The 144,179-nt window shown below is 48.3% G+C and overlaps 1 protein-coding gene and 1 non-coding gene across 3 annotated transcripts; both read left to right on the forward strand.

The window, feature by feature from the left end:
• Window positions 1-1,790: 1,790 nt before the first annotated feature.
• Window positions 1,791-65,384, forward strand: ST8SIA2 (ST8 alpha-N-acetyl-neuraminide alpha-2,8-sialyltransferase 2). 2 transcript variants are annotated; one of them, XM_069465765.1, is made up of 6 exons: window positions 1,791-1,888; window positions 35,029-35,091; window positions 39,248-39,376; window positions 43,510-43,767; window positions 47,126-47,419; window positions 65,099-65,384. In XM_069465765.1, the coding sequence occupies exons 1-6, from the start codon at window positions 1,791-1,793 to the stop codon at window positions 65,382-65,384; spliced, it is 1,128 nt and encodes a 375-aa protein (XP_069321866.1). The 2 variants fall into 2 exon arrangements, with proteins under 2 accessions (XP_069321866.1, XP_069321867.1); XM_069465766.1 differs by lacking the exon at window positions 35,029-35,091.
• Window positions 22,601-22,739, forward strand: LOC138382311 (small nucleolar RNA U109). The gene has a single exon (XR_011233396.1). It is a non-coding gene; the product is annotated as a small nucleolar RNA U109 (small nucleolar RNA).
• Window positions 65,385-144,179: the final 78,795 nt, after the last annotated feature.

Here is a 144,179-nt window from a genome sequence, read left to right on the forward strand (position 1 = left end):
TCACCGCAAGAAAAACATGCTCCTGAGGAGCTCTCTGTGAAAGGAGCAGAGGTGCACACACTTGGCAAGGGGCTGGGAAAGAAATGAAGGGCTGGCTGGGAATCAGTGCACCCCTAACTCGGGGAAAAGACATCTGCTCTCAGCACTCAGAGGAGGTGATGCGGAGCTTTCCCCCACTCTGTGCTGCGTCCCCATCCTGCTCTCTAGGCAGGGGGATGGGAACTCCTGGCTCCTAAGGTCAAAAAGTCCAGCAGCCCCCCAGCTTGGAAGCCTCCTTCCCGCCCCTCCTTAGAGGCGAAAGGACAAGCCACAGGTGGTGCTTCCATGGGGAAATCAGAAGGCCCTCTTCTGTCCCCACCATCGCCCTGAAGGGACTTGGCTGCTGCCAGCCTCTCCGCAAACCCCTCTGAGAGGTGCTGGGGGCACAGCCAGCCCGCCCCTCCCCTCACTCTCCCGTGCTTACCAGCAGCCAGGACCTTCCATCCAGCTTCTCCAGCAGGACTCTTCCCCCCACACTCACACCCCAAGGACCTTTTCATAAGATCATGTCTCAAAAGTTATGTTTCCTGATTTCAGGGATTGTTACAATTAGTGCAAGAAAAAAAAAGGTAATTATCTAATTCCAGTAAAACTTAATGGGGCCCTTCCCACCCAGGGCAAATGGTTGGTTCGAAATGTAATTTGAGTTAAACTGTCTAAGGCTGCCAAAGCGCACACTAGTCAGCGGGGGATGGGGGGGCATTACCTCTTGTGGGAGCCATATTTTTCTATAAGGCTTTTTGATCAAGATACGACTCCAGGGGGTTATTGATTTTGCTAGGTGAGGGTAAGAGCTGGGGAAATGAAGGCCAACCAGAGCCAGCACCAGGAGGGCCGAGGCAGGGAGAACGCTGAGTCTGCCACTGTAGGTAGAGAAGCCACTGGAGCAGCAGCCCAGGGTTGTAGCCAGGACTGCCTTGACCTAGGGCAACTCGGAGAGTTCTCCGGACCAGTCTCGGGTCTATAAATGGAGACCAAGATGACCACGTGGAGGGAGTGATTTCTCTCTGGCTGAGCACCTCGCCCACAAATTGCAATCAGCATCTCTGCAGAAGTTGGCCTGTCTTGGGTATTTCTTCTCCTCTCCCCTTCCCCCACTTCCACTCCTAATTCGTCAACTGCTGAAACATCTGTCTGGCCGAAACCGCCTTCTTGGCGCGCACTGGGGGCTGTCCCCAGGTGTTGGTCTTTGTGTCGGAAAACTTTGCGAGGAAGCGAGGGCTCTGGACAAAGAGCGGGCGAGGGAGGGCGTCTGCCAGCTGGCCGGGTGCTCCAGGCGGTGCGCGCTCTTCCCTGGGCTCAGCTCGGTACCTGGTGGCACGCGGTGCCCCGAGCCCAGCCTCCCCAGGCCGGGAGTGGCAGGCTCCCGCCGCATCCCTGCACTTTGGGAACTGAACGAAGCCAGGCGGGAGAAGCGAAGGCGAGAGGCTGGACGCTGGAGTTGGTGGGAGGAGGGGAGCAGAGGCGCGGAGCAAAGCTGTCAAACTGCGCGCGGAGCCCGGCGCGGGGCGGGGGAAGGGAGGAGAGGGGAGGGGCGGGCGGGAGCGGGGAGGGAGCGAGCGGGCTCGCAGCGCCTGAGCAACCCCTGTCTGTTGCTGCCGCTGCTGCCGCCGCCGGCCCGGACTCGCCCCGAGCGCAGCGTGTCTGACCCGCAGCGCGCGGCGCGCGGAGGCTCCGGCGCCCGCCGCTGCGCCCTCCAGCCCCTGCTCCTCGCGCCGGCCCGTGTGGGTCCCGGCGGGCGCGAACCCACCATGCAGCTGCAGTTCCGGAGCTGGATGCTGGCCGCGCTCACGCTGCTCGTGGTCTTCCTCATCTTCGCAGACATCTCGGAGATCGAAGAAGAAATCGGGTAAATAGCTGCGCCCGGGCCCGTGCCACGAGCCCTGGCGGGATCTCTCCCTCCCCCCGTACTCTCCCCTCCACCCGCTTTGTGTGCGCCGCGCCCCCCTGTCGCTTGGCTGGAGAGGTGGGGAAGGTTTTGGCAGGGGTAGTGGTGCTGGGAGCCCGGGACGGTTTGGGGAGCGGAGGGTGGGGGCGCGGCTGCTGTGGGGTGTCCCCGGGTGGGGTTCATGGGCAGCCCCCAGCTGGCCCGCGTCGGGAAGCGGACTCACCCACCCTTCCCCCCTTTCCTGGCGTGTCCAAGCGCAGTGTCGCTGGGGTCGAGGGAGGGCGCCGGGGAGTGTCTCGGGCGGGCGGAGGGGCCGAGAGTGGAGGGAGGCAGGAGTTTCTTTGTCTCCAGCTCGGCCGCTTTCTCGCCTTGGCAAAGTGGGCAGGGGGCGCGCGGGGATTTCTGAGCTGGGGGAGGGGTTCCCCAGGCCGGAGCGGAGGGCGGGGGCTCGGCACAGGCTCCGGGGAAGGAGAATGTCCCCGGTACACACAGGCACACGCGCCTCCCGCCGGCCCAGAAGCCAGGCGTAGGGGTGGCACCGCTAGAACAGGGCGCGCGGGGCTGGGCTGAGACCCCCGCCCTAGCCTGGCTTTAGACGCTCAGCCAACCTGCAGCGATCCGGGCGACCCGGGGTTCCTGTGCGCTCGCAGCGCGGAGACCGACACCTTTCGGGGAAGTCTGTACCGTCGCCCGGTGGGTTCTGGGCCCCCAGGCGCGCGATCTTGCCCTCGCTTCTCTCCGGATCACTCCGGAGGTGGGGCGGTGCCGCCAGCCCCCGCTCCTCCCGGCTCAAGACTTCCTGGAGCGCGCACTTGCGGGGCGGGACGCACGGTGGAGTGTCCCGGAGGCTGAGACTTGTGCCCCGCCCCGCAGCCTCCTGCACGCTGGGCCTGGCCCCTCTCCAGAACCTCTAAAGAGCGAAGGACAGGTAGGAAGACAGCCGTGTTCTGAGGAGGCCGGAGGAGAGCTTCCTGGCCCTGGGTAGGGAGGTGAGGTCTCAGAGAGGGCAGAAAGTCCCTTACCTCTACGGGATTTGTGCCCAGCCAGGCGCTCTTCACGAGTCCCGCACCGCGTGCGTCCCTCCTTTGTCCCATTTGTTATTTCATTTATCATCAGTGAGAGGTGAGTGCCCGCCACGCTGTCAGGTCCCTCCAAAGGGAGGTGCCAGTCTAGGGCCCAGGATGCCAAGACCCTAAGGACCAAAACCTGGGGCAAGTGACACTTCCTGTTCTCTCCTTTCCTCTCGCCTCTGCGCGTCTCCCCAGAATTCCTTCTGTGAACTCCACGCTCTCTCTGTCTCTTTCTCCTCCCATTCTCTGATTCCCCAAGAGTTCCGAAAACTTTCACAAATGCTGTTCTGTGAATACACGATGTGCCACCAGCTCCCACGCGGAGATAAACATGCTACTTTCCGTAGCTGTTCGCCTCAAAAATGTGGCTGGAAATCAGACAAGTCACGTCTTGGGGTGACGGAACATGCAGTGAGGGGGCCTTCCCCTGGGCTCCCTGCTTTCTTCTCTCACGTGTGGGCCCTGCCTGGCCCAGATGTCCTGCCACCTTTGACGGTGTGCGGTGTGCGAGGGAAGGACCAGCAGCTGCCCATTGTTCTCCTGTAAAAACATAAGTGCTGTGCTCAGGCAGGCATCCTTAGCTCGTCCATTCACTGAACTTTTACCAACTACCTTCTACATGCGGGAGACTTTTAATTTTTAAAATGCTGTCCGGAGATCACTTTGCAAATAATGTTGCACTTTCCTGCCAAACGCATTGTGAAGCATGCACTCCCACCTCAGTTGTTTGTTCCAACAGGGAATTGAGGAATAAGCTCAAGGCCTGAGCTAAGAAGGAGAGCATTTACAAATACAGACACACACACACACACACACAATGCTCTTCTCCTGTGGGTGTGTCCTCTGGGACCTGTTTCACTTGGGGGTCCCTACTTTTTTTTATTCTGCCCCTGCCCAGGCTGATTCTAGGAAAAAATTGTCAAACAGGTCAAATGTGACATCTCCTATGGCATCTTTCCTCCCTCTGTTGCTTCTCGTCCTCTGGCTTGAGCAGTCCCGACCCAGGCCTGAGTCACCCCCCTCTCCCAGTCTGATGTAGCTGCCGTGGATGAACACTCTCCATGACGTATGATTGGGACCAGCACTCCAGTCCCACCCATAGCCGGCCCCACATATATTTAACCCGGAGGAATGGAGGCACATCTGGGATTTGCCACGGCTAGGGAAGGAAAGACGTGGAATCCTAGAGGTGGGGAATCCTAACAGCAACTTCTGTCTGCTTGCAAGTAAGGGTTGGACACACAGTCACTTATTTAGTCCTTGGAACCACTCCAACTCTGAGCATCTGGGCTCTGTGCCCATCAGTGCCCTGGCACAGTGGCCAGTGAGGGTGTGGAGAGGGCTCTGTGTTCCTCACAATATGCCTTCTGGAGACCTCGAATCATACTCAAGACCACGCTGCTGCTGCCCCAGCCCTGCACCACCCCTTCCCCCGAAGCAAGTGCTTCAAGAGCGCTTGCTCTTGACCTGTGCTAGGGAGGATTACAAACTACCTACTACCTAAGTGTTGGTCCCTGGGAGAAAACAACGGTTCTGCGACAGGCAGTGAACAGTGGGACCTTGTGGTCTGTTAGGAAGGAAGGAACCTCTTTGGGGGCTAAAATTTCCAAGGATTAAGAAAGGAAAAGTAAAAGAAGAAGGTGAATTACATTTGTGTTGTCTGGAGGAATAAAACTGAGGTTCACTTTTCCGATTCCCTTTCTTATAACATGAGGCTTTTTAATGTGGTAGTCTCGGAGACCCTGGCCTGCTTGAGGAATTACATACCGTGTGGTGAGGAGCGGGGCTTTCTTCTAGGGGCTTTTTCCGAAAGACATGTCCCCTGTGCTAAGTAATTACTTTCAAAGTTCCGTTTCTGACTCTCTTGCTCCCATTCAGATGGGGCTGAATGAGAAAAGAAAACGTAGAAAGATAAGTTCCTGCAAAGCACCCAGAGAGTCCTCCCTGGTGGCCAAGGAGTGAATTCGAATTCTAAGCCAGAAATTGGGTGGGGCTTCGGTAGAACAGGTTCTGACCAACTCTTCAGCCTCCCACGTTTTAGAGCCCTCCGGCCAAGTTGTAAGCTAGCCTTCTTCTGGTTGTCCCTGGAGCTTTAATCCTGAGCGTAACCTCCACGAGAGGAGTGTGAGACATGGCTGTGTTGCCCATCGCTGGTGTCCCCAGAACCCGGCACACGGAAGACATATTTAATAAACATCTGTTGGATGAATATCCTTCCAAGTCTGCCACAGTGATGGGCACACGTGGCGTCCTTGGGCGAGGTTGAGACTCACAGAGCCTTAGGACAGGAAAGCAGCATAGAGCTCCCCCTATAGAAACCTCCCCTCTTTTTCTTTAATCAATTAGGGTAAATTTGTCTCTGAAATGTAACATCACTTGTCCAAGGTCACAGCCTGACTGGTTAAGGGTGGGGCAGGCTTGCACAGGTCTCCTCTTTGATAACCCAATGCTGTAGTCCCCAAATGAGCTTCTCTGCCTGTAAGGGAGTTAGAGAACTCTGGTTAAAGAGGAGATGAGTGACTAGAAATGATGGTAATAGCAATCATGACAGTGATGAAGATGATGATGACGGTTAGCATTTATTGAGCACTTGCTGTGGGCCAAGAGCATTCCAAGTGCTTTCTAAACATTAACATGTTGCATCCTCATGGCAACCTGGAGGTCACGTACTGGTGGCACTAAGAGCTCCTATGTGTTGAGTGCTGTGTGTCACACGGTGTGCTAACTGCTTTGAAGCACTCATTCACTCAATCCTCTAGGTTCCCTCAAACCCCTCTAAGGGAGGTACTGTTGCCATCCCAGTTTACTGATGAGGAAACTGAGGCTCGGTGAGGTTGTATAACTTGCTAGTGGTAAGGCAAGTGCTTGACCCTGGCTCCATGGGAGGCCAAACTACGTGGTCTTGACCAACATGCTAGACTGCCCCATCCTCTGAATTATTTTTCCCCCTGCACTAATGTTGGGGAATGGTTCTCAGGACTAGTCTTCCTAACGCATCCCCTGCAGTTCTTCCAAAGGCCCTGAGTTTTTTTAAACAAGGAGCCCGGTCTGGCCTTCTGAGTTTCCCCTTCAGTAATTTAGCAAGAGAGAAGATGGACAGGGAGGACTGGAGGGGAACTCAGGGCTCATCTCTTCAGAATGTCACTCTAGTCCAACAGAGTTCAGTGCCAATGCTAGAAGACAGGATGGCATTAACAGGCAGAGCCCTGGACTAAAGCTTCTGTAGGAGAGAAAGCTCCTGGTCCATTGCCAGCCTGACTCTGATGTCGATGGAATGGGCCTTCCCGGATTCTGCACGCTGTACTGTTGGGCATCTGGGCATCTGGAGCAGGGGTGATCGTAAAGAAATTTAACAAATGGTCCTTCTCTGGCACCATCCTGTAAGAATGAACATCTGAATAATGAGAACTGATGCTGCCCAGTACATCGTGGCTGGGGTTCCTAGTTCCCCACAGCCAAACATCAAGCCCTGTCTGGGAAAGTACTAGATGAGGTGGGACTAGCTCTGGGTGTCAGCCGTGACTAGATCCCTGAGCAGGTGGCAACGGCTGCCACCAGCCGAGAGTGAGGTGAGTGCGCTGTTCAGTGGACAAGTGCAGGTGGATGGGAGGGAAAATGACCTTGAGCAGGTGCAGTCCAGGCACGCTGTAAGAGCGTACGTGATTGCTCAAGGCGATGCAAGATGCAGTTTTTTTTTTTTTAAGTCCATTCTTCTCCCCAGTCCTGGTGTACTTCACTCAAGTGTAGACATGATTGGAGGATAAAATAGGAGCTGGTTTTAACTCACTTGCCTGCAAGTCCTTGTTGCCAACTGTTCCTAGCATCAAATTTAAATTGTAAATAGATATCCATCTTAGAAACCAATTCACCACTCAGGGCCTCTTTCCCCTTGTAAAGCAGGGTTGCTAGGTTTTAAAATTGTTTTAGGTTTCACAAATTGGGAATGTTATAAATTGCAAATTATAAATACTTCTTAGAGAGAGTGGATTCTAGAAAGGCTCCTATTGCTTTCAGAATGACATACAAAGCAATGCGTAATCTAGCCCTTGCCTCTCTCCCTGGCCTTCCTGGGCTCCAGCCACTCCATGTTCCTCACAGTTCCAAAGAGCATACCATGATTTTATACCTCTGTGCCTTTGCACATGCCAGTCCTCCTTTCTGAAACACGCTCCTTCCACACACTATCCTTCCTGCCTTCTCCTCCCTCCCCGACTCCTCCCCCAGGTCATTCCTCCCAGGAGGCTGCTGTGTCTCCTCCTTCAAGGCCAAGGCCTCATACCACCTCCTTTGCAAAGCCTTCCCAGCCCCCATGCCCTCCTATGTGCACCCTTAGTGCACATCATGCCGGCATTCTATGGAGATGGATCCCACAATTATGCCTCGTCTATCCTTTTTCTCCAGCCCCAGGTGAGGAGTATATGGTTTAGTGAAGGAAGCCGTAAGATATTTTTTGAATCAACAAACTTGGGTCTAGGATATGGCAAAAATAAGCACTCAGCCCCTCTGCGCCAAGAGGTTCACACGATTCTAATAATAATTACACATCCTCCGCTTGATCCAAGATCCACTTCTTCCTATGCATCCAGCACGGAAGGCACAGCCCAGTGAAGGGCACAGTCTGGCTATGACTTTATTGTCTCAGAGTGTTGGGGGCCAATGGAAATGAAAGCTCCTTTCTGGTTTGTAAAGGAGGAGGATCAGTGGTGTGTTTGCCCACTGCCTGTTTGGATAGAAAGCAAAGATCTAGAGCCCAGACTCCAAGCCTCTGCCCGGCTCTTGATTCTCCAGCGAGCCCCTGCTAGCCCCCTGCTGCCCACAGTGCCACAGTGGCTGCCTCCCTCCTCCTGCCGGGAGAGGATGGACGAGCCAGCTCTGTCTGCCTTGGTCACCTGCAGGGCCGCCATACCGGCACTGAGAGAAGACCGGGAACTTGGGGCCAGCCGTTCCCTTCCAAGGGCCAGTCCCCAGGAAGGACGCTGGAAGCCGAGTTTTTGAGACATTGAGAGACTAAGAAATGTGAGGTCAGGTTGGTGTGTGTCATCTCAAAGATTTTGCTTATTAAGCACTTTAAAGTGGTGTTTTATTTTAAAACACTAGTCAAACCAGGGGATGGTGACGATGAGTCCAGACTTGGGGCAGCTGCGTGGACCCTGGATGAGCTCAGCAGCCTCATCGCTCTCAGCTGTCACAAGCAAAAAATAAGTTCGAGACACAGATGGGGAGAGAGAGGAACCTGAACGCCCCACCCGGGTGAGTCAGGTGCCAGGGGACAGGGACAGGCTCATCTCCCCAGGAGGCACCCCGGGGCAAGGCTCCATCCCCTGTGGCTGCCTGACTGCCATCTCTCCAGTGCTGAGGCTTGTCCCTAAGTGTCGAGATTAGTCACTCTCCTCGGTGGCAGCTGGGCTGGTTTTATATTCTCCCCAGTCGCCTACAATTCGTCACCCTGCTAGGAAGCCGCTGGTGTCCTGACGGGACCTGTTGGTCCCCCTGTTTTCTCAGCTTTGGCTGTCACTGACTTTGTGGTGGGCTCGGAGGGAATGGTTCCAACTGGGGAGAGAGCAGTGGCCCCGACATGACATGTGTCTGGATTCTATGTTGGCAGCCGTGGCTCCGCCCGGCACTTTCCAGCACTTGGGATGCTGATTTGCTCCCCTGGGGAATCCTTGTGTGGGTGGGCGTTTGCGTTCTCAAACTGCTCTGTGAGCATGAAGCTCTGGCTCTGCCAAAGGGTTTCCCAGCACTTTTGTGTTACTATTGGAGGAACAGAGAGACTCAGCTCTGTTTCCTTGTCCTTTTTCAGTTTCAACGCAACAAATCCCCCTCTTATTCCTCCTCCTCTCCCCCCTCCAGCCTCTTAGTCCATGGTGGGAGGTTGAAAGAACCCCTGGGTCAGTGGTGCTCAAATGCAGATTTACAGATGGGTGGTGACCCAAAAGGAGAAAGAAAAGAAAAAGCACAATGTAGCCGTGATTACTAATAGTTTCAAGTTGCCAGCTGTCATTGCCGGAGGAGAACTCTTCTATATTCTGAGATGTTCTGTGTTTCTTTGGGGTAGTAAGATGTCCCTTCTTTTATAAAAGAAGGTGATGGTAGCTATAATGTTCCTCCTTGGCCGAGAAGGGTGGTAACCCCATCCTAACACCCCAGTGCCAATTTCCTGGACATGTTTCTGGTCCTTGCAGTCTGATAGTCTGGGCTCTGGGTCCTCCAGGCACACTGGGCGGCTTGCTTTGGGAAACGAAGCCCCACTCCTCACATATTTTTCCCCATAGAGTCTGATGCCAGCAGAGAATAACAAGTCACTTTTTGCATGTGCCTGCTATGTGCCAAATGACATTCTAAGCACTTTAGCTGTATTCACACCTGTAACTCTCCTAACAATCCAATGAGGTCTATGTTATTATTATCTCCATTTCACAGATGAGGCACAGAGCAGTTAAATAACCCAGTCAAAGTCACACAGCTAGTAAGGTACAGAGCTGGGATTTGAACCCAGGCTCCAGGGAATAAGGATAATTATCCAAAAATGATGTCCGGTGGGGAAAATAGTCATGCTTATATTTCCAAGGGGTGAACCTTGAAAACCCCAAGGCTAGTGGGAGAGAGAAACCTGGGATTCAGCATTGCTGAAGAAACCTTAAGGGACGGCATGATGGAGCCCAGGCCATAATGGGATGTGACAGCCAAAAAGATCAATGCAATTTAGGGTTGCCAGCTCTGAAACCCCTTAATGAGGGATGGAGACCGGGCACACCGCTCTGCCTCTGCCCCCGCTTGCCCTCGCCTCCAGCCACCTCCCTGCCCCTCCCGGGTCCCATCAGAGTGGCTCTGGAGTGCAGCATTGGTTTGACCTTCTCATTACCAGAGAGAGAGAGAGAGAGAGAGACTGAGAGAAGAAAAACAACACAAATGATGAAGGCCTGGAGGAATTTGCTTCTGGGGAAAGACAGAAGGGTTGGTGCTGCCAGCCTCCCCACGCTGGGTGCAGCCTGGCAAGGAAGGGAGGGAGAGAGGAAGCCGTGGGAGCCCCATTTCCTACAGGTAACACTGTTCTGCCGAGAACTCACATCTCCCTCTATCCTCCCAGCCACCCTGTTCACCCATTTGCAGATGAGGAAATGGGTGTCACTAAGGTGACACAGCTGGAAAACAAAAAGCTGGGATTCCAACCATGGCCCACCTGCTCTCAGCCACTCTTTTGTACGGAAGTTACCTGGCTGCCTGCTCCCAATTCCTCCTGCCCTAGACCTCCTGCACTCTATCCCATTTTCTGTACCACACTGAGCTTGCAAAGGGGCACTGGAAGCATTTAAGACTATGGGAGACTCACGGATGTGAGATCGCCTCCCAAACAGAATGGCGGCCATCACCGTTGGGCACAGCACTTCAGCAGATGCCAAAGGAAGGAGCAGACACACCTGGGCTCTGCCCAGCCAGGTGTGGGAGCTTGTTATTAGGTTTCTCCAGCTCTAATTTCAAGAACGAGAATATTGGCTGCACTCGGAGGAGTGATACCCAGAGTTAACTCACATCTTCTTTCTTGGTAAATGCCAGCATCGCTTAAATAATGAAGGCAGGACACATAAGATGTCTGGAGAAAATGAGTTGGTAAATTGATAGGGCAGGTGACTTTCCTTTGCTGTTTTCCTGTAAGCAGTGTAGGCCCTCCGTCTGCACCTCTTGAGGTTCCCAAAATTTGGGACTTGACTTTAAGTGGACTCTGGATGATGCCCAAATTGTACGCTCATCAGAGTGTTTAGTTCCCAGCAGAAGCAGAGAGGAAGATGAGGGAGAAACTCCCGGTGGTGTTCTGTCCTGGCCTGGGCAGGGAGCCCCTTGGCCAGCTGAACACAAGGGCAGCAGCATGCTGACAGATGGCCTCCCAAAGAAAGAGCAGTGATGGCCCAGCCTTGGTGGTGGAGCCAGCCACAGCTCCGTGACCCCTCCCCAGCCTGCCAGAGCCGCCCACCATGGCTCTACCCCTCAGCAGGGTGTCAGAATGACTCGCTTAGGTCTTCATCTCTCCCAACCCGGAGTCTCACTTTTCTGCTATTTATAAGGACTGACAAGTTCTCCTCCAAGCTGGCTCATGATTCAGGACAGTGGGCCACACCCCCGGAACAGCTGGAAGCTACTAGTAGCAGATTGAGGCTCTAGTCTCTGGTAGAACAGTTATTACCTGTGTGACCTCAGGCAAGTGAGCTTACCTCTCTGAGCCTCAGTTTCCTATTCTGTATAATGGGATTAATAATATCCAACTCAGTGTTCTGAGGATTAAATAAAACACAAATGATGAGAATGTAAAATGGTGCCATCACTAAGGAAAACAGTATGATGGTTTCTTAAAAAATGTAATGTAGAATTACCATAAGATCAAGCAATTCCACTTCTGGGGATACTGCACCATCCAAAAGAATTGAAAGCAGGGCCTCAAAGAGATATTTGTACACCCGTGTTCCTGGCAGCATTATTCATGATAGCCGAGGTAGAAGCAACAGAAGTATCTACTGACAGATGAATGGACAAAGAAAATGTGAGGGGGGTGTGTGTGTGTGTGTGTGTGTGTACATATATATACACACACAGAATATTATTCTGCCTTAAAAAGGAAGGAAATTCTGCCACATGGTGCAACATGGTACAACTGAGGATACTGTGCTAAGTGAAGTAAGCCAGCCACAAAGGACAAATATATATGTAAGTTTATAATACTTACGTAAGTGTGTGACTCGACTTACATAAGTTACCTACAATAGTCAAATTTATAGAGACAGAAAGTAGAATGGTGGTTGCCAGGGCTGGGGGAGGGGGAATGGGGAATTGTTTAATGGATATAAAGTTTCAATTTTGCAAGATGAAGAGTTCTGGAGACCAATGGTGGTAATAGCTGCACAATATGAATGTACCTAACGCCACTGGAATTGGTACTTACTGTTAAGATGGTAAATTTTAGGTCATGTGCATTTTACTAGTTTAAACACACACACACACGAAAGCAGCCAGAAGAGTGCCTGGCAGGTGCTCAGGACACATTGATTTATTTTAAGAGCACAGATGTGGTTTTAAACAAAGCAACATCAGTGTGAGTAATATTTAATTTTAAAAATAATATAGTGCCAAAAAGCATGGTGGGAGGGGGGATGGAGGGAGAAAAAAAGAGGAAGGATATAAATGCAGAATTAGAAAAACACACACCATGACTTTGTTGTGAATGTTTGGATACACTTGCTGGAAGTGGCCCAGATACCGGGGACTTAGGATTGTGGAAAGTACAGGTACGTGTTTTTTCCTCTGGCCACTCTGAATACTTGTTGGCCTGGCGGCCTGTGCAAATTCAGTGGGGGTGCCCATAAGGTTTCCTAAAAGCATAAGCTGCATGGAGGGCATAGAATGATGGGGACACTCAGGTGGGGCCAGGACAGCCCAGACCCCTCCCTCTCCGATGCAGCTTCCCGGCGGCCCCTTTCTTTCTTTACCACCTGCACAGGGGTGGTCTCTACGCAGTGTTTTTGGCTCAAGGGTGCACCTGAGAACAGTCCCAAAATTCAGCTCCCGAGATTTGGGTCCTACTAGACTGGAAAGAGGTGGGATGCAGCTGTCTCTTCCCTTTTCGGCTCAAGCCACGAGATTCCCAAAAGACAGCAGGAATGAGCAAGCCAGGGGGATTCCGGGAGGCACGAAATGCCAAACTGATTCTCAAACTTGAGAGAGCATCAGAACCTGCTGGAGGGCTTGTTAAAAACGCAGTGCTGGGCCCCACCCTGGAGTTTCTGATTCAGCAGGTCTGGGGTGGGGCCCAAGAATTTGGATCTCTAAACGGTTCTGTGGACGCTGTTGGCCCTTTTGGGGACCACGCTTTGAGAGCCACTGGGCTAGAGTCTTATCACTTAAAGTGTGGCCCTCGGACCAGCAACGTGGGTGACGGATGGAGGTTTGGTAGAAATGTAGCATCTCGGGCCTTACCCCAAACCCAGACCTGCTGAATCTGAATCTACACTGTCCCAAGACCCCAGGTAATGTATACACACACTGCTAGTGGCAACGATTGCTTTCCCTGCCTTCTGCAGAGCCCCCGCTCTAGGCTGTGACCCTGGCCCATCTTACCAGGGGAAACTTGTCGGTGTGTCTCCATTGCCTGTCACGGAGTTGGCCCAGAGCGACCTTTAAGTGGATGTCCACAAAATGAACAATGATTCCTACTACAGCCACTTGTTGCATGCCTGTGTGTACACAGGAGCTTTTGATACATTATTTCACACATTTATTATAAAACACCCGCAAAACCCATTTTGTGGACAAGTAAACTGAGACTCAGGTGGAGTAACCGCTTAGTAAAAAAAAAAAAAAAAAAAAAAGCACTTGAACTTCATCATGGTCTATAGCTGGCCGTGTGCTGGCGTGCCAGGGGTTTGGCCATGTGGCTTAGCCTGCTCCTCTCCCTCTGCCCTCCCAAATGAGGCCCGAGGCAGGAGGTGCTGCAAGGAGAAATCTTAACGACGGGTTGAATTGATTTATTAAATGAACCTAAGGAGGCTGCGGTGTGTCCAGAAACAGCGTTGACCCAGCGCTGGAGCACTCGAAGGAAATTTCTAGAGAAGCTGGACAGCGAAGCACTCATCGGCTGTGTCATTAAGCCCTCTAATGAGCTTGGCTGGGATGTGATCATTCACACGGCAAACAGCCCCACTTCACGGCTGGCACATGCAGGAACAGCTCCCTAGAGTTCTGGGGGTTCCTGAGCGGATTTGGTGGCCTGCCCAGCCTGCAGGCTAATTCCAGACTCCACTCTGTTATAAAAAGCAGAGCAGTGGAGCGGGGAGGCCTCTAGGGGTGGTGGAGGTAAGTCTAGGGGAGCCTTGTAAAACCAATCTGCTCCTCCAGATAAATCAGGCTTGTGGGCAGGCTGCAAGCCAAGGATTTAATTGTATTTATTTTTGCCATCACTTTCTATTTAGGGCAAGGGATATTGGTATTCTATTTATGGTAGTGATATAAAGATTCCTTTTGTGATAAATTCATTTAAGTTTTCATTTAAGTGAGTCAAGTATTAAGTCAATAAAGTCTAGTTAGCAAAACACATGAAGGCGGACCCTGAACATGATTGGAGTTTATGCAATGATATGCCAGGCCTACTTCTGCCCCGTGATAGCGGAGCGAAGATTCCTTGCCGAACTTTATGCAGAGCGAGTTGATCCTCCAAAGAGGTACCTAGTTACAGAAACAATTTATCACTGTATTTGGGAAATGGTCCAACATACAACAAAAGAATCCTTGAATGAAACCATCTGACGAATGATTTAAACCATGTGCACCAACACTCCTCAGAGAGAAGGTGGTCCCTCCAAGGGGGTAGGATGCTTTCGCCCAAGAGGACCCCCCCCCCCCCACCGACCGCTGCAGCACCGCTAGGTTAGAGCCACAACTTACAGACCTCTGGGGCGCTCTGCTTCTCTTTGGCCCCTCTCCACGCACTTCGTATTTGTTGTGTGCTGTCTCCCCTGCCTGCAAGATTATAGCTCCGTGAGGGCCAGGACCGTTTCAAATTCATGCCCTGCCGTCCTTCCAGCTCCTCGCACGCTGCCTGGCAGACCCGAGGTGCTCATTTGGAGAATGGGGGAAAGCAGGGAGGGAGGGGAGTTAGTTCCTTGAGTTCCCTGATTTTCTGGGATCGTTTACGTATTTCTCTCCATGGCCAAAGGAGAGAAGATGTGGCGGGGCTGTATTAGCTAGTTGTCTGATTTGAAATCCGTTGCGCTGCATCTTATGTATAGATGAAGCCCACTTTGCTTTTGGCTCCAAATTCCACGAAGGAAGACCGGCCCATGGTTTCAGTAAACACTCCTAGCAGGCTAATTCACACTTCCTAACAGGCTGCGCGGCCTCGTACACAGAAACCAGAGGACTGGAGGGATGTGGCCAGAATTGGGAATCAGGCGAGCTGGTTCCTGGCAGGCTGAGATCAAGCTGATAACAAGGAGATTAATAAGAGTCTGCAACCTCCTCAATCCTGCGGCATGGAGCAGGGTTTTCAAATCAATGATGGTCGGGCTGGCCTAACGGTACCTAATCTTACCTTTTGAAGCTCAAACATTTGGGAGTTGAGATCAATTGAGATAAAATAAAGTAATATGTGTTGACTTTGGATTTTTTGTCTTCATCAGAGTCCCATTGTGTAGCGTTTTTATTTTCTGTCTTGGAAATAGGCAGAGATTAGCCACTGGAGAGTGTTGTTCTGTCTGGACTAGGTGGTGGTATATTTACTTTTGTTCTTTTATTTTTTTTTTCATTTATCCACTAGATGATTCTTCATAAGGGAAGGGCTCATTTCTGTCCTGTTCTTCTCTGTATACGCAGCGCATGTCACCTGGTAAATGCTCAATAACTATGCAGTGTCGCAGTGTCACCAGCACAGACTATGTGACATGAGCCAGTCTGCTGGGAAAGCCAGTCTGCTCCCGATTAGGTGCAGACACAGCAGCCTGGCAAGGCACTCGCAGTGCCCCTGGAGAAAAGGGTCAGGACCGCTCCCCGCCCCTGGTTTCTGTGTCAGGTACCGTGAGCTGTGTGCAGTCATCACAAAGCTACGTGTGAACAAAATGCATCCGATTCACCCTACACAGGATGCTGGTGACATGCACAGATGAGCACAGCACAGAGTTTGTGGTCTGGTAGGGGAGAGTTCTTGTGTGCTGATGAGGAACGTGTCTGGTGGTGAGAGTTTGGGGCTCTGGGCTTTGGTCGTGTATTTGCCACCAGCTAGGGCACGTCCTAACCTTTCTGGGCCTCAATTTTCCCATTCATAAAATGTGGGTTCGATGAAGCCACAGGTCTTCTCTAGCTCTAGACAAACAGGACTGCGTAGCTGCCTCAGGGAGTTTCCCTGTTGAGTGGAGTTTAGCCTCGCTGGAAATAGCTAATCCCTTCGCTACGCCTCTAAATTCCTTGCCCTGAAATTTTAGAGCAGGGCAATAAATAGGTGCTGGTCTATTGCCACCTACCACCTGCTCAATAGTAAAAATAAAAGGCTGCTAAAGGGCAGAGGAAGACAAACTAACACACTGAGCAGCTACTCCATGCCAGGCACTGCCCCCTGACACTTTCTCATCTTGATGACACTGCTTGGTGCACTTGCAGGACGGGGTCCCTAGCATCACCCTGCCCACCTCTCAGCCTCACCTGGAGAATCGTCATGTCACGGCAGGATCAGTGTTCTGCATAAGCAATGCTCTATGTACCGTATTTTTAAAAAGCACATGAGTGTATGCAACGGGATGTAGAAAAGCTATTTTCAAGCCTACTTAAATGTGGTGATTTAGGAAGCCTTCTTCATGCTGCTGTCAGGGAAATCCATCATCACCAACACACACCTCTGTGTGTAGTGTATCAGCCTAGTTGCCGTCCTGGTCGTCCGTGGTGAGCCCTGACATGAAACACAAACAGATGACAACGTTGTCCTTGTGGTACTGACGATTCGTACTCTAGGACCTCCAAAGAGGGAGTCCCCACAAAGGGCCGGGGACTGCAGAGACACTTTTGAAGAAAGCAAGATCAGGCTGGGACTTGAAGGACCGAGCTGGAAAAAGAATGAGGTTGGTGATTCAGATGGGGAGTATGGCCAGGACCTCTTGCGTTCACGACTTGGCTGGAGCAGAGGCTTGGCAGCCCCTGGAGGTGCGGGGAAGTACAGCAGGACAGAGGGCTCGGGGCCAGGCTATTAGGGCTGTGGGACTCAGACTTGATTCTTTGGGGGGTTCTTTGGTTTCACTTGAGGTGCAGAGATCTCTTTGGAGTCTGTGATAAGGTTCAGGAGATCTAAGAACCTCTTGAAATTATAGGCGTTTTTCTGGGCAGAGGATCCATACATTTCAAAGGATTCTCAAAGCTTACAAAGAGCTGCTGTGGGCAGTTGGGACCCTTGAAGTGCTTTGAGGGAGGTCTGTGCAGAAAATGTGTAAACTGTTCAGAGGGGGCAGGAGCTGGGAAGACCACCCAGACCATACCGCGGGGGTGGCGTTGAGTTTTAGGCTGGGGTGTTTTCAATGGAAATGGAGAGAGAGTTAGGGCGTGGTGGTTACAGGGAAGAAATGACGGCACTCCGGCCCTCTGGGGGGTCAGTGCTGCCTGGGAGGGCAGCCGAGCCCACTGCGGGTGCAGGAATCCAGAGGGGAGGCTGTGTTCTGGGATACTGTGGCAAGTTTGGTTTTAAACATGATTTTAAGAGGATGAGTCCATCTACGTGTGGAAATGCAGACATTGAAAAATCACTGACTCACCAATTATTGGAGCAAGTAGAGACGTTAAGAGGCCAGCATGCCCACCCACTTTTAATTTATAGGTACAACAGCTGAGGCCCCGAGATGGGAAACGACTTGTGCACAGTCACCTAGATGGTGGGCGACCAGGGACCCACCCACAAGAGAATAACATTTAGGAGCGAAGTCAGGAGACGGAGATCTGAAGCCATCCAGGGGGAGATGTACTTGAAGCTGTTGGTGCAAATAAAATCCCTGAAGTAGCAAAGACCCTAGAATTAAGTCTTGGTTTTTGCCCTGATTTAGAAGTTGGAAACAGACACCATGGCAACAAAGGCCTTGGAGTAGGGCGGTCAGAGAGATTAAGAGGGAACCAGGAGACCACAGCAGGGGCCAGAGGGGCGAGAGCTCCTGGCAGGAGGGTCCACACGGGGCCAGGTCCTCAGCTGGTCCCTGGAGATGCCCGAGAGATCTCTTTGATGGTGGGGTGAAGTAAGATCCCACAGAGAGGTCCCTGGTACCAGGGCAGTGAGAAGAGACGGGCCCTGCTGCAGGTTTGAAAAGGAAGCAGCAGCAGATCGGGTGGAGACAGGCAGGAGGAGAATATGGTACAAATGAAAGCGTGCATTTGCAACAGTAAGGTGAAGAAACGAGAGGGACAAGGAAAGGGGGAGAGGAGAAAATGGGACCAAGCAACAGGGTGGGGAGGGGAAGAGGAGGACAAAGGTGGGGCCATCTGCTGGGGTGAGGAGGGCCCAGAACCATCGTGGATTTTGAAGGTGGGAAGATTGGGATCCACTAACCCATCGGGCTCTTTCTCGCCTGCAGGGCCATGGCCCGTGCAGAACCTCCTCCCTGACATTCCTCCCACAGCCCTTTGCAAGGCTGGCTGCCCTTCATCCTGTAGGGGACTGACAATGCCGTGTCCTCTCCTGAGTAGTCACACAGTCTGCTGTTTTCTGTCACTGCTTCTCGTGTGATTTCTCCTCAGTGCCACCCAGTGCACAGGGAGGCGTTTCTAACTCTGTTCCTTTGCTGGGATGTTTGTGTGTGTGTTTCATGTCCCCAAATTTGGATCTGAAGCTCCTCCAAACTGGAGACAATCTGTCTCCATCTACACTGTGACCTCAGAGCCCAGCTCAGTGCCTGACGCATAGTAGGTGCTCAATTAAATACATGTGCATTGGAACAAAAAGAAAGAAAGGCAGGGGAACTGGACCATAACCTATTCTCTTCTCAGAAAAGTTTTAATCAGAAGAACAACAAAAATAAAGTAAAAACAGCATCTGCCAAGCTCTTTATATGTATTCGCTATTTCTTTCGCTCTTCACAGTTTACCTGTTTTAAGGAGTGAGGAATTGAATGCTCTATGTTTTGAATGCTCTACTAGTTAAGATGGAGCAGGGATCACACCAAAGCCCGTGTTTTGTTTTGTTTTTTTGTTTGTTTGTTTTTTACAGTATTGTATCAAAGAGACGTTTTTGTCAAGAGAACAGAGGCTGGATCCCATTTCTCCCCTGCTCCTTGCCAGGTGGTGGGTGATTTCTGTGCGCCCTCACCCCACACTTGCCCAAAGCATTGCCCCCTTCCACGTGTGCCCAGACAAAGCCCTTCCCGTGCCAGGTGATTTACAAGAGCATAAGATCAGTTCGGGAAAACAGGGCTAAATCTCCTGTCCACTCTCAGTCCACTGCGGTTACACGGAAAGGTCAGCAGGAAAGAATTCCCTTTGCCTTTGGATTATTCTAAACCCCAGAGAGCAGCAGACTGCCCCCCTCAGCCCCAGCCTTCTTTTCTGAAATCTGTAAGAAATTGACGGCAGGAGCTGTGGGGAGAGGGTGAGGCTCTGAGGCAGCCCTGGAGGTGAAGCCCTCAGAGACAACTTGAGCCACTGTCCCCAGGACACCAGCCAGGACCCTGGGGGCCAATAGGCCCAGCCTGCCCTGGGAGTCTGTGCCGATACTCAGGGCAGTGGGAAAAGCAAAGGGGCGGGGGACCTGCTAATTCCATGTTTGTACCTCTCCCCTGGGGGTGTTCAGAACAGGAACCAGCCTCCCAGCCCTGTGCACAGTCTGAACCTCCTGTCAGGATCTGGGGGACACAAAGCATAGGGCCAGACCCACCAAGAAGGAGAGCGTAGGATAAGGTCAGAGGGCACCACCCCAGGTCTCCGCACACACTACCCTCTCCCTGCCTTCTCTTCTTACCTCCCCCTCTTTGCTCAGGCTGGGTGGGGCTCTGGAGTCAGACTTGGCCCAGGTGCAGGGCCGCCCTGCCCTGCCCTCTGGTGTCTCTGTCAGTTTGCTCCTGGTTACACCCAGTCCCAGTTTTGACTCAGCTCAGGTTCTGACCGCCCTGGCCCCGCCCTCACTTTTGCATCTCCTTCTCAATTTGGAGACAATCTGCAGACAGAGCCGGGTTCGAATCCTGCCGCTAGCTATCTCCTCCCTGTCAATCTTTGGATATGATGCATAACATCTCTTAGTGAAACGGGAGGAATAAAAATGCCTGGCTCCCAGGGTTGGGTCGGGGAGGAGAGGAAGAAGTCCACAGCAAGGACTGCCACGTGGCCAGGGCCCAGGCAGGATTCACTGTGGTGGTCACTACTCTTCTTAACACCGTCCATCCAAGCAAGGTTCTTCCCAAGTCCCCATTCAGACACCTGATTGCAGCATCAACCTGGCACAGCCCTGGGGGCCACCATCCTCCCTGTGCCCCGCCCCTCCCCAACCTGCCACCAGCTACAGTGACATTGGTTGGATGCCGTCATTTTCCAAGCCCTAAATCAACATGACTGGAGTTCGTTGCTTCCACTCTGACCACCGTCTCGGGGCTTTCCCCAAGGCAGTCAGGAAGCGGCTCATGAAGAAGCCCTCCCCCATCCCCCTCTGCTCCCCAGAGACTTGGGCGCCTACAGAACACAGGTGGGTGGGGGGTGGAGGCCACGCTGACACCTGAAGACACCTGAGGCTGAGTAGCCTTCCAGAGCCCAGGCTGGCTTCCTCGTGCTGGTCTATCAGGTGGTCCATCAGCAAGCTTTCCGTCAAGAAAGCAGCCTCATCCAGTGTCTTAGGAAGCTCGGAGCTCTTCTTTCCCACCACTTTTATTTTCTGAACGTTACTTGGGGGGAAAAGGACTGTGCCCTGGGTGTTCCTCCCTCTGCCTCTGCTTGATTTTATCAATAAGCATCTGTCAGTGGTCACTGAGAAGAAGCAAGAAACTAGCACCCCCTGCCATATCCTTATGTCCTCAGGCATAAGAGGCTTTGAGTTGGGGAAGTTGTGAAGAAGGTAACATGAGCTGAATTTTGCAACTGGGTAGGAGGACGAGTCTAGGAGTCTGAAACCCAAATGCCTTAAGGATCCAGGCAGGCCACCTGGAGCAGCTCAGTGTAAGACAGTAGGGAGAGGTGTGGACTGTGGAAAAATGTAGCATATAGCCCCCCACATACACACAACCAGAAGACACTGCTGCTTCTCAACTCCAGCAATTACTGTGGCTCCATAGTGCCCGATCTTCTGACTGTTCAAAAAGAGCAGGAAATTAGAGTATTTTATGATGACTAGTCTCTTGAGTTTTAACTATCGGCCTCTGATTTTAAGAAGGTTTAACATTAGGCAAGCCCCCAGATACATTTTAAGGCCCAATATGACCTGGGGCTGGCAGTTTATAAACTAAATTCAGCAAATGAAAAACAGAATAAGGGATTCCTGAGAGAGACCACTATATTCAAAGTTACAACTTTGTGAACTGACTACTCACACATTCCAGAAACTGTCCCTTGCTCTGTAGAGTTAGAAGGCGGATGTGTGGAAAAGTGGAAGTTGTCATCAGAGGGGCAGCTCAGAAAGGGTCTTCTGCGCTGCGCTAAGGAATCTGAACTTAATTCTTTCCCGGAGCATTCGAAATCTCAAGGCAGGAGACACGTTGCTCTCTGCATTTCAGAAAGCTGGGTCCCACCTGGGAGGGGCAGGCAGAGAAGCGGTCTCTGCACATAGGGAGATAAGGCGGAGGCCACGGCAGTGATCCCGGGTGCAGGGATGCGGGTGCCCGCACCTGCCTTGCTCAGGTGAGTGAGCTCAAATCCAAGGGCTGGAGACCCTTGAAGGGGGCACATGGTAGGGGGCAGTGGGGAACGTAGACACCGCCCTGATCCTGGATGCACTTGGTGCGGCTGCCACCCCCTGCGAGGACACTGGGACAGAGCAGGGAGGGAGGAGCGTGTGCAGACACCCAGGATGTGCTGTGACCTGGAGCCAGGAGTGAGGCGCCAGAGGCAGATCAGGACGTCACCAGCATATAGATGGGCAGAAGTCAGGTGCTAAGTGGCCCGTGCTAAGGGTGCACTCTCAGCAACCTCAACATCCAGGGGAGGAGAGAATCCTGGAGGAAGAGTTGCCACAAGGAGGAGGAGGAGGGAGTCTGTGCCCTGAGGGATCCTCCAGGGTGGTGCTCAGTGCACTGGCAGAGCAGAGAGAACCTGTGGTCGCACACGCTCAGGCAGGGCACCCGCCACGCTGTGAGGGTCTCCACCCAAGGGTTCCATCGGAGTTCAGTCCTGCACACCCCGTGGGCCTTGGGGACGCCACCTGACTTTCAGATGTGCCTCTTGTGCTGAAGAAAAGAAAATGCACAAGTCCGACCTCCCGCAGACCTCCCCTCCGGACAGACACCGTCCGTGAACACAGCAACAGCACCCTGCTAGCTCACTCCGTTTTCCTTCCTCCACTGCTTATTTCTCCCTAATGGCCTGCACTGTTGAAAAGCAATTTCCCCGAGGACAGCTGTTCCAAGGGGACTTGTCAGACTCCACACGCGGCAACTGGATGTTCTGTTCTGAAAGGCCGTAGCCACCACCTTCAGCAGTACTGCAACCTGCATTCACGGCTGTCCAGTGCTTGTCGTTTTAATCCTACAACAGGACCCTGATTTACAGAGAAGGACATCAAGACCTGGTGAGGACTAGGGCTGCAAAACTAAAACCCATCGGGAATGAGAACTCCAGTCCCCTCCCCGGTGGTCCCATCCATGCTCCTTCCACCTGACACTGAGGCTTCCTGAGTGGTGACCGTCACAGCCGCTGGAGCAGAGGGAGTGGCCATTTCCCTGGGACCAGGCAGAGTGGGGAAGGGGACATATCAAACACCCAGAAGAAAAGTGACACTTCAAAGTCCTTCCCAACCTGAGTGCCCTCCAGGAATATTCTCATGAAAAGGCGGCAGCTGACGTTCACAGGCTGCTGCCTCTGAATGCCGGCCAGTCAAGACGGGGACAAAAGAGAGGGAAGAAAGCCAAGTTGGAGGCAGAGGTCTTTCAAGTCCCCTCGAGGCAGGTTCAAGAGCAAAGCGTGGCATGCCAGACTGGCGTGCTGCTTCTCTTTAAAGAGCGTGGATTTATCTATACCATGTGACATGAATGAAATGAGAAGTTTCCGGGGCTGCCAACCTCTTGGTTAAGGTTTGCTGGTAGTATATTTCTGCGACAATAAAAAGGGAAAAATGACAGCCGAGGTTAACAATGGGTCTGCAGCGTGAGACCCAGTGACGGTCAGTAATGGACACTAAATAACTGGACAATGCAGGATTGAATGACTTTTCATATAAAACCGTTCCTAAGCGTGGCTGTTAACGGCTGGGTCACACTTTATCTTTATTGGTGTGGTGCGAGTGGAGAGCCTAACTGGAACGTTTTCCCAATTAGCTAACCAAGTGTCTCACAACTATTTGTTGAGTGACCTTTGCTTCCTTTTAATGCTCTGGCGCCTCCTCGACTGTGTCTTAGATACTTTTGAGCAGGAGGTGAGGGGCGGGGTACAGGGGACAGCCTTCTGCAAGGTTTGGCCGCACATAGACCACCAGCAAGTCCCTGCTCTGCTGGCTTATGTGTTCGGTGACCCTGGGCAAATAGCTTAACCTTTTTGAGCCCGGGTGTCCTATTGCTAAAACCAAGTAAGAAATAAGAAATTTTATGTGTCTCTGGTACAGTGTGTGGCGCAGGGTGGGGGCTCGAGAGAATAAAGTTGTTAATATTTTTAATTGGTGTCTGGGAATCTGCATCTCCTTCTAGGGAAGTGTGTTGTTAACCTGCCTGGCTGGGACAAGAATCGTCACCTGGGATGGTGGAGGCATCGCTCCTAGGTAGAGTGAACTCTGGTGGGAAGAGAGAAGCTGTTTAGTTTGAAATATATATATGTATTCAACAATGCTTTTGTGTGGAAATTTTATAAAACTATCATTTTATAAGAAAAACTGTAGACAGTAATGCTGAACGAAATCCTATTGGGTGTGAATATAGAGAAATATCGAGAGTTTTAATTGGGGCACCTCTGCCAGGGGAACAGTAAGATCAAGGAAGGATTTTATGTCACTGTAAATGGAAGTGTTGCAAGGAGATGATTTAAAATAATGGATTTCCTGAGCCAGAAGGAATCGTAAAGATGCCCTGAGGACTCTAACCCAGCCCATCACTCGGGGCCATTTGTCATGTGTCCTCCCAGCAGCAGGTTTCCTGCAGAGGGCACCCACAGGGACACTTGCCTCCCGCTCCCAGGGAGGAGGTCTGTCCGGGGCCACCCGCAAGCCAGGCAGAAGCTGGGACCAGACCCAGGCAGCCCCGGATTCACCTACCCAGGAAGGAGGAAGTGTCTGCCGTTGTCAAACACTGATGGAGTCCGAGTAAAAGGGGGACTGAGAAATGCCATTGCAAGGTGACACAAGAGTGCTTTTGATAGAGTGATGGGGACACAAACCAGATTGGAGTGGAAGGAGCACGGGATGGCGTGAAGAAGGAGAGACCACCAGTGTAGACAAATGAGAAAAAGTTTGCAGAGTGCTGGCGAGAGAGAAACAGCTGAGGGGACTATGGAATAAAGGTAGGGTTGTGTATTTAGGGCAAGAACAGCAAACCTATATTTCAGTGCTACTGGGGGGAGCCAGCAGTGTGGCCTAGTAGTTGGGAGCTGGGCTGTGTAGCCAGCCTGCTGGGTTCAAATCTTGCTGTCCCACCTGGGTAGAGTTATGTGGCCCAGGCAGGTTTCTCACCTTCTCTGTACCTCTGTTTCTTCTTACTTAGAAAGGGGTAATCATTCCTGCTTCGCAGGGCTGCTGTGAGGCTTAAGGAAACTAATATATAATTTGTGGAACGGAGCCCAGCATGCACCAGGTCTGAGAAAAATACCAGAATTATCACACAGCCAAAGGAAGCTGTTGCAGATGTGGCAGAGAGAAGACATGGTGGATAGGAGAGTCTCGAAGGCCAGGAGGGACGCAACTCGGAACACAGGTGGAGGCAGGAGGCTTGGATAAGAGGACAGCTGGCTCTTCTCTTGCCACAAGAGGAAAGCCCGAGTCTTTCTATTTGCAAGTATTTTTTTGACCCCCCGTGCTGTCCGGGCACCTTGCCCAGCACGGGGGGTGCAGCAGCCAGCAAGACAGACACACACTTCCACCATGGAGCTTACATCCTAGCGGCAGAGTCACACGGGCATTTACTAGATGAGTACGGGGATAAAAAGATGGCAGGAGATGACAGTCCAGAGGTGGGGGCTGGGGAGGGACACAGTGGGGCAGGGTGGGGAGGCGAGAGGAGACAGTCAGGAAAGGCCTCACTATGAAGGTGACATTTGTGCAAAGATTTGAAGGAGGGGAAGTGAGACAAGTGTTGCAGGGAAAGGGAAGAGCCAGCACGGAGGCCCTGGGCCCAGAGCCTGCCTGGCGGGTGTGGGTAGGGGGGCGCTGGGAGTGGCAGTGGGAGTGGGGCTGGGTTTCCCCTTCCTCCCCAAGCCATGCGTCCGGGAGGCCGCATCCTCTTCTCTACCGAGGACGGGCACCTTCAGCCCTTCTGACCCATTCGTTCAGCAGTCCTCTCCAGAGCACACTGGCTGTGCAGGAAATACGCCCCCCGTGGCCATACGGAGATGAGCAGGACCCTGGACCCCGGCCTGGTGCGGCCTGGGGGGCAGTGCTGAAGCCAAGTGCGTGGAGGCCCAGGCAGCGGAGTGGGGGGAGCACCTGTTCCGAGAGGCCCAGGCTCATCGTACTGCAGGGGCTGCAGAATGGGACGAGTGACTCAGAAAAGCTCCGTGGCCACGAACACTGTATGCAAGATGTCCTCTCTGTCCAGAGCTTTTCACCAGGTCCAGCTCAACCAGCAGCGCAAACACGTATCACCCTTGGGTTTTAACTGCTTCCGTTTCTGGGGTTTTGAGTGGTAGGGATTTCGGAAGGCAGCATTGTCTTAGAAGTGTGTATTCTGAAGTCTGTCTCCTTTACCAGATGGGTGTAGGTTAGAGGACAAATCCCGCATGAGCTGGTAGTCCCAAGTCCATGAATCCTCTCTGGTCAGTGCCTCTGTGCACTCCGAAAGTGTTCTGATTTGGATGATAAATTATATCACCCCGGTTAGAGGTGACCCGCAGTTTCGTGGTGAGAAAGAGGAAGGATCAGGAATTGGCATGGCGGGAAACGCTTGGCATCTGAGTGACTTGTTTACTTGCATTTTGATGTGCAGATGCCTCTAAGAACTTTCATGTAAAGACTAGGGAAATTGGCTGGAACACAATCAAAGCCCCAAGTCCTCAGGGATGTTTTCTGAAGTTGAGCAAAAGAGAGAGCCAAGAGTGAGCTGGTACCTTTTTGTACACTGATGAAAGCTGATTAACAAGCAAAAGTTTGCTGAAATCAAAGCAAATGGATAAATCAAATCATGCTAATATTTAAGTGAAAGCAGAAGGGATGGCAGGAAAAGAGCCGAGCAGTGGATGAGGAGCACTCAGGGGCACGAAAAGAGAGACGCCCATGTGCTCGCTGCGTTAATGCCCCTGTTGGCCCTGGCAGCGCCCTTGGAGGCCCAGGGCCAGGAAGCCCATCTGCCGTGGAAACACCACTGTCAAGGTTGAAACCTACATGGGTCTTCAGAGCTGCTGTGCCCAGTGGTGTCTCAGTATCCATGAGGTTCGAGAGCTTCTGTACAAGACTAAGACTTGCAATACGGAAGAAGTGGCTGCAGGGCTGTTGAGCACATCAGTAAAGCCTGATGAGCCAGACACTGCGAGTGTGGAACCAGAGGAGAGCACCAGGCTGGCAGTGGGTATGCATTGAAATCTAACCGAGAATAAGTCTAAATTTTGTGCAAACAGCCAGAAGTTCCGCTTGCTGCCTGCAAAGCTGAAGCTGCTGCAAGGGGGACCCCTGTACTGTCACACTGGGTCCCATCTGGCAACCCAACAGTCACTGGCCACGTCCAGCTGTCAGCGTGACCCATGGCAGTTCTCACACTGATCCCGAGCGGGCAGCGCAGGCATTCATGGTCCTCCCTGTTGGAGCTGTGACTTCAGGAAAGCCCTGCTCAACTACAAGGATGTCATCGGAGAGAAATACAGCCCAGAGGCCTTCTAGGTGGAGGATGAGGGGCGTTTTGCGCCTCACATCTTAGAGCAGGGATCAGCAAAGTAGGGCTCACAGGACAAATTCAGCCAGCTCCTGTTACACATGGCCCTCACGCCAAGAATGTAAAAAAAACAAACAAACAAAAAAAAAAAAAACACACCACACACACACAAAGAATAACCTTCATATTGAGTGATTTACAATATGCCTTTCAAAATCTTTGCATTCATTAGCTCAGGTAACCTTTAGAACAACCCTGTGAAGTAGATACTGTTACTCATTCTGTAGATGAGGAAACAAATGGAAGCTCTAGATAGGCTAAGTCATAGTCAAAGATCATACGGCTAACAATTGGTTCAGCTAGAATTCAGACCCAGGGAGTCTTGGTTCAGCACTTGTTCTCTCAACCTGCTTCCCCATATGAAAGTTCCCCTGCCCTATAAGGGCAGAGCATACGTTCCCAAAGGAAGATTCAGATAATGCATTCTGGTGCCTTCTCGAGAGGGAAGGTAACAGTGTGTCAGAGAAGCAAGGAAGGCTTTGTACAAGAACGAGGCTGCCTTTCCAGCATGATGACGGGAACACTAACTTTGAACTCCAATTAACCAAAATTGTATGCCCCCCAAAGAATTGCATTCTTCTCATAGTAGGCCTAATGAAATTTTTTGAGTACAAAAAAATTGTTCTCATTACCACATTTTTTATTTTGTCCATGGAAATTTGTTGTCTCTTACTACCTAAGTACCTGCATACTATCTTCAGTTTTTTTTCTTGGCCCATAAAGCCTGAAATATTTGATGTCTGGCCCTTTCAAAGAAAAATTTGCTGACTCCTAAAGAATACAGAACCTTGGAGTTTCTATGAAATCCGATTAGAAAGTCTGGCTACACTTACAAAGTAGTGGACAGCATGTACACCATAGCCTCTAGTTCTTAACAGTGTGGGAAGTATGGCCTTGAACTCAGGTCTCCTGATGACCTCAACAGCTACATCACTCCTGACCAGCTGGTGGGCAGGTACAAGTCCTTCAGGGACTTGTCTACTGAAGGTGCCTTAGACCAGGATGACTGGGAAGCTTTGAAGAAGCTCTCTGCTCATGTAGGTCATATCCCAGAGGTAGGAGATCACCTCACTGTGCCCAACCTGAAATGAATTGCCAAGACTACAGATGAGGACTCATGCAACTGCCTCCCACTCAAAGTGAATAAGAGAGACCCCATGATGGAGCCTCATCAGAAGGGCAAACTGGCCCAGGCCAAAGGGTAGGGCGCCATGTTTCCCACTGTGCTGGGGCAATATAGCTTCTGAAAATACTTTCATTGCCAACCTCGTGGTGAGGATCTGCACTGGATGGACCAAGGCTGGGGCTCCTCCTCCTCAGAAGGAGAACATGGGCAGCAAAGCTTAACTTGGTGGTAACAGATTCCGAAAGCTCCTAGCCAAGTGAGCTCTGGGCAGGTGAGCACCTGAGCCACTCAAGCAGGTCAGCTGATGGACCCTCTGCTGCTGTTCTAAGCACAGGTGCTCAGGGCTCCAGACTCTGACACTTTGGAGGGGCCTGTTGTTGCCCCTTCTCTGCGATGTTCTGCCTCCTTAGCACTGCCGCGTCAGATGCCAGGCTTGCGATACGTGCTAAAACGTGGATGAGCCTTGAAAACATTCTACCAAGTGAAAGAAGCCAGATGCCAACAGACAAATATTGTATGATTCTACTTATGTAAAATATCTGGAATAGGCAAATTCATAACGATAGAAGTGGAATAGCAGTTACAAGAGGAAGATGTGAAGGAGGGCGTTTTTTTTCATAATGGGTACAGAGTTTCTGTTCGGGTGATGGAAAAGAGAGAGATGGATGGTGATGATGGCTGTACAACATTGTGAATGTATTTAACACTATTGAACTATGCACTTTAAAATGGTTGAGATGGTGTCTTAGTTCATTTTATGCTGCTGTAACAGAATACCACAGGCTGGGTAATTTATAAAGAACAAATTTATTTCTCACAGTTCTGGAGGCTGAGAAGTTCAAGATCAAGGTGCTGGCAGGGTAGCGCCTAGTCTCCTTGTTCCCAAGATGGAACCTTCAACACTGTGTCCTCCAGAGGGGAGGAATACTGTGTCCTCATATGGCAATGAGCCCACTCCCGAAAGTCCTTTTAATAGTTAATCCATTAATCCACTAATCCATTCTTGAGGGCAGAGCCCTTAGACCTAAACTCCTCTCATTAGATCCCACCTGCCAACACTGTTGCATTGAGGATTGTTGCCAATACGTACGTGAATTTTGAGGGAGGGGATACACCCAAGCATAGTAGTTGGTAAATTTCATGTTATGTGTATTTTACCAGAATAAAAAAAAAAAAAATTGAGGGGAAAATAACCTCTTAAAACAAAAAACCCTGACCACACTGTTGGAAGCCCTAGCTCTCTTCATGTGAGTGACCCAAAATCATCCTTTTCCTCACTTTTCTCCCAACCATGTGTCCACGGAGCCATATACTTACAGTGTGTCCCTGGGGTGTCAGCAGCCCGAAACCCCAGTGGTTGTAAGGTGCACATTGAAAAAAAGCATCCAGTATCCTCCCAAAAATGTAAAGGAAGAACCATCTGCAAATTCATTCATTGTGCTTTAGTTTAATCTTCTATTCTCAAAACTAATCAACTGTTTAAGTTGGGTGCAGACCCTTAATTAAAGTTGACAGCTCCTGGAAGTTCATTCTGATCCTGCCTCTCCGTGAGAGACTGCGAATGTGGGAAGTTGTAACACAGCCGGGAGATCACAACACACTGGCCTTTGCCTTACCTATAAGCAACTGGGCTTGGCATATATATCAAAACATCACACTGCACCCCATGATAGGTACAATTACAAATTGCCAGTTAGAAATAATTAAAAAACAAAATACAAATAAACAATTGGGCTTGGATGACGAGGCTAAACAGAAATGCAGTTTTCAAGTTTGCTCCTTTCTTTTCACTAAAGTAGATTCAACTGTGCATAGTGTGGGCTTTTTAATGTTTTTATTTTTTTTTAGAGACAGGGCTGTCACCCACACTGGAGTGCAGTGGCAAGATCACAGCTCACTGTAAGCTCGAACTCCTAGTGTCATAGGATTCTTCCCACCTCAGCCTCCTGAGTAGCTGGGACACAGGTGCCTGCCACCACACCTGGCTAATTTGAGACAGGGGCTCACTATGTTGCCCAGACTGGCCTCAAACTCCCGGCCTCAAGTGATCCTCCTGCCTCAATCCCCCAAAAGGATTACACGTGCGAGCCACCATGTATGGCCTGATTTTGTTTCATTAACATACTGTCTTTACTTATTGTCTCAGTTTACCGTATACACTCTACTAGGACAGAATATCGTGTCCGTGGTGGGAAAAAAACTGACATTCTAAAAGGTAGACTTTTAAAGTCATCGACCTCTATTTTCACGCTGGCTGAGAATACTGCAGCAGGGTCAAATGGACAGCTGTTACTACTAATGTTATACTTTGCTTTGTAGAGCTCTTCACAGTGTGCAAAGTGCATTCCCACGTATTTTCTCATTTGGGTGTTCTAACCATCGACATTTATGTAATTTCGGCTCTTCCGTGAATTCTTTAGCAAATGTTTCTCACCTGATCATCTTCCTTAATCACTCAACCAAGCAGGTATCCACATCCCCCATCACAAGGGATGTAAGCTTATTTTAATGACATTTGAGGCAAAACCTAATTGGGAAAAAAAAAAAAATCCCTTGTCAATTCACATGATTTATTCTAGAGCCAAACATCTGCAGCCTGAGTTTCTCTGAATGATGGTCTGCTCCTCCTGTGGACAACAGACAGGCGGAGTGGCATGTGGTACAGGCGTAAATGTAGGCAGGAACACCGCACATAAGCTGCAGGGAAGACTTAGAAGAAAAGTCCCACTTATGAGCAAAGTTCAATTCGATTCACTGAGCCCCAGGTGGGCAAGGCACTATGCAAGGCTGAGAAAGTGAACAAGACAAGGTTCAGCCCTGTTTTAAGATAGGCTGGTCTGTTAAGGCCAACAGATCAGGAGACGACAGCCACTGAAAAGACAGTTTGTTACACTTGCGTGGTGGGGACCACACGAGAAAGTGCTGGGGTCGGTCAGGAGGCAGGAGGGAGGGGGAAACTGTGGCAGAGCCTTTCTTGTGGTTTGCAGGGGAAGGAGCAGGCAAGGCAGGTGAGCGGGCTTAGAATTTGCTAGTTGGAATAATTCCGGCAGGCTCCGGGGTGCAGGAGCTGTCCCTAGTTGCCTGGTTCCTGGCGCGGGGTAATTAGTGCCAGCAACTGTTGGCCCTGGGTGTGGCAGCCCAGTAGAGGAGGTGGTGGGGTGTGGGCTCTGGATTGGGTGGTTTGCATGTGACAGCACATTCCCAGGACAGTTGTTTGCTGTCTCTGGGAACTGGCTAACCCCAGGAGGGGCAGTCCCTCCAGGGTCAGCAAAGCCCCAGATGTCAAAGCATCAGAACGCAGAAAATAAAAGGCATGGCTAATGCACACCCTCAAGGGCTTACACTCCAGTGTGGGGAGCAGCCGAGGAAGCTGAACCTGGGACACAAACGCCAGGCCCCGGGCTCTTCAACTCTAAGAGGAGGAGTTCAGGTTGTGTAAATGACAAGATTTCCTAAAGCCTCCCAGCTGTGATTCTGTGAAGTAATTAAATATGAGAAAAAGGTGACAAATGCTGTAACAGAATTGAGTGCTCTGGGAAAAGAAGGAGAAGGCGGCTGAGAACTGAAAATCGGGATGGTTTACAGGGGAGACCCAGATGTCAGGCCGGGGGGACAGCATGGAAAGGCACTGGGGACAGCTGGCTGGCTGGCGGGGGCGGGGGATCCATCCTCTGGAGGGCACGAGGCAGAAAGCGAGAGTTTGAGCAGAGGTTCTGGGCTGCAGGCAACTTTGCCCCCTTGCCCCAGGGAACATTTGGCGATGTCTGGAACCACTTTTGGTTGTCACAGCTGAGGGGGTGCCGGAGGAGGGCTGGTACCCAGTGAGTATAAGTCAGAGATGCTGCCTGTCATCCTACAGCACACAGTATCTGCCCCACTCCTGACCCTGCCAGCAAAGAAATCTGCCAACCAAAACAACAACAGCGCCAAGGCTGGGAATCCCGGAGTTAGCGGGAGGGTTGGTATGAAAAGCGCATGGATTTGTAGTATCCCGAGATGCAGGAAAGGAGAAAGCCTGGGAGCCCGCTGTTGTATGGCTTTGGGTCTCCTCCGAGTCTGGCTATCGGGGTCTGGGGTTGGAGAGGGAAGAGGTTAGGCGAGGAGCACAAAGTTCCGGACGGAATGAGTAAGTTGTGGAGGTGTGTTGTACAGCGTGGTGGACTGTATGTAGTAATACCGTATTGTATGCTTGAAAATTGCTAAGTGTATACCTTATATGTTCTCACCACAAAAAAATGGTAAGTATGTGAGGTGATGAATATATTAAACAGCTTGATTTCATCATTTCACAATATGTGTGTGTATATTAATATATATCAAAACATGAGGTTGTACATCATAAACATACACAATTTCCATTTGTTAATTATACCTTAATAAAGCTGGTGGGGCACTGGGGACTCAGCAAAAATGAAAAGATTAATGCTTCTACTGCCTCCTAAGCTGTATTCCACGAGGGTGGGGACTATATATGTTTAGCTTTAGCCAAAGCCCAAAATATAACATTACTCAATAAATTTTTGTTGAATGAGAAAGAAATTAAACGAGATGTATTGCTGTCCTCATCCAGAGCCTTCTCAGATTTCATGAAAGAACCTGGGTCCCTTGAGGTTTGCTCTTTGTTATCAGCAGAGTGTGGGGTTTTTATGAAGTCAAATCTGTCTACATTTTCTCTTAAGGTTTCTTCTTATCCTTTTGAATTTAAAAGGTCCTTCCCATACACTCCCCAGCCTTCATCTAAGATTTGATAAGCACTCTCTCCCCCATCTTCTTCCCGGTTTCTTATAATGCGCCTTCTTTAAATATTTAGCTGCTTAATTCGGTCCTTCCCAGAGGGGGGCACAAGTGCTCCTGTCACTCCTCGTGGTAATGGAAGATGATTTTAGCAACTCCATTGATGAATATTTTTGCATTAATGGTTGTGTGGGGTTTTTGTAAATGAGTATGTAATCATGATATCGAGCCTGTATTTCACAGATGGTATTGCTTACGATAAGTTTTTAAAGATGAGTCCATTTTAAAATGTAAATGGATGATAGAGTGTGGGGGTGATAAGTGTGGCAAACTGGTGATAGAAATATGAGGGCTACTGAACTTTGGGAAACACTGGTTAAATCCATTTGAAATTTATTTTGCTGCCTAAAGTAGGGTAACACTCAACGTTTTTCTCCCAACTCACCCACAGGTTGTTAACCAACTACTCCAAACCATTTACTGAATTTCTTTGATAATGATTTTTGAAATCATATTAATTCTTATATGTCTGGACAATCTCTTTGATGCCATTAACCTTTCATTAGTCTCGAGCTATTACTGCAACTTTAAGTACTGTGCTTAGTATACAGCCCAGCATGTCTTCCCTCCCCCACAAGCGGGGCTGATTTTGAGGGCTGGGGTCAGGGCGGGAGGACAATGACAGTGGGCTGTAGCACACCCAGTGACGCCCTCGAGGCCTGACTCAAGTGGACGACGGTTATAGGGCCAGCGCTGGTGGACTTTCCCAGATCCCAATTAGCAGTACTAGAACTCTGCTACCCCAAGGGGAAATGGAGAGAGACAAAAAAATTAGGCATTATATTAAAATAAGAAGAACCAATGATGCTCTATGTAATTAATAACTAGGCTTGTAGTGAAATTTGGGACCTAAAGGGAGACTGAGTTGAGACATGGATAAGTTATAACACCCTTCCTGGTGTCCAGACATCGGGCTGTGAAATGGGAGAATGTTGCCTGTTGCCAAAGAATGACGAGAAGACATTTCAGTCTATCAGGAAAAGACAACACACACGCACTGTTATATATCTGTTATATGTCCATGTATGCTAATCCTAAGAAAGCAGATAGAAAAAGCCAGACTTGAAACCAGGGTGGGGATAGCCATTCACTTCCCCCAAAGAGTTCTCCTTTCCTGACAAGGTTCCTCCCAACACACAGCTTCTCCAGTGGCTTTAACTGTTTCTTAGGAGTGCACCAACACTCTGACTGAAAGGTTAAATAGCATTTTTTTTTTTTTTTTTTTTTTTTTTTTGAGACAGTCTCGCTTTGTTGCCCGGGCTAGAGTGAGTGCTGTGGCATCAGCCTAGCTCACAGCAACCTCAAACTCCTGGACTTAAGCAATCCTACTGCCTCAGCCTCCCGGGTAGCTGGGACGACAGGCATGCGCCACCATGCCCGGCTAATTTTTTCTATATATATTTTAGTTGGCCAGATAATTTCTTTCTATTTTTAGTAGAGACGGGGTCTTGCTCTTGCTCGGGCTGGGCTCGAACTCCTGACCTTGAGCGATCCACCTGCCTGGGCCTCCCAGAGTGCTAGGATTACAGGCATGAGCCACCGCACCCGGCCCCTACATAGCATTTTTAAAAATGAGAAAAGTCCTAAGTACCTCCCCAAAGCATACACCGTATTTTTTTATTAATAAAAATAATTAGCCTCACATACAACTTTTCTAAAACACACAAGGCACAAAGTGAGGTACCAGAGGTACATGTGTTCCTCCCTCCTTCAGCATAGCGTGGTAGTGACGCAGGATGACACTGTGTGGCCAGACAGAATGGCACTGGACAGAACTGAATAGACAGTGGGCTGGCAAGGGCCTTAGAATTCTTTCATTCCAAAAGCTGTCCTCCAGAGGAGGGAATAAAGGACCGCTTTACCCACCCAACTGCTGCCCTGCTTCCCCGCAAAATGACACCACTTAATATTTCTCCTGCCACCAAAAATCAAATCATTATCACATTTGGTTGGAGGCACTGTCGAGTAATCTCGTTGCCCCTGTTGAACTTCTGGTGTCTCTCAAGGTTGGAGAGAAGGTGATGAACAACTGACCACATGTGAGAGAAAGCAAGAGAAGACAGCCAGCAGACGCCGACTCATGCCAGAGCAGATGCTGAGTCATGTTGTATCCTGTGGGATTCACCAGGGGAAACTAATCTCAAAGGGGTTTACTTCCAATCTCAAATGGGTGCTACGTGACATAATCTTCACATTGGGGGACAGGGGAGGATCTGAGAGGTTCCCTTACCTATAAAAATTCTTGGGCTGTGGCTGGGGCCAGGACTTTGCCCATCCTGGAGAGTTCGGAGTGAGATCTCATCCTCCCTCCTTAGTTCTCCAGGTGGGCTGTGGGATCTCCTGGCAATTGAAGCAGGCTTTGCAAAGAAGAGCTGGGTTTATAAATAATGCATTTCCTTTGTCTTGCAGGAATTCTGGAGGCAGAGGTACAATCAGATCAGCTGTGAACAGCTTACATAGCAAATCTAATAGGTTTGTAAATTAGATTTTGTGTTCATTTGTTTTTGCTGTAAGGCAGCTATTAATCTGCTTCTTCTCTTTGCTGGATGGTGCCCTTCTTACTTCGCAAATAGATCTGTTTCGTTTCACTTTGGCTTTGCATTTCCCTAATCACTTTTGGGGGGAGCTGTCAATGGAAGATCACATGAAATGACCTAAGGTCTAGAGGCTGCAGAGATGGAAAATGCACATGGGGAAGAGTGACTTTCTGGAAAAGAGCCCACCCACTTTATAATGCTTGGGCCGCCAGCGAGCTTTCTCATAAGTTACATTTTTGCTGAGCAGTGGAGCCCCTGAAGGGAACTAGAACTTTCACCCAATTTCGTTATGGTAGATGGCTTGTCCAGGAGGTTAAGATGGAAAATAAAGCATTCGGGAACTTTGCCGAGACCTCTTAAAATATTTAAGGAGTCAACACAGTAATGTTAACCCTGATTATTGAATGTGCATTCCAAATTCTGAAAGAGTGCTATTACTTCATGTGACAGTGCAGGGACAGTCCTTGGCCAGGGGACAGCTGGATGCAGGGGAGCCTGCGAATGCTTTGCAAGCCAACAGGCCCAGGCTTGCCACTGGCTGTGGCTGCACCAGGCTTCCCAGTCCCCATTCTCCATCAATGACAAGTGTCCCATAGCTATGGCCTGTAGTCTTATCAGCCTAAACTTAAGGAGCAGTGCAAGGAAGTGCTGAGTTATTTGACATAAACAAAAGCCACTGCTCAAAATGAAAGCCTTATTTGCTTTCTAAATATCCTACTTTGGTCAGTCTGGGAATGAGAGGTCCATATTATTTGGAGGACAGTGTGTTGTTTGTCCTTCCACATTTTTTGAAAATCTCTTGACCATATGAGACCAGTCAAGTATGTCCATTCCTGACTGCATGACTGACTCGAGAAACTGGACCCCTGTCCCTGACATCATTGCTTCTGGATCTCTGAGGACCTTTTAGCCACCTTGGAGCTATTAATGAAGCTTATGTTATGCCTGGTGAAATGCAAATATTGCAGAAAGAAAGGAGAAGGCCACGTGTCCCTAAGTCCCTCTCTGTTCTACTATAGGAAGATTCCCCCTTTTCAAGAAAATAAGATCCTGCCCCTCAAGCCCAGTCCCTGTGGTGACCTGGGGAGGCACAATCTCATAGGAATCTAGTATAAGTAGTGGAAAGAACAGGCTAGGCACAGTGGCTCACGCCTGTGATCCTAGCACTCTGGGAGGCCGAGGAGGGAGGATTGCTTGAGCTCAAGAGTTTGAGACCAGTCTCTGAGCAAAAGCGAGACACCCATCTCTACTAAAAATAGAAAAAATTACCTGGGCATTGTGGCACATGCCCGTAGTCCCAGCTACTTGGGAGGATGAGGCAAGAGGATCGCTTGAGCCCAGGAATTTGAGGTTGCAGTGAGCTACGATGATGCCATTGCACTCTCTACCCAGGGTGACAGAGCAAGACTCTGTCTCAAAAACAAAACAAAAAGTGGAAAGAACAGTCTTGGGAGTCAGGCAGCCCTGGGTTCAGCCCTGGTGCCTGCAAAGCCAGCTTCAGGCAAGTGATTTCACCCCCAGAACCCTGGCTTCTTCACTCAATTAGAATAGTACTGCAACATCTTCTTTGAGGGGTGTTTCAGAATTAGAACTACCGAATATAAGGGTCTGTCTAGCCTAGTGCCCGATGTGTTCAAGGGACTCAGTTGATGCTTGTTACTATCACTGCGGGTGTATCTGCGGCATCAGAAGATGGTCACTGAGGGTGGAGTTTAGGAGTTGGGGGTGAAGCAACTTTGGCCTGAACTGGACTTCTAATGTCATTTGAGAGATGGGAGGGGACTGGGGGACAGGAGGACACCATCACTGAAGGGGAGAATTTCAGTCCACCCACCCAGCTGCCTTTGTGCAGCACAGAGTGTGTAAAACCTGGGGTTCCCTAATCTACCCCCTTCACTTTACAGATGAGAAGGCAGAGGCCAGAGACCTGGGGTGACTTTCCCCAAGTCTCCCGGCTAGATAGTGACAGAGCCAGCATTAAAGCCCCACGACACCACAGCTGGCCACAGGCAGGGTCCTGTCCAGGCTCACGCCAGGAAGTGGGGACGGAAATGGAATTTTGCCACTGTCCCTGCCAGCATGTATCTCTCTCCCTTTCCTACCTCTACCACCTTGTGTTCAAGAGAAGTCTGGAAACCCCTTCCGGAGTTGTCCGAGCAGGTCCCCTGTACAAGCATCCATGGGAGAACACCTCTGCAGGTCGTTCTTCCCCGAGAGCCTGGCGTCATCCAATCTGCCGAGGTTCTGAGGACCATCACCCTAGACTGAATCCGCCTTAAGCCACAGGATGCCAGGGCCCCGGCACTGATTCCGGATGAGAACATCAGCTAGCCTCTTAGGATGACAACGCCTCATCACAAACGTTAGAGCATTTTTATCATATATGCCTACTGCGCTGCAGTGAAGCTTGGGTCCCGGGTGTGGCAGCTAAATCCGTGGTCCTAAGGCCACTGCTCCTGCCTGTGGCCCACACAGAAGTAGGTAGCACCAAAGGGATGCCGCCACACCAGCTCCTGTTAGAGCCCCACGAGACGGCAGCCAGCGGTACATGCAGGGACCATTGGTGGCCCTTTTGGAATTCTAGAACCTCAGAGCTAGATATAATATCTGCCTCCTCCACACCGTCTTTCTATAAATGGGGAAACTGGGGCTCAGGGAGGCAAAGTGATTGACCACACACTTATGAAATCTTTCCACCATACCCTCTGCTTCTTTCACGAAAAGAGTAAAAATTGCAAAGGGTCAGGACTCCGTGCCCTCCCAGAGGCTCCCTCAGGCCTGCATGCCGGGAGGAGTCCACGTGCCCGGCTCAAAACTCTTACAAATTTTCTGTCCTCTGCAAAGTTACATATATTGGAATCCAAGACAAGTAGTATCAGCCACAGGACCGGAAATATTGAGCAACAGAGGAGGGCGGATGAGGGGAATGGGCGAGATGATGTCCGCCCCTAAATGAATTCCTCTCTACCTGCAAAAGTCAAAATAGAGCGTTGGATTTGGCCCTCGCTAACAGGATTTCATCTTTTTTAACTTGGCTGTTCCAAAGTAAATGCAGCGGACAGAGACGTTTGGTTTGAACTCTTTAAAGCTCCAGAATTTGGCATCACAAATCCACTTATCATTCTAACTGGGAGAATCTGCTGTCAGCCCAGACAAAAAGAACTTTGGATGTGACCCACATGCGTCTGGGTGCAGCCGGCAGAAAGCAGGCTGGCTCTTACGCTGCCTTTAAAGATAGAATTGTAACCTAGTTTCTTAGACACCTAGTAGCATAGATTTCAAGCCTCTGAATTCAAGTGGGTCCCATAATGCCTGGCGTTCCTGAGTCAGGCGGAAAGATGATGTGTACCCAGAACTGTGATCCGCCCAGGGCATACAAAGCCAGCCAGCAACTTCATCCAGCCCAGCCCCAAACCACCCCCTACCCCAGGATCAAGTTCAAACTCAAATTCAACAAACACTTATTTATTGAGCACCTGCTATGTTAGGCCATTAGAGAACACAGCAATGGACAAGGGAGATCCTGCTCGCGGTCTGGTAGGAGAGAGAGACACCGCACAGGGAACTCCCCAACAAGGTCGATGTGCCAAGGGCCATCTCAGGGTTACCCGTAAGAGAGTGAAGGGACACTGGGGAGGACAGAGAAGCCACCAGCTACAATCACATTGTCCTGGAATGAGTTTTTGTTTTCTCTTTAAGTGTCTAAGCCTATCATTTGATACTTTGCTGCTAATATACCTGCTCCTGGTGGAGTTTCTTATCAATAGCTTGAATAAGAAATATTCCTATTCTGACAGTGACTGCTAGAGTGTTTCCTCCTCACTGGGAGGAAACATTGGGGGCGGCAGGAGAAAGACAATTTTTCACCCCCCTTCCTGTCTCCAAGAATGCGTGTAGTTTATACCTGAGGGAGAGAGTTTGTGCATTCTAGAAGATAAATAGACTTCCTTCTCTTCTCAGGTAATAACTGCAATTTTGCTCTTCTGAAGGGGTTTACATTCAAGCCTGTGCAAAAACAAAACTATTAGACTTGTCATCGGCATGCTAACAGATCACGTCTATCCTCTTCCTTTTTTTTTCCCCCCTTCCAGAGCTGAAGTTGTAATAAACGGCTCCTCATCGCCAGCTGTTGTTGACAGAAGTAACGAAAGCATGAAGCACACCATCCAGCCAGCCTCGTCCAAATGGAGACACAACCAGACGCTCTCTCTGCGGATCAGGTACTGGCAATTACCTCTAGGACAAGAGGTAGACTTGGCCTTCTGCTGCACAAGCCAGCAAATTGCTGCTCTCCATCATCTAAGGAAGTCAGGGTAGAAATAAAATGTTTACCTCCCACTGGGGCAGGTGTCATCTGTAAGCAATCAGTTGGAAATAAAAACCCGAGGCAAGCCTGGCGGCCCAGCACACGTGGACAGTGACGCGAGCCGGGGAGGAGGCAGGAACACCTGCTGAGGTCCTGGGCTCAGGAGGAGTGAGGCGCAGGTCAGCAGTAGAGGGGACCTGGACAGTGGAGGCCACAGGTGGCCTCTTCCTTCCTGGCGTAAGGAGTCCTTTCTGATTTGGACCTACCTGGCACCCACGTCCCCTTTTTCTGTGACAGTCCTCCAATTTGTCCTTAGAGAGGTGCCCCCGGCCACAGTCCTCGGGGCAAGCATAGGCTGCCCCTGTGCCACAGCATGAAAATGAAGAATTAGAGAGACCCAGGAGCTGACCTGACACCCGACCCTGAAGGCAGATGTCTGTTTAGCCAGAGAGCAGCTTTTGTCCTGGTCTCTGCAGAGTGACGTTTTTATTCGGTTAGGTGGTGGGAATGGGCATGTAGAGAAGGAATTACAACTTCAGCATTTGGGGCACTTAGCTTTGATGTAGCCATGATTGACTCAGCAGATATTGGTCAGTAAAACCCAGCTATTCATTTCCAGACATTGTGCTGGGGACCCAGGTGCTGAACAGACATGCTCGGTGGAGAAACACAAATATAAGCAAAGACAGAACAGCACAGTATGATACACACAGGGAGCATTGTGTCTTACAAATAGGTGCACATAAAAGAGGTTGTACTGAGAGAGTCATTCATTTGGTAAGAGGACCAAGAGCAATGGGCTTTGAAGGATAATTAGGAGTTTTCCAGGCATGCCAGTGTGCCTCCTGCATGCAGAGTTGAGATCTGGTGTTTGTGCACAGTGCTACAGAGGACAAAGCAGGAGGTAGGGAATGGGGAGGGGTTGGGGTGGTCCCCAGGACCGGATGGGGAAAGCCTTAATGGCCATTCCTGGCTGTCACCATGGGAGGGAGAGGAGAACAGCCACCAGAAGTGTCACCACACAAAGCAGGGAGTTGCCACCCCCCCCAGTAGGCTGTCAAAAGGGAAATGGCCCACCCCCTCGTTCTAGAGGCTCAGTTTTGGTACATGCACAGGTGTGGGGAATAGAAAGGCATGAGCCCTGGGGACGTGGCAGCTGAGAAACCACCTGAAGGCGCTAACTCTGGCTCCACCCTGCTGCCACCCACCACCCCTTCCTCAGCACCTCTTCAGAGCCCCCCTGGTGGGTCCTCTGCCCCCATCCTGTGGCCCCAACAGCTGCCCCCTTCAGTCAGGGGCACTGTGCAGGTGGCGAGCCCGCTGCATTCGTTCCCTAGGGCTGCCTAACAAATTCCCGCCACCTGGGCGGCCTGAAACAACAGAAATCGATTCGAACACAGTTCTGGAGCCCAGAATTCTGAGCACTCCCTTGAAGGCTGCAGGGGAGACCCTTCCTCCGCCTCTTCCAGCTTCCGGTGGCTGCACCACCTGATCTGTGTTCACGTGGCCTCCTCTGTGTCTGTGTACTCTCCTCTCCTGTCTCTTATAAGGACACTTGTTGAATTTAGGGCCCACCCAAGTAATTCAGGATGATCTCATTCCCAAGATTAATTTGATTACATCTGCGGAGAGGTTCTTTCCAAATAAGGTCACATTCACAGGTTCCTGGGGGTAGGAGTTAGATATACATTTGGGGGGCCGCCGTTTGCCCCACTACGCCACCTAGGAACGAAATCCTCCTGCCAGCACAAGCCGACTCGCAGTCCCCCCCTCACCCCACTTTTGAAGGCCAGACCGTGGCTTCCGTAAGGAGCCTGCGGCACAGTCACCCGGCAGAAACGATGTGCTCTCACCCAGAAGGAAAAAGAATTTCTTTCCTTCCACTTCAGTCAATCACCAAAATTATTCCTAATAGAAAATTCTGTGAGTGATACGGAATCATGTTTAATAACTGATAGTAATTTCACTTAACTAGCTAGAAATTAATTCACTCACAGAGGTGTTTGTTTATGGGCTTTCTAGGGGCTCTCTTTGCTTTTAAATACTTTGGGGTAATTGCGAGGGTTTTAGCAATTTCCAGACTGTATTAGTTTGTCCAGTTATATAAGCCCTGGTAAAGCACAGTAATTAAAAACAATGTCCCTATTTTCTATCGAGAGATACGAATTATTCGGCAAGAGTGGTTTCCCTGCGTGAGGGCACGCAATCCAGGTCATTAAGGAAGAAGGGTGGAAGAAGAGCGTGTGTTCCAGCAGCCCCCTGGCTGCACCAGAGGCCCCCGAGCCTGAGCAAGTGTTGGAGTTTCCGGGGCGCTGTCGAAAGCACGCCGAGACCTGGGCCACTGGGGATCTTTCAGGCGTCAGCCCAGAGCTTTCAAATTCTCTAAAGTTTCCCCCAAGCGGTGGAACGAGCAGCCACACGGGCTGCGAACATCTCAGACCCCCAGGCCGTCAGGGCCACCGCCCGCACGACAGGGCAGCCACGCGGAGTCCCGTGTTTTCGAAGTGCACGAAGATTCTGAGCTTGTGGGACTCGGGAAACGAAGACCAGCATCTTCGTACCTGTTCTAGCCGGGGGCTCTCTGCAGGGAATCGACTTAGTTTTGTCTAGTCTCAGTATCCCGTTTCTCTTTGTGACTTGAATCATTGCTAAAAATCTTTTGGGCGATTTAGACAGTTCTTCAAGTAAAACCCCCAGCTCGGGTCCCCAGTCTCCTGGGGGGGCAGGCTGCATTTTGGGTAAAACTTCCTTGTTGAGTCCAAGGACACCCACCCCTTTCTGATCCTACCCCGTCCCTTCCGTGTGCTTCGCTAGATTTGAGAACTTTCCTGCCCCAGATTCAAAGCTACCTGGCAGCCTAGAGAGCTGTCTTTCGATCACCTTTGTTCTGAAACAATACAAAGGTGTTGCGGCTACTTTTTCGCTCTTGAGCTCTGCAGCGAAGGAAAGAATAATTACTCGAAACGGTGTTTGGAGAGGAGAGGAGAGGAGAGGAGAGGCGAGGCCAATAGGAAGGAATAGAATAAGTACTCGAGACAGCGTTTAGAGAGAAGAGACCAAAGCTTGAAGGAGAAAATGGCCTCCCCAGCTAGCGTCCTCCCTCTATTTATTTCCAAGGACACGTGCAAAGGGGCAGAGCCGTTTGCTAATTTCTTTAACAACTTCCATACAGGTCAGCTATTTTCAGCTGACTTTTGCACTCAGCAAACAAGCAGCTTCGGGCAAGTGTTTTCGCCTGACCCCTCATTCACCTGCTCACGTTCTTTCCATCCATCCATCCTTCTAGGCCCAGCGCCTGCACAAAGGAGCCCTGCTCTGGGGCCAGGGAGGTGTCAGTATTTACAACCCCCCCAGGGCCCCACTACACAGCAGCTGGGGGCCAGGGGGACATGCACACAATACCAAGCAGCTCCCAGATGGCAGGCCACCCTCTCTGTCTCAGAGGTGGAAGTGTGGGCACACCTCACAGTACCCACACTCCTGCTCACCCCAGGCAGCCCCTTTGCCCAAAGAAACGCTCCATGGAAGAAAATGGGCCAGTGAGGAATGAGGGACATGTTCCATCTGGCGTCCTGTTCCTGGTTCAGGACACCCTGTCAGATGATGGCCCTGAATCCCCCTAAGAGCGGGGGTTGTGACATAGGTTGACCGAATGTGTGGGTTTGCCTAAAACTGAGGGGTTTTCTGAGATGTGAGACTTTCGGTGCTTAAACCAGACAGTCTTGGGCAAACCAGAATGGTGGGTCCCCCTTCCTTCCTTCTGGGGTCCTCACGAGGAGCTCACCTCCAGTTCTAATGGGGTTATTTCACCTCTCATAGGAAGAGAGTGTAACCACAGCAACCACGAGATTGGCCACCACCGTAGTCACCTGTGGGCCTCTTCTGGCCATCCCTGCCTGGCACCCATTCTCCAGGGCGTCTGGCCCCTCAGCGTGCTCCCCCTGTTTGCAGGGTGCAGCTCCCCTGTGGGGGACACAGGCCAAGCTGGGTTGGCAAAGGGCAGCTGGCAGCGTGGAGATTGTCCTCATGTGTGTTTGGTTTTCATAGGAAGCAAATTTTAAAGTTCTTGGATGCTGAAAAGGACATTTCTGTCCTCAAGGGGACCCTGAAGCCCGGAGACATTATTCATTACATCTTCGATCGAGACAGCACAATGAACGTGTCCCAGAACCTCTACGAGCTCCTCCCCAGAACCTCGCCGCTGAAGAACAAGCATTTCCGGACTTGTGCCATCGTGGGCAACTCGGGGGTCTTGCTGAACAGCGGCTGTGGGCCAGAGATCGACACACACAGCTTTGTCATCAGGTAACCAACCGTGGCAGGGCCCACAGGTAGGCTGTGTTTACGTCGAGCACGGCTAGGTGTCCCAGGAGACGGAAACAAGGTGCACTGGTTGAGTTTCCCCCGTTCTCAACCGTGAGTGCTCATCAGAGTCACTTGGGGAGCTCTGTCCCCAGTGTCCACACTGTACCTCAAACCAGTTAAATCAACAGTGGGGTCAGGGTGGGGGCGGCAGGGGCCTGGGCGACCCAGGGAGCGCAGGTGATTCTGCTGGACGGCCAAGGTTGAGAATCACTGATCCAGAGCAGAGGTGGGCAGGCGGCAGCCCGGGCCTGCTGTTGCAAATGGAGCTTGATTGGAACACAGCCGTGCCACTCGGTTTCTACCGTCCTGGCTTCTCCTCACTGCAAAGCCAGTGGAGTAGCTGGGCAGTGTGGAGTAGCTGGGCAGTGTGGAGTAGCTGGGCAGTGTGGAGTAGCTGGGCAGAACAGAAGAGCTGCAATAGCGAGAGCACAAAGCCTGCTAAGCTGAAAATATTTACTTATGTGACCCTTTACAGAAAAAGTTTGCTGACCCCCTAGGGCCTGGCACAAAAGGTCAGTAAGAAAGTCTCCTGGGCTGGCCAGTTGTTGGACCAAGTTTGCAAAACTCTTTTAAGTGTCCTGGAAGGTGGTGCTCACCTAGTAACTCTGTTATCCTGTTGTCACAATCTGGGAATTGAGGGAGTAACAGGGAAACCTGCATTTTGTACCTGACCATCTTTTTCTCTAAATATCAGCTCTCAGTTTTCAGTTGCCTGGGACATTTGGACACAGTTACTTGAGGCCCTGACACCTGACCCCCAACCCATACAGACTCGGAAACAAGGCCTTGCTGTCCCCTGGTCAAAAGTAGGGCACACAGAGCCTCCAGTTTCTTTCCGAACAGCTCCCCAGCCCTGGCAGAGCTGCATTCCGGGTCTCAGGTTTCTGTGGGGACAGTCCGGATGCAAAGAGAGCCTTGTCCTGGGGCTTTGGGAAGCAGCCTTATGATAGAGTTCTCTGAACCCCAGGACACGGGAAGAGATGGTGTCTCTACCTACGCCTGCACCCGCTGGGACTGAAGAGCCACCGTGGCCTGGCAGCCAAAGCTGTTCCAATTTTGTTATCCTTTGCCGGGTCTGTCTGTGCAGGGCATAGCCCACGCCTCAATCCCTGCTTTGCAAAGCCTCCAGGCTACAGATTGGTAGCGGGAGGCTGGGGGGAGGGGACAGGCAGGAAGGAAGTGTGGCAGGTCTATCTGATCGGAAGCCAGAGGAGGAGTGAGGGTGGGCATTAAAGGTGAGGGCGTGGGGGCAAATGCCTCCTCCCAGGGTGTCAGAGCATGTCCAGGGGTGCCGGGCAGTGTCGAGGGAGGCCTTTCAGACCTAGCGCCACACGTGTAAGTCATGTGAGTCATGAATGTCAACAGTGAGCTCTCTGCACCCCACGGGGCCCTGCCCTGGGAATTAGCAGAGGCAACAGCAGACTTCGGCCAACAGTTTCCTTGTAGACACTTTCACAGCAAAGTGAGTGGTGCGGCATCCAAAGCCCAGCCTTGACTCTGCTACCCATTTGTCAGGTGACCTGGAGCATGTCACTCCCCCTTTTGGGCCTCAGTTTCATCATCTGTAAAGTGGGCGGGTTGGACTGGCCAGCCTTGAGGTCCTTCCGTTCTGAGCACTGCCTGCGCCCTAGCCCCGTGCGCCCCACACGAATCTCCTGGGCTTACTAAAGTGCAGTGACCAGGTCTGAGGTGGGCCTGAGAGGCTGCTGCCGCCTCACACCTGGGAGTCAGGTCCACACCTGTCTACATACGCTTGGAAAGTAGGGACCCGAAATGCCAAGGAGACAGCTACTCCAGAAAATGCAGTGTCCTTTGACCCTTAGGCCTATGCACGTGGCTCTCAAAGTTCTTCATGTCTCTGGGATGGACTTGAGGGGTGTTTTAGGACAAGATTACACGGCCCCACTGTGTACAGACGTCACATTTGCTGCCAGGGACACAGCACCCCGTGGCAGCACTAGCTCCTCCAGCCCCCACCCTGGGACCCCTCCTCTAGGTTCGTCCCATCTGGGGGATCATTCCACGCCCTGCGCTCGGAGCTATCCTGCAGCCCAAAGCCCCGCACGGAGAGTGAGGACAGCGTGAGGTTGTGAGTTGTGTCTCCTGCACAGCAGGGCGCACTAGGGGTTCATTCTCTGTGGACTCTCTCCACCCCGCCCGCCTCGCCCCCAGGCGGTGAGCGCCTCTGAAGCACAGTGACCGTGCCTGTCTCTGGAGCTCCAGCCCAAGGTTGTGCCCAGCACAGAGGGGTCCCCCGTGTGACATTGCCGAAGTGACAGCGGTGGCAAAGCTCCTCATGGGGATGTCTCTGTCCCCGTCGGTCCCAGTCTTCCATCAGCTCTCCTTGCCTGGCGTTCACCCCATCGGAGGCACAGAAACAGCAGAACCCCCCCCTCGTCCATGTGGGGGACCCGGGCTTGTGTGTCCCGGGAGGACATGCTGCACGCAAAACACAATGAGCTTGCGGACGTGGCACCTCCTGGGGAGTTCAGGGCAGGCTTCTAGAAGAGGTGGGTCGGACTGTGGCTTTGACTGCAGCGAAAATGGCGAGGAGGCAGCAAAAGCAGCCTGCGGGGGGGCACGAGAGCAGGAAGGCAGGTTGACGCCTTTGTCGAGAATAGGCCGCTGGAAACTGAGGCTGGACGGGGCGCTGGTCCCAAGACAGCCCCAGGGGCCTGCAGTGCCCGGCTGGGGAGACGGTGCCTCCCCAGGATCACGTGTGCAGAGTGACTTCACAGGTGTTTCGGTGTTTGGGGATCAGAACTTCACTGTGTGCTCACACGCCCCCTTCCACAGCGAGACTCGACGCACAGATGCCTTTTCACAGGTAGATCGTCGCGGTCATCCCTTAGCATCCACTGGGCTCTTAGCACTTGCCCGGTGCTATTCTACGCCCTTCACGTTGAACTCACTTAATTCTCACAACTGCCCTGTGAAGAACGTTCTGTTTGTACCCCGGGTTTGAGGAAATTGAGGTACAGAGAGCCAAAGTCACAAAGCTAGCGGGGGCCAGGGCTGAGGACTGGCTCACCTGTTTCTTTCCCCCTCTCGTAGCTCCCGAACTCTATAAGGCAGGCATTTTACATCCCTGGGGCTTAGAAAAGTTCCAGGTATGTGGCAGGAGCGCAGTAAACATTAGCAGCAGGAGGAGGAGAAGGAGGGATGACGAGGGGCCCGTGAGGAGGGGAGAGATGCCCTGGGTGTAGGAAGCAAGGAGAGGCAAAGGACAGGATCGAGTTCAAGACAAGAAGAGCTCTCAGCTTTCCCGAAAGAACCATGTTGCCTTTTTCCCCGGCAGGTGCAACCTGGCCCCAGTGCAAGAGTATGCCCGGGATGTGGGGCTCAAGACAGACCTGGTGACCATGAACCCCTCGGTCATCCAGCGCGCCTTCGAGGACTTGGTCAATGCCACGTGGCGGGAGAAGCTGCTGCAGCGGCTGCACAGCCTCAACGGCAGCATCCTGTGGATCCCTGCCTTCATGGCCAGGGGCGGCAAGGAGCGCGTCGAGTGGGTCAACGAGCTCATCCTGAAGCACCGTGTCAACGTGCGGACTGCATACCCCTCCCTGCGCCTGCTGCACGCCGTCCGCGGGTGAGCGGCCTCCCCACGGGGTGGGGGGACCATCACTAAGTGTGGGGGGTGCTTGGTAGGCGATGTCCCTTTCCCGGATGCATTTCCATGCCAGCTCTACCACCTCCTCGGGATGACCTCAGCAAGTCACCTGGCCTTCTGCCTCCCTTCCTTGGAAATGAGGGGGTTCGGCAAGGGGCTTTCATCTGGCATGCCAGTTTTGACCAACTGGTAGTGCCTGCCTGGAGACCTGCGCTGAGAGTGATCCTGGGGCTGTATCCAGGCTCAGTGGGAACAGATGCCAGGACTGTGGGAGGAGGACAATGGCTGGCATGTCACGTATCTATTATACCATCCCAGGTGGGTGATTTCTAAGAAAATCGGGATCCGAGGCACTCAACTTCAAATATATCACCTTAATCTCTCTAAACTTTAGTTGCCTCATCAGTAAAATAGGGGTAGGGATGGTAACATTGGAAGACATGAAGACAAGATGAGATAAGTGAAATGCTAGTAAAATGGGCAATGTCAGTAGAGACATTCAATGCTATCATGATCTGTACCTCCTCGTGTAATATTCTCTCACTCTGCAGAGCACATCTTATTGATTGGTCTAAGATCTCCAAAGATGGGATATGTTTTTGTCCACAAGGTCCTGTCTCTGAGATGGAGAAGAAACTTCATGTAGGTGATATGAAAGAGACAGAAAGAGTCAAAGCAATGGAATCTACTCTCTTTGAGAAGAGTTTTGACATAACCGATCAAGTAGGGTTCTCCTGGTTAGGCCTGGATCTCTGATTCCAGGAAAGGGATTCCAAGTATTAAAGAACACAAGCAGGGAATTTTGATGAGGTTCTGAACTATTCCTATTAAGAAGTCCATGTCAATCCAGATGAGGCTCTTTGACAGCCGCAGCCAAACTAGTATTATAGTAATTCCCAATCTCCTGTTTGTTTCCTCCCATTCGAGTGGCCTGACATGGACCTCCCTGGCACTTGGATCAGTAAGTTGGCTATGACTAGAGCTAGTGCCCATCATAGCAGCCACCGGAAAATAGTTGGGATATTAAATATTCATTCCCTCTGTTCCAGTTATCTATTGCAGTGAAATAAATCAGCTCAAAACTTAATGGCTTAAACAAAATCAATCATTTTATATATTTTACAATTTCTGCTGGTCAGGAATTCAGGAAGGGCTCAGCTGGATGGTTCTAGTCGGGGTCTCTCATACAATTGCAGTCAGGTTGGCTGGAGGTGGAACAGTGTGGGCCAGAGCAGCTGGGGTTGACCACGCGTCTCTCTCCCTCTTCGTGTTACCTTAGGGCTTCTCCATCTGTTCTCTCTGTATGGGCTGGATGGGGCTTCCTCATCTCAGAGTGGTCGGACTGCATACGTGATGGCTCAGTCTCCAGCACAAGTGGTCCAGAGACCAAGGCTGCATCACTTTTTAAGACCACATCATGTCACTTCTATCATAATCTACTGGCCAGTCACTAAGGTGGCCCAGAATCAAGGGGAGTGGACATAGACCCCACCTCTTAATGGAAGAGTGTCCATTTGTGAACATGTTTTAAAACCTACATATATTCATTCAACAAATATTTATTGAGTGCTTACTGTGTGCCAGGCGCTGCTCTAGACACTGTGTGATACAGTAGTGAATAAGATAAAGTCTCAGATCTCATTAGCACTTAAGTTTTCTTGTAAGCCAGGTACAGTAGCCCTGGAAGGCTAAGATGGAGGATCACTTGGGGCCAGGAGTTTGAGACCAGCCTGGGGAACATAGCAAGACCCCATCTCTACAAAAATATAGAAAAATTAGGCAGGTGGTACATGCCTGTTGTCCCAGCTACTCAGGAGGCTGAGGCAGGAAGATCGCTTGAGCCCAGGAGTTCAAGATTACAGTGAGCTATGATGACGCCACTGCACTCCAGCCTGGGCAACAGAGGGAGACCCTGTCTCTAAAATTAATTAAAATTTTTTTTTAAATTTTCTTATAGGAGGAGATAAATTACTGATAAATAAGATACTTTCAAATAGTCCTATCAGAAAAGTCTTCTCTGGAAAGAAGTTGGTTTGAGCTAAGGCTTGAGGGATGAGAAGGCACCAGCCATGTGCAGATCTGGGGGAGGAAACTTCCAGGTGGAGGGAACCTCAAGTGCAAAGGCCCAGAGGTGGGAGTGTGTGTTCAAAGATCAGCAAAGAGACAAGTGTGGTCAGCGCAGAGAAAGTGAGGAGAAGAGGCACAAGGGGTGATACCGGAGAGAGAGGCCGGGCCAGAGTGCACACTGCCCGTGGGCCACGGTGAGGAGTTTAGATTGGAATCTAAGTTTGAGAGGCAGTCATGGAGGTGAGGGGAAAGATCTGAATTCTATCTTTAAAAGATCCCTCTGGCAAGAATGAAAGCTGGAGTCTTTGTTGTGACACTGTTTCAGGCAGGAAATAATGGTGGCTTACACTAGGATGGTGGCATAGGGTATGCAACCGATTGGTCAGGTTTGCTACCAAATTTGGAAGTAGAGGCAGCAGGATTTTCTGGTGGATTCTATTTAAGGACCATAAGGGGTGAGAAAAAGAGAAAAATCCAGATGACTCTGAGGATAGGAGCTTGAGCAAATGTGTGGATGGCGGTGCCATATTCTGTGATAGGAGAGCCTGAAGAAGCCCAAGCATGTTTGGGGGTATTGAGAAAGAGAGTTCTCTCCTGGGCATGTTAAGTTTGAGATGCCTGTTACCCCACCACACTCCTGACCTCCCAGCGTGGGGCCAGGCCTTGTGCCCAATTGCCCATCCAGCCACATGGCAGATCACAGCCCTGCCCCAGGGACACGAGGAAGCCCAGTGCACAGACTCCCCACTGACCAAGGTGCATTGGAATGTCCTTCACGGAGGCCTTAGCATAACTCAATGTGACCCTGGGAAGCCCTCTGAGCCACCCGCAAAGGACTCTTGTCCTCATAAAGGTGATTCCCAGGGTACCCAAGCCTGTGACCAGCACTGGTTTCATCATGATGGGTATCAACACAGGAAACCCACTGCCCCCAAGACAGACGTGGAGTGACATTCAGTAAGGGGTAGAGTGATGCCTGTATGGACACAGGCTCACCCCTTAGCCTGGAGGTTGTCCCTTTGGGGGTCCCTTCAGCATCTTTTCACTGCATCCCTGTCACAGAGTAAGTCTGCAGCAGCAACCCTCATCTCACGGATTTAGGCTCCATGCCTTAAATGTTGTTTCTTCCTGGAAGGAAACTCTTAAGATAATTTGGAGGTCCAAGGGGACAAGAGGAAAAAGACACAGTCCCTTGGATGAGGAATGGGCAACCACCTGGAAGAAACCTATGCAGCCAGAGCTATTTCCAGCTATAATTGAATCACTTTCATCTGTCAAAATAGCATTAAGCACCAGTAATAAGCCCTTTAAACAAACAGGCTGTTAATCCTGAGATTGCCACATCTTCAGATGTAGGAGCTCCCAGGAGGAAATACTGCAGGGGAGATGGATAGGGCTGGCCTCTGCCTTAGCAAGGGGAGAAAGTGGGGAGAAGGGGACTTCAGGGGCCTTGGAGTGGATTTCTGCCAATGGTCCTCTCCCTCCGTGGGGCCACTGGGCCTTGTAGGGTGCAGGGTCCAGTAGGTCATTGGTGAAGAGGTGGGCGGTGTGTGCAGTAAGCTCTGCCTTGGTGGACCTTACCTGGCGTTCACTGCAAATGGAGGAATGGGCTGGGGAGAGACACAGAGCAAAGTCACATGAGGAAAGACCAAGGGATTGTAGAGAAGAAGAACGCGGAGGAACCTGGCCAACAGGCAATGTGGCCTCGCGTCAGAAACATGGGCGTTGGAGGTAGGGACACCTCCAAAGGGCTCAATGCCAGCACCATGACTTGCTTGGTTATATCCCTTGTCTTCCCCCTGAGCCACGTGGGGCGGCCTGCAACCAATTAGTTGTGACTAATGCGGTCATGGCAGCTGCCACCAGCCATGCGGAGAGCTGCTTCATGGGAAAGGGATTAGACTCGTCCTGTGGACTCAGGAGCTCTGGAGGGCGAAACCAAAGAAGGAAAGTACATTTAAGCTCAGTTTAATACAGCACTGTAGCAGTCAGAGCAATGGACTAAGTCAGATCAGTCAGTCATGTGTTCTTCACCTTAAAGTCTCAGTAGTGGACTGTAGTTTGCAGAGTAATCTTATTTCCTTATTTAAACATGTGTTCCCCAATAAACCCCCTGTTTATAAGGTATGGGGTGTGGGAATAAACCTTTTTATTGTGATAAAATATACATAACAAAATTTACCATTTTAACCATTTGTAAATGTATATTTTACTTGTAAGAAATTCACTTAGAAGAAAACATAGGGGAAGATCTTCATCACCTTGGGTTTGGCGACAGTCTTTTAAGTATGACACCAAAAGCACAGGCAACAAAAGAAAAGATAGATAAATTGGACTGTATCAAAATTAAAAATATTTGTGCATCAAAGGAAAATCTATCAAGAGAGTGAAAAGATAAGTCATAGAATGGGGGAAAATATTTACGAATAATATACCTGACGAGGGATTAACATCCAGGATATATAAAGAACTCCTACATTAACAACAACAACAAAAAAAACCTCAAAAAAACCAATTTAAAAATGGGCAAAGGACTTGAATAGACATTTCTCCAAAGAAGATATGCAAATGACCAATAAGTATATGACAGTGTGCTCCACTGATCATTAGGGAAATACAAATCAAAACTGCCAAAACTACCCACTAGCATGGCTATCATCAAAAACAATTTCTTTGAAAGTGTTGGTGAAAGATGTGGAGAAAATGGGAAACTTTGTGCTTTGCTGGTGGGAGTTTCAAGTGAGAATCAACCTCTGAGGCTCGCTAGTGTCTCCATTTTGCAAATGAGGAAAATGAGGGACTTAATGCTGGGACAAGTTAGGTGATTTGTATGAGGTCACCCAGCCAGTAAGTGGCACAGCCAGGAACTGAGCAACATTATCTGACTCTAATCAGAGCACCAGATGCAGCAGGAACTTGTACCCCTAGTCCCGGACTGGGGTGGAGGGTGGCAGTGAGCACAGTGGGCTGGTAGGGCTAGTGGACCACAGTGGGTCGCAGCACATCCGGACTCCACGTGTGCACTGCAGTGGTTCAGAGCATATGAGACACAACACGGGCATGTTGAAACCCAGTTGGGGCTCTTTGGGCCGTTCACCTGTGACCATGCCTTTGGCGTCACCTCCCGGATCTACTTGGCTGTTCCTTCACATCCCAGACATCTTTCAGAAGAGCAGATGTCCTCAGATGGTGACCATGTAGTCACACATTCTGAATGCTGCTCTGGATGGCTGCACCAGGACACGTAGAAACATAGATGAGGCGCACCTGTTACCGTAGTGAACGCTTACATGCCAGACGCCACGCTAAGAGTTATCTTCTGCAGTGAGAGAACTGCTGCCATTATCCCCATTTTAAAGATAAGAAAACTGAGCCTCAAGCAGTTCCTTGTCCCATGGCTGGTAAAGGCCAGACCCAGGACGTCTCCCTTGCTCCTAGTCCCCACCCACTTTCCTCAATTGCACAGAACTAGGAAATAGTGAGTGGCCCTGGAAGAATCATGTCAGGAAGGCCAAAGCCAGAATGGGCTTGAGCGGAGGGAAATATTAAGAAAAAGAAAAAGGGTTTTTTATGTTTCAAATAAGAAGAGCCAAAAGGATAAGGGCAGATGGCATGGAGGCAACAAAGGACCAAGGTCAAATGGATGCCTCGACTCCTTTTTTATCTGTGTTTTCAGCAAAGGAGATGGGTCTTTTCCTGGATTTGGGAACTGGGCCTTTGTCATCTTTACTGACAGGCGCACTTGGTTGTGCTAGCTAGACCAGCGGTTCTCAATATGGCCCCAGGTCTGGGCAGCATCAGCATCTCTGGGAACTTGTTAGAAATACAAATTCTCAGGCCAACCAGAGCAGGTCTGGGCAGCATCAGCATCTCTGGGAACTTGTTAGAAATACAAATTCTCAGGCCAACAAGAGACCTACTAAATCAGAAAGGCTAGGGGTGGGGCCCAGCGCTCTGTTCTAACAGCGCTCCCAGAGATTTGGTGCACAGCAGAAGTTTGAGAGCCGCCGCTGTCAACGAAATCAAGACCAATGAACATCCCAGGGGGAAACTTGCAGTAAGACCAGCGAGCAGCCAACCGTGATCTTCTCCAAAGTGTGCAGAATTGGAAAAGTGCAATCTTTGCCCAGACAGGTAGACCTGGGTTGGTCATTTTGTATAAGTCAGCTACTTTGACAAAACGTTTTATGGGCAACTTGGAGCTAACAAAGGTTAACTTCTCAGAACAACCTTATGGGATAGATGCTACTTTCATGCCCTTTTTATTCATAAGGAAACTAAGGTTTAAAAATGACAAGTATATTATCCAAGGTGACGCAGATGAGGAGGAGGTGGGAGCTGGAATTAGCATCCACATGTATAGACATCAAAGGTCTCTACTCTTCCCATGGTCACCTCCTTCATGTGTCCTTAATAGATTCTCCACTATCTGTTGACCACTGACCCAAAGGATGCTAATCAAGTAGATTCATGTTGAACCTGCCACCAGGCTCAGTGCCTGTCCCCATTTTTACCAATGACTTGAATAGGAGCATCAATGGTCTGTCTAGCAAATTCACCAGTGACACGACTTTTGGGGGATTCTCAATATTTGGATCTCTGGGTTAAATCCAAATCAAAGAAGAAATTTAATATGGACACATGCAAAACTCTATACTCAGGTTCAAAACATTTGTACAAAGCAGAGGGATGAATGGTACCAACCCTCAGTGGGTGTGTGCTTGCTCAAAAAAGTAACGTGATCTTAAGCTGCATCAGGGGCTGTATAACATCTTTGTGAATCAGAGAGGTCAGTGGTGGCTTTGTTTTACTCTGCCTCATCATATTCCACTTGGAGAATCACATTTAGTTTTGGGTACCAGGCTGGAGAAGGACCACAGTGGCAGAGAAATTTGGAAGTTGAAAGGTTTTGAGAGAGAAGAAGGCTCCAAGGAGTGTGAGAGCATCTTCCTGCATTCAACAGATACTCCTTAGGCACTTAAAGGCTCCAGGCCTGTGCTGGGGGAATAAAAAAAAAAATCAATACAACAAGATCCCTGCCCTTGAGAGACTCATAGATTTGGCCTGTGAGGTTCCAGGTGTAATACCAGGGTCGGGGGAGGGGGCCAGAGTCCATCTGGACACTGGGAAGAACATTCTAAGAAATAAGATCATCTGAAATGAGCTTGACTGTCGCTTAGGAGGCTGTGAGTTCAGCATCATTGAAGATGTCCAGGCAGCAGCCCAGCACCCTCACTGGGGCCATGGAGAGGGAAGGCCACGTCCTACAGACAGAGCTGGCGTGTTGGTTTGCTGATTAGGGCTGCCATAGCAAAGTCCCAGAGACGGGGCTTCTTAAACAGAAATGCATCGTCTCACCCTTCTAGAGGCTGGAAGTACAAAACCAAGCGGTCAGCACAGCTGGTTCTCTCTTGGGGCTGTGAGGGAAGGAGCTGTCCCAGGCCCTCCTTGCAGCTCGCAGATGGCCGTCTTCCTGCTCACATGGCGTGCTGCCTGGGTGCCTGTCTGTCTCCACGTTTTCCCTGCTTATAAGGACGCCAGGCCGGGCGCGGTGGCTCACGCCTGTAATCCTAGCACTCTGGGATGCCGAGGTGGGCGGATCGTTTGAGCTCAGGAGTTCGAGACCAGCTTGAGCAAGAGCGAGACCCCATCTCTACTAAAAATAGAAAGAAATTATATGGACAGCTAAAAATATATATAGAAAAAATTAGCCGGGCATGGTGGTCCATGCCTGTAGTCCCAGCTACTTGGGAGGCTGAGACAGGAGGATCCCTTGAGCTCAGGAGTTTGAGGTTGCTGTGAGCTAGGCTGACGCCACGACACTCACTCTAGCCTGGGCAACAGAGTAAGACTCTGTCTCAAAAAAAAAAAAAATAAGGACGCCAGTCATGTTGGATTGAGGCCCACCCTAATGACTGCATTTTAGCTTGGTTACCTCTGTGAAGACCCTATGTCCAAATAAGGTCACATTCCAGTGTACTGGGGGCTAGAACTCGAGCACATGAATGTGGTGAAGGGACATAAATCAACCCGTGACATTTGGCAGGTGGTGTCCTTCCCATGCCGGGACTCTGTGATTCAACACCTCTGTGCCGGGAGTGTCCACGCCCCACAGGGTACTTATAAGTCTCCTGCCCGTCTGAGGCAGTCCGCCGACCTGGGCACCGCAGGGGCTGGGGAGCGTGGTGCCGAAGCCAGCGCAGAGGCCTGGCCTGCCACGCTCACCGGCAGCTGGCAGGGCCCGGCCTCTGATGCCAGCACAGCGGGCTTCAGCCACCGCCCCGACCTGGGCAGCTCTCCCAGGGGCCTCTGGCTCCGCCGGCCCTCGGAGTGGCACAGTGCCCTGGCTGGCTGTTGGCGAGGGGGGTGAGCAACAGAGGGGAAGGACACCAAGGCACGTGAGTGTGGCCACGGGAAGTGGGACGCCGTGGTCAGCAGCTGGTGGTGAGTGGCGCTAATTTAATTAAACAGCGGGGGAGGCTGCGACCTACAGAGAGGGCGGCCCTCGGGCGGAAAGCAGCTCTTTGGCTCATTCAGACGCCCAGCCCGCTGGCCGGGTGCTGACAAGGCCTGTGAATTTGTGCTTAATGAGGCACCAGGAGTGCTGGGCCTGAGCCTTGGGATGGCAGTGATTCAGCCCCCCTCCCGCCAGGGCCTGCGGGGACAGACCAGCAAAGCGGGCCCTGCCACCGGCCAGCAGGGAGCAGGGACGGGAGGGCAGGGTCAGCGCCTAGGCAAGGGGCAAAGAACAAAGGGCGAGACCAGCACAGGTTGAGGTGTCCCCCTAGACAGGCCCTCTCATCCAGAGGGGGTCAGTCCCTGCCCCTCCTGGTCCCAGCCTCCTCCAGCGGACAGGGAGTGAGGCCGATGGCACTCGCCTCTCTGGAAGTGTGTTCTGCAGAGAAGAGAAGGAGAGAGGTCTGCGGTGTATGGCACAGATGGCTGCGGGCTCTTGTTTATCTTTAATAGATTCTCCTTCTCATTTTTTTAAATAGCAGTGCACATAGTAAAAAGAAAAATCCAAATGGGAAAAAAGGATTTAAAGGGACAAGCAAGCTCAGCCCCACACCCCTTGTCTCCCCCCCCCCCCCCAGAGGCAGCCTGTTCATCTGGTTGTGTGTGGATCCTTCCAGAAATATCCCTTTTTACACATAAGGGAACATGTTTTAAGCACTGCACCTTGCTAAATTCTGGAAATTATTCCATATCGACACACCCCGCCTCGTTCTCCTTCACAGCTGCCTGGCAGTTCCCTGTGAGTCTGGGCCATAATTCATGTAAGCAGAAGCTTTGGGGGGTGTTGAGCGTGTTTCCAGTCTTTTGCCAGAATAATCAATGCTCCATCGATCACCCTTGTACTGGTATCGGCAAGCATATGCGAATCTATAGGCTCTCTTTTCAGAAGTGGCTTTGCCAATTTGCGTTGTTAATTTTCATAGATATCGCCAATTGCCCTCCCTAGAGGTGGGTGCCAGTGTACACCCTCACATACAATTATCGAAAATGACTGTTTTCTCGTAACCTCACCGACAGGTGTGTTATTAACATTTGTCATATTTGCCAATCCAGTGAAAAATGGTATCTGATTGTTGTTTGAAATTGGATTCGTTTGATTGTGAATGAGAGTGAATATAATTTTGTTTCTTTGAAGTGGCATCAGTTGAAACTCCGGAATCTGACCAGAAGGTTTAAGCCCCAGGAAATGGTCTTGCTGGGCCTGTGGGGTCAGAGGTGATGCTTGGGCATGAGCAGCAATCTCTCTCCTCTCTGAGGGACCCACCCTGTCACAGGAAGAACCCCTGAGGTGACCAGCTACCTGGTTTTCCTCCTCACTTTTGGCAACTTGCTGTCTAGGATGGTATTTGCCTGCCCAACCTGGCAGCTGCCTAGAAAGATTTAAAATGAAGCCGGGCTCCTTCAGCTCTCCCGACAGTGCCCCCAAAGTGATCCACTGGCCTCTGCTTGCTAGTTTTCATTCATTGCTTCGCCGAATGAAATTAAGATTTGTGAAGTACCCACTTCTGGAGTTATACAGAAGCAGGAAGTCAGTCCACTTGTTTACAGAATTTTAAATTGTAGGGAAGGAAAAGACAAGCAAACAATTAATTACAGCGTTGCAGGAGGGGTTCTATGGTAGGGAAGAACAACATGCAGGACACAAAACCACCCAGGGAGGTCCAGGAGGCTTCCTACAGGCAATGACATCAAAGCTGAGACCTAAGAAGGGACTGCTAGCCAGGACCACGTGGGAGGTGTCCTGGAAGAAGCCAAGAGGTTGCTTATAGCAGTGTGGCTGTGCACACCAGGGTCTGGGAGAGATTTGCAGGCCCAGATCTCAAGAGCTTCACAGCTGGCCAGAGGCCATCAGATTTCATCCTGTGGCTTCCAGGGGTCATTGGAGAGTTTTCAGTGGCATGGTCTTATCTGAGGCTAGCCCTGCTGACTCGAGCGAGAGTGTTGGCTTGGGCAGGCCTGGAGGCCTGGGGGTCAGAAATCAGTCTCCAGCATCCCCATGGCTTGGCCAGCTCTTAACGACAGCCCCAGCCAGAGCCAGGCAGTCTCAACGCTGCAGCACCCCAGAGCCCTGAGCAGTGGTCCCCAAGAAAGGACAGCAGTGGGCCACGGGGGCCCAGGTGATGGCTGAGGCTGCTGATTCAGGGACAGGACACCAGCAGCCTGAGATCTCTGTCCCCAGCTCTGCTACTGCTCCTGTGCATAAAGCATCACCAAGTGTCCCCAGACAGCCACCTTGGAGGCAGTCCTGCTTTTTAAGGACATTATGAACTCTACCCCTGTGTTTTTAGTTTCTTGGAGAAGGTCCTCTTGGTCCCTTTTGCCAACAGCAGCAGCCACTGTTCTTGCCACGTACCCAGCCCAGGAGTCCAGCGAGAAGGACAAATGTGCTTTAGAGATGATTTTGGCAATCCCCATTGATTGCTGTCCATGCCCATAAAATACAGTGCTTAATCGTCATGGCAATTGGGGTAGCCAATCTGAAAAATAATTACTGCCTTCTTTGAGATTACTTTGCCTTCTAATTAAAATCTCAAGACTGGGATATTAAAGGTGCATTGTCAATACAGTGTCCCGGATGCATCCAGCTAACCTCGTTCAGGAAGGCAAAATTAATTAGTTTGTGTTTTAGCACCCAGCTGTTATCCTAAGGAAAGAAACAGTCTACAAGTCCGCCACGGACACAGTCTCTAAATTGGCCAGAGCAACTGAGGGGATATAAAGGAAATCGAGGGTGATTTGTTCCTGTATAACTCAGACAGCTTCTATTACAAGCTGCTCATTAAATGGCACTCCTGTGTCCCCGTCAGACGTCGCCCAGGAGTTCTTGTTTACCTGTGGAGGCAGAGGAGGAAATAAGCGGTCCGCCATGCCACTGAGCCCTGGATTCATTTGGAGCCTCACTGCTGTTAACACCTTTCCTGGTCAGCGATTCTGGGTGAAAAACCTGGCCCCGGATCCAAGGGGCTGGGCGTTTCTATTCCTGTCCCAGCTGGCCAGTTACAAAGCTGCACACACGGCTTTGTTCTTGCCTGCGTCTCTCCATTTTTCAATTCCACTGGAGTCCAACATTTGCTGAGTGCAACAGAAGTCAGGCTCATCAATTCTAGGCTGTGCTACAATAACACACCCTGAGACGCCAGTGCTTTAGCACAACAGAAGTTTATTTCTCACTCTTGCCAAATGTGATGTGAGTTGGCGGGGGCCCTCTTCCAATTGGCGATTCAGGAACCTAGGATTCTTCCGTCTTAGGTCGACACCATCATCACAGGCGGCTTTGAAGTTCTCCGCGGCAAGAGAAGAGAAAGTGGGAGAACTTGCCCTCGAAGAACATCAGCCAGGAAAGGGCACATTTCTTGTCATAGCCTGTGGGCCAGAACTGGTCGCGTGACCCCAGCCCTGTTACGAGGGATGCTGGGGGATGCAGGAGAGCGCGTACGGTATTTGCTGAGTGCAACTGTCTCCGCCGCGTGCTTTGAATACAGCCTCACTGAGCCAGATGCCTTTGAATCCTCCCACAAAAGGGTGTAAGGTGGGGTCCCTGCTCTTGGGGAGACCACAGTAGAGTTTTGTGTAGGAGACCCACTCACACAGCAATGAATGATCAGCCTGGGTTGCTAAGCACAGTCAGAGAAGCAGACACGAAGCATGATGATCAGATGGAGGTGATTAGCGCAGTCTGAGCTGGGGAGAAAAGGACAGAACAAAGGGAATATTTCCAGGAAGATGTGATGCATGTGCTTTCATTTTGGAGGGGAAAAATAAGAGTTCACCAAAGGGACACGTTGGGAAAGACAAGGAGGTGTAGCACGTGTCTGTGTAGCCTCAGAACCACCCATGAGCTACTTGGATGTCTCATCGCTGGTTAAATTCTTCTCTCCCTGTTTCCAGGCGTAGTGCTGATGGCCTGAAAAGGAATTCATTTTTGAGAGGCTTCCCCTGCTAAGGCCTTAACTATCAGAAAATAAACAAACCATTGTTTATTTGGCCAGTGTTAGGTCTCGTATTTGCTCATGGAGTGAGATGGTCTCACGCAGGGAGTGTCCCTGGGTAGCATCAGCTGGCAGCTGCAGCCAACATACTCCTGGTTCCAACCCTTCCCAGAATTGCCCTGGGGTGGAAAATGCCCAAGAACCAGGAGTCTTGGAAGCTGCATTTTATCCAGATCTGTCCACCCAGCTGCATGAGAAGCTTGTCTCTTCTCAAGCAAGCCCCTGGGACTCCCACATTTTCCTCTGGGAAATGAAAGAAAAGGACAAGTTCAATCCAGAAGGCCCACGGATTTACTACACAGACATGACCTATTTGATTCACCCAATACGGCTTTACCTGCTGGTTTTTTTTTTTTTTTTTTTTAATTGGTTTGTTAACATTTAAAAATTTGGAGAGTATGCATAAAAATCCAGATTTCTGATACTCAAAAAGATCAGAAGATCTGAGAGCACCATACTGGATAACAATAAAACTGGGTACCCACTGAGATGCCCCAGTCCCCACCACTCCCTACTGCCATGGCAACACTGAGGCCAGGTGTCGGTTTTCCTTACACGTGTCCCAAATGCCAGCTCACTCGGTTATATCCCCTGCCAGGCTGCTGAGCTACGTGAGTTCTCCAGGCCCAATTGTCTTTGAAACTCGATGACTATTCCTAACGCTTACTCTTTTTCTCTAAATATATCTCATCTTTGGGTTCTTTTGGCAGAACCACCTACCAGGCAGAAGAGAGCTTAGTCTTAGCTGCACATTTGAATTTCTGGGGGAGGGTGTAAAAATCTCAATGTCCAGGCTGCACCTGGGAGTGAGAGCCATGCATCTTAAAGCCCCAGGTGACGCCAGTATGCAACCTAGGTTGAGGACCTCTGCGTCAGAGCTGAAAATGCACTGCACTAGTTTAGGAGCAGGTGAGCTCCCCGCTGTGGGACATGGTTAAGCCCAGGTGGACAAGCACAATTTGCAGGGGTGTGTGGGAGGATCCCAACATCAGCTGCTCCCCTCTGGGATTTTTCTCCTGTTTGCGTCCCCCTTGCCTTCATCCCCCAGAGCTTTCCAAGCTCAGCTTAGCTCGGTTGAGCACAGACAGTGCTGAGGTGGCCTCAGCAAGGGCTCCTTATCCAACAAGCTCCAACCTCAGCATCAAGCATCCCCCAAGCCAGCGCTGTGCCTTCCACATTAGCTGGTGACTAGGCAGATGGCCACACGGTGCAGTCCCAGGACAATCACATTAGACCAGCCACATTCCCGGCTGCCCACGAATCTGCTGGGGCTGCAACACGAAGGGGAAAAAATATGGACTTGGAGCCAGAAGGCCTGAAGGGAAGCCCCGGTTCCACTCCTCGCCATCTGAGGGCCTTGCTCCGTCTTTCTGCCCTGTGCAGGGCCTGGGTCTGTGGTGCGTGTCAGGGTCGAGGACACCCTGTAAGTGCTGGGTAAGGGTAAGATGCTGACAGGGGGCTACTGGTGTTGGGCTCTGTCTCAGTCGGGTGACAGGGAGGGAGGGGAGGAGCCGTGTAGTGTGGGTAGGAAGGTTTGGAGAGAGAGAAAGGGGCATGAAATGAGCCGTCCAAACCAGACCTCACCTAGAGCTCAGAGCAGAGCTGAGATGGAGGCAGTTTTCTAATAACCCTGATCACAATACCGCCACTCGGAAACACACAGCAGCTACAGGCAGTACTTTTGGTGTCTTGGGGATTCTTTGGGGAGTGGCTCCCCAGTGTCAGCGTCCCAGCGGTGTTCCCTGGTCTGAAGCCGGGATGGCTGACGCTGGCTGCCCCTCACCCCAGCAGCAAGCATGTCCAGGGGCCGCTGTAGCCTGGCTCACCCCTCCTCCCTCAGAGGGAGACGGCAACGGGGCAGAAATGGTCGGTGCAAGCCCTCTGCGTCCTGGGCTGAGCAGTGAATACGGAAGGCAGATGCTCTGCTTCTGGTTTCTTCTAGCTCCAGGCCTCCCTGTGGCCAAAGAGAAGGGACCTCAGCACCATCGAGGGACACATCGGCAGAGCAGCAGGAAGTCTGGCCCAGACCCAGCCAGGGCTTCAGTGGGACACGCCACCCTTAGGCTGCCCCTCACATTTCCAGATCTTTTTCTTAGAGCCCAGTACCCGCCTGCCCCAACCCCCTCCCTACCCCATAGAAAATTGGCCACGGCCTCATGGAATCACAAATAGAAGAGGAAAAAAGAAAAACCAAGCGTACATGCAGGACCATTCACTTCAGCAGCCAGGCTTCTCCAGGCCCCGGCACAGAGACAGCAGGACTGGCAGCCGCTCAGGGGAAAGCCACGCGTGCACAACGCAGCCCTGCGAGACCACAGCCCAGGGAGGAGACTGGTGGGCAGGTGACCACAGCTGCCCAGAGGGACACACTCTGCACAGCCCAGAGACAGGACAAAAGCGCAAAGGAATCTCGGTCCGAGCCGCGATGGAGGAGGCCTGGGAAACAGCACGGCGCCGTGGGAGCTGCGGCCGTGCGTTCTGAGCAGGAGCACGGCGCGGTGAGAGCTGCAGACGGGGGTGGCAGGGGCCGGATCTTGCAGAGTTTATGTTCTGCACTACGGAGCTTGGATAGTACCTGGAGAGGGAGAGGTTTCAGAGAACTGCCTGGAGGGCTGCTAGGTGGAAGGCAATGGCCTAGCGAGCTGTCACATAGAGACCTCACCCCACAGGGAAGCAATGATGAAGAGCTGCAGTCAGCCCACAAACCCTTCACCCTGTTATTTTTCGATTGCATTGTGTTTGCAGTGACGGAGCCACTGTCCTCCTCTCTGCCTTTGTCCCTCCCTCTGAATCCCAGTTGGAAAATTCAGCTACCGGGAAGTTTCTTGGTCCAGACAGGATGAAATCGTAGCAAGTTCGAGGAAAGGGGTCTTCCAGTGACAGGCTTATGGAACAAGCGAGGGGCCGCTCAGGAGGCTCCTGATGTGCCCAGGAACCCCACCATCTGCCCCACTTCTGGCCATCTGGGACCACGGCCTCCATGAGCAATGTCGAAACAGAGGTTCAGCTCACCCCAGACTGACAATCCAGTTGGGGGCGGTGGAGATGCATTTTACTTTATCAAATATTACATGCTTTACTGAAATTATATGGCTTATTAGGAATCTTTAACCTTGTCTGACTCAGAAGCTAACACTTCCTCCAAATAAACAAATGAAAAGGATTTAAGGTGGACTCTCTGGAATGTTTTGGGCATTGCCTTTTTAAAGGAACCATTTTGCAAAAGGAAAGTAGTGTCTGAACCTGCACCTCCCCCCCACCCGCCAACCTTTTAGCTGAAAGCACTGAATAATATAAAACAGTTTCATCTTTCAGCAATATGTAAATGTTCTGTCTGGCATACGTTTACTTTTGGAAGGAATTTAATTGGTGTGTTTGATTCTAAAGTCATACGTGTTGCTGTGCAGTCACCAGGAGCTGCACCGGGCTGTACTTTGGCTGGGGATGGGTGTTTTCAGAGAGGCAGTTGGGAACATGCAGGATGGGGACTCACAGGGGTCATCTGAAGACAGGAAAATGTGGTCACTGTGGCAAGGAATTTGGGGTAAGGAATTACGCCTTTCTGCCAAGGTGTAAGTGTTGCTTTTAAAGGGATCCAGCCTAGGGAAAGTGGAAGCTTTTACTGGAAATAGAGAGGTTGGACCACACATCCCAGTGAGCTCTAAGTCCCTGTGGGAGAGCAGCCGTGATGGAAAGCAGGGATGCTGACAAAGGGAATGGACGTGTTCCCACTTCTGGAGAAACTTCTAGGTTGTCTTGGAATGTTGGAAACTGGAAGATATCTTGGAGATCATCTGGACTGTGCTTCATCATTGCATAAATGCGAAAAATTAGATTCAGCAGCGAGAAGTGACTTGCTCCAAAGCACACGGATTGTTGGTGACAGAACTTTCACTAAAACTCAAGTCTTCTGAATTATTTACCTCCTCCGTGCCTGTTTCCTCGTCTGGGAAATGGAGACGGTGCCTTCCTCACTGCACTCGTGTCTCAGACACACCTGACACCCTGCTCTCTCCAGTTCTCCATGCTTCCTCTCTTTGCCCTTCAGCGGATGCCTGGAGGCGGGGGGCGGGGGCTCTGTTTCAGAGGTGGGTACACCAAGATGTAGTGACGGGTGTTTAGAAGGAAAAGAGTAGGCAGAGCCCAGCCTCCCAGGGCAAACCATTGCATAGTGCCCTTCAGCCTCCTCCTCCTCCTCCTCCTCCCCCTCCTCCCCCTCCTCCCCCTCCTCCCCCTCCTCCCCCTCCTCCTCCTCCCCTCCTCCTCCTCCTCCTCCTCCTCCTCCTCCCCCCCTCCTCCTCCTCCTCCTCCTCCTCCCCCCCTCCTCCTCCTCCTCCTCCTCCTCCTCCTCCTCCTCCTCCTCCTCCTCCTCCTCCCCCCCCCCCCCCGGAGAGTCACCCGTGGTCAGAGACGGGCTACTGCATCGGAGGGTGGGTCTCCTGTAGGCAGGGACAGGAAAGAGATCTGAAGGTGCTCAAGCAGCAAGCGCGGAGTCAGGAATGGCAGTCTGCAAAGGGAAGCACAGCGGGACCCCTGAAAGGCAGCGCACCGTGCAAGAGCAGGTGCTTTATCAGGTCAGCAAAGCACTGCCGGAGGGCCAGCCCTGCCCACACCCCCGTGTGCACTGTGGCTCTCTAATTCTACAACTACACGGAGGGCCAGTAGGTGCAACTGGGACTATGTGGCCACAAAACCACAAATATTTATCATCTGGCCCTTGACAGAAAAAACTTGCCGACCCACGTCAAGGTGCCGCCCGTTTCTGCCTGGGTGACCTCGGGCAAGCCACTTTTTATCTCTGATCCCCATGTCTGCATCTGTATCCACGGACAGGCTTATTTTGAGAATTCCTTAAACTCATGTATGTAAAAGTACCCAGTCTGAGGAGTGGCTCAGCTGCTTAACCACTGGTGGTTTTCAGTCCCCTGCTAAGGGAACCAGGGATCAGTGGCTTGACTGGTCCCCAAGGCTCCTGGCGTGGCAGGAGGCAGGCTGCCAGGCAGGATAAAATCTCCCTCTTCCTGGAAAGGGTGATTCACAAACTTACGTTTCTTTTTTCCCTTTTTTTTTTTTTTTTTTTTTCCAGATATTGGCTGACCAACAAAGTCCACATCAAAAGACCCACCACTGGCCTGCTGATGTACACCCTGGCCACACGGTTCTGCAACCAGATCTACCTCTATGGCTTCTGGCCCTTTCCACTCGATCAGAACCAGAACCCTGTCAAATACCACTACTATGACAGCCTCAAGTACGGCTACACCTCCCAGGCCAGCCCCCACACCATGCCCTTGGAGTTCAAGGCCCTCAAGAGCCTGCACGAGCAGGGGGCTCTGAAACTGACTGTCGGCCAGTGCGACGGGGCCACGTAAGGTGGTCACCCTGCGGGACTCAGTGGCTCACATTTCCTGCCAGCTACACCACAGGCAGATGGGAGTCGGGGTGGCACAAGCAATAGAAAAAGCAGGCTAGTGGTTTTCTTTGTTAAAGTGTAAAACAGTGACCAGAATATATATATCTATACCTGCATATATATATTGACCTGAGTATTTATAACTGTGTGGTGTTCATCTAGCATTAGGCAGATAAGCCACAAGAAGAAGGTGTGGAGAACCCACCTGAACCAGACTGAGACTCAGTCCATCTTTGGGGGCCGAAGGACTTGACATGAAAAGAAGCTAGTCCCAAGACTTTGGATGACAAACTGCCTCCTGGGTTGGAGGGATCTTTGGGCTCATGGATTAGTGGAGCCACCTGTTGCCAGCTGCCCCGAGCCTCTGGGATGTACGGATTCTGGGTGAGCCAAGACCCAGAGGGGACACATGACCCAGCCTAAGGCGGGTGCTGTTCACAGAGGAGAGGGAGTTTAGAGAGTTCAACCGGGCAAAGGAGCACAAGGAAACCAACTGGCAGAGGCACCGTGAGAGTTGAGGGCCTTGTTCCACGAACTTAGAGTCTGACTGCCCAAGGGACAAACCGTGGTGTCACGTCTCAGACAGGCCTCCACAGCCACGGAGAGAAGGCTAGAGGAGACACGATGGACAGTCCATATCCTGGCTTAGCAAGAACCACCGAGAACTTTGGGCGAAACAGGAAGGTGGCACTAAGAGGTGGGGCGTTCCAAATCATGTTTTTGAAAAAAAATCGAGACCTCCTGCTAAGGGTTCGCTCTACTCCAGAATAAGGCAGAAGTGTGTCCAAAACACGGTGGTTGTGTTGGGTGTTCTTAAAAGTGACTTGAGTCTGTCGAGGAGGAAGAGACCCTGGGATTTCGCCTTCCAGGTCAGTCTCCCTCTCACCCTGTTAGAATGTCATGTGAGGGACTCTACTGTCCTCCTCTGCCACCAGGGAAGCCACAGCAAGAGCTTGAAAGGGCACTCTCAAGGTAAATGTCATCCTTCTTAAAATATACATGATCGCCTTTCTGGGTGCTTCCCAGAGCTGCAGAGTGTGAGACCTGAAAGAATGTTAAGCATCCAGCTTCATGTCTCTGCAACACTCTCTCTGTTTGCTTTCTGCATTCCGTACTCTGTGGGGCCGCAGCAGCCAGGCTGCTGTGTCAATGTCACTTTCTTGTCACCTTGCTATCCCGATGGTCACACTAGCCCACACCGTGCTCCAACTTTGCAGGGAGAGGTTCCAATGTCCACCCCGCACCCACCCACCCCCATCTTCCCACATCGGCAATGATTTTAGAATTTTGCAAAATCCTTTTTCTTTCCCTATTAAGGTTAATGTTTAAGACTTGAAAAAAACAAAACAAAAAAAAACCCAAAGCCAAATGCAGTTCCAAATACTGGACATAATCTGCTGGGGAAATCTGGGCTCGATGCCAATAACTTAGCGCTGGACGCACAGGTCACACCAGAGAAGCGTTAGCCAGCTCGATTTGTTAGATGCGTCCCCTCGCCTGATAAATAACAGTGTTTTAGAATGTATTTGAAAGATAAGTGAAAAACCACTATCTTGAAGGTGAAGAGAGTTAAGGGAAGTAATCAAGATCTGCTCCTAAGCGTAGGAGACCGGACGTAATTAATCAGCGGCAATTCAGAACACGACACTGGCGCTAAATTAAGGGCTGACAGGAAGCCCGTGGAGGCGGCCGAAGGAGACCCAGAACCATTAACCACACGCGACACTCCTGCCCAAAACCGTGACGGCCATACATCTCTGACTTTCCCCTCCTTGTTGCTTCAAGTCTGAGGTTTGGGATTTGCATTCTAAAATGAATATTTAAAAGAGCAAACAGCCCTAACAGCCTCCGTGGGAACTGAGTGGTTGCAGACTCCTCAGGAGCAGTGGAAATAACTTGAGTGTCGTACTTTACACCTCTCCAGAGTCTTTCATCCTGACGATCTCAAAGGTCCTAGAAGACGTTTAATTGCTAACGCTTGCAGTGCCCTGGGGAGCAGGTCGAATTTCTGGCAGGGTCTCGGTGGATTCCAGAAGGTCCCGTGGGGAGTCCTGAGGGGAGCCCAGATGGCAGGTTCTGAAGTCGGCCCCCAGCTCTGTCCAGCAGGACAGCACCCCACCACCCCCCACAGGGGGGTAAAGGACCAGAACTCTTCGGAGAACCAGAACACGGTTTTCTCTCTGTCCTGTCTTAGCTTCTGGTCCGTAAACTGAAACCGATGGGAGCTGGAGTGGAAGGAGCCCTTGCGACCTGCGCTCGGGCCCTGTCTGGAGGAAGGCTGGCGGCCCCAGGACAAGCCACACGTGCACTTTTGCCCAACTCAGCTGGAGTCCCGAGCTGCAACATGCCTTGGCCGCGATGGCAGGAGCTCCCGGGGCCTTGGCTCTCCCTGGCTTGCATCCTTCTCCATCTGGGCAGCACAGTCGGGAGGCCGCCTGGCCTTCCCTGCCTGTTACAGTCTCTGCCATGGGCCAGCTGGCCTTGGGTGGCCCGGGGAGTCACCCTGATCCAATGCCTTGTAGCTATAGCAGTCACGTTCCTGTCAGCCTCAGCCAAGAGGGTGCGTCCAAAATGAGATCTCCCCTCAAAATCTCCTGCTCGCTCTCCGCCCCCTTCATCTGCTTCCTCCCGTTTCAGAGGAAGCATCATCTGCACCCCCACCCCCTCCTGGCCCCCAGTTATGTTTCCTCTCACAGGCTTGGCCTCTCCTCTACCACCTGGTCCCCTCCCGCCACCAGCCACCAGCCTCCAGCCTCCAGTGTGTGTTCGTTCCACCCATCCTGGCTCCTGTAGCCTCTGCCCTCACCTCCTCTCACCTCCAGACCTGCACTGTCCTTACTTTCTGCCACCCCTTGGCTCCTGGCCCTGCAGGGAGCCGAGGCCCAGGGCCCCTCCTGAGCTCTGCACCTGGCCTGGCTCTACAACGACCTTCCTGGAGGCTCCTCTGCACCTCGGCACGCAGGATATCACATTCTCATGGTTTTTCTCCTCCCTTCCCGACCCCTCCTGGCCATGTATTTATTTATATATTTATTTATGTATTTATGATTTATTTATTGACACCCCTACCTTGATCTAGAAAGGAGTCAAGGCAGATCTGACCATTCCTTCCTTCTCTTCTCTTTGCCCTACAACATGGACATGCCTTGCATCAGCATCTTCTCCTTGGTCCCCCGACACTCTCCATCAGCAACCTCATGCCTGCCTCCCCACTCTCTAGGAGTGGCCCCTCTCGCAGCCCAGCCATCCCCCGGGCCCCAGGCTGGGATGACTCCTGCTTGGACACTCGCCCTGTCTGCTCTGGTGGCAACACCATAAGCTCAGCACCTCTGAAGCCAAGTGGATCATCTCTGCCTCCCCCTCCCCCACGATCCCTCCTTTGTCTCTTAGAAGACCTGTGGTCCCCTCAACCACCCAGGCTGAGACCCTAACGTCATCTTCAATCCTGTCCCACGGACTCCCTTGCTACTCCTTCCCACTAGCACCAACCTCGCTCTTTACTTGTCTCTTGGGCCAATTGACAGCAGTCCCCTCTCCCGGGTTTCCTCCATGCACGGTGACACATTCTCCAGCCATCCTGAACATGCACGGTGATTTGCATCTCCAGCCACTCACAAACCTTTCAAAGTTCCCCTGACCCGTGAACGAGTGTACGATTCTTCACCCTGACATTGCAGACCACCCAACATGGCCTCATTCTTCCTTTACACCCTACACTGGTCCGTCGAGAATAGCTATTCCCGGAAAGGGCGCCTGCATTTCCCTGTCTGTGCCTTTGGTCTTGCTGTTCCCGTCCCCTGGAATGCTCACGTTTGTCCCCTTCAAGGCCCATGCAGAGACCACGTCTTTCACGAAGCTCTCCCCGACCTACCAACCGCTGGGATCTCTCCCTCTGCTGAACCACCATAGCACTTTATTTGTACCTTTCTCATGGCACTTACCATATTCTGCCTTGTATTATAGTTATTTGTGCACTTGTCCTAGGACCGTTCTTAGACTGTAAGCTCGCCAAGGGCAGGGACTGTGTTTTGTTCATATGTATCCATCACCACACTAGGCGTGGTGCATAGCACACAGCAGTTGCTCAATAAATGTTTGTTGGATTAAATCCTAACGCCTGTAGAGGGCTTTATAGTTAATGAAATTGTTTTGCATTCATAATGTCACAAGAACCTCCGAAACATCATGTGGGTTGGGCCAAAGCAGAAAACATTGTCCCCATCGTATAGGTCATAAAACTGAGCCACAAACCTGCAGAAAGTTTCGAGGTCACTGCTAGAATTTTCACCCAGGTCTTCTCATCCTCACTCCAGGGCTTTTTCTGTTAATTGTTGTGGTTGGGTGGCTGCAAACTGGAAGGTGACCCTAAGCCTGGTGCCACAGGGCTGGGCACAGAGACTGGGCAAACCTCAGCGTGAACCTCAGCACATGTGCCCGTCAACACAGGGCCAAAATCTCGCTCCTTCCTGGGGGGGGACAAAAGCCATTTGGGTTTTATCAGGCCTGGGGAGTGGAGTGACAGGACCTCATCAGTCATTGCTCCTGCTGCTGTGGCAGGGTAAGAAACCATCCGGTCCAGATGGCAGAGAGACCGGCAGCTCCAAGGGGCTGCTGTTTGATAAATCTCTTCATGCCTAATTAAGGCTCCCTTCCAGAATGAACGGAACAGGGGTGTTTATTGATGCCAGTCAGATGGGACTCCAGACGTGCCTACTGCCTCATGAACGCCCTTAATGGCGTCCCCAACGACACAGACAGCCTGCCCCAGCCCCCTGGCTCTCACCAACGCTGCCGGGCGCCATCTCCTCCCATCATCATCCCCATTCTTCACTTCTTCTCCCCAGGGATCTCCTCTTGGCACCCACCAAGGGCAGGGCAAGCCCAGAGAGACAAATGGCAGCTTTCAGCTTGAGTCCCTGAGCCCTGACCCTGAGCGACGCTGTCAGATGGCAGGAAGGGATGGGTTGGGGAGCTCTATGGCACCCCTAGTGGAGGCAAAACACAAACAGGCTTCTGTGGTACAACAATGGGAGGTTTCCATGGTTACTGTCTACAAGCAATATTTTAGTTGTTTGGGGGCTTTATGATGGGGGTAATTTAATTTCTATCCTTAGCAGTCTGGGTGGGGCAGTTTCCACACACAGTGCACTGAGTCTGGATCCAGCCCCAGATCACAGTCTGTCCAGAGTCACCCTGGTTGCCCGTAGCCAAAGCCCAACAGAGCCACCCAGCAAGAACGCTAAAGATCCCATCTGCCTTTCTCAGTCTTCCTCACCACCTCCTCAGCCATCCCACCTTCCCCCCGAACCTGGAGTGGGAAATGGGGCTCCCAGAGGGTTCCAAGAACTGTGTCCAGAAAGACCTCAAATGCTCCAGCCATGACATTTTGAAATGTCAAAGTGACCTCTCAGAAACTGACCCAGTGCCAGCTGGGAGCAGCCAATCCCCAAGGAATTAATAGAAAAATGAGACCAGACAGCCAAGAAGTGGGAAAACTGCCACGTGGCCACGTGAACCCTGGCATGACGGGTCCATCCGGCCACAGGAGGAGCGCAGACTTGTAGGCATCGTACCAAGGTGAGCTAAGTGGGGACGCACAGGAAACGCCCCTTCAATTTAGTTTCAAGAGCCTTCATTTTCTAAAATGAGGCTGTAACGGTAGAGCTCCTGCACAAAGTCAGGGGAGGGTGGCCAGCCCATTAGAACCAGTGCTTAAGGGAAGGGGGATGTTGCAGGGAGACCACTCTGGGGTGAGCTGTTTTGCTAACGACAGCAGCTAGGATTGCACTCTCTCACCCCAGCAGCCAAGGTGGCGTGAATATAACTCACTGTAATAACAAGGGTGGGACGGGTTGCTTGGCTGTGTCTTGCGCTCTGGGCAAGAGCTCTGGGATGAACACCAGACGATCTGGACGCCTGCCACTCAAGAACCTAGGCGACACGGATGAGGCTGCGAGGCTCTGGTGTTTTCCCATCTGTGAAATGGAAAGGACACCTACCCACCTCCTTTACCAAGTTATTGCGAAGATGCAAAAATAGGATGGGGTAGATAGAGAAATTGGGGTGGGGGCAGTGGGGAGGCTCAGTGCTCTAGAGCACATGAAATGTGTCCAGCTGTGAGTTCTCAGGATTCTGCCTGTCCAACATCAGATCGAGTCATTGCCCTGCTTAAACCCATCCGCGGCTTTCCTTCACCCTTGCCGGAAACTTCTGAGCCTCTTACCATGGCTTATAAGGTCTTGAACCCTCCTCCCTCTGGGTCTCTGTTATTTTGATCTCAGGACCTTTGCACTTGCTGTTCCCTCTGCCTGGAAAGCTGCTTCCCAGCCCCTTGCATGCGGTTCCTCATCTTTCAAGCTTCAAATTGAATGTCACCTCCTGGGGAGTCCGTTTCTGGTCTCCCTCAGCTAATTACTTTCTATTACATACCACATTATCCTGCTAGGTGGTCTTCATAAACTATCTACATTATCTCATTTATTTTGCAATTTCTCAACCCCAAGCAGCTTTATAAAAGATCCCAAATGCTCAGGCCACACTCCAGACAAGTTTAATCAACATCTCTGGAAGCTGATCACGGACCTCCTCCCAGCACACAACCAGGACTGAGAAACACTGATATATTCGCTCGCTTGTTTAGCGTCTGCTTGCCCTTCTAGGATATTCCAGGGGGACTTGTTTTCCACAAGGGTCACCTGTGCCCTGGGAGGTGGCAGTGGCCATTCTCCAAGGTAACTGTTAAGGACTCTGGGGTGCTGGCAACAGAATGGCAATGTGACCATGCCCCTGGCCCTCTCAATAGGCACAGACTGGCTTTGAATGTCCCACGGGTGGCACTTTTCCCTTGCGGCCTCAGGTGATGTCCAGTGTTTGTACCCCTTTAGCTGAGCTGGTGGGCGGAGTTTTTCCAGTTGGACCCGCTCAGAGAACTTCACGACTCTCGCTACTCTCACCTTACACAGGAGGCTCGGCCTGACCTGGGCGGGCATGAGAACCCCACCCCCACCCCAAAGACCTTTACCAGCCCAGCTGCACATTGGAACCACGGGGGGGGGGGGGGGGGGGGGGGGAGGGGAAGCGGCTTTAAAAGCCCCTGAAACCTGGAGGTTTTGATGCCATTGGTCTGGGTGTGGCCCAGGCATCTCTAGAAGCTCCCCAAGGTGGTGCTGAGGTGCAGCCACTGCAGGGAACCCAGACCTGGTGTCTGAAGCCCTACAACCTCTTCCATGGCAGCCCCTCTCAGGGACCTGGTTTGAAGTCTTTCTTTTGTTTCTGGCTTCTGAGGTTTTCCTTCCTTGATTTCGAGCTTAGCCCTGTTTTGTCTGGGGGGTTATGTTGCTGCTGCTGCTGCTGGGTCCGTCACACCCAGGACTCTGCACGGCTGTGCCTGCAGCAGGAGGAAGCGCCTGTCCACCGCGTTGCTGCCTCCCCGTCCAAGCTCCGTGAGGACAGGGCCTTGTCTGGCATGTTCACTGAAGGGTCCCCACCTGCTAGAACTGTGTCTGGCACAGAGTAGGCACTTAATAAACTCCTGTTACATGCACGAAAGAATGAGTGTGGACTGCGTGGACGTGTGAGTGCTCCAAAGGAAGGCCTGTGCCTCACCGATCCCGGAGTGGGAGGGAGTCCCACCTAATGGGAGGGAGCAGGGGTCACCCCCACTTCCTCAGCTGGGCCCCGCCTCCCGGACCCTGCACGAGATGATTTCTGAAATGCTTATCCGTACAACGGCCCTGTGTGTGGTGCTGCCTCCATCTCACGGATTAACCTCCAAGATCCTTGGTTGTCTAAAGACGCAAAGATGTCAAAGTGTGAATGAGTGGATGGTTTCATGCCAAAGCCAACACTGTTCACACCAGCCCATGCTGAAAGCCCCTGAAGGCCACTTAATTCTGTCAACCCTCAGCCATCTTGTCATAGTGTCATCCTGCCTGGAGGAGGGAGAGGAGGATGGACAGAACTCACCCTCCCACTGCCCAGACTCTTCACAGGCCACTGCTCTCCTCTGGCGCTTCCCATTGGCGGAGCTGATGCAGATCTGGACCACACCTGTGCAGCAAAGTCGATTGCCAAATGCGTCCTTGCCAGGTGTTCAAGAGTCATAGCTCTGAGGTCCCCAAGTGCCCTGTGCTGCAGCACCGTGGCCAAGCGCCATTCTGACTGGTCAGGACCTCTCTGGGTAAGGAAATACTTCACATATCACCTCCACTCCCAGACCCTCCAGGCAAGAGACTAAGGAGCAGGGACCTGTTTGGGCATTTGGAGAACTAGGCAGGACACCAGAGCTTCCCTGCACTGGCATTCTCATGGCAGCCCCTCCTGGAGAAGTGACTGGCTTTCCTCTTTCCTGTTGTCCAAGGACGTATCCTTGACCCAAAGCAGACATTCTGTGTAGCTCATGTGAGTGCAGATTGCAAACCCATTAGGGGACGTGTGGAGTGGCACGAGGAGAGGCATCTTACTGCAGTCTGCCAGGCCTGGCGACAGGCAAGTGATCGCCTTCAATAGTCTCTGTTCAAAGCGCATTGAATAGATGCTTCACATGGACTCAGTCCTCACAGCCACCCATTGGAGGTAGATGCTGTTGTTATTCCCACTCCATAGAGGAGGAAACTGAGGAAAAGAGGTTGATTAACTTGCCCAACCTAGGAAGTGGTTGAGCTGGGATCTAAACCCAAGCCCTCGGGCCCCAGAGTGGCGCAGAAAGTGTACCCCCACGGCTCTGGGGGCTGCTGAATGGCCGGTGAGCGAGTCAGCCAGGTCCCATACCAGTCTCAGCCCTCCTCACCCTGGCTGTCACCCCCATGCTCCTCAGTGCAGCGCCAGTGACAGGCTCTGTCTGCACAGCCCTGGCCCATGGCTGCTGCTGCAGCCTTTGCAACTGGGCAGGGAAGCTGACCCTCCTCCTCTGCACGCTCCGGCCCACGTGGCCCCATGTCTGGGGATGAGACGGGGGCGGCCAAACCACAGGCTGCTGGGAACAGAGGCCAGCCTGGAAGCGAGAAGTGAAACCAGCAAAGCAGACGACAGAGCAAATGAACCCAGCGGACTGTGAAAGGGCAGGGAATCGTCCTTGAACACTGCAAGATGCTACCAGCTGTCCTGGCCAGGAACTTCGCTCCAGCAGCCTGCCTCGAAATTAGGGGTTTGCACCAGGCTGGGTTACAGCAGGGAAGGGGCCCCCAGCCCTTTTTTGCTGCATCAGGGAAACCAGGGACCTCAGTTGACCCAGACTCTCCCTCTGCCTCCTCACTTCCTGCCCGAGCAGCGTAGGTCCAAGCACTCACCTCCTGCCTCTGTTTCCTTATCAATAAACTGGGAGTAAGAAAATCTGCCTGGTTCAGTAGCTCTTGTGATTAAACCAGACAGGGAGCCTCAAGCTCTTCACTGGCTGCAGCATTAGATCATGACAACTCATTTCCTTCTCCCCTGGGCGGCAGCCTCAGGCCAAGCGGGCAAAAACTAGTTTGTGGTGAGTTCTGCCCATCCCCTCCTAGCTCAGCCTGCCTTCTTCGCTGGTGTTGAAGCAAGTGGGTAAGGCCTGGCATGCAGTAGGTGCCCAATAATGAATGAATGCCTGTTGAATCAATGAATGAATGCTTCCCAGTTTCCTGAAATCATTCCTCTCTGGCTCCCCAACAGGTGGGCTCCCCTGGCCTCGGTTTTCATGCCAGAACAAGATAGTTACGTTTCTCTGCCTCCCTCTACCTGAGAGCTACAGTTAGGATCTTAGTGATGTAACAGACAACATCCCAAATTTGATGTCAGCACCCCTAAGTTCTGGCCCCATTGCATACCAGATGAGGTGCTTTTTTGCAAATAGCTTCGTGTTCCTGCAAGACCCTTAAGTCAAACAGCCATCGCACTCGCCTTCCAGTTGCCGAGTGTCTTCCCCGTGCCAGCCACTGCACTGGGCACTTCCACCAGGCTGTTTCATTTCCCCAGCAGCTCCCTGAGGTTGGTGTTATTTATCCCCATTTTATGGGTAAGAGACAAGGCCCATGACTTGTCACATAGCTAGTAAGTGGCAGAGCTGGAATCAAACTCAGGTCAAACATTCCTCTTATGTATCTCTGCCTCCCTAATCTACACAGCAATCGAAGCCCATTCATTTATTCTCTCATTCATCTCTATCTTAGCTCAGACTGCTACAATAAATATACCATAGACTGGGTGGTTTAAACCACAAACATTTATTTCTCACAGTTCTGGACTCTGGGAAGTCCAAGATCAAGGTGCCAGCAAATCGAGTGTCTGGTGAGGGCCCACTTCCCGGTTTGCAGAAGGCCATCTCCTTGCTGTAGCCTCACACGGCAGGGAGCAGAGAGACAGGCAAACTCTCAGTCTCTTTTCCTGAGTGCACCCATCCCACCCACGAAGGCTCCAGCCTCATGACCTAACTACCTCCCAAAGGCCCCACCTCCTAATACTATTGCCCTGGGGGCTTGGATTTCAACATATGAATTTGGGGGGACAGGAACCTTCAGTCCATGGAAACCTCTTTACCTGTTCATTTAAGAAACATGAGGGAGGAACCGGACACAGTGGCTTAACTCCTGTGGTCCCAGCTACTTGGGAAGCTAAGGGAGGAGGATCACTTGAGCCCAGGAGTTGGAGGCTGCAGTGAGCTATGATCGTGCCACTGCACTCCAGCCCGGGTGACAGAGCAAGACTCTATCTCAAAAAAAAAAAAAAAAGAAAAGAAAAGAAATATCAGGCAGTGCCCAGTAGATGTCGTGGCATGAGAACACCCTGTCCTTGTTCCTGCAACTCACAGCCCAGCGGTGGGAGTATAGGACTGACATACGACCCTGCGCTGTGAGGCTGCTGTAGAGGAGGAGGAAGCATTTGAATTCCTCAACTTGTCCATCTTCTCTATGATGACATTTGCTACTGAGGGGAAGCAGACTTTGAAGCAAGCCCTAGGAACTGAATTCATGTGACTGGGAAGATGGCGCTCCTTTCCTCCATGGACACATGGACCACAAAGGGAGAACGAAGGCTCAGACACTCTGGCCCCTATATGCCCAACTCTATAGCTTGGCACTCTTCCAGCTTTGGGGCTGTGGGGTGTAGTACACACACACAGTACATACCCTACACCAGTGAGCCACCCAATAGATCTCACCAACAAGAATGGGGCAAGAGGAAGAAAGAGGACTTCACATGTGTGCCAAAGAATGTTGGCTTCCATTCATTCACCCAATGTCACAGACACCATGGATAGGCAGCTGTCAAACAGGCCCTGCTCTGGGCACTGTGGGGCACATGGCCCCTGCCTTGTAAAGCTCAAGTCGAAGGGAAGGACGGTTATACAAACAATGGTGGAATGAAATAAAGGCGGAAATGCCAATCCATGCAACTGGAGGAGCCAGAGAAGGATTCACAGAGGAGATAATAGATGAGCTGGGTCTTGAAGAATGAGCGGGTCTTGATGCCAAGTCTCTGGACACCCCTCTGGGAAGGTTCCACCTTCCTTGATGGCAGCAAGGGATAGGGGAAGTACTCAAGCAGGTGACTACCACACTGCTGCCAACCCCTGCCAATTTACAGGGGCCACCAAGAGAATAAGCTCCCCCACCACCTGTCCAGCCTCCCCTCTATGTCATAATGCTGCCCCAGATGAGACCACCCAGATTCTCAGAACCCTTGATTTGTGGATAAAGGTCTCATCTATGCCAGGGAAGAAGGATAGGCAGATGCCTGCCAGTATGCACTGAGATCTGCAGTCTCTGCTTGTTTTCTTCCAATCAAGTCCAACCTCAGGTCCTCATCCTCTTGGCACCTTCCCCCAAAGTATGGCTGGAGAGACCTCAGTGCTCCACTTCTAATCAGTTTCCCTGGTTTGTTTATGGCTCTTCTTACTGAAATATCATTTGCCAGGCCAGCCTTTGAGGAAATGCTAGTTTTCCAGGATTTCCATCAACTGCTCAGGCCATTGAGGTACTCATCAGCTGTCTCCTGGTCTTCCTTTGGGAGGATGGAATTTTCTAGCCACCCTCTAATGGGACTCAAACTAGACAGAAAGTAGTGGCTGCTCCACAGATCACTGAGCTGGTGAGCAGGACCCTGCACTGTGTCTGACCACAGCAAGGAGCGGGGATGGCGGCTCTCAGTGTGTTCTTGGCCAGGCCCTCTGCTCCACTTGGTCAAGTCCACCTGTGCTCATGGATCTTCTCACCTGTGGCCATGCTCTGTGGTTCCTGCCTCTTAATCTCATTACTTTCTCCTAGTCCTTACCAAATGGGATCCACTTTTTTGATTTGCTTAACACTTTTAATTCTACCAACATAATAGAATTATATCCACACATATATAAGGACATTATTCCATTATAAAACCCGTAAATAGTATCTAAACGAATACATGTTCATCATTTATCGTAATATACGTGCTTCCTCTAAAACAATAGATTATCTCATCAAATCTACCCAAGAGTAAAAAAAACTTGGTGTTAGAGGGAGAGGGATCCCTAAACCACCACCTGCAGTCTGGCATGGGAATTCAACATCGCAAATAAAAGACATAAAAGTCAGGGCCCAAGCTGGGGCACGGTGGCTTGTGCCTATAGTCTCAGCTCCTTGGGAGGCAGAGGGTGGAGGATTGCTTGAGGCCAGGAGTTCAAGACCAGGCTGGGTAACATAGTGAGACCCTCGTATCTTAAAAAAAAAAAATCAGGCAGAGCCCAACTCAGAAACCACAAGTTCCTCTGACTATGTCCAAGACAGAGATGTGTCCATCTCTGACTGTGTCCAAGATGGCCCCTCCTTTCTTTCTGGGCTCTGAGCCTGCTCCTTCTCCTTTCCTCAGCCACAGGCTTCATGATGCCCAGTCTTCAGATGCAGTATGTCCATTTGCCTTCTCCTCCTGGGCTCACCCTGCTGTGGCCTCCGCTAGCTCACGCCTGCTCGTGACTCTTCTCTTCCGTCTGACCAGCACACTGAGTGGACCCCAGAGCAACCGACCCCTGGCTCGTCTCAGTGTGTCTCCAAAAAAATCTCTCCTGGTGCAGCCCAGGTAGGTGAAAACAGGAATTTCCTGGGCCCCACTCCCAGTCACTCCACCCCCAGCTGGGATTAGGGCAGGAGGGAACTGCATTCAGGCCTCACAAAAAGACAAAAGCTCAGATACAAGGAACCATCTCAACTGTATATAACATTGAAATTGCATCTCTCAACTCCAACCTGAGTAGCCATGGATAGAAAATGGTAGAGACACATCCCTGTTACTTTATGAAGTCCCTCTTCATATTTACTCCCTTATCTGGATTGATTTTTGGGGGGAAAATAAGATAAAGGCTCAGAGTTTAAAACAAGGCTTTGTCTTTTACCGAAAACCTGCATGGAAGAAGGATGTGAAAGGAACCTTCGTAAGCAGAAGCAGATTGACGATCATATTGCTCAATGTATCAAAATTACAGGCTTTCTATTATACCAGGGTATGACCTAAGACCCTCTCTGAAAAATGCCTTGTGGTCTGCACAGAAGGAGGGGCTTCGTGCTTCTCTGCAGATAAGGGAAGACAAATTGTATAATTTAGCAAACTCCATAAAGGCTAGTTGAATGGGATGTAGATAACATTCATTTAAAAGGGGTCAGGATGTTTGTTCAGAAAAGCATTAAAGAGCTATCATTTCATTGAGATTATAGGTTTCTTCCTGTCCCCACAGGTTATATGGGTGCACTTCTCTCTATTACAGAGTAAATCTCTTTATTTCAATCATCTCTCCTCCACCAATAGCTTCATGTGCATCAGGATTAGGAAGATTATTTTTCCATCTGGGTTACATTTTTCTTTGTTCAATTTATTCTGCTTGAGATCATTCTGCTGCCAAGAATCCCTTGTCCAGTGGCAGGGAAAGATAAATAATTTTGAAATCTCACTTCTGAATCAGATGCCTGTGATTTCCCATCCTCTCTTCCTCCAGCTTTCCTGGCTAAACCTGGGCCAAGTCTTCCCAATCCTCAAAGCAACCCCAGTTGTTCCAACTGAAGCCCCCAGAGTCTATCTTTCATTTCAAATGTTCCTCTTTCTGAGTAAGAAAACGTAAGACTGTTCATTCTCACCTTTTTCTGTTGTTTTGTTGTAGTTTTAAAACTCAGATATGTTAATAAGATTCATCCAGGAAAACAGAAACCTCTCTAGCTATTTCAAATAGGAAAGGATTTAATGCAGGGAATTAGAAGCTTACAACTCTGTTGGAAAATCTAAGAGAATAAAAGTCAGGGAAAATCACCACTAACTTTCAGGAAATTAGAAAGTATTGGGGCCTCAGGAAATTGCCACTAGTGATCTGTATCTCCCACTGCCCCAAAGAGGATGAACTGAAGCAGGAGGACCCATAAGCCACTGGCAAAACCTCATGTCTACTGTCTCCTGAAGCCCATGTGATTGCCTACCATATTGCAGGAGCAATGATGACTTCTGTTTTTCATCTACTTTCCACATCACACATGAGTGCCTCCCATTGGTGGAATCTAAATTGGAATCCGGCTGGAAAGGGATATTGGGAAATGTGGTTCCCAGAATTCCAACCCCACAAATACAGCAAAGAGCTTCAAAGGGAGTGGGGATAAATGTTAGTTTCCTAAATCTAGTACATTGAGGGTCCACAATTCTCCAAGCACTCTGTTAGCAGCTTTATATATATTACCCACATTTTTCACATGAAGAAATGGAGCTCAGACTTATTAGCTAATTGGTCCAAGGACATACAACCAACCAGTGATCACCGGTCTGATTTCCAAGCCCAGGCTCTTCCCACAACATTGTCCTGCTTCATACTGTACTTTGGGACATAAACTTCTATAACCTACCATGTCCTTCCTGCAGTGCATCTCCAGAAATTTGCCAGGGACAAATTCCTCCCAATCTACGGGACAGCAGTTTGGGTGTCCTTATTTCTTAGCATTCCCATGCAGCTGCTGTGCCTCCCCCTCCTCTGGGGTGCTCTTCTCCAGATAGTCTTGATGCTGGCTGTCCATGTCTCCTGTACTGGCTTCAGCCAATCCCTGGTTACCTGGTGCTCTCTAAGAGCATGATTTTTGCCCACTCTCAACTTGACATTGTTAATTTTCAGGCTATAACACAGAAGAGGAGTCCTGCCAAACTCTACTCTGACTCCGTAGGTACCTCTTTAGAAGGCCTGTGAATGGCCTCTGAAGGTCTGTTAGTCCAGTCTTCCAGGAAATAATAGGTCATTAAATGTGAAAAGTCCAAGTTTGAATGAAAAGGTTAGTTTATTATATCTCAAACAGGAAGCAGTACAATTAATCAAAATATATGCCTAAACTATCGACACAGTTTTGCCATCTTAACAATAGCTTTTTTATGCCACCAGTGAAGAAACCTGGAGAGCGAGTGGCAATGAAATCATGAAAAGCGTTTTTCACAGCTTGTTGAGAATTGAATATTTTTCCTTGCAATAAGTGGTCCAAGCTTGGAAGAAGTGGTAGTCAGTTGGCGCAAGTTCTAGTGAATACAGTGGATGACAGAGAGTTTCCAAGTCCAGCCTCTGTAGTTCGAGCAGCATTGTTTGTGCGACATGTGGTCAAGGGTTGTCTTGCAAGAGGATTGGCCTGTCCCTATTGACCAATCTTGGCTGCTTAATCACAAGCATCCTCATCATTTTGTCCAGTTGGTTGCAGTAGACATCTGCTGTAATCAACTGACCAGGTTTCACGAAGCTGTAGTGGATAATACCAAGCACTGCACCACCAGACACCATTAGATTTTTTGAATGAATATTCAGTTTTGGACTGTGTTTCAGCACTTCACCTTTATCCAACCATTGTGCCAGGCACTTGCAATTGTCAAAAAGAATCTATTTCTCATCACACCCAACAACACAGTGTAGAAATGGGTCACCTTTATGTCATGACAGCAAAGAACGGCAAGCTTGAGATGATTTCTCTTCTAACACTCTTGTAATTCATGCAGACCCCATCTATCCAGCTTCTTTACCTTGCCAATTTGTTTCCAATGGTCCAATATTGTAGGAATAGTAACAAATCTTGCTGCTAATTCATGCATGGGTTGAGATGGATTTGCTTATACCACAGCTTTCAGCTCATCATTATCCACTTTGGTCTCAGGTCACCCACGTGGCTCATTTTCAAGATTAAAATCATCGGAATGGAACTTCTCAAAACATCAATGTACTGTGCATTCATTAGACACATCCTTTCCAAACACTTGTTTGATATTTTGAGATATCTGCACTGCATTGGTTCCACGATGGAACTCATATTAAAAAATAACACGAATTTTTTACTCATCCATGGTTTCACAAAAATTGCTCTAAAAAAATTTGAGAGATAATCACAAGCCAAATTGTGCATTTGCAAGACTGAGGATGTACCTTCACAATAAACATAACACAAGGAGGGTCAAAGTGAAATGTCAGAGATATCAACTGTCAAACTTAGTACTTAAGGAAATCGGATGTTTCATACTTAAAAACTTAATACTACAAAATTCCTCAGGATCATTGTCAACTGCATCGACCACTGAGGTGCAGATCAGACTTCTCCTAGTCTTTCTCAGGGACAATGGAGGTCTTTTGCTACAATACTCCAGAAGTTAAACTGGACAGAGAAGAGAAACTGAGAAGGAAGCTAGTGGTAGCTCCATGGATCCCTGAGCTGGGTTAGCAGGACCTTGCATTTTTTCTTTTGGTCTGGAGAGAAAAGGACGTTTTTTTGACATGAGGAGCAGGGTCTCAGCACCTTATGATGTCATCAGTCAGGATGCCACTGAAGTTGCTATAATCTCAGGAGACTGAGTTTCCCATCCCAAGCAAGGGCGTTATTCTTACTCACCTTGCCCACGAGATGAAGGCTTTGTGATGAGGTCCTATGGCAAAGCCATCCTCCCCAAGAGGAAGAGATGAATGACAGGAAAAATGCAACACTGCAAATAGTGAGGTGCCTCACAATTTGCTCCCTTAGTTAAAAAGAAAAGGAGAAAAGTCTAACAGAAGGATCTACCCAGAATTGTATCTGGAGGTGGGGGTGGAGGGAAACAGAAAAGCCCATTCTACAAAGTGGTGCCTTTTCAGAAATATTGAAGGTAATATAATTTGGCATGACAATCATTAAGACTGATGAAAAGATGTTAGAGGTAGCAAGGTGAAATCAAGACATAACAATGTAGTTAAGTGGTGGTGTTTTATCAGTGCTTATAAGCTCACACCCAACAACATAGACGCCAACAGAGCTCATCCTTGGGTTCACTCTCCCATGGGAGACACCGGCTACACTTCTGGCTATACCAGATGTTGACCTTGCAGTCAGCCTATTTTAAAATAGCGCACATAATGTAAAGGTCTGGATTTCAGGAGCTGGAGCACAAAGAGGAGCCCTGCCTGCTTTTGACCCAGGCATTTTCCCTACCAATCCTGAGAGAGAATTTTGGAAATAATGTGTCTTCCATTTCAGAATTACTATGAGGTTTCTCAGGGAGACACTAAATCACAGGCTAGACTCAAACCAGACTTTTCCTCCTGGATGTGCTAAAGGCAGAAAACTGGTCTAGAGGACCTGGAGGGGACTATTCTTGATCTGTAATTCTAGCCCATGTTCCTATGCGTGACACTAGACAGCTGCCACCATGGCTTAACTCAACAGGGCCTTAGCTGTAAACCAGGGATTGAATAATGTCAGATGTTTGCACATAAACGTGTACACAGGGTGTAGGTCCAAGATGCCTAATATATACCTAGAGTAGACTTAAAAGTAATGTTGGTTAACTGAGTCCCAATAATCTTCTAAATATCATACCAGGGTTTGGAAGCCAAAGCCCAAGCACACAGCATTTTGTTTTTCCTCCCTTTGGAATGCATAAACAATAGCCCACTTCTACTGGAGACAAAATGAAGCCTGTGAAAGCCTATTCCAGGCCACAACCTCAACATACTGTCCCTTTGTCCCACATACACCCTCCTTACAGGCTCCATTTATTGTCATATTCTCCAAGCAAAATATTAGCTAAATTGCAATATATTTCTGGAAATCAGGCCTTTTATGACTCCCTGTAAGGAGGACAAACTGGGCTTTTATCAAGCTTTAAACAAATCAGGGTATCTAAAGTAGAAAGGAAGAAGTCAAATTAGCCTTGTTTGCAGAGGACATAATCTTATGTTTAGAAATCTAAAGACTCTACGAAAAAATCTGTTAGAACTTATAAGTGAATTCAGTAAAGTTTCAGGATAAAAAATCAACATACAAAAGTCAGTAGCATTTATATATGCCAACAGTGAACAATCTGAAAAAGAAATCAAGAAAGTAATCCCATTTACAATAGCTACAAAAAATATAAAATACCTAGAAATTAATCCAACTAAAGGAGTGAAAAACCTCTACAATATAAACTATAAAACATGATGACAAAAGTGGAAGAGGACTCAAAAAAATGTAAAGATATCCCATGATCATAGATTAGAAGAATTAATATTGTTAAAATGACATTCTTCAGAGAAATGGAAAAACAATCCTAAAATTCATATGGAACCACAAAAGACCCCAGACAGCCAAAGCAATCCTGAGCAAAAAAGAACAACACTAGAAGCATCACACTAGTTGACTTCAAAATATTCTACAAAGCTATAGTAACCAAAACAACATGGTACTGACATAAAAACAGACACCCAGACCAATGGAATAAAATAGAAAATCCAGAAATAAAGTCACACATTTACAGCCAAGTCATTTTCGACAAAGGCACCAAGAACATATATTGGGGAATAGACAATTTCTTCAATGAATGGTCCTGTGAAAACTGGATATCCATATGCAGAAGAATGAAACTAGACACCTATCTTGCACCATATAAAAAATCAAATCAAAATGGATTAATGAGTCAAGTGTAAGACTTGAAACTATGAAACTACTAAAAGAAAACATTGGGGAAACACTTCAGGACATTGTTCTGGGCAAAGATTTTCTGTGTAAGACCTCAAAAGCACAGGTAACCAAAGCAAAAATAAACAAATTGGATTATGTCAAGCTAAAAAACTTCTGCACACCAAAGAAAATCTACAGACTGAAGAGACAACCTACAGACTGGGAGAAAATATTTGCAAACTATCCATCTGACAAGGGATTAACAACTAGAACATATAAGGAATTCAAACAACTCAGTAGCAAAAACAAAAAATAAATATAATCCTATTTTTAAGATGGGCAAATGATCTGAATAGACATTTTTCAAAAGAAGACATACAAATGGCCAATAGGCATATGAAAAAATGTTCAGTATCACTAATCATAAGGGAAATGCAAATAAAAACCGCAATGAGACATCATCTCACCCCTGTTATCAGAAGGAAAAGAAATAACTGCTGCTGGTGAGGATGTGGAGAAAGGGGAACACTAGTACACTGTTGGTGGGAATGTAAATTAGTACAGCCATTATGGAAAACAGTATGGTGATTCCTCAAAAAACTAAAACTAGATCCAGCATGTATGATCCAGCAATCTCACTGCTGGGTATATATCCAAAAGAAAAGAAATCAGTATATCAAAGAGATACCTGCATTCTCATGTTTGTTACAGCACTATTCACAATAGCCAAGATATGGAATCAACTTAAGTGCCCATCAATAGATGAATGAATAATGAAAATGTGGTACATATACACAATGGAATCTTATTCAGCCATAAAAAAGAATGAAAATCTGTCATTTGCAGTAACATGGATGGAACTGGAGGTCATTATGTTAAGTGAAATAAGCCAGACACAGAAAGACAACTATTGTATGTTCTAAGATGTGGGAGCTAAAAAATTTGATCTCATGAGTCAGAGAGTAAAATGATGGTTTTTATAGGCTGGGAAAGGTAGGAAAAAGGGTGAAATAAAGAGAGGTTGGTCAATAGATACAAAAATACAGTTACATAGAAGGAATAAGTTCTAGTGTTTGTTAACACAGTACAGTGATTATAGTTAACAATAATCTATTATATATTTCAAAATAAGAGAAAAGATTTGAATGTTCCAACACAAAGAAATGATAAATGTTTGAGGTGATGAATATTCTAATTACCCTGATTTGATCATGACACATTGCAAGCATGTAACAAAATATCACATGTACTTCATAAATATGTACATTTATTATGGCCCTCTCTCTACATATATATATTAAACATATATATATTTAACGTATACATATATATGTCTAAAAACACAAAACTGGTTCTACCTCTGTTCAGGGATTGGCTAAATTGTAGTAACTATAAATCATGGAATGAAATACAGACATTACATGTCTAAAAAATTAAATAAACTCTTTAAATATTAAGAGACATATGCCTCTTCTGAGTTGAAAACATCCATGCTAAAGCCACACAGGCTACTCTTTCTCACTCTGAAGGTTTATGGTACCAGAGTCACAGCACCACTGTTGGTCCTGAGGGCATATTTGGTGAATAAATTTTTGTGCTAGATGGTGAGAAAGAAAACTACCTCTCCACACTTAATAGTCCTACTCCTTAAAGCTTCCTCAAACTGATCATAGTCTGTCATCTTCAAAAATGCTCCACAGTTAAGAAATTTACTTATCACCCTTGCTAAAGAGGAGAACTACAGAGTGATTAAAAATGTTCTTTTTGCTTCCTGAAGGCAGTGGTATAGAATTGTTCCAAGTTCCAGTGAAAACAACTTGGAATGATAAGATATATGTAAGATTCCAGGTACGGTCATCCAACAAAAAAAAGCTATTTTCCTAAATATTGTGGGAACAGGTCTTCTGTATAAAGATGGAGATGGAAAGGATCCATTTACCTTTACTTCTTCCAGAAACATCATTAAAGGATAAAAAGGCATACAAATCCACTGGCACAGAAAGAATGAGAGAGAAAACAAGAGACATTTGGAAGATAAAAGGCAGATGGATTAATGAGAACTGACTTGGCTACATTATAGCTGGCTGCAGGAAAGGTGGAACCAGGTGCTCGTGAATGTGGGGATGAAGATGAGGCTAAAAAGAGGAAAATTGATTTACAGACTTAAAGGAGCAATTAGACCCTCAGGTTGCCTCTCCCCTCTGGAAAACTGAATGATGACTTCTCATATACCCAATCCAGGAGACTATAAAACCAAAGACCTGTGGACACCGGGGACAGGTAGAGGACAAGAGTACCAACTAAAAACAGAGGGACTGAGTGACTACATGCATACTGACCTCTGAGGCAGCCCCACCACCATACCCAACTCCAGCTTTTTTCCCCATCGCAGCTTCCAGAACATGGGCTGCCATGACTCACCGCCTAGGTAAGCAATCAGAAGAGACTTTTGAAAATCTGGGCCGGGCGCGGTGGCTCACGCCTGTAATCCTAGCACTCTGGGAGGCCGAGGTGGGCGGATCGTTTGAGCTCAGGAGTTCGAGACCAGCCTGAGCAAGAGCGAGACCCCACCTCTACTAAAAATAGAAAGAAATTATATGGACAGCTAAAAATATATAGAGAAAAAAATTAGCCGGGCATGGTGGCGCATGCCTGTAGTCCCAGCTACTCGGGAGGCTGAGGCAGTAGGATCGCTTGAGCTCAGGAGTCTGAGGTTGCTGTGAGCTAGGCTGACGCCACGGCACTCACTCTAGCCTGGGCAACAGAGTGAGACTCTGTCTCAAAAAAAAAAAAAAAAAGAAAAGAAAATCTGACCAGCTCAAGAGGAAAAAACATAAAGATACTGACACTAGAGGCCAGCCAGATATGAAGCTCATAGTAAAAAATCTTCTGGAACAGGCAGAAGTGATCAACAAGCAGTCAATCTGCTATCCCACACTCCCAACCAACTTGCAGTTAGGCAGAGCCTAACTGTAACTCAATCTGGCCAATTGACTATAGGCAGAAGTGGTGTGGAATGAAATGTGTAAGAACCAGCACACAACTGTCTGGCTGTCTATTCTCCTACTAAGGTGTCCAAAGAGACTGCATGATCCAGATGAAACAACCACAAAATGATGGAACCACCATGAACCGGGGTTCCTGAGTGTGGCGCAGAGTTCTATAGCAACCCTCAGTGGATACACTGTGTGAGAAATTAACCTTTGTTGTGTTAGGCCACTGAGAACTGGTGACTGTTTATTTTAAAACAAAAGTCTAGTCTCTCCTGACCCAAAGCCACACAAACACACACACACATACACACACACACACACACACACACACGAGTTTTCAATCAACATTTTGGTGCACAGTGATAAATTATAAATAGTTGAGAATCACTAGACATCTGAGAAAAGCCTCTATTATGAAAAACAGAGGCTAGAGTAAATAGAAGATGGCAGTTTGAAGGAACAAAGATTAAGCAAGAGAAGAAAAACTATCATGAAGAAAGAGAAGATATTTCAGTCAAGGAACAAGAGCAGAAATGCTATAAAGATGAAAAGTGCATCCAGAGAACCAAAAAAAACCTCTCAGAGTTAAAAATATGATAGCAAGAAATAAAAATTCAATAGAGGCATTTGAAAAGAAAATTGAGGAGTTCTCCCAGAAAACAGGGCAAAAAGACACAAAATAAGAAAATTAGAGCCTCGGTATAGGAGGTCCATCATCCAAATAATTGTAGTTCCAAAAGAGAATGGAGATAACTGAAGGGAGAAAAAAATTCAACTCAAGAAAATTCCTCAGAACAGAAGTAAATAAGTTTTAAATTTTTTGAAAAGAGCTCACCAAGGGTCCTGCAAAATGGATGAAAATAGACTGATACATCTTTTATCTTGGAATATGTCAGGAGAAATTATTTGGACTAACATGCTTTCTGAAAACAATGAAAAATGCTAGATAAAATATTGAAAACATCTAAAAACATAAAAATGAGTGGTGTATGTCCCATCCAAAACCTAAGTGAAAGCAGAAATCTAGGGAGGTAAATGAAGCACTGAGGTCACTTTTGCCCAAAAGGCATTGCCAAACAGAGTGAAATTAAGCTTTGGTTTTTATACAACAACAAAGTTCACACCACCAGGACAAGGAGGAGCCAGAAGGAAACCTGCTCCAGCTTCCCTGCATACCCAGGAGTCTACAGGAGGGATGAAAATCTAAAAGTCCTCCTGGAGCAGTCATAACCAAAAGTTGGTATTTATGTAAATTTTCAGCCCACATGTGCATCACATAGATAGTTCAAAATAGACCTCAAGCCATGAATGTAGTTGAAAGTGATCCTGGGCTGGTAGTGCCCCAAAGCCTCCCCTGACAAAAGCCAGAGTAAATATTCTCCAGAGGAAGACACTTTTATCCTAGTCCAAAAAAGATTTCCCACAAATAAATTTTTCAGAAAATGAGCAGCACACAGTCAAAAATAACCAAGCAGTGCTCATTTTGTCAGCATATGTACCAAAATGAAACAATACAGAGAAAAAACAGCATGTTCCTTGTACTAATAAGTTAAACATACAGTTACTCCATGAGCCATCCGTTCTCCTCCTAGGTATTTAATCAAGAGAAATGAGAACATATGTTCCCACAATGACTTGTGTACGAACATTTATAGCAGCTTTATTCCTGATCGCCCCAAAATGGAAACCATCCACATGTTGATCAACAGGAGAATGAATACTCAAACTATGAAACAGTAATACAATAAAATACTACTCAGCAGTAAAGAGGAGCAAGGTATTAATGGGTGAATGAATTTAGATTTTTTTCCCTCCTTCAAGTCTTTACTGCTTTCAAGCCCAAGTGTTGAGGGAGTGGAGAAGGAAGGGGAGGCCCATTTTCCTCTCTCCTAGATCCACCTTCTCCTACCCTAGCTCCCCAGCTGTGGCAATGCTTCTTCTGACTGCCCACGTACAGTTCCAGCTGTTGGCCCCTGGGAACTTGAAGGTTACCCTTCTGAGACTCTCTCTGTTAGGGTCTCATCACCTTTCCAGTTATACTTCTTGGGCAAAGTTTTTTTCAAGGTACCACCAGGCCAAATCTCCTCTGGTCCCTTTGACTCATGGGTAATGCCCAACATCACCTCTCAGCAGCCCCAGTTCTCCCAGCCCTGGTGCCTCAGCCTGGAAACCTATCTCTAACTCTGATATGTGTTAGGCCCCAGGCCACTGTGTTCCCTAATTCCTAACTCTCTAGCATTCCAGTTGATCCTTCAGATGGCTTCTCTCATTTCTTTTGCCTTCACTCCCCTATAATGCACGGATTAGGGGAGTGTGGCAGATCACATTGCATACCAACAACTCCCCTCCAAATATTCTCTTGTTCAGATTGTCAGTTTTGATGATTTTATACACTGAGACAAGTGATGGTCTAAGGGTCAGGACGCTGTTTTGGATCACGCCCTTTTGCAAGTCCTGCACAGATGTTAGCATCTGGCTTGGGAATGTGAGGGTGCTTGGTTGCTCATGTTAAAGGCAGAGAGTCCCACTTTAATATGCTGTTACTGGTAACAGTTCAGGCAGCTCACTTGAAAGCCCATCTTACAAGGGTCAGGCAATCTCAGAGCCCTAGACTTCTTGGAGCTTGATCTCTAAGGTCCCAGAAAATAGACAATTAGTAACTCAAGGGCCATGATTATGGCATATTGAAACTTAGAGAACTACAAGAATGTGGGGGCTACATCTTGGCAATCTGAAACAAGATCAAATTCTATTATCTACCCTTCGCCTCTGGTTTGCAATCACATTAAAATCTGAATTCCAGATTAGCAGCATCTGTATTTCTATGACATCAAATGGTCTGTTGCTAGAACTGTTCCCTAGCCAGGAAATAAAACTTCACAGCAATGGGAAGATGGATATAGGAGTTTGTACACAGGCTCTCCTAGTGCTACAGAATTGTTTGGAAGCTGGTGTGCCCTTCGTTGGTCATTAAGAGGTTTCCAAATAGTGCCCAGACTTCTTAAGGTCAACTGTTGAACAAACAGAATCACAGTTACAAAACGTTGTTGTTGAAGGCACCTTAGAGACATTCTAGTCTGAACCAAACAAGTGGTAAGCACACTCACTCTCACACCCCATCTTCATGGCAAACGTCTAATTCATCTCTCTAGCCTGTCACTGAGCCTAGCCCCAGAAGTGCCCATCAATGTGGATAAAATCTATTTGCCACCCCCAGTTCTACCTAATTCCCTTATTTCATAGGTAAGGAACGTCATCCTGTCACTTGCTCAAGGTCACACAGTTTAGTCAACACAGAGAAAAGACCAGACTCCTAGTTCAGTGCCCTTTCAGCCACTCCACTCTGGATTAATGGGGAAAGGAGCCCATACCTCTTGCTTACCTTTGGTCTATTCCGCCATATTAAGTCTCCAAAAACTAAAGCCTTATTCCACTTGTAGATGTGACCCAGATGCTATGTTTACCAGAATCTCTCCTGAGCCACAATACTTCCATTTTTCCATCCCGAGATCTTCCCAAGAAACATCAAATTAAGTTCAAGTACTTTCGTATGGACCACTTAACTCACTATTACTGGAGCGTTTTGACCTTAGCAAAAAGTCAAATGTTATGCTTTCAAATTAAAAGGCTAACATATTCCTGGAAAAGTGAAAATGGAATATTTCCAAGTACCATTTTATAGACACACTAAACTCTTGGAACAGATTGCATTTAAGATCTTGAGTCTAGAAGTGACCAGAGAAAACAAAAACCACCCCTTCAGATTCTTAGCATCTCTCTGAATATTTTTCCAACAAACTTGCCTACCTCTGTCCAGAATGGAAAGTGCTCGTGGGTTGGAGGTGACCGGGAATGCAGACGTAAAGAAACGGTGCCTTCTATTCCTGGATTGCATATTACTGTTCCATATGGGGGGGTGAGCCAAAACATATGGCGCTCCATCTGCAAGATGGGGCTGGCTGGGTCCCATGAATGGCTTTTAATGCAAGGAGATTCAGGCTGATTTGGTCTGTCTCCAAAGGAGAGAAAAAGCCAGTGATTCAAATATTGTGTAAAACCATCGAAATTAATGGCACAAAACAAGACTCATTTGTATTCTGCCTAACTTAAAAGATGTCCACTTGGTGTAAAGTAATGAATTAGTTATGGGAGAGTTTGGATGGGGTGTTTGACAGTCTCCTCGGGAGAACAAAATGCCATTTTTCCTTCTTTCAAGCCACTCTCTGTTAAGTTATTTTGAGCCATTCTCCCCAGGAAATCCATTAAGCATTTTGGCTTCTGTAACAGGCCAGACTTCAAGAGGTTTGCAACACTGGGCACGGCCAGTCTTGCTTCAACATCCCAAGTCCGGGATGGGAGGGAGAATTCTAGGAGATGTTCTTTATAAAACTGCTGAATGTAGTCATCTTGTGAGTGGGAGACCAGGCCATGCCCTTCCAGTAAACCTCCAAGGACCACTTGTCATCCACAGACTCGGTGTGCAGGAGTCCTTGCCCTTCCTGAAGGCGGCGAGAGAGGACCTGGAGTTCATCCTTGAATGATTGATTGCACAAGGCGCCCATGCCACACATTGCGCTGGAATGTCACAAAGGGCTCAAATGCACCCCCAGCTACTGTTCAGTCACTGAACTACACCCTATCCACCCTCCAGTTAGCGATGATGATGACGATGGTGACAATGCAATGCAGTGAGACCCTGCTCTGTGCCAGGCATCATGCTGCACATTCTGCACGACTTGTCCGACATCATCTTACAACCCCTTCATGAGGCAGGCATTGTCCTCCGCACTTTACAGATGAAGAAGCTGAAGTTCAAAGAATAAGTTGCCAAGGTCACAGAGCTAGCAGGCAGCAGACCAGGATGCAAACACCAGTGTTCCTGCCCCAAAACCCACGCTGAGATTAAAGAAGAAAAGGTTCACGGCTGCCCCTGTGAATACCCACCGGAGCTGCTGCATCTCTGGATGAGACAGCCCAGCCTGTTTGAAGTATGAAATACTAGCGAGCCCCAGCTAGGGCTAACAGGGGAAGCAGCTTCCTCCCAGTCATGACGCTTAATGAAAGCAGAGGCCAGGAGCCTGCACGGAACCCCAGCAGCATCTTCCCACCTGGCCCGAGACCAAGCAGAAAATGATGCTCTTCACACTGGCTTTCTTAAGACCTTGTTATATGACTCAGATCAAGACAGCAGTGATGAGGGCCCAAGTCCACCGGAAACCCCACCCTGCCCGTCTTTCCCTATGGGGTGAAGGCCCTCTGCTTCTGATAGTCCATTCTTGGTTGTCTCCGTCCCATGGTTTTCAAACTTACTTCAGCAGCCTTTTTTCTTCCCCAGATGAAACTGACAAACAGAATCCCTCCATTTGAAGAGAGGACGGGGGACTCGTGGCTTCCCTCTCCCCCTGAGGACAAACCCTGAAAAGTGTAAGGAATCTAACAGATGCAAGCATCATTGTTGGAAATCTACTGTTTTAAACCCATTCTTCACCTTCCATCTATAAGGGTCCTGGCAGTCTCAGAGTCACAGTTGTGTGTTCCTCGGCTCTTGCTAAGAAGCAGAATTGCTGTGGAAAGCTACCACACTTGTTGGTAATAAGAGCCGTTTCTATAATTGCACACATTAAGCAAACCATACTATCCTAGGTGATCACATAAGGTGGCGTTCAAGGTAACGCAAGCCTGAATCATTTCCAAGAGAAAGTATTATGGGAACCCTTCCGTCACACGTGGCCTTTGCTCTCTAGCAGGCGTATGCCTGGCCACTGCGCCTTGTTTACTGCTTGATTTGAAGGAGGCCGGGGAAGCCTGTTTGTTATGCACCTTCTGCTGCACTCGAGTTGGGAGGGAATAGTGCAAGAAAGTTAAAAGAAGATGGTACATGGTTTTCTAGTATCCGTTCTAAGTAAAACAATTCAATGTAGATTTCTTGAAAAGGTGGATCAGGGACTCTCTTTTTGCGGGAAAATCACAGAGGTTATTTTTTTGTTCCTTGTCTATTTTCATACCGACACCCAGTGTGAGGCTTAGCGCGATTTCTTTCAGGTTCCCTGATCTCAGAGCACACGCATCAGAGTTCTTCATTAAGAAGCTACTTGTCGGCAGCTGGACCAGCAAATGCCAGTGTAGCTGTGCTCCGGGAGCATGGTTCCAAAAGTAAAGAAGCCATGCAAAGTAGGAGAGACGGTGCTGAGCTTAGCTCGGTCCCAGGGAGAGGCCCCCGCTTGCCCAGGCTGGGAGCCATCTCTTGCTTCTAAAAGAAAATTTGTAACAAAGCTCACATCCTGGAAAACTTACTTTATTCTAAGACATTGACCACTGTCTCCTCTTCCCCTTCCCTGGGACAAGAGGCCAAACACCCTCCTCCTGCCACGTGCCCCTCCCCGTCCCCACTCTGCTCCTGCCCCACACAAGCCTGCATTCCCCCCGACTCCCTGATTCAGGACCTGCCCTTCCCCCTTTCTAACATCCAATATGCAAACAGCCCCAGAGTTCTGCCACCTGAAGAAAAGACCTATAAATCTTGTAACGTGTGCGGCCGACACGAATCACAGTCCCCAAGTCCATGTGTGCCAGTAATAAGATTCACTTCACCTTTCTATAAGTCAAGTTTATTTCTATTCGGGGCCATGGCTCCACCGGGCTGCGGGAGAGTCCACCTTAGTCAGGGCAGGATTCTCTCACCTCCTGGTGATGGAGCCTAAATCCTGGGACTTAGGTGGTGCCAGTGTATGGGACACGGGTGCATCTGGTCCTTGATGTCAGCTGTCAACTCAGGCACTTCCCAACACCCCTTCATTCTGTTCCTTGTGCCCTCCAGGCTGGCGCTCTCTGGCCCCCATGACTTGTTGGAAGGTTCTTCATTCTGCTCTTCTGGGGCCGGGGGTGGGGCTGGCTATCGTTTCATGCAGCGTCCAGGCTTCACTCTTGATGTCTCTGTAAACACGCTGCCTACTTGGGACCCTTGCCCCCCCTGAAGCACAGCCACCAGTGGGACCCCATGGGCAGGGGCGCAGGCAGGCTCATTGGTTGTGTTTAGTTGGAGGGGATTTGTTGCCCCTGTGGGATGCAGGATGGTCACGGTGGTGGAGGGGAGGCAAAGGCAGGCCTTGTCAAGGGAACAAAAGCAGTTAACATCTTTTCAAAATATGACACCACTCTTCTGGTGTGGGATGTGGTCTGGTTTCCACCCTCTGTAGAAGGTGATCCAAGCCTGAGAGTGCTGGAGACAGGGAGGCTAGGGTCGTGGTGGGGACCTTGAAGGCAGGATGTGGCTGGAAGGGGCAGGCAGGTATTTTTGGAAAGAAGAATCTCCCCATGCAGACAGGGCTTCCCTGCAGCAGGCCTTACAGCTCCATCTCCCTTCACCACGTGCTCGGGGTGGGAGCCCAGGGACCCTGGGGTCCTTTCAGCAGCGCAGGGAGCTGGGGCTGTGGCTGCTGACACTAGGAAGACTTTTTAAAATTTTTTTGTCTTCACCTCTCACATGTGAGCTTCTCAAAACCACACAGAAGAGCTGTCTCCCCAGGGCCCTGCCCGCTAGGGCACAGAGTGGCCAAGACATGGGCCCGAGTCATCGAGAGGCGAGTTTTGGAGTCAGGAGATCTGAGTTCAAATTCTGGCCATGACTCAACTCCCCAGTGTGGTCTGGGCTTCTCAGAAGCTCCCACTGATGTATTTGTAAACTCACAGGTGCCTACAAGAACGGGCTGGGGACAGCTGTGTGAAGTCCTTGGCCCAGGTGAGAGCTAACAACTTCGGGAATTCAGCCCGTTCCATCACCACAACCCCCAGCTTCACCCCACCCCTTCCTCAGCCTCTGCACGGGCAGCCAGGCCCAGCGGAGCAGAGGCCTCCACTGCCCGTTGCCAGGGAGGCCTATCTTTATAACCTGACCGCACGGACACTGATTTTGTCCCAGGTTTGTGGAATGAAGGGATGGGGATGGGAACAGCCGTGACCACCTGGAGCAGACTCTGGGCCCTTGTCTTCCTGTCCATTCCACTTACTTATCCTGGGGGGGGCCTTCCTGGGCACAGGGGCCGTGTTCTGGTCACCCAGATAAACATCAGAGACTGGTGCCATTTCTGTGCCAGCCATGCCTCACCAGGAAATCTGACCACCCTTTGCTATAAGCTGAGCCTTTTGGAGCCAACAACCCACTGTCCCTTAATGTCTCCGAGTGTCACTCTGGTCCTAGTCCATAGATACGGAAAGCCACAGCACAGGGATCTCAGACACTGAACCCAGCATTTCTGAGGCCACCACCGCCCCCCCCACCCCGAGTGGCCTAATCCAAAGCCCAAAGCGTGCATTGCCAGCGGCTGGTGGAGAGGAGAAGCCACTCTGGTGGCTCTTTTGCAAGACACGGAGGTAAATCGGGACAGGGAGAGTAGAGCACATGGAACAGCCCAGGTGCAAATGCTCCAATAGGGACATAGATCCAGGTTTAATCCTGTCAAAGGAGATCACCGCAGGAATTAGGGGACATCTCCCCAAAGATGCATTTGAGGTTAGCTCATGTTTGCTAGCTCCCGCCTGGCCCAGACACGGGGGTTGGAGGCTCTAGAACAGGGGCAGGAGTGGAGGTGAGAACTCGGCTGGGGAGAGCGAGGCCTCGGGACTGGGACTCGGGCCTGGGGCTGAGGAAAAAGACTGTGTTAGGCATGGGGGTGGGGTGGAGCCCTGTGGGGCCTCAGGGCTGATGAGCTTTGAAGGAAATCGAACCCCAGGGCCAGTTTTAAGGTCTTACGTTCTTTGCTGTAATTCCCCCAAACCTCGGTGATGATTTTTAAACAAACAGATCAATGTTTGCGTCGGTCCCGTAGAAAACAAAGTGCAGACCAGTGTGCAACTCTGAGGTCAAGGCAGGCTGCGGTGAGAGAAGGACACCCTTCGACAGGAGGCTCCCCCTTTAGCGCTTGTGGGTAGATTTTCCACATATGTATGGAAGCCAGGCACGTACTTGCCAAAAAAGCATCCGAGACAGTGATCATTCATTCTCTGATAGAGGAAGGACACAGCGATTCGCTTACTCACCGCGCATTGTTGAGCGCGCACCATGTATGGTCGGGACACAGGGTGGGGAAACGGACCTGGATCTTGGAGCTTCCAGTCAAGTGGAGGGACAACACCCAACGCCTTCTGTAAGCAGTGCAGTAATTATGGCTCTGCTGAGCACAGCAAAAGAGAAGAGAGGGGAGGAGACACTGTAACCGGCGATCTAACCAACAACTTTCATTATTGTATTAGAACAGTATGTTTTATATTTTTAACGGAAGATTGTTATATTATTTGAACATCAAATTTTGCTGGCATCCCATCGTGACAGCTGACATCTAGTGAAAATGAGGTTGCAGACACTACTCTGGTTTGCATAGTGCTGGGACACGCTTCCAGAACAAACTCTGGCTGTCCCCCCACAAACACAGCATGGGGCCAAGAGTGGCCCAGAAAAGAGGACGGGGCAGGAGCAGGCAGGTATTATACGCTGACTGTGTCTCCCCAAAATTCACGTGTTGAAGTCCTAACCCCCAATACTTCAGCACAGGACTGTATTTGGAGGGTGAGACGTTAAAGAGGTGACTAAGGTAAAATGAGGTTATTAGGGTGGGCCGTGCTGCAAGCTGACTGGCTGGTGCCCCTATAAGAAGGGGAGATTAGGACGAGCACCCGCACACAAAGAAGGAAGACACAGGGGGAAGACGGCCATCTACAAGCCAAGGAGAGAGACCTCAGAAGGACCCAAACCTGCTGACACCTCGATCGCAGACTTCTAGCCTCCAGAATTGTGAGGAAATAAATTTCTGTCGCTACAGCTCCCAGTCTGATTCAGCGGGGAAGACCTGCCGGAAGGAGGTGAGGCCGCCTACCCCACCCAGCAGGGCCTCTCCCCTGCCTGCCCTACACCCCCCCTTCTCTGTGCACTGGACAGGGGTCAGGCCTCCCCTCCACGCTGAGAAGATGCAGGGCCTCTGCCTCTAGAGGCCAAGGCCACCGCCGTGCCCAGGGACTGGTGGCAGTACCTGCCCTTTCCAAGAGCAGCTTTATCTTCCCTTTTGCCAGAATGACTGTTACCAAAGGCCCGAGAGCCTGATCCCCCTCCTGCAGGCTCTGTGAGTGCCTCGCATTTCTTGCCTTCTCCTCTCTTCATTTAACCACAGGGTGAATACAAAACAACCTCTTGAAAGTCACCAGCAGCAATTGTGCATTCCAGCTCCTCTGGCAGAGCAAGGAGCACTGAGCTTGTAGTTCAAAGGAGATTATCTCCTTGGATTTAATGAGAGTCACAGTGAAAACAGCCACCCCAGGAAAAGGGGGAAAACACCACCACGAGGAGGAGGAGGAGGAGGAGGAGGAGGAGGAGGAGGAGGAGGAGGAGAAAAGAGCATCTGTCCAATTGGTGTCCTAGCACGGCTCGTTATGCACCCACTTCTGACATTTGCCAGTGGTGTTAGATTTGAGTTGTAAAAATGTCTTTTGAAAGGCAGATTGACATTTGCCATAACCACACCCCCTCCCACCCCCTAAAATTTAAGCACTTAGCATGACGACTGAGATTAGGAAAAGGAGAAGGGGGCAGTGACTCAACTCACTGGAGAACAGGCTGGTAACTAGGGAGGGGGAGAGGGCGGCAGAACATTCTTGCTCCGTGTGAACGACCCTCGTCTTCAAGTCTCGGTGTGATTTCCTTTTTAGGGAACATTTAATAAGATACAGAACCCAGATTTGGTGGAGCTGAAAGCAGGATCGCCATGGCAACCTTCCTTTGGAGGTTATCCAAGTCAGGTAGTGACAGCAAAGCTGAGTTAAAGGTCACCCCTGCTGAGAAAGATGGGCATTGATAAAGGATTTTAACAAGACCCAGAGGAGCTGGTATTTGAGAACTACCTGTAGAGGATCAGCCTGGCAGCAGGAGTGGGAAGCAAACAACATCGGGGTGGAGGGGAGAGGCCTGGGGGAGTCACCCAGAGCCCCAACTCCATGCCCCAGATGGGCACCTCCAGCTGCCACCAAAAGCTCAGACTTGGAGCAACGTGCAACTGTTCAACGGAAGGGTTAACCATCAGGCATCCAGAGGGGAAAGAAACACACTCGAGCCACTGTGTGCCTAAGACATGCATTCCTAAAAAGTTCTGAACAAGCCCAGTGTTTGCAAATGGCACTGCTCTGACCTTCTTTGTCACTCCAGAGATGCTTTATTTAATCTCTTTTCTATTAGAACATCACTTTAAAACCTTGGAGTTGAGAAGGCTTTTTTTTTTTTTTGCATGACGCTGAAGCCAGAAACCTTCGAGGAAACTGCATAAATATAAATCTCTGTGTGGCCAGTTGCTAGAAAGAGATGTAAGAATGATTTTGAAGTATAATAAAATGTGAAAAAGTACCCAACCTTCCTTATAAATAAGTAAATGCCAATTTAAATAACAAATGCACATTAAAATAATAACATTTTTGTTTATCAGATAAGCAAAGATCTAGAAGTATGGTAATACCCAGAGCTGGTGACATGTTGAGTGTGGAGAAACAGGCATTCTCATACACTCTTGGTAGGAGTGCAAACTGGTATCATTCTATTGGAAGATGATTTGCAAATAACTATCAAAACTTAAAATGGACCTCCCTTTGAGCTGGAAATTCTACTTCTGCATGTCTGCTTACACGTAAAGATATACAGACATAGATGTTTATTGCAGCATTGTTTATATTAGCAAAAGCTAATTAGAAGCAACTAGAATGCTTATGAAATAGAATAATGGGTAGCTGTTACAAAGAATCAAATCGGTGTTGATATAAAACAGTCTTCCTGATATAGTAAATGAAAAAGACCAAGTATAGAATTGTGAGCCTTATATGCCCACATCTTCCTTTCTACAACTAGAAATTCTTAATATCTGCACGTATTAATTTTTCCATTTAAAAAATTAGGGTTGAAAGGTCATCTAGGCTTTATATTGTGGGCCATTTGTCCCATAGAGTGGACATTGTTGGCACCTCCCCAGTATCATGTCTCCTCCCTCCCTAACAGCACCCCAGCTTTGCTCACGAGTTCCCTCTCCCTTCAGCATCCCTGCGATTCAAGGGACATAAACTGACGCTCCAGTGGTGGGTCCTGAGCCAGTAGGTCTCAAACTTGAGAAGGCGTCAGAACTACCTGGAGGGTGTTTGAAACCAAAGTATGTCTGATTCAGTGGGTCTAGGGCAGGCCCCGAGAATTTTCGTTTCAAAGAAGAGCTGATGCTGCTGGTCTGGGGACCACAGAGTCCCTGGTTTAAGCCAAGTGCAGAAATCCCCTCCTGTTTTGGCCAATGGTGGCATCAGAAACAGGACATCTGTACCACCTGAGACCTGGTGAGATGTTTGACAAGAATTTTTTGGAAGAAAATTTCCTTCTCTTAAAAGAGAATCACAGGGCAAGACTTTCTCTCCCTCTTCTCTTTCCCCCTGATCATGAACAAGGAGGAATGCAGCCCTGACAGTTACTGGCAGGCATCCTATAGCCACAGAGAAATCAGCCTTAAGATGTCACTGATACTCCAAAAAGGTGGGGCAAAAAGGTGGGAAGATCTGAGTCCTGGGTCTGAGATCTACTGACTGCTAGATTTCCTTTTAAATGAGTCGATACATTTGGTTACAGTTTAAGCCACTCTGCCTTGTGTCTTCTCTTACCTGTACACAAATGCATCCTAATTGACACAGGCATAATAAATACTATTTTTAAATATCTAAACTTAAAACAATTTTTTCCTATATGGCACAACTCCATACACTTAGTAAAAAGACTAACAACAGATCAGGGAAGATATTTATAGCACGCTCCCGGCGTGCCCCATCTCAGTGAATGGCCCGGCCAGGAGCCTTCTAGCTTCTTCAAATCCAGTGCCACACAGAGGAAGATACTAGGGAAATACAGTTCGGAATAAAAGCTCAGAAGAACTTTATTTAATAAACAGCTCCAGAGGGACAAGAGGAAGAGTCAGTCTATAAAGGGAAGGTTACAATGTCCAGAAAAAAATTGTTAAAAAATAACCAATAACAATGTTTAGCTCATCTGTCTCCCCCAAGTCCCACAGAGTGGAGCAGCTGCTCCCCAGTCTTCTCGTCCTACATCTGTCTCCCAAACATTGTCTGCTTCCTCTCTGATGATTCCTGCTCTCTCCAGATAGGTCGCCATTACGTAAAGTCATCCAGTCCTCCAGACTGCAACCAATACTGCCTCTCCCAGCTCTCCCTGGAGGGGTGCAGTCGAGGCGGGAGGTGAGAGGAGAGCAGCCACATTTCATATGTGTGAAATACGAACTAATTTAGAGATGAAAGAGTGAGGGGCAGAGTTTAAGTAACTTAGTCCAAAATCACATCTGGAAAACCCAAGTTCTCTGTCACTACACTAACCTGCCATCCACAAAGGATTGAGGTCCTAACATAAAAATAGCTCACACAAATCAAAGGAGAGGGAAAAACCACCCTAATGGAAAAATTTGCAAAGAACATGCACAAGGAAATTAAAGAAGAAAAACAAATTTAAAAAGACATTCATCCTCACTAGTAATAAAACGAATGGAAATTAAAACAATATTTCAGCTAGCAGATGAGTAAAGATTTTTTAAAAAATTAATTATAACCAGTGTTGGCTGGGTATGGAGGAAAAGGAACTCCCACACTGTGCTGATCAGAGAGTAACTGAAGAAAAATTAGATAATACCTCTCCAAATTTAAAATTAGCGTACATTCAACCCTGCAGTTCTGCTTCTAGTAATTCATCCTAACGAGTTTATCAGACAGGCAGGAAAAAAATACGTAAAAGAATGTTTACAAAGCAGTATGTTTTAATAGTAAAACATGGAAACAATTTAATGACCACCCATAGGAGATTAAACAATGCATGAGAGAGAGAAAGAGAGGAATACTATGGGCTTCCCAGTACAGAACCCCACAACTGACTGCCTTGTCTACCCAGTCACAGGTGACATTGGACAAACACAGGCTCCCTCAACAGTACCAGATCTTGTTCCTAGAAAACTCACAGCAGGGAGCACAAAAGCCAACTCTGCATATCCCAGGAGGGAGGAGCTGCTAAGCTTCTCAGGTCTACCCTCTTCTCCAAGCCCCTCCTCTTCAGAGGATTAGGTGATGCATCACGGGTAGGCTGGAATGTTACCTTAATGGAGGTCCCACCCCTTGGAAACATGAAGACAGGAGAAAGAAGGTTCCCCCTACCTCAACCCTAACATAGATATATATTCACGGAAGAAATTCTGGAGATGGATATCTGTGATGAGCAGTTTATCTACCTTGCCTGAATGTATACAGGTTGGGACACTTCAGAGATATTTCTCCAATGAGCCACCAGATTCTTCACACTGGCTTACCACAGGGGAATGCAGGAAGGAGTAGAATGTTGGGAGTCAGCAGGCCGGAAGAGAGACTACAATTGTAAGGGGCAGGGTGTGCCCAGGGAAGGCCAAGGTTGCAGAGGAGATGGCCAAAGCCAGAGGCAGTTGGCAAATGTGGCCAAGGCTCAAGATCTGCAATGAGGACCTAGGTGGGGCCCAGCCAATGGGGGCAGGAGAGAACCATACCCCACCTTTGACAGAGGTAAGTAGCAGATGCCAGGAGGATACTGGATGAGCAGACAGGACAAAGATTCTCTGCAGGGGTGTCTGCAAGAATCCAGAGGCAAAAGGACTCCTCCATGAACTAGGTGCCCTCCTCATTGCCATGAAATCACTTATGTTCTCCCCTGTACCCAAACATCATCTTTGAACATCAGAGAGTGGAGAATACATTTGAAAAAAGAGAAACTGGCCCAGTCGAGGTTTGTACATTGACTTTGACTAGATATTTACAGTCAAATTCAATGATAAGAGTTAGAACTAACTTATGAGAACTCTTACAAGATTACCAGAGACTGTGCAAAACGCTTTTGTTTTAAAAAATTTATATCCAGTGTTGGCTAGGGTATAGGGAAAAAAGAACTCTCACACTCTGCTAATGAGAGAGTAACTGAATGAAAATCGGATAATGCCTCTCGAAATTTAAAATCAGCAGCTCCAATGAGTCTGCATCTAGTGATTTATCCTAATGAGTTCATCAGACAGCAAGAAGAAAGAAATACAGAAATGCTTACAGAGCACTGTTACAGTGAAAGAGTCCCCCCCACCGTCAATATTGGCAATAACTGACACTCCCAGATGATTGTCACATCTAAGTTGGAGTGTGTTAATTTCTGCCATATTTCTACCTTACACTATTTAATGAGATGAATTAAATGCTTTGCTAGCTGACCTCCATAGGCATGCTGCAAAAAACACAAGGAACATTCCTAGAATGAGAAAATGATGTGTGAATCTTAATGCAAGAAAAGATTGTAAGTCTGTAGAGTCAGCTCATGCCACGTCTTCAGGTAAACCTGTAAGGGTTTTGTTCCTGTTCCTTTGCTCTTGCTTTTCCTTGCTTTGGGGTATGTTCATGCTTTATTACTTTAATGTCATTTTTATTGAGATCAGCGTTTGTAGTAGACAGTGTTGGTCTCCTGCCCACTTCCATTTCTGTCCAGTGTTTCCTGCCAGCAGAACAAAGCCAAGGGCCTCCTCAAAATGGGGAGTGTAACCAGAGACCCCCAACAAAAAGCTGGAATGCTAAATGCTCCACCCTCCATGTAATCATGCTCTAGAAATAACCCCACTTGTCTAAGAACTTCAAGGAAAATTGTCTGTCTAAAACCTTTGTGGTGACTAGAGGGAAAAAAAAAACATCTCCCTTGAGAGTTTGTAATCTCAAGTCATCCTCATGCAGGTTCACAGGCTGAATTCAAACTACCTGGTTGATTTAAAAAGCCTCCAGATGGGAATTTAGTTCAAACAGTCCCAGGTTGGTAATTCCCCAGACACCTGACAGCAAACAACGCTTCCCCTATCTGAAGGAAGTCATCTTCCACCCAGCCCTCAAAACATTTCCTCAGATAGAGTTCCAGGTAATAGAAGCTCACAATCAACGAGAGGTCACCAGCCAGGACCAGCTGAAAAATCAGACAGCAGAAAGAGACCTGCAAACATGGTAGAGACTGAATTATCAGACTCAGAATATAAAGTAAGTTTAATATGTTTATTTAGATGTACAGGAGGCTGGAATGTATATTAGTAAGTGAAAGAAGCCAATCTGAAAAGGCTAAAATTCCGACTATTTGACATTCTGGAAAACGCAAAACTATAGAGACAGTAAAAAGATGAGTCATTGCCAGGGGTTAGAGGGAAGGAGAAATGAATAGGCCGAGAACAGAGAAATTTCAGGATAGTGAAACTATTCCGTGTGATACTATAATGGTGGATACAAGTCATTACACATTTTCAAAACCCATAGATGTAACATCAAGAGTGAACCGAAACGTAAACTATGGATTTGGGTGATAATGATTCGCCGATGTAAGTTTATGGATTGTAGCAAATGCACCGCTCTGGGGCAGGATGTTGATCGTGATGCACGGTGCATGCTGGAGGGCAGGGGCAATAGGGAACACGCTTTAAACTTCGCTGTGAACTTAAAACTGCTCTAAAAAAAATAGAGCCTATTAAAATTAAATAGATTAAACTCTAAAGGGAAAAAATAAAGAGATAAGTAAGAAGCAAGTGTATTAAAGCATCAATAGAACTTCTAGGAAATAAAAAATATAAGTGAAATCGAAAAGACATGTCAGAAACACTACACACCCACCACAATAGCTAAACTTAAAAAGACTGACAATATTAAGTGCTGGCAAAGATATGGAGCAACAAAAGCTCTCCTACATTGCTAGCGGGCATCCAAAATGGTATGGCAAGTCTGGAAAAAGTTCTGACACTGTTATATAAAGTTAAACATACATTTGCCATATGATCCAGAAATCCTACTCTCCTACTCCTAGATATTTATTCAAAAGAAATAAAACACACGTCCATAGAAAGAACTTTTAAAAGTAAAGAAAGGATCTTTTCCTAACAGATAGTAAGACAGTCTACAGAGCCATATAATCACATTAATAAAAACATTTTTGTAGTAGAGAAAGGATAGATAAGTAGACTAGTGGAAGAGAATGGAGAGCTCAGAATAAAACCTGTAGGGGTTTGAGCCAAACCTATGTATACATGCATGTGCACATACACATGTGTGTGTATATAGAAATTGAATATGTGACAAATGTGACACCATGAATCAATTGGGAAAGAATGGGTCATCGAAACTGAATTTAAGCCTATTACTGCATGCAAAGGTGGACTTCTGATGGATCAAAGGCCTAACTACGAAAGATAATGTAAATATAAAGTAATCCCCCAAAAATGCAGATGAGCATTTTTGGGATCTTACTAGTGGAAAGAAAGGATTTTTAAATAAATTTTCAAAAATGTAAATTATAAGGCAAAAAAAGGATAAAATTGATTACGTCAAAATGAAGGATTTCTGTTAGATATAGGACATCGCAGACAAACTTAATAGAAAGAAGACTAGGAGAAGATATTTGCAATGACTAAAATCAACAAAGGAATAATATCTAGAATATACAAGAAATTTCTGCAAATCAAAAAGAAAAAACAGAAACTCAATAGAAAAATGAACAAAAGATATAAAAAAGCATTTACAAAAGAGAAAACCAAAAAACTAACAAGTATGTGAAGAGATGCTCAACCTCATTAGGAATCAAAAAAAGCAAGTTAAAATAATAATGGGATATCTTTTCTAATATCCTTTGCCTATTAGATTGGCAAAAATTCAGAAGTTGGCTAATGCCAAGTGTCAGAGGAAAAGTAGAGACCCAGAAATCCCATATACTGCTGGTGAGAACTGTTCTGAAGTACAGTGGGGACTACATCATCAAATTACAAATATGCCTTCCCCGTGAGCCCACAATTCCACTCTCAGGGATAGATCCGAAATATACTTTTATATAGGTCCATAAGGGGAGATACACACACACACACACACACACACACACATATACACACACAGATGTTTATTGTAGTTTATTTGTGAGGCAAAGAGGCTTTCTGGATGTCCATTACTGACAGAATAATACGATTTATAGCAGCACATAATTTTCAACTATATCAATATAGAGTATCTAAGAATAAATTTAATAAAAATTGTTCAAGACCTATATTGAAAATTATTAAAGAATACCTAAGTAGATTGAGAGGTAGACCATATTAATGAATTGAGAGACTTACTACCATATCATGGTCAAGTATCCCCAAATTTACCTTCAGATTTAATAAAATTCTAATCAAAATTCCAAAAGTTTTTATTTTAATAGAATTTGCCAAACAGATACCAATGTGTATATATGGAAGAACAAAGAATCAAGAATAACCAACACATTAGAATAAGTTGAAGTAATTTGCCTTAACAGATACCAAAAAGAACCATGAGGGCAGTATGGTATTAGCACAAAATTTACACAGAGACCAGTGAAAAGAATAGACAGAGAGAAATGAAGCTTCTCCAATATGGAAACTTGATTGATAACAGAGCTAGCGTTTCAATAGCAAAGGAGGACCAATCAGTAAGTAGTGCTGGGTAATTGGTTATTTATGTGGAGACAAATGAAATTGGGCCCTTATTTTACATCACACACAAAAATCAATTCCAGGTAGATTAAACACTTAAGTATGAAAAGCAAAATTTTCAGTTAGGAACAAAATACAAAAAAAGATTTTAAAACGTGGAGGGTAAGGATCTATTTCTTATTCAAAACCACAAAGAAAAGAATTGATAAATACTATCATATTAAAATTCTTCAGAAGACATAAAAATGCAAGTGAAAAGTCAAGACAGAAAGTGATATCATATATATATATAATCGATAAGAAAATGACAACCCAATAGAAAAAATAAGCAAAACAGATAAACTTCATAGAAAAGGAAACCTGAATGGTCAATTAACATATGAAAAGATGTTTAATGTCTTTGGCAAAAAGAGAAATTAAAGGTAAAACCACAATGAGAGACCAACGACAGCCACCAGATTGGTATAAATTAGGAAGCCCGTCATTTGTCAAGAGTCAGGAGTGACCAGCTGAACACTTAGGCCACACTGCTGGGGGTATGAATTGGTCAAACACTTTGGAAAACGACTTGGCAGCAATTCCACTCCTAGGTATATGCCCGTGTGCTGTTTCGCTCCCACCTGGGAGTGCCGCTATACAGGTCTGACACCACCACCCAGAGGCCAAGGGCAAAGTCCCCCCCAGGACTGCTCTCCACTCAGATGCCACATGCACTTCTAGTCAACTAACTATAAATTTGGGAGTTCCCAACGGCCCCCTCAGGTTTGATAATTTGCTAGAATGACTTACAGATCTCACTGAAAGTGGTATACTTATAATTACAGTTTTATTATAAACGACATACCTAGGGAGGGTCTGAGAGCCTCACCCAGATGCAGAGACCCTATGCCCTCTCCCTGCAAGTCAGGGCACGTCACCCTCCCAGGACATCAATGTGTTCCCCAACCAGGAGACTCACCTGATCTTCAGTGTCCTGAGTTTTTACTGGGGTTTCATTGCACAGGCAGGGTTGATTACATCACTGGCAAGGTGACTGAACTTGATCTCCAGTCCCCCACCTCTCCCAAGAGGTCAGCCATCTGCAAGTCCCAGCCCTCTAGTGCTCAGCCTGTTTGATGACCAGCCCCCATGCTGAGCTGTGTCAGGTTCCACAGAGCCACTCATTAGCATAACAAAGACACTCATCACTCAGGAACTTCCAAAAGTGTTTGAAGCTCTGTGCCAGGGACCAGGAACAAAGACCAGACAAATTCTTTATTATACAACCACCCTAGAGAAACTCTTGCATTTGTGCCTCGGGAGACATATACAGAGCACTATTTGTAACCAGAAATAAAAGGAAATAACCTACACTGCTCAGGTTATATTGTGATAAACTCATACATGGCAATACCATATACACGGTGATGATAGCGGTGGCAAGGACAAGGGAGTTATTGTTTGGGAAAAGACGGGTAAGACCATGCACTGGAGTGACGGGTCAGAAGACCCTCCTTTGAGAGTAGAGGCGACTCTGAACATAGGGAACTTGTGCCTTCACCTTGATTTCAGATTTCTGAATGCAGAAGTCTCACCAAAGTGGCCCCCTTCACCAGCAAGTATGAGAGGGTTGACTACTGTACCCTAGCACATCAATAACCACGAGTTCCCTGAGCTCCAAGGCCATGGAAAAGGACCCAGCTTCACTAGATCACCCCAAGGGGCCAATGATTAGCTAAGTCACAACAGCAAGCTAGTAGTGCCACATCCAATGCTGTCAGAGGCCAAAAGGGGCTGAGGCCACACCTCTGAGCGGCATCTGCAACAAGAAACCAATGTGAAGCCAACATGGCCCTAGGAAAGCTGTGTGTTCCAGCCATCAGTGACCACCGCACAAGCACACACAGTCTCAGGCCCGTCCAGGTCTGGAAAGTCAGAGCCGAGACTCCCCGGCCCAGCACCAGGAGACCTAGCCCCAAGCCAGCAGGGAAACTTCTTAATCAGAAAAAGCCTCCTGCACACAGCTCACTGCACCCAGATGCCACCTCGGGGAGAGAGAGTATCAAGTCAGTTAACTGACTTTCTCCTCCAAAAAATCAAAGTTTAAGCCAGAAATAAATCAAAGTTTAGTGCCATGTGCCAAAAGAAAAAGAGAAAATGGGGACCCTGTTCTAAGTTGAATTTGGATGTAGAGATTACAGAAAATCCATTTTCATAAGCTGGAAAACTGAGTTTTGAAAACTGTTCTACCTCTGAAACGTTATATTCAATGCATTTATATGGATAGGTAAGTAGACAGATGTATACATACACAAAAAGTTATCTTTAACATTTGTAAACAAAATATGAGAACACATGAGCATGCTGTTCTTCAACTTGCTTGGTTCTATTCACAGTGTGCTGTGGGCTCCTTGACCAGTTATTTACATAGTATTTCACTATATTACTTATATATAACATGGATTTGAAGATAATTACCTTGTGCCACACCCTGCCCCCAGTCTTCTCTTTCAAGCAAACATCTGCAACTCTTTCTATGGCGCATGCCCAGGCTCCTGTTGGTCTTACTCTTAAAAATCCCACTTGGCGTGATCCTCTCAAAGCGTATCAGTGGGGGTCGGGCATGGGAAGTGAGCAGAGACGGGCAAGGAGGTGATTTTCCATGCAGAGCACTCAGCAAGGGACCTTCGCCACAACCTTCTGAACCCTCACTTAAAAGTCTCTTTTCAAGGTGCTGACAATACTTCAAAGGCGCCATCTTTGGACCATGCATTCTGACCAACCCCACCTAGGGTTGGCCTTCCAATCCAGACTTAACTCTTTTTCCACCAAAATCAAACTTCCTGGTCTTACCTGCTCATCTCTGGTCTGACCTCCAGCATTCTTCTAGTGCGGCTTATAATAAAGGCGTGCCACATCAAGTGCTGGCATCTCCTTCCTGAGAAAAAGAAAAAGCAGCACGGTGGTAGACCCTGGCCATGTGTAATATTTGGGGTGCTCCCAGTGCCAGTTTGACCCTTTCTGATCCTACCCTGGCTTCACGGGACATCGCAAGAGGCCTAATGCACGTTTGTGTCCAACCTAGCCTGTAAGTCCAACTCTGTTCACACAAAGCATCTCTCTCCTTAATGTGACCTCCCGTTGGCTGTCCCTTTGACCTTGCAGTGCACAGCCTGATCTCTCAGGCCCTGGCAACAGGCCGGGGCCATCTGGGCAGATAATTCTTGGATCTGACCCCTGAGTTGTAGTTTAGATGAGGGGTGCAGACAGTAGGTGGCTGGGGGCCTGGCTGGAGGAGGGGCCTCCACAGCGTGCAGCCAGGGCTGCCTGGCCATCCTGCTGTCAGGGGGCCCACACGGCATGGCCCAAGGCAGCTGGGCACCTGCAATGACAATGGCTTCTGGAGCAGTAACTCTGTAGCTGAATATTCCAATGGGCAGAAACGTGCTCATTTTAAGCAGGGGAGAGAGTTCTGGGCAAAGGAGTGAAGGTAAAAGAGAACTGAGGAAAGTCTAGAAGCTGCCAGTCACGCTGTGAGCACAAGGAGAGGTGACAGGTGGGGGTGAGGAGGGGTAGAGGCGGCAGTGAGGCCAGGCCTGAGACCGTGCTTGGGTTCTGTCAGGAAAGCAATAGGGAACCGCAAATAATTTTATACCAAGGGGGGGTGTGATTGGATTTGTATTTTTTAAAGGCAGCATTCTGCCACTGGGGAAATAATGGAACAGAAAGTCAAGGAGAACATAAGACAATGGCGGGGAAGACACAGTCCACTGAGAGCAGCTGCCATAGGAGCTGGAGGAGGAAACAGGGGTCCTGGGCCAGGTGGGAGGCAGCCGGGGGCGGGAGGACAGGCCGCAGGGCAGACCTCAGACCTGAGCTGAATCCACGTTCTCACCACGGAGGAAACTGGCCAAGTTACTCAACCTCCCTGAGCCTCAGTTTCCCTCATCTTTAAAATATTATGGCACAGAGATTTACTGAGAATCCAAGTGAGTGCTAACATGGATATGAACTGTCTGGGCAGGCAGGGCTCACGGGGCGTGCTCAGAAACGGAGAACTCCCCATGGAAGATTCTTGGAGAGGTTCCGCAGAGAGCAAGTAGGACACCACAAAGACAGGCTGGGAAGAAAAGTGTCAGTTGTTTCATACTCTTGCCAAGCTCCTTGGAGCAGAAAGGGAGCCAAAGAAGGAAACAGAAAGACAGACACAAGGTTGGGGCTGGAAAAGCCTCGGAGAGGTACTGTGGCTTCTTTGCCGAGTCCCCTGAACCCCGACGGCAGCAAAATGGGAACAGCTTTAATTCATTAAGTGCATAATTTTGTGAGACTTGGGAAAACCACCAAACCCTCGGTGGCCGACAGCAACCCCAGTCCCCGCACCCCATCAAGAAGCACACTTCCGGGACACCGAAGTGCACCACGTCCTTGGAGTCCCTCCAGACTAGCTTCTGATGAAGCTGTTCCCACAGGGTGACCACAGCCAAGAGTCTCAGGTTCCTGGTGAACAAAGGGACCAATAACTGCCAATGACCACGGCAAGCAAAACAAAGACAGTTTCAAGTAAGGCGCTGAGAACTGAGAACGGTGACACAGGTGGAGCTGGAGAGAGAACAGAATTCCAACAACCGGGCTAAGCTATTGATCCATTTTTCTCCTGAGCGTCTACTCACAGAATGCTTTCATTAAGAAATAACATTTACAGGGCTGCAGCTTCCAAACTGCGCAGGGGGTGTGGGGGGAAGTGTATGTCTGAGAAACTCGGTCTGTCTGGGGCAAAATATCAGTCCCCTACTTTTCCCAACTCAGGAATTTCCCCCTCCCCCCCTCCTCCCCTCCTCCCCTCCCCCCCTCCTCCCCTCGCCCCGCGCACACACACCTTTTGAGAATCACCGCCACTGTCATGGAAGCTGGCGTCTTATGTTTTCCTGCGGCCAGGTCGGGATGCTACGCAGACTCTCGGGGGGTCAAACGCAGGAGCGTGGCGAAAACGGCCCAGGCCCAGCAGGGGACAGTTTTCACCCGTCCAGCCTGGGGTAGGGCCCCAGCGCCCTCCCCGCTGTGCATGCAGCCTTTTCCTCATTTACCTTCGGGTTTTAAGGTGTGCTCCCACGCCACACCCTCCTCCCAGGGGGAATCCTCGGCCCCATTCCATGCGCCCCAGGTAGTCGCCTGGTCAAGTGATTTCACCTGCCTCCCACTGCCAAAAAGAGGTAGATGGATAAACATAAACGTACCTCATGGAAGGCACGTGGGAATGAAGAGTCCCGGTGGCCCTGGGGGACATGGGAGGAGGGCAGTGACTAAAAAAATAACATTTATAGAGGTAGACAATAGTTAAATCCCATTAAATCAAAATCAATTAATCACAAATCTGCAGCCATTTAATTTGGGCTAAGTTAAGGCTTGCCCGTAACCTGTGGCCACAGGGCTTCTCACCAGCTGAGCACTGGAGTTAGAACGCCAAGAGATGTGCCAAACCGCCACACACAGGTGCTTCCTCCTTGCCATTTATATCACACAGTCTCTTTGTCGCCCCATGGGATGACATCCAAGGCTAAGTTGACTTAAGGTAGAACCCTCCACTGCCACCCAACCTAGTGACAAAGGCCCCTTCTCTGTTGGGTTTAATGTCTCATAATTCACATGGCAGGAATGGCAAACAGCGCACACACTACCTCTCACCCTGCCCAAGCCCTCTGTAGACATGACTAGCCGATCAGAGCTTCAGGATCCTTCTCAATCCAGTGCTCCTTCCACTCAGCCATCCTCCTTCCAATGAGAAAACATCTGTTCTATGCCCAAGGCCCCAAGGGCTGAGGTCACTTGCTCAGTGGCATTACATTGTCGGTTTTGGGAAGAACTGACAAAGCAGGTGGTGGACTGGGGCTTTCTGTTCTCTCACCCTTTTCCACAGAAAGTGGCTTGACAGACTGAACGCTCTGAAAAGGAATGAAGATCTCCTTGGCCCCGTGGTGTGTCCCCAGGCTACGGCGGGATCCGAGATGGGGGTGGGAGGAGCAGAAAGTGGCAAGGGGAGGCGGGGAAGAGAAGAGATTCCCAGATGCCCAGTCAACTGAGAGGCACCCTAGGGTAGTGAGTAAGCACACGGCTCTGAGTTCAAATCTTGCCTCCATTCTACTTACTGTGTGCCCGTGGGTGAGTTGCTTAACCTCTCTGCCCCTTGGTTTCCTCGTCTGTAAAATGAAAATAATAACAATACCTGTGTCATAGCATTGCTGTGAAAATTAAATGAGGTAATCGAAGAAGAGTTTCTAGCATATACTATGTACTCAACAAATGTCACTTTATTGTTGTCATAATTCCTATGATCAGACAGGATGCTGTTGGAGTAGGTAACACGAGATTCAATAAAGGCATTGATTATCTCCAGTGAGTCCAGAGGCAGGAAGGTCCAGGCACAGCTGGTTAAATCACAGCTGCTTTTCATCATTCTGTTCTGAGTCTCCAGGTCAGCAATTGTTTTCTCCCCAGTATGAGCTGGGCCTGCGTCTCCAGATGTCACGTGGCCTCTAGCAAAAAAAAAAAAAAAAAAAAAACCAGAGGAAGAGGCACGTCCAGCAAAGGGGACAGCAGGAGATGGCAGTTGGGGACATAACCAATAGCGTATGATGACTCTAACTGAATTCATGGAGAAAGGAAAGACATGTTTGCACACACAAACCCCACACACACACATACTCCACCTGTGTACGTTTGGTTAATGGGCCACAGCTACATGCATTCCAGACATCATGGGACACAGCAGAGGGGCTACGCCAGTGTGACCACCCACCTTGTACTGGGTCATTTCACATTGTCTTGTCTCTACCTTGACCTCTCCAACGGATATCAAAGCCTTTGGCCGAGTTTAAACAGGTTCATTTGCTCTTGAGTAATGAGTGCTTTGAGGAAGCCACAGGCTACGATTCATCAGATGCTGCTGCCTGTTCATTGTAAGCAGAATTTAATCTGGGAGCTACATCGTATGAAAATAAAGCTGCCTAAAACCACATACATTCAAATTGGGATGATAATAATGCAAGCAGGCAGGGTTTTCTTGCATGGCTTATGAAGTGGTCCAGAAACAGAGGAGTTCCAGAAATCTTTCAAGCAATGGTGGTTTGAAGAAAATAACACTCTTTTGGAAATATATACAAATATATGAAATCCCACAGATTTAGGAATAAGACCTAGGTGTAACTCCTGGCTCCCACCATTGTGTGACCTAGGATGAGTTAGTCCTCTCCCCTGAAGCTCAGTTTCACTGTCTTTAAAATGAGCACGATAATACCTACGTCAGAGACTTAATGAGAGAACAAGTTAGGTAAAACATGGACATACACTGCCTGGCCTAGGATCTGACACTGGGAAAGTGCTCATGTAGTGGGTTCCATGGTGGTCCCCAAAAGATATGTCCACTCAGAGCCCGTGAATATGACCTTATTTGGAAAAAGGACCTTTGTAGATGTTAATTAAGGTAAAGATCTTGAGATGAGATCATACTGGATTATCCAGGTAGACCTCAAATTCAATGCCAAGTGTTCTTTTAAGAGAAAGGCAAAGGGAGATTCGAGACACAAGCAGAACTGAGAAGGAGGCCACGTGACCATGGAGGCAAAGAAAGCGGCCTCCCTCCTCTGTCTCCAGCAACAAGCACGTTCTGTGTTAGGCATTCATTCATGTCTTTTGTTTTTTCTTTGTTTTGATTTTTTAGTTGATTGGCAAAGACAGTAACCGGTTCCAAGAATGAGTTAATATGGTCCTGCATGAGTCAGGATAGCTCACAAACCACCCCCAAAGCTCAGGGGTGGGGAGGGTCTGCTCCATGCCATCCTCACTCTGAGATTGGGGGGGAACGTCCCCTCTTATCATGAGTCTGTTGGGTCTGCAGGGAAGTCAGAGCCTAGAGACCCAGCACTGGTGTTTACATGCTCATGCCCGGTCACCTCTGCTCCATCAGAATGGCTGGAACCACTGACGGGAAATTGCAACGCTCCGTGAACCCAAATTAGGGGAGAGCTAGATACTGGGGAATATTAGAAATAGCTTCCACAGATAGGACTCGGTGATCTCTTTGCCTCCACATTTTAAAATTACAAAGAACCCCAGTAAGAACTGTAGATGAATGAACTGATCACAGGCCAGGGAGTTGTCAATCTATTACCACCTAAATGTTGGCCCTGACCTGTAGACTCACAATGTAGCAGCTACACATCACTGTCATTTTATTTTTCTTCTTCTGGACAGCCACTCCCCCCTTCCGCCAAGATTCATGGGAATTCAGCCCCAAGAGCCCATTAACCTCAGATGCTCCACAGGGTCCAGCCTAAAGAGCCCAGATCAGTGAGATCAAGCGAACGGTTTCTCAGAAGTCCACGACAAAGAGCAGACGGCTGGCAGCCAGCATGCAGCACCAGCATGCGGCACCAAGCTTTGTCTTTGTGGGCGGCTCGCTGGGGCCTGGGGGAGATGTCATTTTTTTTAATGGGAATGGATTTCTTACCTGCTGAAGGAGCCACCAGTTAGCAAACATTGCTCTTCCAGGAAAACAAATACACATTTGGGATAGTCATTCTTCTTCCATTATTAAATAGTGTTGGCTTGATGTAAAAAGATTTCAAATACAGCAGCTCTTTAAAATTCCCCGCCCGCCTCCCTTTCCTCATCTCCCCGCCTTTTGATGGAGTTTCGGTGCCCACACGCCCAGCCACAACTGCTATTTCATCTTCAATTTCTATAGCAGAAAATGTAGGTCAGTGATCTTAGTAGTGGCCTAGTTTCCTAGCTCTAAATAGAAATCTTTCCCCAGGTTGGGGCTTTTTTCTAGGTTTATGTCTAATAAAAGTACAACCTGCTTAGCCAGGCCAAACAAACAGAGTTCTGCCCTCTCCCCACCCAGCGGCTGAACTGGGAGCTTGGAAGAACGGCCGGTCAAGCTTGCAGCCTTAGCAATGTCCAAGGCCACAGCTCTCCCTCAAAAGCAACTTGAGGGCCAGAACGTGCCTCTGAGGACACAGGTGATGCGACCTAACAAGGAATATGCGGCAGCTCCCACTTGACCCAGCAAAGCAAGGACAGAGCAACTGAGGTTGGTCAGATGTTCACCTGTGCTGGGCACTTCCGCACACCTTCACGTTTCACCCCTGTCGGGGCTGGCTCAGGGTCCTTCTCCTCCCCCTTCCTTCCTCCCCTCCTCCCCTCCTCGCCTCCTTCCTTCCTCCCCTCCTCCCCTCCTCGCCTCCTTCCTTCCTCCCCTCCTCCCCTCCTCACCTCCTTCCTTCCTCCCCTCCTCCCCTCCTCGCTTCCTTCCTTCCTCCCCTCCTCCCCTGCTTCCCTCCTTCTTCCTCCCCTCCTCGCCTCCTTCCTTCCTCCCCTCCTCCCCTCCTCACCTCCTTCCTTCCTCCCCTCCTCCCCTCCTCGCCTCCTTCCTTCCTCCCCTCCTCCCCTCCTTCCCTCCTTCCTTCTTCCCCTCCTCCCCTCCTTCCTTCCTCCCCTCCTCCCCTCCTTCCTTCCTCCCCTCCTCCCCTCCTTCCCTCCTTTCTTCCCACCTTCTCTCCTTCCTTCCTATTTTTACCCATACAAGTAATTCGGGTTTACTGTAGAAATTTGGAAAACACAGATGAGCTAAAAGAAAAATTATCCATAATATAACTAGAGAAAAATCCTGCTAACATTTCTTTGTGTATCTTTCTAGTTATTTTGCTCTGCATATATACTGATATTGATTTGTTTTTAACCAAATTAGTATCATAATAGTCTGTGGCCTGGTTTTCCCCTTTAACCTATATTACAGTGCTTTTTCTGGTCAATTTGTGTGTGTGTGTGTGTGTGTGTGTTTGTGTACATACATGATTTTGAGATTTTTTTCTAAAAATACAGAATATTATAAAATAAATTCTAACCTAAAAGAGTTAGCTTATCATTCTCTTAAGATTGTTCCATTTAGGGTTCTATAAAACAGCAAAGCAGGCAGCTGGTGGGACTTGGCCTAGGTGGGTGTCAGGTGCAGGGTCTCCTTTGTCACGAACGTGAGGACAGCTTCCTCAGCAGGGGGCGCCAGAGGGACCGCAGGAGGAAGTGGATCTCCTGCCATTTCTGGCTCTGCTGGGTGGTGTGAGGGCATCTAATGAGTCTCTGCACCCCTACACACACACCCCTCTGAAGTCACCCTGCGACCATGCAGCCTTGCCCGCTGACAGCATCTCTGCAGCCCTCACAACACGGAACCCGGAGCCGCTCTGAAGGCTCCGTCCCACTAGCGCCTGGTCTCCCCCTGCACACCCGGCCGTTGGCTGACGCTCTCCTCTGTGCACTCCAGAGGGTGGCCTGTTGCTTGTCCGGCAACTCCAGGCCAACTCCAGCCTGGCCAAACCGGCAAACTTCATTGCTTCCCACTGGCCAAACCACCCCTTCTCCAATGAGGTCCTGACCCCCAAGTTTGCCCTTTCTTAGGCAGCCTCCCTCAGCCCCAGGGAGCCATAGCAAGTTTGCTCATACCTCATAGTTACTCTTTTGTCATAATCATTCTTTACATTAGACTTTCTCTCTTTAATCTGCTGTGTGGCTTCTCTCTCCTGATTGGACCCAGACTGCTACAGCTGTGCTCCTGACCCAGCTCTCTAAAGCTGCGGTCACTTATGGCAAGCCACCTGGCACAAGGTGGGGCCAATTATACCAATGCCCCAATGGTGGTTGCCCCAGACTTCATCTTTCCAGCAGAAACTCACCTCCCACTCACAGTGCTCTGAAGGATGCCCTGCAGGCCCCGCCCAGGCAGCCCCTCCATCACTGTGCAGCCGCAGGCCCCTTCTCTGCTCCTGCTCCCCAGCTCCAGCCCTGCAGTCTACCACAAAAACAGATTCCTTGGCCCTGACCTTCACATCTTGCTCAAAAGGTCTCACACCGTAATCTCACCTCCTCTCACGTCTTCTTGAACTTCAGTGGCTCAGCCCTAGTCACCATTCTCAAAGCAGGCTCACAGATACCTCTGCATTTGGCCCAAACTACACCTGTGCAGGGAAGAGTGGAAGCACTTGTGCCTACTCTTCTGAAGGGACCTAAGTGAAGTCCAAATGGCCCACAGCAAACCACTGTAGAAGGTACAGAAATAGCAACTCTTTGCCGTAGCCCAGCCTGGCCAGCCTGAAGCAATGCATTCTACGAAGGCTGATCAGTTCTCCTATTTGAATATCAGTCTGCAGAAGTCCAAAGGATCCTATTTAGAATCCTCAGAGGAGCTCAGAATCCTTTGCCACCAAAAACTCCAGAACAAAGAAGCTTCGGAAGTGCTTAGACCCACTTGCCTTCCCTAACCTCATGCTGAGCTTAGCAGTTTCCACTAAGAATTACAGGACCTACTCCCTTGTGTGTGGGGAGGGAGTTGTTTCAACAGGTCTTGGTAGCAGTGACCCATTTTCCATTGTTTTGACCCCAGTTTTGCCCACATTGCTAAAGGAGAGCCCTGGCTCTCCATGCATTTTGCCTTGTCCACCCGCAGCTCTCTGGAAGGTCCTCACTTCACCAAGTATACATCTGCTCCCCTTGGCTTGAAACCAGACGTGCACCGTGGAGCTGCTGCAAAGCCTCCCAGGGCCCTCAGCTTGGCCTCCAAAGGCCCCCAGGATGCGTGCCCCATACCCCATGCTCTGTGTGGTACTTGTAGTCATCCTTAGTGGCAAAACTGAAGATGTGGCACCGTGGAGGAGTTACTAGCGCTCTTCAAGCTTGAACAACACATGTACCCCCTCTAACACACAGTTTTTTTTCTTTTGGACCCCTCAGTGTTGACCTGTTCTTATTATTGCGTTAGTTGCAACCAAAACCCAGTTCAAACTGGCTTGCACAAGAAAGGGGACTAACCAGCTCCAAACAAACGAGGACCCCCAGGGTACAGTGGCTATCAGGGCTGTGACATGAGCCGCTGGCTCCCTTCTCTGTGACCTGGCGCTGTGCTTCTCCCTTCTGGCAGGTCCTGACCCTTCCCCAACACGGCTTCTGGGAGCATTTGGGGGCTGTGTGCTATTTTTTGTTCCTATCCAGGAGACAGAACCCGGCTGCCTACCCCTAAGCCAGTCACTGAGGTCTGAGGAATGTCTGGAGTTGTCTTAGGCCATCACTTACCGAACCAACCGCTACGGCAAGGAGGGGCAGGTGGCCGTGCTTGGTTTAGACACCTAAGCCAGCCAGAGCCCACCCCTGCAGCTGGGGGCGTGCCAAGCCCACCCAATTGACCAGCTGCTGCCCAGAATTGGGCACAAGGAAAACGGAGGTTGGAGGACCAACCACATGTCCACATAATCACAATGTGCCGGTCTTTGGTGACTTTGCCAGTAGATGCATGCTTCAGCCTGCTGTGCTCCGTATCTCTGGGGCGTGTGTGTGTGTGCGTGTGTTTCTCCCCCTTTCTGCCGGCGTCAGGCAGCTTCTCTGGAGACAGCTACGTCCCCTGCAAGGCTCTAGGTCTCTCCACTTCTGCCTGGTAGCCCCAGTCCCTGGGCTCTGGAGCCACCACCTTACCTTTGTCCCTCCAGCCCAGGGGTGGGGTGGCCTCCTACTGTGGCCAGTCTCCTGAGCGTCTCACCACCAGCAATCCCACCAGCTGGGTAACCACCTGCTTGTGTCGTGTTGCTTTTGTTTCAAATATTTAGAGTGGTTTCTGCTTTCCTGGTGGAACTCTGTTACACTCCTAAATACGAACACACATAAAACCAGGTATAAACTCTGTAAGCATAGGTCTCTTATACGAGTGCAATAAAATTCAAAATAACATTAACTCAGCACGATATACTATACAGACTATATTACTTTACTGGAACTAAATTCCCTCTTGAAATGTGCATATGAGTCTCTTTCCCGTGGTACAGGTTCTTTCTGAACTCAGCAGACTTATGCCACCAATGTTACACAACATGACTCCCGTCTCCCCTACTTTTCTCTATTTGAATTTCTGTGCAACTTTTATTCATGGAATATCAACATTGCTTGTTTTCACATCCATAATCCATGTAAAGATGAGCTCTGAAATCTCACAGCGAAACATAATTATAAGGTCATCAATCAGATTTTCCAAAATTTGTATTCATAATATTTTTGCTATTAAAATAAAAGCATGATATTTTAAAATGTACAGTGAGAGAAATATCGGAATGGTTTTCACACAGATACTCTTAAATGCAGAAGAGCCCTGGGTCAAATTTCACAGCTCCTGAATTAACATTATTGCGTTCAGACTACGTGCCAGGGATGCCCCAATTAATCCTAATGACAATCCTCCAAGGCAGGAATTATAAGTTTCATTTTACAGATGAGGAAACAAGTTCAAAGAAATTAAGTGACTTGCTCCGAGACTCCCATCTAGAATGAGGCAGAGCCTCTCACATTCTCAAACCCGTACTAGGCCTCCTCACTCACCTCATGCCCTCTCTCCTTCCTGCGGGCACTGGAATTGCAAAACCCATTCATTCATTCATTTGTTCAATAAGTATTTATTGAACACTTACTATGTGCCAGGCACTGTTCTAAGCACTAAGTACAGTAATGAGCAAAACAGACAAGAACCTGCCCAGTGGAGCTCACATTCTAGTGAAGGAATGAGAAAATAAACAGCACGGATAAGCAAAACGTAAGGTACGCAGATAATGCCAAGTGTCAGGGAAGCGGGGAAGAGGATAGGAAATGTTTATCGGGGGACGGTTGGGATTTCAGATAGGGTAGCCAGGGAAGGCTTTTGAGCAAAGACCTGAAGGCAGTGAAGGAACGAGACATACAGACATCTGGGAGAAGAGTAACGCAGGCAGAGGAGACAGCCAGCACAGGGGGAATGTGCCGGGGCCAGCGCGGCTGGAGCAGAGAAGACCAGGGGGTGTGGCAAGAGGCACGTCAGAGGGAGCAGGGAGTCAGACACATAGGAAGGGCCTTGTAGGGCGTTGTAAGGACTCTGGCTTTCACTCCGAGTGAGTCACAAAGCCACTGGAAGGTTCTGGGCAGGATCACTCTGGCTGTTATGTCGAGAAGAGATCATAGGACCCAAGACTGGGAGCTGGGAGACCAGTCAAAAGGCCCTTGCAGTAAATCCAGGCGACGGTGACAGCAATGGGACTGGGTGGGAGATGGTAGGAAGTGACCGAATCCTGCACATACTCAGGGTTTGCAAAATGAGCAGGCGTGCCTTAACCCCTCAGCCTTTCCAGCCAGTTAGTTGTAAAGGACCAAATTCTATTGATCCAGGGGTCTACAGAAGGACGCCAGCATCAACACAGGCCAGAGCAGCACCGTCCAGTGGAACTGCCTGCAGCGATGGGAATGCTCTGTACTCTCCAGTGGCAGCCACTGCGCACATCTGGCTGTTAAGCACATCTGGCTGTTGAGCACTTGAGATGTGGCCAGCATGATTGAGGGACTGAATTTTTATTTAACTTTAATTAATTTAAATTCCACAAAACTGTACTGGACAGCACAGCTCTAGAGATGCAGCCGAATAAATTGCGCCCGGGCAGCTCTCGCCCTCGCTGGGATTTGCTGGGAAGACGATCCCCTGTGCTCTCATGACCTGCACTTCAATCTCAAATCCGCAGACATTAGTCAGCGTGCCTTTGAGAAACGGTGGTGATATGAATAAAGTGCTAATTTTATCTCCGAAATGGCCCATTAATAAATAACAAAGTGTTGATAAATATGTAAAACACACAATTAGTCAATTCTGCAAATTCTCTGTGATGGGATCCTTAAAGCACGTCCTAGAATGAGAGGTGAAGAAAGCAAAATAAATTTAGTTTCTCTTTAAACCCTCCAAGCAATGAATACTGAATAATTTACTTCTGAGAGTTACAACACAAAAGCGAGCCATTTGTGGGTTTCTCTGAACAAGAGCAGCACATTCTAAGTTAATTCATATATGTGGAAGCCTATTATAAAAAGGAAATGAGTTACCAATGAGAGCGATGGCAGATGGCAGCTGTTTTTACACTACTTCATGGACCCTGAATTACTCTAATCATCATTTTATTTAAGCCCAGAAGGCCATAAGAAATAAGTCACTGACAGCACTGAAATATGTCTCCCTTACGCATATAAACCAGAACCTGCAATAAGTACATTATTCAAACAATTTCTTGCAGTGACAGGCACCACCCCACAGGCCAAAGGAGGTGGAAAATAGTGTCCCCTGGCCGTGGCGACGTCCCCTTCTGAAGATATTTTAGGAAGAGCCCTCTTTAGCAAGATGCTCTCTAGCCAAGTGGAGGGACTGCCTTTTCTAGAATCCTTGTTAGCATACTGTGGCATGCCCTCCCCCAGCAAATGACACCATGTCAGCCCTAAACCGGAGACCTGGGCATTATGTTTTACTCTTATCCCTCCCTGATTGCAATCCAGTTGTTTCACTGGACTAAAAGAACCGTGTACCTGGTCTCCCTATCCCCTAACCTGGCTTCTCTCTCCAACCCATTCTTCACACAGCTGTCTGCAGTGTACCTGTGTCGGGGAAGGCCTCTAGCACATAGCAGATCTTCAGTAATATTTCGTGCAGTGAATGAATGAGGTATGAGAAGTAGGCAGAGCGCAGTAAGGCAGGTTTTAGAGAGGAGTTTGATCTTGACTCTGAGGGTCATGGAAAGCCATGGAAGGGTTTTGAGTGGAAAAGTGTCTTAATCTGATTTGTACATTGTCAATGTCCTCCAACCTAAGACCACCGGGAACACACCCCACAGTTAAACAAGTTGGGTGTGTTGACTCACTGCAATGAGGGAGAACATACATCGTGGGGAAGTGTGGGGTATCTCAGCAAGAGGGGATCAGAAATTATAGGACCGGGGCTTACGTTAGGTGATTCTGCAGAACGTTCGAGGAAGTGGGGTTTGCTCTGGATTCCATGTTGTCAGAAAGCGGTTGATTGCTTAACAAATCTAAGCTTAAAGAGGAGAGAAACAGAGGGAGGCTAAAGCTGAGCTTGGTGAAACAGTAACTCACATTAGCCAGGCTAGAAGGCCATTTGGTCATTTTTGTGGTTTGGACAATATTTATGTTTTTGTCTCTGTGCACACATGATGACAGAGTGCTCTTGTTTTTATCCATCGTGGTCACAGGGTGGCCTTGCCTGATGTTGGAGTTTTATGGCATGCTTATGTTGGACAGAAGATCACCATAGGCCCAGCCAGGGCCCACCCTGGCCCACGTGCCAGGCCAGATCTTAGACACGCTGTGCCCCACCGGCGGTGCCAGGCCGGCTCTCAGCTGTGAGGGCTGCTTCTTTCCTTCTCGGTATTCATAAGATTAGAAGCAGAATCTGGTTTGAGGGTGGGGGTGCTACGGGTAGTCCAGGGAGAGACGGTGGTGGCTTGCATTAGGGTGATGAGGGGGATAAGACATGATTGGATTTAGGACACTTGGGTGGCGATATTCTTCACTCAAACATCTTGAGATTTTCAGCTCCTCAGGAGGACCTTGACACCTCCCCTACCGGGCCCTTCCCGGGACAGCCTGATTCAGCCTCTTCTCCACCCCCACTGCCGCCTAAGCCCTGTCCACCTGACATACTCCTTTTCCTCCTTCTCAAATACAACCTCCTCCAGGAAACCTTCCCCAACCCTCCTGTCCCAAGTCTGGGTTTGTCGTCCCTCCTGTGTGTGTCCATAATATCTCACTGTATTATTACTGTTTACTTACCTGTATCCCCTTCTAGCTTGTACACTGCATAGGGAAGGAGTGATGTCTCACTTACTATGTGTACCCAGGTCCCATCACATACTGGATGCTCAATAAACACACGTTAAATGAATAAATGCTTTACTGATATTTATAGCTTCCTCTAATCTAGTTTCCAGCAAATCATTATCCACTCCGGACTGTCAAGCCATAATGCTATTCCAAAACTAAGCTGCCTTTTCTTTTGAGCATACCCACCAAATATATGATATTCCTGGCACCACTGTGTATATTCAGATTTCCTGAAAATTAAATCTATAAACCACTGAAATAGCAGAAGTGACTATGGGGTACTATCCTTAAGTGGCAGTAAGTGCCTTGGCTGTGAATGGTTTTGCTTTGATTTGTTACTAGAGTTGGGAGGTATTTACAAGCTTTCTACCCCTTATGATTTTTGTAAGCCAAAAATAGCATCTTCTGTTTTGTCATTCATTCATTCAACAGCGAATTTTCAAGAGTCAGTGCCAGGCATTGTTCTAAAATGTTCTGGAGCTATAGGGGTGAAACAGAGACAAAAATCTGTGATCCAATGGGATTCACATCATATTGGACAGGAATGGCAATAAAAAATAAGAGAAATAAAATATAATATGTTAAATAGCAGCTAATGAGAAAAATAAAAGCAGGAAGAAAATATATGTAAAATGTTACAGGACTTGGGAATTTTAAGTAGCATCTCCAGGAAAGGCCACACCGAGAAGGTCATTTAAAGGAAAGACCAGAAGGAAGAAGAGGTGTCAGCTCAGCTCAGCAGATGACGTCGGGGGAGGCCCTGCTGGCCGAGGGCACAGCCAGTGCCAAGGCCCTGAGGCAGGACAGTACCCCAGTACACTTGACGCAGATCAAGGTCCGGCTGGGGCAAGGGACAGAAGGGTGGAGGAGAGGTGAAGGGCCACCGATGCTCTGTCAACCCCTGTGGCTTTCTCTCTTGAGAGAGGGAGCCTTTGGAGGGTCTGGGTGACAACTGAATATTTAAAATAATATGGCATGCTAAAACACAGTTTCTAGGTTTGAAAATAGGTAAAAAAAAAAAATGTGTATCTTTCTATTTTGGGTCATTTCTCTATAATATACTTTTTAAAATTTTCTTGGTTAGTAAAGGTAATATGATCATTATAAAAGATAAAGAAAATATAAACATGATAAATAGGAAAATTAAAACAAATTGCTCTCCTACCACTCAATGATAACCATTGTTATTTTTAGTATTTCCTATCCTTATATGTATGCTTTAAAATTCATATAAAGAATATACATGTACATACACTCTTATATGTGCATATATACATACACAGTCAGCCCTCCGTATCTGTGGGTTCCACTTCCGTGGAGTCAACCAACCTGCGATCAAAGATATTTGGAAAATAAACAAATAGAAAATAACAATAATAATAGTACAAATTTTAAAAACAATGCAGTACAACTATTTACACAGCATTTGCATTGTATTAGGTATTGTGAGTAATCAAGAGATGATTTACAGCACAGGGAAGATGTGTATAGATGATATGCCAAGACTACACCATTCCCTATCAGGGACTTGAGCACCTGTACATTTGGGTATCTGCAGAGGTCCTGGAACCAAGCCCCCACGGGTACCAAGGGGAGATATTTGAGACTTTTTCCCCTTCATAAGCATGAACATATTTGCAGTGTCGTTAAAAACTCTCTTGAACCACATTTTCAAAGGCTCCAAGGCATTTCATCCCACGAATGAACCGCACTTTCCTTACCGTTCATGTCACACCCTATGCAGCAGCTGCTCTACTCGCAAGACAGACGTGGTCTAAAGGATTGCTCCCAGCGATTTTGTTCCTAACGCCGAGACCACGCACACGTGACTGCCTGCGTCATACGAGGGGAGCGGGTCGAACTGGAACAGCTGCTGGTGGTCCGTGGCGATCTCTTCTGTGGGAACATCCTTGGGTCCAACAGTCACAGGTGGAGGATATTCTGTGGTTGGATCACCCAGAGGCGATTACTGTTGCTTTGAAAATGCAGATCTGCGGTGGTCCTGGAGCCCACCCGCTTCCCTCACTCCCCGCTTCTTGCTGCCACGTCAGATTTAATCCACCAGGAAGGCAGACAGAGGAGCCGGCCCTCCCACCCAGCCCAGGGCCCCTGCCGTGATGCCACAGGCCTGCACCAGCCTGTCCCCAGGGGCTGCTGGCACCCACCCCAACTCTGACTCCTCACCCCCAGGACTCCCCTCTTCCTCTCAGCACTGCTGGGCTCCTTCGAATCTCAGAGGCTGGCAGGGAGTCTCAAGGCAGTGACTACAGATCCACCGGGTTGTCACTTATTATGAAGTAATTAACACTGAGCTCCCTAAAAAGTTTCCGGATTCCAGCCCTTCCCGACCCAGTGAGGCTCACGGCTGTCTCCAAGCCCAGGAGGCCTACTCAGAGGACACGAGGGCTCAAGGTCCTTGTCTCCAGTCGACGAGGCAGAAATAGACCCCAGCCTCCACCTCCCTCACCTTGGAATGAGACTGAGCCTCACTCGTGTCATTTCAGGGTGAGCCAGGCACAGCCGTGATGCCTTAACCGGTGGTTCTCAACCCGGTCCACACATCGCTTGTCAGAAACGCAGAATTTTGGGATCCATGAATAAATCAGCTTGTAAGTCAGCTAATGAATCAGAGCCTACATTTTAACAAAATCTTGGCGAGGTTCTTGTGTACCGAAATTTGAGAAGCATCACGCCTACGTCAGTCGTTCTCAGACTTGAGCACGCACCACAATCACCTGGTGCCTGTTAAAACATAGGTTGCTTTTTATTCAGCCGTAACAGAGGAATGAAATTTTGATACATGCTCTAATACGAGTGGACCTTGGGGACATTATGCTTAGTGAAATAAGCCAGACACAGAAGGACAAATATTGTATTATTCCACTTACATGAGGTACCTAGAATGGGCGAACTTGTGGAGACAGATGTAGACTAGAGGGTACCGGGGCGAGTTGGGAAGGGGAGTTACTGTTTCATGGGAACAGAGATTTGTTGGGGATGATGAGGAAGTTTTGGGTGTAGATAGTGGTGATGGTTGCTCAACACTGTGAATGTCATTAATGCCACTGAATGGTACACTTACGAATGGTTCAAATGATAAATATGTGTATTTCACCACAATAAAAAATAAAAAATAAACTTTTTTTAAAACCACAGTTTGCTGGGCCCTACCCCCAGAGTTTCTGATTTCAGATTCAGGGGGTTTGAAGTCTGACAATTTGCATTTCTAACAAATGCCCACGTACGTGTTGCTAATGCTGCTGGTTTGAGGACCACATTTTCAGTGTCAAGAATCTGGGCGCTGTTTCTTTGTTAAAATTAAAAAATAAAAATGGATGTCCAGGTCCCATCCCAGAGACTCTAATGTGATGGATCTGGATTGGGGCCCAGGCGTGGGGGACGTCAGCCCTCCCCCAGTGACTCTACTGTGCAGCCAAGCTGGAGACTACGGCCCGGAACCTTCTCACCCGCCCGTGCTGCTCAAGTGACAGAGACATTCAGATTGGCAAGGAGCTCCTGGCTTTTTTTTGTTTGGTTTGGTTTTTTTTTCCCCCTTTGGTGAGAGAGAGTGTGTGTGTGTGTGTGTGTAAGCTTGAAAGGCTGGGTGTAAGGGAAAATTCATGTGTACAGGCAATAGGTTTCTTAGGCCAAACCAAGATGACTCCCGGAGTGATTCCCTGCCCGGCCTTCCGGCAAGCTGACCTTCCGGTAAGGCATGAGTCAGCACATGTATGTACCCATGGTGTTATCTCCTATGTAAATCCCATGTGATCATGCTTTCACTTGGCATGTTGCCACTGTTGCTCTGAGCCATATACAAGTGCTCACCACGTTCCTGCAGCTGCGGCGCCCTCCCACCAATGAAGAGCACATCTCACCTACCTGCTGCTGCTCACCTCTCCTTTCAATTCCTGGAACCCGCTGTGGTGCCCTCGCTGGCCCCGGAGCTCCCTCCCCACTCTGGGTGGTAGAGGAGTTTTTATTCTAGAAAAATCAACACGCTCTTGTTTTCCTCGATGATGCCTTCTAGCCATGGGCTAGGACCTCAAGAGGGGTGTTCACACCTTTACTGAACGACCAGGGTTGATGGGCAGACTCAAGCTTGTTACATTCCCCATTTTAGTGAGTGTGAATGTATCAATTCCTTTAATAGACCTCTGTTTGAACAAAATGTGAACTTCGTGACTTGCCCCTTCATCTCCTAACTTTTGGCAAATCTGTCACAGGTGAACCTAATAGAAGAAAACAGGAGGGACAGAGAGAGACACAGAGAGAGGCCAGTGGTGCTTTTCTCCTCAACCCAAAGCAATCCCTTGAATAGACAGTTTGCATTTGGTGATTTTCCACCAATTCTATGGAGTTCCATAAGATCATAGAGTTGACCATGGACACATCTACAGATGGTAACAGGACAATGAAACTCTTGCAAGTGAGCCTTTTGTTACAATTTCCTTAGACATTTTGCGCTTTACTCATTAAGCTATTTATTTAATATATTCCTTCAGCTACTTGACCCACTGGTCCAGCACCTTCGTGAACACCCTCTCCAGGGTGGCTAGAACTGCTTCCCTGCTATTTTCCTCCCTCTACCCTGCACCCACCCATAACTACCCCCACCTTAGAGCCAGGCTCATGCCCCCTTCCCGCTACCATCAGGAGTCGGGGAGACATCGTCAAGACCACATGCTCCACCTAACTCAACTCTGGGGAACTTCTGACACGTTAAAACAATACATTAAAAAGATCAGTGGTTGCCAAGGATTGGGAGGAAGAAGGGATGAATAAGTGGAACACAGGGAATTTTAAGGGCAGTGAAACTACTCTGTATGATACTATAATGGTGGATACCTGTCATTGCACATTTTCCAAAATCATAGAATGTACAGCACCAAAAGTGAACCCTAATGTATACTGTGGTTTTGGGTGACAATGATGTGTCCACATGTGTTCATCAATCGTTAACAAATGTACCATTCTGGTGGGGGATACTGATAATGGGGTGGGCTATGCATTCATTTGTGAGGGCAGGAGGTATATGGGAAGTCTCTGTACCTTCTCAGTTTTGCTGTGAGCTTGAAACTTCTCTAAACAAACAAAGGCTACAAAAAATGAATAATAATACATTTAAGACGGGGTCTAGAAAAGAAGACTAATATTCAATGGTGAGCTAAGGCCTTAAAATAAAACATTGACTTCGAAATAGCCTTTCTAAAGCATTCTAGCAAAGCCAACAAAAAGAATTCACTTTCACTTAAACCTGAAACCTACCCTCCTTGCACCTCTTCTTCTTTCTGTCCCAAATTACCTCCACACAGACACCCAATTATATAATCCCTCTTCTATTCTTTTGGTGCCTTCTCTTTACTTCCCTAACCAGCTACTTTTTCACAGCATTTTTCTTAGGAAAGGAAGAGTCACATTTCACAATATTCCCTTAAAATTGCTAGCCTAAAAGTTTGGTCTAGAAGTCAAACTTAAGTTGAGTTAAGGGCTATAGTTAAGATTCCAAAACCTCAGGACGACAGACAGAAATGTTATGCAAATGAACTACTGCTAGTAAGTAGTTGTTAACTACTTACTATTCTAGACTACCAGGACCATCCAAACTGGTTTCCTTCATTGTAAGCCCCTCAGATGGGGGAAATGATTAAAAGTAACAGGATGAGAAAGGCCAGGAAAAATTTAAATAATTCAACTGTGCACAATTCAGATATTGGCCTTGAGAGGACAAGAAAAATAAGAAATGAGCTATATATGGCCATTAATGAAGTCTTTCCCTTAAGAGAAGATTGAACAAAAATTCAAACTTGTAAATAAAATAAAGATGATGCAATAAACCTTAAAACGAGACTTGAGGAAACTTTTAAACAGTATCTTCGATAGACCCAGCAGCTTAAGTAAAAGGAGCTTTGTTCTTTGTTTTTGTAAATAGACTCACATCTGAAATAGGAAACTTAGTCAGAAAAATAAATTGGAATGGGAGACTGCCAATTTAGAAGATCTCCAACATGTGGCTTCACATTTTCAAAAAGCCTTAGAAAGTAAACAAGCTAGAAATGTAAACAACTGCTGGCTATCCCAATTAAACAACTGGTCCCCAAAATAAAAACACAAACAAAAAGTTCTCTGTTCTCTGAGAACCAAGAGCCTCTAAATAAGGACACCTGTGTAGATACTGCAGGCAGGAGAGTCACCGGGAAAACCAGCGTCACACGTTGGTTAAGAAACAGAAGACAGCTGTCCGAAGTCTGTCCAGCGGTGTTGCAGCTGAGAAAAACATTAGAACCAAACAATTCCTGGTCCATCACCTAAACTCCCAAGGGGAATGATTTATAAATATATATGGTCAACAATTTAGCTTTCTTGTTGATATGGGTGTCACCATATCGACCATTAATCCCACTACCATAGAACAACAGATCCCCCTGGAGTACCAAAACCACTCACATAGTGGGAATTTCTAACAATCCTGAGCCCTTTTCTGTGTCTCAACCTGTGACTGCTGCCTTGGGACCATTAGCAGAAGAACATTCCTTTCTTCTCTGTGACACAAGTCCTGCATGTGTAATAGGAAAGGATCAGATTTTTGCCAGTGGAACTGCCAACTAAAATGTACTTTTTTGAAGTCCCAGAAGTTATAGCTGGTATGTATATTAAAATGCCTACACTAGGTATGATTTGAGAAAAAAACCGAAGAATTAGCAATGCTCTCAGAATTCCTGAAGGCCTTTAAAGACTCTGTGAATATAAACAAACTAATTGGAGCAGGAGTTCAGATCGATTCTTCTAAACCTTTACCTAAACTTCCTCAACACTCCACTAAAACTGAAGCTAAGGAAGGTCTTAAGCCAATTTCAACAGCTTAGTAGAAAAAGGATTAATTCTCCTTAGTACTAGTTCCTGCAATACCTGTTTCACCTGTTTAAAAGCCTAACAAGTGAGGTTATAGATTTGTCTAAGACCTATGAGCAAATAAAATAGGCTCACAGCCCAGCAGTGCCCAACCCAAATACCGCATTAGCCCATGCCCACCTGAAGCCAAATTCTTTACTGTAATAGATTTATGCCCAGCTTTCCTTAGTGTCTCAATTGATAGAGACAACCAATATTTGTTTGCCTTCACCTGGGAAAAATCAACAATCCTTCTGGATATTTTTCTCTATGAGGAAAATAAGACAAATTTATTCAGACATTTTAAAAGATTTTAATTAATGGGGAAACATATTATAGTCATGAACAGTAAGACTTAATATTTATAAAGATGTCAATGTTCCCCAAATTGATCTATAAGTTCATTTTCATTCCAATCAAAATCCCAACAGATTTTTGTTTTCCCAAAAACATTTTTTATTGATCATTTAATTCTGAAGGGCAAATGGAGAAAAAAAAATTGCCAAAATATTTTTTAAGAAAAACAGAGAGGAGGGACTTATTAAAAAGTTATGGTAATAACTATTATATAGAAGTGGTTCAGGGATAGATAAAATTACCAGCAGAATAAATAAAGGGCCCGGAATCCTGCTGTTCTTATGGGTAACTTTGGTCTACGACAGAGGTGTCATGACAGACCAGTGATGACAGAGACCATTCAGTAAAAAGAACTGGATAAACAACTGGACTTCATACAGCCAAATATGACATTGGAACCCATCTCAGAATGTATATAAAATTCAACTCAAGACAGATCAAGGACTTAAATATCAAAAAGTAAATTTAGGACTTTTAGAAGACAGCTCAGGAGAATGTTGATCGGGAAGGTAAAAATAAAACACTCTGTAACATAAAAGGTTGATTGCTTTGTCTGTATTAATGTGAAGAGCCTTTTGGCTTAGACAGGTGATAAAGCACCCCCTCGTAACAGGCAGGAATTGAGGGGGAGTGGGTTTGTGGGTTTGATACATGAAGTTGAGGGATTTATCGGCTCATGATTTCTTTTTCTTCTGTGACATGGGAAGCAAGTTCATGTTTGGAGTGGGAGTAGGGATAAGTGTGTGGTGGGCAGGAAGGAGGGTAGGAAGGGGAGTTGAGCTGAAATCTGAGGGGTGTGGAGAGAGAGGGTGTGCACCTGTCACTGAGTAGGGTAGGAGCGGGCTGGGACACAGGAACACAGCCAGGGGCCATTGGTGCTCCTGAATTAGTGGGTCCATCTGCCTGGTGGCGTGAGGGCCTCTGGCAGACTCAGCTACAGGAGGTTAGTGATTGGTTCCCCAGCCAGTTCTGCCAGCCCTACCATTAGCAACAAACTCCCCAACTCAGTCACTGGGCTGATCACAGCCCCAGCCTCCTCCCCCGAAATCAGTTTTCATCTCTTTCCACAGCTCTGGACATTGTCATAAGAAAAGGCTACACTAGGGACAGTTAGCTAGGTACCACCTGAAACCCTCTCCCTCTAATTCTTAACTGCTAATTGATCACGGTTTAATTGCACTCTTCAATCCAGAATTAATTGGTAAGTATCTCTCCAACAGTGCACAGCTCTCCGGTATCAGCCTTTGGTCTACTTGTTAGACTGGCACATGGAGAACGCCTAGGCTGCCCAGCTCACGTGTCAGCTTCTCTCTGTGGTCTGAAAACCAGGCATTGCCTGGCTCGTACTGTAACTGAGAGACTTCCCTTTCCTTTGTAGCTGCAAGTAACAATTTCTCTACTTCTTTTCTCCCAAGTTCCCAACTAGGAATAAAACTGATTACAGCCAACTGGACATCTTTATACAAAGCATGACAGACTCTGAGAGATTTTGCCTAATTTCTTCCTAATTGTTTGTGGACCTCACCCATCATTTTCACATCCCAAGAAGTCCTCCAGCTGCCCTGACACAGATTGCGCAATGAGTTCCCTCGGGGAACAATTTGCAAACTTGCCCCTGACATAATCTGCTATCTGAGGCCTGATATTTTACCATAGGACATTTTTTGATAATTTAACAAGAAAACATAACAAGATTTCCCAATAATCATGTTCAATTGTCTATATCTCTCCCATGGAAGTAAGGTAACAGAATGCTAGGCCTGGTTCTTTTACTCATTAGGTAAGTAGTTAGGTAAGTATCCTTCTACAAGTCATTCCCTTCTCTGTGGCTCTTCCTTTTCCAATTAAAAAAAAAGTATGGTCATGCCCAGCTTCCTCACAGAGGTGTTGCATGGATTAAATATGATAATGAACGCCCAAGTACTTTGCAAACTGCAAATCTAAGGTGTTACTATTCCCTTGGTGAAAGTAAATATAGGCTGTACATCTTCTCTGCAGGAGTATAAAGGTTTGGAGTTTTCATTAAAGGCAAATTCACCAATATTTATTAAACTTCTTTTGTTTGCATACGTTTGCTAAGCACTTATGTATAAATCATCTCATTTTATCTTCACAGTAAGCCTGAGCTATAACTAGTATTAAAACCCACTTCACAGATAAGGAAACTAAGATCTCTCTGTAGAGAGTACCCTCCAAAAGGCACTCCCCAGATGTGGCCCTTTGAACTTAAACATCTCAGCCTCCAGAACTGTAAGATAAATAAATAAATAAATAAATAATAAATTCCTTTTCTTTATAAATTAGTTTCAGGTATTCTGTTATAAGCAACAGAAAATGGACATGGCAGTATTCCCTGAAATACTTTACAGATTTGATGCAATCCCTATCAAAATCTCAATGACCTTTTTTGCCGAAATTGAAAAGCTAATCCCAAAATTCATATGAAATTACAAGAAACCCCAAATAGCCAAAACAGTCTTGAAAAACAAAAAAATTGGAGAGCACACACTTCCCAATTTTAAAACTTAGTGCAATGCTAATCAGAACAGTTTGGTACTAGTTATAAGTATAACATGTTTTATGTAAACCTCAGGGTAACCACAAAGTAAAAGCCTATAATAGATTAGCAAAAGATAAAAAGAAAAAATTCAAAACATACCACTACAGAAAACCATCAAACCACAAAAGAAGAAAGCAATAGAGGAAGAAAGGAACAAAGGATCTATAAAACAAACAGAAAATAATAATAAAATGGTACTAGCAAGTCTTTACCTATCAATCATTACTTGGAGTGTTGGACAGGTGGGAGCAGGGAGGAGATGAGTATATTCACACCTAATGGGGACAGTGCACACCATCTGGGTGATGGACACACTTGTAGCTCTGACTTGGGTGAGGTTAATATGGTTTGGAGTTTTTTGATGCTGGTTGTATTTCTATAAATTTCTTATTTGGGTTTAAAAAATTTTTTAAAGGTGGGGAATCAGATCAGACCCTGGGCTGGGACCTGAATGTGAACCTCCAGGTGCATCAAAGCCATGCGAGGGATGGGGAGGGTGCACAGAAAGAATCAACAGCACCCCAGGGTAAAAGGGAAGTGCATTGAGAGTCTCTGCTTGCTTCACCCAATTTGGGATATAAGGGAAGAAAGAATTTAGTGACCTACACCCATGATGTGTATTGAATGTCCCAGGAATTTTGGGGAAGACTAAAATCCCAAACTAGCCTAGATTTTTCAGATATGTGGCCAAACACTGATGCCCCACCAGTGGGGCACTAGTCTATGCAACCCCATTATCCTCCCCCAGGCTCAGAGGGAAATGTAAACTATCTTTGTCCCACTTCCCTCAAGCCTGCTCCTGGTCCTTCCTGCCATCCCACACCCCTCAGACATCCGCTATAATGCCCTCAGGGGTCTCAGAGACACAATGGTCCACAGCTTAGCCTGTCCACTTGCTGAAAGTAAACTTATCTTACCCCCTTCTGAGGGGCTCACATTCATTCAAACCCCTTGGCCTTCCATATAATGCATAGGCAAATAATCACTAGTGAAGGTAAATATTAGGAAAGAGGAAATTAATATTAATATAATGAACTAAAGAGACCAGTGCTAGTCTGCCTCCTAGGATGAAGATAGGAAATGATGTCCATTCCTCTTAGTCTGTTTGTCTTAATAATCCATCCTGTTATATAAACTTTATGGCTGTATTTTTCAGTAGGATCTACTATTACAAGAGCCAAACTCTTAGACTAAAATAATAAAATGCCACATTTTCTCAGAATGTATGCCAGACAGAAATTTTTCAGAAATCTACAGAATGGGAATTCGGCAATCACTTCAGAACAGTTGAAGCAGTGAGAATGTGTAAGTGACAAACAAGACTTTAAAATATGGAAGCAGTAATAAAAAATATCCCAACAAAAAACAAGCCCTAGACCAGATGGATTCACAGCTAAATTCTGCCAGGCCTACAAAGAAGAGCTGGGACCCATCGTACAAAAACTATTCCGTAACATGAAGAAGGGAACCCTCCCTAACTAATTTTATGAAGCCAGCATCACCCTGATACCAAAGTCAGGAAAAGATGCAATAAAAAAAAAAAAAGAAGAAAAGAAAATACAGACCAATATCCCTTATGAACACAGATACAAAAATCCTCAACAAAATACCAGCAAACCAAATTCAACAGCACATGAAAAAGATAATCCACCATAATCAAATGGGTTTCATCCCAGGGATGCAAGGATGGTTTAACATATGTAAATCAATAAATGTGATTTACCACATAAAGAGAAACAAACACAAGAACCACATGACCATCTCAATAGATGCAGAAAAAGCATTCAACAAAATCCAGCACCCTTTCATGATAAAAAAAAAAAAACTCTCAAAAAACTAGGCATAGAAGGAACATACATCAAAATTGTAAAAGCCATATATGACAAACCCACGGCCAACATCATACTGAATGGGGAAAAGTTGAAATCATTCCCCCTGAGAACTGGAACAACACAAGGATGCCCACTGTCACCACTTCTATTCAACATAGTCCTGGAAGTCCTAGCCAGAACAATCAGGCAAGAGAAAGATATAAAGGGTATCCAGATTGGGAAAGAGGAGATCAAACTATCACTCTTTGCTGATGATATGATCTTGTATCTAGAAAACCCTAAAGACTCCACCAAAAAACTCCTAGAATTGATGGATAAATTCAGAGGGGCTCAGGTTACAAAATCAATGTACACAAATCAGTGGGATTTCTATATACTATTAATAGTAACAGTCAAGCTGAGAATCAAATCAAGGACTCAATACCATTCACAATAGCTACAAAGAAGATAAAATACTTAGGAATATACTTAACAAAAGAGGTTAAAGATTTGTACAAGGAGAACTACAAAACACTTTATGAAAGAAATCGCAGATGACACAAATGGAAAAACATCCCCTGCTCATGGATTGGTAGAATCGACATCTTTAAAATGTCCATACTGCCCAAAGTCATTTACAGATTCAACACAATTCCTATCAAAATACCAGCATCATATTTCACAGATCTAGAAAAAAATAGTCCTAAGCTTTATGTGGAACTAAAAAAGAGCCTGAATAGCCAAAGCAATCTTAAGTAAAAAGAATAAATATGGAGGTATCACATTACCTGACTTCAAATTATAGTACAAGACTATAGTAACCAAAACAGCATGGTACTAGCATAAAAGTAGAGACATAGACCAATTGAACAGAATAGAGAATCCAAAAATAAAACCATCTACCTACAACCAACTGATCTTTGACAAAGCAGACAACAACATACACTGGGGAAAGAAACCCCTATTCAATAATGGTGCTGGGAAAATTGGATAGCCACACACAGAAGAATGACCAAGGATCCCTCTCTCTTGACATATACAAAAATTAATTCAATATGGATTAAAGACTTAAATGTAAGGCATGAAACCATAAAAATTCTAGAAGAAAATGTAGGAAAAACTCTTTTAGACATCAGCCTAGGCAAAGAATTTATGACTAAGACCCCAAAGGCAAATATAGCAACAACAAAAATAAATAAATGGGACTTAATTAAATTAAATAGCTTCTGCACAGCAAAGGAAATAATCAATATAGCAAACAGACCTACAGAATGGGATAAAATATTTGAAAAATATACATTCAGCAAAGGACTGATATCCAGAATCTACAAAGAATTCAAACTAATAGGCAAGAAATAATCAAACAACCCCATCAAAAAGTGGGCAAAAGACATGAACAGAAGTTTTTCAAAAGAAGATGGACAAATGGCCAAAAACATATGAAAAAAAGCTCAACATCACTAATCATCAGGGAAATGAAAATTAAAACTACAATTAGATACCATCTTACCCCTATCAGAATGGCCATTATTAAAAAGTCAAAAAACAATTGATGCAGGTGTGGATACAGAGAAAAAGGAACACTTATACACTGTTGGTGGAACTGCAAATTAGTACAACCTCTATGGAAAACAGTTTGGAGATTCCTCAAAGAAATAAATGTAGACCTACCATTCAATCCAGCAATCCCACTGCTGAGTATCTACCAAAGGAAATGAAGTCTATTTTATCAAAAGACATCTGCATGCAAATGTTATCACAGCATAATTCACAGTTGCAAAGATGTGGAATCAACCTAAATGCCCTTCAGTTCATGAGTGGATTAACATGGAGTACTACTCAGCCATACAAAGGGATGAAATAGGGGCATTTTCAGCAACGTGGAGGGAACTGGAGACCATTATCCTAAGTGAGGTATCTCAGGAATAGAAAAACAAACACCATATGTTCTTACTAATAAGTGGGAGCTAATAGGTGAGCACACACAGGTACAAAACAATATAAAGGACATGAGAAACCAAGAAGGGGGAGGGTAGGAGGGTGGGTATGGGATAAAAACTTACCTGTTGGGTACAATGAACACTATTCTGATGACTAGCACACCAAAAGTCCTAACTTAAGCATTATACAAGGTATCCACGTAACAAAAACACTCGTACCCCCTTAATACTTTCAAATTTAAAAAAGTAAAATACTTATCCACGAGTCTAATCTACTACTACTTTTTTACCCAGGCAGTGTCTACTCACCGCCCTTGGGGCAAGCAGTTGGAGATAAAATGCAAAGTGAAAGAAAGCAGTGTTTTTGGAGGGGATTAGAAGGCCGAGCCTGGCATAAAAGCAGGTTTGGGAGATGACTCTCGCTGCAAGTTCCCTGTCCCTGCCCCCATCGTATGGACACCCTGGAGAGGGAGGTGTTGCCAGGGCCGCAGGCAGTGTGGGAGGAAAGCGAGACAGCTAGGCTTGGCAGAGCATCCCTGAGACGGGAGCTGCCCACAGGGGCCCAGGAGAGCAGCGAGGCCCAGGCTCTGGCCCACAGGCCTGTAGGGCAAGGCAGCCACAATGCAGAAATGTACCAGGGCCTAAAACAGGCTCAGTGGACCTGCAGCCTCACAGCAGTTCAATAGAAAGAAGCTGAGATGGCCACAGGCAGAAGTAGCTGGAAGAAGGTCCCAGGCTCAGAAAAACATCATAGTTGGCATCCAAGGGAACTAGCACTCAAGACTTATGCTGTCAGCAGGGATTTCCGTGTTCATTGCAATTTTAAATTTTAGAATATATGATGTCAAATTTTATTTATCATGGAGGCCAATTTACCACTTTTCATACTTTCCTTTCAAAACATTTTTACATACACTTTCCCATTGATTGGAAGAAATAACCAGTGAAATGGCTACAATATTTTTTGCAATTCTCCTTTTAACAGATAATAAGTGTCTTGACTGACATCACACAGCTGGCTGGAAGGCAAAGACCACAGCTGGGATGGACACTATCCAGCGTGGAGGGCCTCTGCCTGAGGGGATGTGAGGAGGATTTTGAATGAAACAGAAAACGATCCAATTGCAGCTTTAAAATCTTGATGTGTTTTTAAATGCCAGCTTCTCAGCTCCAGAGAATACCAAAACATCAGAGGGAAGGACACTGTGCTATCGCCGTGCTGGCTACTTTCCGATGACATTTTCCTGGCCATTGGACCTAGAAACAACCAAAAATAATTTGAGGAATGTACTGAAATTATTTATCAACCATCTACTGAGCCCACACTGGTTGTAAAGAAAACAGAACTTGATGCTGGGTATAGGTTAATGATACTAGAAGATTCCATTCCCATGTGCCATATTTCTAACATTCTTCAAAATTGTCTGTCCCAAAACATAAACCATCTTGTTTTCTGGGCATACTGTCAGGACAGGAAACTGAAGCACTAAATTTTCCTCCAAAAAAAAAAAAAATACAAAATCCACATGAATCAAATACATTTGTAAAGAACTGAAATAAATAAGAGATAATAATAGCTAAAATTTGAGTCCACAGTACAGGCCAAGCCCAGTTCTGTATATTTTACATGTATTAACTCAATCTGCACAATAACCCAATAAGATACTATTTTATACCCATTTCACAGATTAGGAAACTCAGGGACAGACGGGCTAAGGAGCTTGCCTGAGGTCACACTTAAAGGTGAAATGGGGGGACCCCACCCCAGCATCGGGCCTCCATAGTCATTGCCTTTCACACATCAAAAAACTAGATCTGACAATGATGCCGTCACTTCCTAAGTGAATTCACAGGTTTAATGTAGTAACGGGTAATACTGATGGCTGCATTATAGACCTTAACAAATCATATTGAAATTCATCTAGAATAGTCAGTTTGATACATTATATAATTTTAAAATAATGACAGTCTTGTCAAATCACATTTTCAAACATGTTACCTAACGGCCATTTATCAAACTCCTGTGCTAACTGGGTTAAAAACGAAACCCACCTGGTGGCGGTTTAGAACAGAAATCTAGAAATGGCGCTATGGACCGAATGTTTGTGTCTCCCCAGAGCCCATACATCGAAACTTAATCCCCAATGTGATGACATTAGTGCGGGGGCCTTTGGGGGCTGATTAGGTCCTGAAGGAAGAGCCCTCATGAATGGGATTAGTGCCCTTATAAAAGGTACCCCAGAGAGCTTACGCACTCCTTTCCTGGTGCGTGAGGATGCAAGGAGAAGTCCGCAACTTGGAAGAGAGCCCTCACCAGAACCCAACCATGCCAGCATCCTGATCTCAGACTTCTAGCCTCTAAAAATGGGAGAAAGAAATTGCTGTTGTTTGTAAGCTACCCAGGCTATGGTATTTGTTACAGCGGCCCGAGCTGACTAAGACAAATGGATTCAATTTTTTGTAAGTTCTTTGCTTCTAGTAAACCAGAAGTAACTTGATAATGTAGTGCTGACTGCTAGGATTTTTTCAGCCAGGCCCTCTCTGGCCCATGTAAATGCCTGACTCTGACCACATATTCTGGGGGGACTTTCCTTGCTTCAGAGACTGCAGGACTTTCTGTGCTCAAAGTCCAGTCTCCACTCCTCTTGCAATAACACAGAGAGGCCAACCAGGGTTTCTCTGAGAAGCCCAAACTTGGCCCAATGTAGATGAGCTCATGGGTCCTCAAGGGGCCAGGCTGCCCCCAGATTTCCCAGAAACCAAGAGCTCTCCCAGACGGGCTCCCTGGGACACTTCCCTTCTCACGGGGAGGACGGCCTTAGAGGCTGCTGCTCCAGCCTTGTTTGGGGCCCACAGCCCTTACCTCTGGCTTCTCCCTCCATTTCTGCTGGGTCCTCTCATTTCAGGCGGTACCTGTCAGAAGCTGCCAGGAGCCTCAAGAGACGAAGAAAGAGCCATCAGAGGTCATTTTACATTTTCCAGCTGAACACTGAATTCCTAAAAGAAAATCTCAACCTTCAGCCCTTCCCACCCCAGGAACTCCTGGCAGGACAGCCCAGGACCCAACAAGGTACCTGGCAGCTGCTGCCCAGTCTGTGACAGAGAGACTCAGAGGGAACTACAGCCCACTTGGCTGCTGGGCCACCCCCCGACTCCTTCCCACTCCGCCGCGGAGAACTCACCTTTCGCAGCCTACTTGCAGCAGCCCGTGGCAGGCCCTGGCAGGAACGAGCCGGAAGCTCCCCGGAAGCTGTTGTGCTTCTGAACTGACTCTTCCTTGGGAGAGGCGGGGACCCCGCCTCCTGGTCTGCAGCTGTGGGTTCCGACAAAGTACATTAGGCCTCTCTTACCGGGGGCCACAGGGGGTTAGCGCTACCCACCTGGGGGTCATTTTCACAAAAGAAATGTCCCTCAAGCTGACAATCCCCCATTCTTCCTTGACACTGGGTCTCCTCAGGAACACAATAGCCCCGGAATTCCTCCTCTTGCCCACCCAGCCTGCTCACTCGCGTCTCCACCCTCATCCCCGCCCCTGCCACCAGAACAACAGTCCTCAGCGTCAACTAACCCCCCCGCATCTTCCTGCAGAGGTCCCTTTGCCCCTTCAGGGTCTTAATCTCTGTCCCACTCTGAGAACATTAGCTAGTGGTCAGGAGTATTGTGCCAAAGACTTTCTATTAATAGAAAAAGAGTCCACTCTTCACGAACCCAGTTCCCCAGGCCCCCAGCCACGGGACGCAGGCTGTCACCTGCGTAGTAGACACCTTCGTTCACTTCTCATCCTTCACCCCTGGGGGTCAGGGCTCTCTCTTCACCTGTCGGCTGCCGGGATGCAGGGGACTCTGTGGTACCAAACTGAGGGGACTTTTCCAGGCCCAACAACATGCGCCAGGGATTCTCCTCCAGAGACCGGGCCATCTTCTTCAGTGACCCCAACTGTCCCTCCTCAATGCCTCGTCTCCCGCCCAATTCCTCAGAGTTCTGAGGAATTCACTCTCTAAGCAAGAAGTTCTCGGCCCTGTATCCTTAGCCAGAGGCCAAGTTCAGCCAGTTCTCGTCAGCTTCCAGCTGTGGATAAAGGGACTGGGCAGCTGTGTGAAATGAAGTGACTTAGAAGGAGGTGACTTGATGAATGAGACCCGACCCCCTCCCCTGGGCATCTGCTACCCGGGTCTTGGTTTGCCCTTTCCAGATGAAAGTCCTCCTGTGTCTTCCCCACTGGCCCTGAATTTGACAGGAGCACTCTTGCGCACACTGGATCATCCCCTGCCGCCTTCCACTTGGGCTCCGTACCACAATCACCAGTGTCTCCTCGGAGGATGCCCAGCAGCCGACACCCTTTTTTTTTTTTTTTTTTTTTTTTTTTTTTTTTTTTTTTTTGCTGGGGGCCAGCCCTGGTTGAGCAGGGTATCCAGATGGAGAAAACCACAGCAGCCACACCCAGACAGCGAATGTCACTGTTAGTTGTAAACCAGCCAGTTGGGACTCACTCCTCAGCTCCCCTCATGGACTTCCTAAAGAAGAAATTCCAGGATTTCAGACTCCTGGGGCCTTTAGTCACTGAACTCAGTGGCCCCACCTGGGCACCTGGCAGCTGCCTTAGCAATAAGCAACTTCGGGGTGGGTCCCATCGATTCTGACACCATGCAACGGCCACTGTCCCTTCCATCTGCTTGTGGGTGAGTGTGCCCACCCGACACGCTCCTCAACATCCTGCTCCAGGTCAACAGGGAAACCATGAGGCACAGGTACAGAAAGAAGTGAAAGGAGAGGGAGCCACCGCCTCCCACTGAGTCTTGCTTAGGGCTCTGGGAAGAGGTGGCCCAGAGTCAGGGGGTCAGAGGAGACCTTTCCTGCTATGGAGGTAATGGTTGGAATTCATATAAACTCTCTGAGCCTGAGTTTCCTTGAGGATAGAAGGAGGACGTCTCTGAGTGCTCCTCTGGGGTAGACAAAATAATGCCCCCACGAAAGATGGCCGTGTCCTACTCCCCAGAACCTGTGAATATGTTATGTTACAAGGCAAGGGGGAATTAAAGTTGCAGATGGAATTTAGCTTGCTCATAGCCTGACCTTGAGATAGGGAGATTATCTTGGGTTGCCCAGGTGAGCCCGTGGGGGAGGTGCTCCTGGGTCGCCCAGGTGAGCCCGCGGTAACCGCAGGGGCCCTTAGAAGTGAGAGAGGAAGGCAGAGAAGTAGTCAGAGTCAGAGACTAGTTTGAAGATGCTGACTTTGAAGATGCAGGAAGAGACCTCGAGCCAACGGAGGCCGGGACTCTAGAAATGGCAAAGGCAAGAAAATGGTTCTGCCCTCGACCCTCGTGAGGGAACGCAGCCTTGCCCACACTTTAATTTTACCCCAGTGAGACACAGTTTGAACTTCTGGCCTCCAGAACTGTAAGATAATAAAGTTGTGTTGTTTTAACCCGTTTTTCCTGTGGTCATTTGTTACAGCAGCCACAGGGACCTAATCCGCCCCCATCCACGCCAGCATTTCCATGGGCTCCCCCTCCCCCTCTCCCTCCTCCCCCTCCCTTCTCCTTCTCCTCCTCCTCCTGCTCCTCCTCCTCCTCCTCCTCCTCCTCCTCCTCCATCTCTGAGTCACGGCGCCCTGGGCACCAGCAGCACTGCGGGGTCAGTCGGAATCCCAGTCCTGGTGCAGCCTCATTTCAAATACTCGTATGCTCTAACGAAACACAGTAATGTAACGTCCTAATTTGCGGAAGGCCTTGCCATTTTTAAATCACCGTCCTTCAAAAACTAAACGTTTTCTCAGAGTGTTCTCACGTGCCTGGGACTGAGCCGGTCCCTGGGGGCACAGAGACAAATGGACATTATCCTTTCCCGCCAGGAATTCACTGTCTAGTTGGGAAAAGAGACACAGAAGCGACGACCTGGAATCCTCGCTGTTTCAGAAGTTGGGCTGCAGTCGGAGTAACCCGGCCTCTCTCCGTGGAAACAGCAAACGGCAAGAAGATTGATGTCGATTGGCCACGTCCGCCTGCACCTCGCGACGCCAGACGTGGGAGCAGTGGCCGCGGGCTCGCTATGGGGACCGCCTCCTTGCGCATATGCGTTTGGGTTTTGTTTTTGTTTTTTTTTTTTAATCATGAATAATTCTGAGTCACAGTCCGGACGCTGGACCACTAAAGGATCTTTTCTTGTTTTACTTTTTGTCAAGTGCTCTGCTCTTTGTACTTGTCTTTTGTTAGGGGTGGGGGGCAGTTCCCGTCACAGGGAGGGAGCACTGCAGAAGATCACAGCTTAAGAACACAAGTATGAACAATAAATACATCCTTTGCCTTGTGTCCCCTCTGCCTTTCCTGATTCTCAAAATGACATTTCAGACTCATGTATATTTTTTATCTAGATGGATGGGACAAATTCAAGCTTGAGTTGTTCCCATTTTGGGGGGGCAGAGGGGACCTAAGTAGGATTATCATTAGGACCTGAAAACAAATGTGCTGCACAGAGGACGTACTGACAAATAAATTTAATTTTTTCCTCTCCTAAGGCAAACAGGCATACTTTTTGGATGGGGTGTCTAAGAAACTAATTTTTAACGGCCTTGAGAGTCACCTGTTTCCACAATATGATAGGTATTTTTTGAATCTAGCCAGGTAAGACAGCGCAGGTAGAGTTATGAGTCAGATTGACAAGATCAGAGTTGCAATTACAGGCTGTGCATAAACAGTTTTACAGGCGGGCAGTCTTCCCCACATCCATTCTTTAGCCTGAGTTTCCAAACCCTCTACATGAAGAAGTATTGCCAAGACCCAGAAAGGAAAGACCCTGGTGGCTTCAAAGCTTCCAACACTGAACATTAGTCCTGGGACCTGAAACACAGAATGTCACTCTTCGGTCAGTGGGCTCAGCCCGGAGCCCACACCTTGAGCATCCGCCCGGAATTCTCACCCCTGATTCTTTCTAACTCTGCTCTTGTTTCTTGGGTGGACCACTTCTTGATCCCAGCACACAATGCCTATGGGGCTTTGAGGTGGCTTAGGCATAACCCAAAAAAAGCACAATGTCCCCGAGGCAAGAAATTTTAGAGGAAATCTGCTTCCAGGGGAACTAAGCTCCTCATGTGTCCCCATAGAGATGCAGTGCTTTGGGAGATAATTTGAAGAGCCAGTTGCCGATGCCAATCACTGCCACTTAGGAAGAGCTAGCAAAAGACACTAATAACAATCACGAGAACAAAAACTTCCTGTTTACTTTCAAGTTCTCAGAGCATCTGTTAAAGCCAATAATGAAAGGTGTTGATATCCGTCTTGTTTGTTATACTACGTATCTCCTCTTTTATTTCCCTCCAGTCTCTATGCCTTGCCAACTGTGCTGTCCACCAGTTGATCCCCAGGAGGACAGGGCAGTGGTTTCCCTCCCAACATGTCGTTACTTTTCCCATTGAGCCCAGCGCCTCATGGCATCCAGCCTGAGGGCTATGCTTCTCCTGCAGTGATTCTGCCAGTTCATTTTTCCTTTGAAAAACCACTGCCCTGACTCTCAAAGCAGCCACGATTCTCTCCTTTCCCCTCACTCCATGTCCCTACAGGGCTCCTTCATCCGTTTTATTCATTGTGGGCCAGTAGGCACGGAGTAATTCAGTTAATGCATCCAAACATGATAGTCCTGCTCACACCAAATCTCAGTCAACCCCCTAGCATGCTCACACCAGCAGCAACATACAAATTCATTTGCCATGAAGCCACATGATTCAAAACACCATGGTCAAATCCTAGCCCCCAAAGAAGTAAAGCACACAGGGTCGTCCTTGGCTCGTCCTTGAGTAAAATATAAACTCCGGTAGAGGATGGCATCGCTCCAGACTGAGGAATGGTGTGCAGCAGTGTGGGGTAGAGTCAGTCTGTGGGCAGGGGTGAGCCCTTCGACCTGGCCTGGCTGGAAACGTTCTCGTGAGCGAGAAAAGATATGATATGTGTGTTCTAGGAGAAGAGCATATAAGCAACGGACGGAGAACGGGGGCAGGAGCTGAGAGTGCTTGCAGCATGTTCAACAACCTAGAAGACCTTTCCCGTGGGATTGGAGGGTGTGTGTAGGAGAGTGGAGAAATGGGATGTAAAAAAGATCATGGGACCAGACTAAAGCTAAGCTAAAGACAGGACTTTATTCTG

This window comes from Eulemur rufifrons, chromosome 3 (assembly GCF_041146395.1).
Source record: "Eulemur rufifrons isolate Redbay chromosome 3, OSU_ERuf_1, whole genome shotgun sequence".
Classification (NCBI taxonomy): domain Eukaryota; kingdom Metazoa; phylum Chordata; class Mammalia; order Primates; family Lemuridae; genus Eulemur; species Eulemur rufifrons.

Coding starts and splice junctions, on each gene's coding strand:
- ST8SIA2 (XM_069465765.1), top strand. CDS start 1,791: ATGCAGCTGCAGTTCCGGAGCTGGATGCTGGCCGCGCTCACGCTGCTC. Junction 35,092..39,247: donor TTACATAGCAAATCTAATAG/GTTTGTAAATTA, acceptor CCCCCCTTCCAG/AGCTGAAGTTGTAATAAACG. Junction 39,377..43,509: donor ACGCTCTCTCTGCGGATCAG/GTACTGGCAATT, acceptor TGGTTTTCATAG/GAAGCAAATTTTAAAGTTCT.